General features: G+C 38.8%; 2 protein-coding genes and 2 pseudogenes across 7 annotated transcripts; 3 read left to right on the forward strand and 1 right to left on the reverse strand.

The window, feature by feature from the left end:
• Positions 1-14,581: 14,581 nt before the first annotated feature.
• On the forward strand, positions 14,582-36,920 carry CD84 (CD84 molecule). 3 transcript variants are annotated; one of them, XM_039839955.1, is made up of 7 exons: positions 14,582-14,685; positions 25,522-25,719; positions 32,739-32,990; positions 33,389-33,508; positions 34,413-34,510; positions 35,444-35,506; positions 36,750-36,920. In XM_039839955.1, the coding sequence occupies exons 2-7, from the start codon at positions 25,626-25,628 to the stop codon at positions 36,813-36,815; spliced, it is 693 nt and encodes a 230-aa protein (XP_039695889.1). In that variant the 5' UTR covers positions 14,582-14,685; positions 25,522-25,625; the 3' UTR covers positions 36,816-36,920. The 3 variants fall into 3 exon arrangements, with proteins under 3 accessions (XP_039695889.1, XP_039695887.1, XP_039695888.1); XM_039839953.1 differs by having other exon boundaries at positions 14,620-14,685; positions 25,369-25,719; XM_039839954.1 differs by lacking the exon at positions 35,444-35,506 and having other exon boundaries at positions 14,620-14,685; positions 25,369-25,719.
• On the reverse strand, positions 31,470-31,563 carry LOC120584333 (uncharacterized; annotated as a pseudogene).
• A 24,267-nt stretch (positions 36,921-61,187) lies between the features above and the next one.
• Positions 61,188-99,512, forward strand: SLAMF6 (SLAM family member 6). Of its 4 annotated transcripts, none has more exons than XM_039839951.1 (9): positions 61,188-61,402; positions 65,586-65,776; positions 89,188-89,511; positions 91,993-92,256; positions 92,728-92,832; positions 93,177-93,215; positions 94,245-94,324; positions 95,948-96,021; positions 96,389-99,512. In XM_039839951.1, the coding sequence occupies exons 2-9, from the start codon at positions 65,677-65,679 to the stop codon at positions 96,414-96,416; spliced, it is 1,014 nt and encodes a 337-aa protein (XP_039695885.1). In that variant the 5' UTR covers positions 61,188-61,402; positions 65,586-65,676; the 3' UTR covers positions 96,417-99,512. The 4 variants fall into 4 exon arrangements, 3 of the variants coding, with proteins under 3 accessions (XP_039695885.1, XP_039695883.1, XP_039695886.1); XM_039839949.1 differs by having other exon boundaries at positions 61,189-61,402; positions 96,371-99,512; XM_039839952.1 differs by lacking the exon at positions 92,728-92,832 and having other exon boundaries at positions 61,190-61,402; positions 96,371-99,512.
• Positions 99,513-123,819: 24,307 nt separating this feature from the next.
• On the forward strand, positions 123,820-123,938 carry LOC120584332 (uncharacterized; annotated as a pseudogene).
• Positions 123,939-144,179: the final 20,241 nt, after the last annotated feature.

The raw sequence follows: 144,179 nt of genomic DNA on the forward strand, positions 1-144,179 counted from the left end.
GACTTAAAGAGAATTTTATGAATTTGACCTCAAAAGCAAGGGAAGTAAAAGCTAAAATAAATGAATGGGACTACATCAAACTGAAAAACTTCTGCTCCGCAAAAGAAATTGTCAACAAGGTAAAGAGACAGCCATCTGAATGGGAAAATATATTTGCAAGCAACGCCTCCGATAAGAGACTAATATCTAAAATATACAAAGAATTCATATGACTCAATAACAACAACAACAACAAAAAATGATCCAATGAAAAAATGGGCAGAGTACCTGAACAGACACTTCTCCCTAGAGGACAAAGAAATGGCCAACAAATGTATGAAAAGATGCTCAACATCACTAGCTATTAGGGAAATGCAAATCAAAACCACAATGAGATATCATCTCACATCTGTTAGAATAGATATAATCAACAGGACAAGTAATAACAAATGTTGGAGAAGATGTGGAGAAAAAAGAACCCTCATACACTGCTGGTGGGACTGCAAATTGATACAGTCACTATGGAAAACAGTATGGAGGTTCCTCAAAAAACTAAGAACTGATCTACCATACAATCCAGCAATCCCTCTACTGGGTATTTACCCCAAAGACTTGAAAACCCATATCCAAAAAGATATTTGCACGCCAGTGTTCATAGCATTATTCATGGTGGCCAGGATATGGAAGCAACCAAAGTGTCCTACGATAGATGATTGGCTAAAGAAGCTGTGGTACATATATACAATGGAATATTACTCAGCCATAAGAAGAGATGAAATACTGCCATTTGCCACAACGTGGATGGACCTCGAGATAATCATACTAAGCGAAATAAGCCAGACAGGAAAAGTTGAAAATCACATGATATCACTTATATGTGGGATAGAAACCTAAAAGCAACAAATGAACAGGACAAACTAACAGAGACTCATGGACATGGACTATAGACTAGTGGTTACCAGAGGGTATGAGGTGGGGGAGGGGGGTAGGTAGACAGGGTAAAGTGGGTCAAATATGTGGTAACAGAAATAAATCTAACTATGAAAGATGAACACACAGTGTGAATATATATATATATATATATGTGTGTGAGTGTATATATATATATATATATATATATATATATGCCTTATTGTTAAAGTGTACGGTTGAAACTTTTTGGATATTGTTAACCAATGTCATCATTAAAAAAATAATAAATAAATAAAAATACTAATGTTGATACCCTGCCTCAAACCCAAATGAAATCTGGGTTGAGATCTATATAACCCCGAATTTAAAGGCTGTTTTAATAAACAGAAAGTATTATGTGAAGAGTTCTACATGGCAACCACGAGAGGGAGATGTAGCAATACTACAGTCCTTCCCCACTCCTATATCCTAAGCACCACTTCTCTTACATCTAAAAGTTGTAGACTTAGTCACAGACTTACTGAAACTGATGCTGGATTCTCATTAGTTCACAACACTTACAGGCTGGAGAGAGTTGAAATCTCTCCTTACATGTAAGGAAATCCAGTGTGGATTGATGACAGACTTTAATCACGGTTAACTGCAATAAGTTTACTTCACAGAAGACTCCTAGTTCTACTCAATGCTTCACTGATTTGGCAAATTATTATTATGTTCTTACTAAGTGTTAAAGTATGTCATTCAGGAACACAGGCAATTAAATAATATGATGGATAGACAACCACATGATCTACTGGGGCCCATTTGAAAATAAAAGTAGATGCTATTATTAATTACATTGGGGCAATAGCTGGGCAAACCAGAATATGTAGTCACCCTAACAATAGAGGAAGTAAAGGACCTTCAGTAAGTATATAGGACTTCAGGAGTGGGGAGAAAACGCTTATTTTAGGTAAAAATTTGAAGTAACAATGGAAACGAAATAGAAAATTTCTTGGAAGTAGCCAAAGATGAGGCACTGAAGGTCAGAATAAAAAAAAAAAATAGAACCAAGGTATCAGAATTAGTTGCCTTGTAATTACACTTGGAACCTGAGACTAGGAAGAGAAAAAAAAAAGTGGGCCTTTGATAATGATGTATCCACATTTAAAAAACAAGAATTTAATACACAGCCAAAGACACAAATAAGATAACTTGGTATCACAGAAGGCAAGAGAGAAGATTCCAAGGAGGACAAAACAGTTACCTATATCAGAAATTGTTGAGAAGAAAGGGAGCTTAGATAGGGCTGCCGAATTTGGATTTAGTGGGGACTAGGTGAGATGATTAGAAAATGAGGAAATGAAATGAGAGAAGAAAAATTAAATAAAGATTGTTAGGTCAAGTGAAGGATGGTGCTTTATTCAAACTTCTTGCTATTTCTTGCCCCTAAAAGATCCTTTAAGGGTATGAATCAAACATTTTTATAGGATTATGGATAGTCAGTGTCAAAAGAGACCTTAAAGGCAATCAACCCAGTCCATTGTTTGGACAAAGTTCTCAATCTCCTGATACTGTAACCCACGCTTCAACATCTCAAGTAGTGAAGGGACACTCACTCTCTCAATAAGGTAGAGAGCATCTCTAGTTGTTAGAAAGTTATTGAAATGAAGCAAATATCTGCCTTCCTGCCATGGCTCCCCTCCTTTCGCCCCTCACCTTCACTAGTTCCATATTTCTACTTGCAGAGTGAAACAAAATCTAATTCATTTACTTGAAAATTCTTCAAACATTTAAAAACATTGATTCTTCTCCTTTTCTCCTAGTCCAAACCTTCCTCTTATTATCTTATTTCTTTGTAATAAACAAATTGCCCCTTCTTGCCTTTAACATTTTTTTTTTTTTTTGCCAGATATTTGTGTGTAAGTGAGGGTCAATGTTCTTTGGCAACTGCTTCACAATGAAAATCAAAAGGAATCTAATGACATTTTTAAGGTTTAGTGTTCTAATTGGTATGATTTTCCATCTCTGCATAGTATCTACTGAAGGCCTGTCTGAGAATTTTTTTTCATGTCTCCTTGAAGGCTCACTGAGATCCCTAAGATGGATTCTTGTAGTTTCATAGCAACTCTTTACTGAAAACCTTGGAGAAAGAGGAATCATGAATGATTTATATATTCTTAGAAAGAGGCAATCTTAGCTGAGATAGAATTTAAGTCAATTGGGAAAATGAAGGATCGAGAATATCTGAATAAAATAAAAGGGAGATGGAGAGACTAAGGAAAATGATGGTAGACTAAAACAGAACATATTTTAAGAAATATAGCCTCAAACACTTAAATAAGTAGTAGGAATCTTAAGAGTTCTGTTAATCTAACCCATTCCAAGTGGAAGCACTTTAGGTAGAGTAACATTCTTGGCCTGTCTCAACACAACATCCCTCACTCATTTTGCCTCAAGAGGAAAAGTACATGAGCTGTTTTGTGAATTTGAGAAGATAAACCGAATAAGTTCTCCTCAGCCCCTTCTGAGCTCTCTTTCTTGGAGGCAGCCTGTCTGTAGGATGCATATATTCTTGTCTGCTCACACCTGCTCACAAAGGCAGGCTGTCCTCTTGTCAGAAGGCGTGAGAATGCCAGCTCATTGCAGCCTCCTCCTTCTTCTCCTTCTCCTTCTCCTCTTCCCTGCTTGCTCCTCCTCCTCATTGTTATAATGATAATAATAGCCAATGTTTATTGACAACTTGCTAAGTGCCAGGCATTGTCTTGAGTGGTAGTCATGCATTAACTCATCTGAAGTCACATTTGCTAATCATCTTCATCAGTAATAGAGATGACCCTTTTTCTCCATTTATATGATATCTGTCTATCTCAACATTGATTCCAAACTCGGAAGGAGCAGAGCAGGTACCATTTACTGCCCTCTCCCTGAAATCCCAATACTTTCCCTCCCTGGTTAAGCATGCTCCAAGAATTTAAGGAATTAAATTCTCTCCCACAGCAGTTTCACAAGTTCCATTGTTAAAGAGCTCCAGGTAGAAAGTTATTGCGCATTAAACTCCTTTTTCTTGAAACTAGCCTGTTCTCATTCTGGTTCTTCTCTCTGAGTGGTCTAATTCTTCTTCCATGTGGCATTTTTTCAAATATCTGAAAATAACTATCATTTCTATGTGACTTTTGATCATGGACAAGTCACTCAGCTTGTTAAAGTGGAAACTCACTAGTGTATTGGATTGTTGGGAAAGTGAACAAGATAATTTCTAAGGTCTTTTTTTCCCGTAAAATTCTCTGTATCTAAGTTTCCTTTTCTTTAGTTATCTATTACATGACACATGCTCCTTACATGCCCTTTCCACTGCTCTCCTCTGAACACAACCAAGTCTGTCGATGTCTTTTTTTTTTAATTTATTTAAATATTGTTGGTATACAATATTATATTAGTTCAGGTGTATAATGTAGCAATTCAAAATTCATATACCTTATAATGTAATCACCACACTAAGTCTAATAATAATTATCTGTCACTGTAACAAGTCATTACAATAGTATTAGCTATATCCCTCTTAGTCTTTTTCACTGATCTCCCCACCCCTGCCCCTCTAGCAACCATCAGTTGAGAAAGATAAATACCATATGATTTCGCGCTTATGTGGACTCTAAAAAATCAAAACAAAACAAAAAACAAGAAACAAAAACAGACTCATAGAAACAGAAATCAAACTGTCAATGTCTTTTAAAATTTGCTTCTCAAGACTGAACTCTGTTTCAGATGTAAAATACACCTATGCAGACAAGAGTGGACTTATCTTCCATGATATGAAAAATATACAATCTTTTTCATTTTTTGTTGGACTTCAGGTCCACAGAAATGAATTGATAGTTAATTATATTCCTCAATTCATGGCATATAATCATAACTAGTCCATGTACTACATTTTTATTATTTTATCTTTATTTTATTCTTATATTTTTCCCCTTCATACCACATCCTGTTCTCTTTCTGGGCATTAATGGAAGTGTATTCTGCTGTTTTTCCAGAAAGAAAGTTTTTTATATAAAGGTCTCTCTTTAGCCTGAAGGTGCTTTTCTTTCGGTTTCCAGTAGGTGGCGTCTAAGCCTCTTGGATCTCTCTTTTTAAAAGCTTTTTAAAGCCTTTTAAAGCCTTAATAATGCCTCTTTTTTTTTTTCTTGTAGATGTTTAATCATGTTCACTACCCTCAATCTTAGTCCTTGTCAGTGTTAGCGGAAGTTTCAGTAGTGTTTGCTCAGATTCCCCTTGGGGCTCCACGGTGTTCTGTCTTGTAGGATATGGTGGGGAAGGGCCCTCTTGGTTGGGCTTTGGGAGCTGTGTCTCAGCCTCAGTTGTAAAAATCAACTGTTGTTTCTCTACTGTCCCGCTACTCTGCTTTCTGCCCTGATGATTGGGTCCTGCCGCGGGCCGCATGGAGCTCACAACTCTCCCAGGCAGGGCTATCTCCCAGGCAGGGCTATTCAAGGTATGCGCTGCCCCTTCTCCCATCCCCCTCCTCCTACAGGGAGGTCTGGCAGCTGCGAGAGGCAACTTCTTTATTTCTCCCAGTCCACTGCCAGACACTTGGTGTTCTGTCCTGTGGTAGCTCTTATGCGCAGATCCCACATTCAGATGTGCTGGTGTGAAGTTTGGGTGTTTTTTGCTGAGTTTTAGATGTTTGGTTTATTGTTGTTTCAAGGGGAGATATCTGGGAATGTCTCTCACTCTGCCATGTTTCTCCAAACTCCTCTATTTTCTTCCAAATATTAATCATAACTAATTTTAATCTCTATGTCCTAATGTATATCTGCAGGGTCTGCTTCTGAAGTCTACTTTTTCTCTTGATTATCAATCATATTTTTATCTGTCTGGAATTTTTAAAATTTAATGCTGTACATTGTATATAAAAGAACCAGAGTCTTCAAATTATGTTTGATTCAATACTGTACATTGTATATTAAAGAACCAGGGAGGTTTCAAATTATGTTAACAGAGAGGGTTCCCCCCATTTTCTGTTAGGTAGATAGGCTAAGAGGTTGATCACATCAATGCAATCAGAAAGTTAGCTTTTTTGGGCTGGGTTTCCATTTAAAAAGACTTAATCTGCCTCTGCTTCACCCTGTCACTTGGATATGGTCCTCGTGGGCCTTCGATTAAGGGGCTTTCAGTCATCCATATCCTCAAATCTGAAAAACAGAATTGCAGGACTGAAAAAGATTTCACTCTGCTTTTAGCTGTCAGTCTTGCTCCTCACTGCTTTTAGCTGTCAGTCTTGCTTTCCTGGAACCAAGAAAAGTCCTGCTGAGAAAATCAGCCATGTTTAGAGACTGTCTCAGATTTACAATTTTCCCTAGATTTTCACAAAGATCCTTAGTGTCCCTTCCACCCCCAACCTGGGCCAAGCTCAGTATTCAGTTCATGAAAAGAATCAGCCAATCTCTCACTCCACCCCCAGTGGTAAAAATGGCTGATGATTGTCAGCTCGCCTCAGAACAGTTCTGCCTCTCTGTAATTTAAGGTCATAGTGTTCCATTGTTTCCACAGCTTTCTGATTCCTGTAAAAATAGGACTTTTGTAATTCATCTGGCCTTTTAAAATTTGCTTTGGTAGGAGCATTGACCTGCTGCAAATTGTTACAACCCACTTGGAAGTGGAAGATCTACACTTTGTAATATCTTGACTTTTCTTGTTTCCCGAGGTAAGCATTTATCACTATGAACTTCTCTCTTAGAACTGCTTTTACTGCATCGCACAAATTTTGATGTATTTCCATTTTCATTTATCTCAGGGTATTTTTAAATTTCGACATAGCTCTTTATTCCAGCAAGGGCAGGCACCACCTCACAGGGCGGCAGTGTTATCTAGCAAGGGCATGGCACCATCTCACATAGTGGCAGTACTCCCGCAAGGGCATGGCCCCCCTCACAGGATGGCAGTTCTCCAGCAAAGGCACAGCCCACCTCACAGAGTGGTAGTGTTATCCAGCAAGGGCACGGCACCACCTCGCAGGACGGCAGTGTTATCTAGCAAGGGCACAGCACACCCCCTGCATGGCAGCAGCGCCTTTTATACACTGGTTAAGCAGTAGTCGCATACTGCCAGATAATGGGAGCTCACGCACAAGAACTGAGTACATGGTTAAATAAGGGAAGAAGTGCTGAGTTTTCTTCTGCTTGGAAGTTAGCTACAGTATGGGAGGGAGCCTGACTGTGGTTATCTTTTTTCTCTGCATACTCTACTCCTCCAGGGTTCCTCCCAAACACCTATTGGAGACAATGCATGATGACGACAGCGGGGCAGAACTCTGTACCTATATGCCACAACAACAATATAGGGAACACCATGCCACTAGGAGGCAGGCTCCACCTCCTGGGAGAGCTAAGACCCAGAGCCAAGCAGACATTAGACCTGCATATGTGGCTGCACAGGGCTATATAAACAATAATTCGGTGGTCTACTGCCATAAGGGCATACAATGCCCTTTGAGCTTTTGGAAGAGGTCCCATATAATCTATCTGCCACGTAGCTAATGGGACCCTTCCCATTGTTACTTGTGAATGCTTCTGCTTCATTAAGCAAGGATGCTGCGTATCCCAGCTGCATACTGGACACTTGGCACAGGCATCTGTGACATCTTCCCACTTCAGGGGAAGGTTCCACTCTTGCTTCACTGTCTACACAGTTTTAGCACCCATGTGCTGCAATCGTCTGTGGAGCCAGTGCACCACATCAGTGGCAGGAGCCTTTTCTAGCTATCGCACATGCAAGAGGGCATCTTCCTCATTATTTCCTGGAGTTACCAAGGGGACATGACCTGTAACATGATAGACAGTAATATCCTTTTCCTGTTCTATCTCCCATACATCTCATCATATGACTCTATGGCCCACTGGCCAGATTTGCCATTTTCATGTAGGCAACCACAATGTTAGGCCTTTGAACACCATCCAGCTGTTAGTACAAATAGTCAAGGGGCCATCTTCACGGGCTATAACTATCTACACAGCCCATAGCTCACCCCATTGGCTGCTTTGGCCCGTACCTGTATCATACTAAATGTGGTCAGTAGCTTGTTACACACCTATAGCTACCTACTTGGCTCCCTGTGCCCTACTGGACCCATCTGTATACCATACATCAGCAGGTATGGGTGGCTTATCTTCTTTGTAGGAACTTCAGCATCTGGTATATTGTCAGCGGTAAACTCAACTGGGCCTAAAAGCGTCTGTAATTCCATGGCCAGAGGGCTAGCAGCTATGACACACTGTTCTTCCTGATAGGCACTCTATTTCATCAGAGTAGATGTTTGGGCTACCTCTGTTTTGGGAGCCTGTATCCATGTGTGTAACCAACCTCATATAGGTAAGTAGTGCACACCTGCACTTTGGCCATGCCAATCACTGTCTTAGTAGCCTACAAGGGTGCACACACAACTGCTAATTGTTTCTCTATTAGGGAGTACCAGCTCTCTGTACTTTTCTACAACTAGGACCAAAAACCCACTGAGGTCCTAGTTCATTCTGAACGTTGCCATAGGCCCCAGATATATACTTCTGCTATTACACACACGTCCAGTTCAAAGGGTTTACCTGGATCTGTTATCTGTAAGATTTGGGCTTGCTGCACTGCCCGCTTGGTGGCAGTAAACGTCTTCGCTATCATTTTATCTTAGTCCTAAGTAGCTCCCTTCTTGATCAAGCCATACAATGGGTGTGCTAGCTGTGCTAGGTGGGACACAAACACTCTCCAGTACACCAAAGGCCCACATAACTCAGCAATTCCTTAACGGCAGTGGGTCATGGATATGTTTGTATCTTATCAATTATAGCATCAGAGATAACTTTCATCTTATTAGACAACACCCAAGAATTTGACAGATAAGCCAGGTCCCTAAACCTTGGTTGGATTTACTGCCCAGCCACATGTTTTTAGATGCAGCAACAGCGCCGGTGCCACTTGTTCTAGATCCATAAGGGAAGCAGAGGTTAACATGACATCATCAATATAATGAAACATTTCTACCATTGCCAGTTGGTTCCAGGTTGCCAAATCCTGAGCTACCAGCCCATGGCAAATTGTTGGGCTATGTAAGTAGCCTTGGGGTAGTACCACAAAAGTCCATCGTCTTCCTTCCTATGTGAAGGCAAATTGATCCTGACTTTCAGAAGCCAAATCTATGGAGAAAGAAGCTTTAGCCAAATCCAAAACATAGTGGTACATTCCCAGCTTTGTAGTCAGTTGATCCATTAGATCATGGATGGATAGTACTGCTGCATGCAGTGGGGGAGTCACTTTATTCAATTCCCGATAGTCTACAGTCATTCTCTACAAGCCATTAGGCTTCTTCTCTGGCCACACAGGGGCATTATATGGACTATGGGTGGGGAGCACAATCTGAGCTTTCTCTACTTCCTGAATCGTAACCCTGATTTCATCAAGTCTACCAGGCAAGCGATATTGCTTAACATTGACAATGCGCCTTGGTTCTGGCACTTTCTGTGGCGGGTGATGAGTACATCCCCACACTTCAGTCTTTACCACCCAGACTCGCAGGTGAAATTCATCAGCAGAAGTCTGCAGATTGAGCCCTTGCAATACATCCACCCATAGGATATATTCTGGCACCAGAGAAATATATACTTTATATGGATGTGGGGGCAAATGTCCTATTCCAAGAGGCAAAGTTACAGCTTTGGCCCCAATAGTCTTTCCCCCACAGCCATCTACATAGGCAGCTAGTCCAGAGAATCTGTCTGGATTTCCATAGATAAAACTGCGGTCAGCCCCAGTATCCACAAGAACTAGGACTCTTTGCACCTTGTTTGGAGATCAGTGGATTGCTAATTCTACATGCAGCCTCAGATCCCTGCCTATCCCCTCCAAACGGGCACCTCAGCCTTCTCCCTAATCATATAGGATCAACAGAGAGTCCTAGGGTTTCAAAAAGTCCTTCAAGGCCATAGGCCTGGCTCTTTCAGTGGGAGGTTTCTGCCCATGCCTAAATTGCTGCTTAGGTTTCAACTGCTGTTACAACTCTAGCAACACTGCATTAGACTGGTGGTCTAGCTTGTCTTTATCAATTCCTACAGCTCACACATCGGTCTACATTTGCATTCAGGTCACCTGGACAGGACCCTGCCCCAAATTTCTTTTTCTTCTTGCCCCTTTGGGGTCTGGGTGTTATTTCGCGGACACTTTTGCCCCCTCTACATCCCCCAGAACAGCCATTGCTGTAGTCACTTCATGTATACGTTTCCCCACATTGGGAGCCAGGATAGCAGCCAACGAGCTAAAAACAGTAGAGAGGGTGGTTCCTAACATTAGGTCCCACATGCCAGTCATAAATCATTCATCATCCAGTCCCTGTGTATTCAAATTAAACATAGCCTGTCTCATGCCCAGTTCATGAATAATCTGCACTAATTTAGCATATGTTTGCCATTTACTCACATGCTCTGGGAGTCCCCTGACTCTGGGGGTGACTCCGAGGGTGGACGTCTTTAGAGCTCAGCTTTCAGTCGTTGCACCCTTGTGTCCAAGGCATCTGCCTTTTGCTGCAGTTTCTCTACCTGTGCGGTCTCTGCTAGAGCTTCATATTCTGCTTCAAAGCTGTTAAAAGCACCCAGCCCACTCTGCCAACTGTGGCTCAGGTTTTTTCTGGCAGCTGCACCTCCAAGGAGCGGAGGGCCTTCTCAATATTTATCAGAGACCTATAGACTTCCTCCCATGGCTCATGTGGGGTCCCAGTCATCAATACCACCACCACAGGATACCACATACTCTCTGGGAGCCACAGGTCTCTCCTGTCCTCCAGTGGGGCAGATAGCTCCCTTATCTGAGAATCCTGCTGTGACTATGCCAAGTGTGTTGCTACAGGTTCGAGGTTCTGAGATAAGGAGTATGAGACTGAGGCAGCTGGAATAAAATGCAGGAGGCTGTAGGCAACTACAACATAGCTCTTGATTCCAGCAGGGGCACAGACTGCCTCACAGGGCAGCAGTTCTCCAGCAAGGGCATGGCACACCTCCAGCATGGCAGTAGCGCCTCTTATACACTGGTTAAACAGTAAAATAGTGGCACACTGCCAGATAATGGGAGCCTGTGCACATGTACTGGGCACAAGGTTACATAAATGCACTGAGTTTTCTTCCGCTGGTGAGTTAGCTACAGGCGTGGGATGGAACCTGATTACTTTTCTTACTTTTTCAGCACACTCCTCACAGAGGCAGAGAGTGAGAGGGACAGGAGAGAGATAGAATAAAGGCACTGAGAGGGACCCTGAGTGTTCAGGGAATTCAGTTTATAAGTCATTCTTTAGTTCTCATTTTCTTTGATATGGACATACAGTGAGGAAGGGAAAGAGTATATAGTGTGTAAAGGTAAGTGTATGTAGAGTGCAAGGCCTGCTGGCAGTTTCCACCCTTAAATCCAGGGTTCCTCCATGGTTTTAGCCATAGGGAATGACACTGGGTTCCTGTTTCCCCTTCACAGATGTAGAGAATGGATTGTTAACAATTCCAGCAGAAATCTTCCTTTGTTCTGAAGGTGTCCTTCTGGCCTAGATACAGGGCTGACGCAGTCTCTGATTGTGGCTTGATCAACATTTTAGTTTTCTTGACTCCTCCCTACATTATTCCCACCTCAGAGATTTTATTCCCTTATTTTTAAGGGGATGTTGAGACAAGAAGGTCTGTCTTCTACAACTTCTTCAAAACTGAGATAGGGTTGTAGTCTCTACCTACTAGGAATAAAAGTCTCTGGAAGCCTATCCTAAGGGCCCCAGAGGCCGAGAGCATGAGGTCGTTGCAGCATGTAGAAGTGGTAGGAAGCCTTGCAGCCTAGAAGATATAAATTTAGCAAAAAGATTGAAAAGACAAAAGTCAAAATTAATAGTAGAGGTAATTGACGATGAACTTACTTTTTTATGGAAGTTTGTTAATTCAAGGTAAAGAAGCTAGTGAAAGGAAATTGAATCATTTTGAAGAGTAGTGGTATAGACACTAAGCTAAAAGAATAATTATTCAGAAAAGTTCTCTGATTCCCTAGGACATGTGGACTTATCTATTCTCCAGAACAAGAGCTTAAGATCTTCCACAGGTTCAAAGAAATAGGTCACAATTCCCATTTCATTTTCTGGAAGAACCTGTGAGGACTCATAAGAAACTGGTTTAATTCAAGACAAATGTACCCTGCAGTTCCTTGTAAATTGACAGCAGTTGGGGAACTTAACAAAACTTGGTAGGGCCCTCTCTGTTTGCATTGATGGCTGACTTTCAATAGATCACAGGGAGGGAGCTGCTCTGCTCATGGGAAACTCTGACATAGAAGTGGGTCATCTAGAATGGTTTAGCCTTAGGTTTCCCACAAACACGTTTTGTGTGATGGGCAAGGGGACTGCCCCCTTTTTTGGCTGTGTCCCAGTTTCCTTGGATGAGGGACTCTCTGCACCAGACCCTGGTCCTGATATGTGGCAGAGAATTCATTGCTAGTCTCAGTCTCACAATGGGAAAAGTAAATTGGGTTAAGTTAGGCTGGCTATTTATTCCTGTCACTGTGCAGTTAGCATTGGAGAGAGGCCCATAGGATGGGTCATGACAGAGTGGGTAGCTCAAGTATGTAGTAAAAATTCAGTGTTTTTTCTCTTCCTTGTCAAGGGTGACCTGAGGCTCTCACATAAAATTCTTAATCTTTTAGCAGGAAATGAAAAGAGACATCTCTTACAGAGTTCTTAATCTTTTTAGTAAACCTAGTTAAGTTTTCTTCTCTCCTTTCTTTAGGTAAAAGGCCCTCTCCTTCAAATCCCAATAATTGCATGGAAACTGGTGATTCCTTAGATCCTCCGGCTATTGATAAGGGTCATCAGCCCATTGTTAGCAGAAATAGTTTTAAGCCAGACAAGGCCCTTAGAGTCTGGGAGGGGAGGCCAAAGGTCTTTTTTTTCTCTTTAAGAAATATAATAATTAAGCCTGTTTCCCTTTACTCACTTAATAAGCAAATCAATAATAGAAATTAAAAGATATATGATTTAAATAACAAGTTTGTATCTTTTTCTTGTCTAGGGATGAGGTGGCACTTCAGCAGGAAACCCAAGACCCCACCCTGACTGAGGCAGAAAGGGAAAGAGCTCCATGAAACCCCAGTAGGCAGGCACTACAAATCTCTTCAGCAGGAAGCAGATATGGAAGAGACCTCCTGTCCCTCAACATCCATACTAATAATAAGGGAGTTCATGGCTCTTAGAAAAGAGTTAGGCAGGAAAGCTAGTTAGGGGGTTTCTGGTCTACCCGCAAAGACACTGAAGTCATTCTATTTGAGAAGAGGTCCTCCTTAATCCGCCCACAATTAAGCAAGCCAGAAGGCATTTTTAGGCTAAAAGTAACTTCTACAAAGAAACAAGTAAGCAGAGAATTATGTACCAGTTTAAGCCAGTCACTCGCATCTGCACAATGAAGACCATAATAACCTCAAACTCACCTTCATTATACTATAATGCACATACCCAGAAGTTCATTAATATTATTATAACAGACTGAATTCTGGGAACAGACATGTGCAGAAAGTAAATGATGATTTACTGAGTCCCATCCATTTTAGTTATCTATTAAGGAAGCCCATGCCTCTAAGAAAGGTAACCATGCACAGTAAGTAGGGATAAAAACCCCAAAGGCTTTGTTTCTGGGCCCTTGAGCTACCTTTTGTAAAAGTGGAAATTCTCCAGTTTCAGGGAGGTGGTATCTCCAGGCGCCAGTGTTATGGCGCAAACGATTCTGAGACCCACGGAGCCAATTGAGATTAATTATGAGCCTTTATGAGCCTTTATTAGCCGGCCGGGGACTGACTCTCTACCACGCAGGGCTAGAGGAGATCAGCCCCGAGCTTTCAGAGCAGGCAGCTAATAAAGCTGAAGACCATATCCTGGTGGTCTCCTGAACAAGCCAGCAGATTACAGAAGTGGAAGTTGGCTTTTAGCATATCTTCGCCCGGAACAACACCCTTAATTAACAAGTAAATGGATTACAGAAACAGACATTGGCCATCTACATATTTTATACAATACACTTCCTAAACCACACACAAGCAAGTAGGACAACTTCTGCTATCTAAAGATATTTCTTCCCTGTAGCTGACTTAGCTAGTTTGCTCACATGAAAATTTTCCACCCTTAACACCAGCCCCAGGAGAAGCGCAACATTCCAAGGTGCAGATGATAAAACTGTCTACTAGGCTCTGTTTGATCTGAGAGTTCCCCGGAAGGGCAACATTTATCTTTGTACAAAACATTACCGGCTAACTTCTGCTTCTTGTAATCTGCTTATTCAAGGATGTAGTAGTATAAGCTGCCTCCTCGGGAAGCTCGGGGCTGATCTCCTCTAACTCTGCGAGGTAGAGAGTCAGTCACCGGCCAGCTAATAAAGGTTCATAATTAATCTCAATTGGCTCCGTGGGTCTTAGAACCATTTGCACCATAATACTTTCTCTTGCTCGGGCCCATTTCCATGGAAGTGTACTGTTGCTTTACTCTTTTTTCCAGTAAAGCTGTTCTTTTTGCTGCTGTACTTTGGTGTCTTGTTCAATTCTTTGTCTGAGACATCAAGAGCCTGGACAACATGTTGGGAGGTAAATAGATACCCAACTCACCGGTAACACATAGAGCAATGTTTTCCCCACTTGTTAGCTCGCACTCACTTCCTTTTGTCATGCAGCTATAAAAAGGAACTAGAATTTTCAAGTAAAACTGACTCTGCTAGAAGGGTGCTAGACTCCGGAAGAAGATGGCTTGGATCTTGCTCCTTTGCCTGCAAACTTGTGAGTTCTGACTCTTGTCAATCCCCTCCTAGTTTTCTATTAAGTTTGGAAATTGTCCTTAAGGGAGACCTTGAAATGCCTTTTGATCTGTTTTAACAGAAATATCTTCAGTATCAAAAGGAATCCAATTGTCTGAGGAGAGACTTAAGATCCAAACCTGGTTTTTAGCTTTAGAGTTTATATTTTTGAATTTTGTCTGTGTTCAGTTCTCTGAACAACTGAGACAAATCCTTCTGCTCAGGAGTCATCACTTGGTAGACCTACCCAGAAAGCACAACAAAAGAATAAATAAATAATACAAAACCTTGGATAACTTAAAAACAATTTTTTTAGTATTAGAATGTGTTGCATAGTTTTTGACAGAGATATGACCTTCCAATTTCATTTCATTTCTCTATCAGACTGACTATAATTATCATTGTAAAAACTTCATCTCTCTTTTATTTTTAAAGACCATTCAGAGCTATTATTTTTCTTCTATCTTCCAAAAGCTCTCTAAAATAAATGAGGAAGGGGTTATTATTCCTATTTTACAAATATGTTAGGTCTCAAAAAAATGAAGATCTTGAACTGAAACTTTGTTTTTCTTATGGCTTAACAGTAAATTATAAAGAACAGATAAATATTGTTTGTTGTTAGTACAAAGAGAACTAGGTAACACTAACATAAATCCGCGAGTGTTTTGTAGTTGCATATATTATTTCATTAAATCCAAAAATTGCCTTGTTTATTTAAAAATTGACTATGTTTCACATTTCTAAATCTACTTATATTATCTCTTACCAGCTCTAAACATGCACAAGCACATTCTTGGCATGAGTTAGAATACAGAGAATCTAGTAGGTTAGGATTTTCTGAAAAGGTAGAATAAATGCACTTTGGTCTCTCTGGTTTCCTTGACTATTAAAGTTGTGGCTTTTTCAATTTGAGCTTTATGGAGATTGCAACCACTAGGCAGGCCAAGCTTTTAGAGCCTGTGCTAGTCACCCTGACATGGCAGATAGAAAATGCAAGTAGATGGAGAAAAGAGTTGGACAGAAACAAAGTGGAAATCTAAGGATGTCCCCGATCTTCCAGAGAAGGGTGGCATTTGCTATCACTTAGTTTGCAAAACATTCTACAATTTTTATATTCTCATGTGACCCATACTGAAACCATGGAAATAAACAAGATAAATATTATTAATCCCATTATGCAAAAAAGTACAAACTAAGATTCAGGTTAAACAATTCACCTGAAATTCTACAACCTAAAAGTAGTAGAGCTGAAAACGGACATTGGTTCTCCTAATCTCAAGGCTACAGCTCTTTCTTCTCTACTCTCTGACTTCCTCATTAAGTTTTCAAATCCTTGATGCTCTTCAAAGGGTCAACACATGTTAAAGTAAAAAGACAGCTGTATGGCACACTTGCCTCATCTACTAAACCTGAAATCAAAGTTGTCAAGTCAACTATCAGCAAATCATTCGTCCACTAGCTTTATGACTTTGGGAAAGTTGTATGAGCTTGACATGTTGTTCTGATTTCAAAATCGGGAAACTTTTTTTATTCCAGCAGTTGATACATAGTACAATAGGATTGTTTTGAGAATCAAATGATAATTCATGTATAACACTTGCATATAGTTAGTGCTTAATAAATACTAGCTAAAGCTGTTATTTTTCACATTCACTTTTCATGTGGTATCAAGAAGAGCCAGGGTTTTATGGCACAGAGATCCTGGGCAAGTCTTCTCTATTTGGGATGATCCAAAGAACGTGAGCAGGAGAAAAGGTGATGGGCATTTGAGCTCAGGAGTGAGCTGTTGGGGTTCTGGAAGGGGAAACCAGGGGTGGAATATTCACTTTGTTAGGTACTCTAAAATCAGGTGAGGGTTCATTTTTATAGAAGTAAAACCAGACGTACTTTCACATACCATTTGCCTTTGCTGAATAGATCTGTTTACCACTTAAAGGTTATTCCACAAACATCTCCTGAGCGCAAAAATACATCCTAAATTTTTCCTGCTGCTGATATTTCTGGCAAAGGTGGTCCCTTATGTTTAGCACTAGGCTATGAATCAACAGTGATTTCATGCACTTCCCTGAAACTCAGAGAAGTTGAAACAGCTGAGAAGCAGTGGAGAAAAATTAGAAATCCCCATTTCCCTTGAAATCACTAAAATAAGAGAAGTCTGAGTATGTGAACTCATGCTTCCATGTTGGAAATTTTTTCTCTAGGAACCAAGACTCATAGCCTTATGGTCTGATCTCAACTTTCTCATCATGACTTGTGAACCCTATGACTCTGACTGTCCCTCCAAGTATCCTACTAGCCACCCACCCTGCGGGGTGGAAGACAGGAAAGTACATCACTTTTGCTCCATGTCCATTTCCCTATCCATGTTTTCTCATGCAATTTTAATTCTTTTTCTCTACATCTTTCTTGCTTCAGTTTCTTCAACCTCTCCCCTTCCTCCCTTCTCCTATCTCCCATCAATAATAGTAATAATTAATCATTTATGAAGCAATGTCTGGCATTACTCTAAGTAGTCTACATTTATTTTTTAATCCTTACAATACCCTATGAGATGAATACTATTAACATCTTGGGTTTACAGGTAAAAGCACTGAGACACAGAAAACTGGAGGTCATCTAGCCAAAAAGTAGAGAAGGTTGGATTTGACCTCCAGTGTCTTTAGACTTAACCACTGGGTAACACTGCCTTTACCCACTTTGAGGCTGAAGTGGAATAAAATACTGTCCCTATTATTAATTATTATCATATTTGGGGATTTGTCAGTGAAGAGTGGTGATTTAGTCCCAGCAAAACAGAATTATTCAGGGAAACACTGGGCCTGTCTCTACATCCACCTATAGAGGATAGTGGGGGTTGGAGGAGAGTAGGGGTTGGTGGGCAGGCCTTCAACAATAACAAAAGTTTAGGCAGTCCAGCAAGGCAGAATATCTAAGGAAATGATCATATCTAGATATGGTTCGAGTACCATTCCCATCAATATAATTTGGGTTGACCTGAATTAGCTTCTAAAAACAAACAAGTGTTCAATATCAACAAGCTTTTGATGTCCTTTTTAATATAGAGCACAGTCATGGGGCATTCCAGCAGTTGATACTTAAAAGTCTAACAGGTGATTGGGCCCATCTGAATGTGAATAAGTAGGCCCCAACTATCATCCTGGAGGTTAGAGTCAGGATTTCGTACCTGGAGAAGAGTCCTGGCAAGGGCCATTTGCCACTGTTCCAAATGCAGAGAAGAGACTTTAAGATGAACACAAAGCCTCTTTTCTAGGAAGAGATCCGAGCAGACACTCAGAAAGGGCTCAAAAGCAGAAGCCAAGTTATAGAAATGGAAAAATATATTCTGTGTGGAGAAAATTGGATATCAGTTCCAAAATCCAGTTTCCAAATAGAGGCTGGGAAGCTGCATCCTTGTGATAATCCAGTCGTAGGGAGTAGAGACCCATCACATCAGCCTGATGGGCTGAAACAGCGCTGGAGATCAATATGATGGCTGACAAAGTAGCCAGAGTGCCTTCACAATAGGAGCCCAAAAGTCAATTCCTGGCCGCTCAGGCTACTCGAGTATTTCCTGAATCAAACTTTTCTGTCTTGAACTCTCAGAGAAGTATAAATCTGCAAGTTTTGGGGTAACTAGGCTCGTCTATATGGAAACTGAAAAAGAAAGAGGTATGAGCAGTTAGGGGACTGATGGTGATGGAGCTTGTACTCATATTTTCTTTGTTATAGTTCATTTTTGATTATATGCTAAGAGAGGAGAGTGGTAATAAAACAACAGTTGACCAGGATCTTATCTCTGTTTTGAGAATGTATGTGTGTGGTTGTTTGTTTGTTTTGAAGAAGCAGATTCAAGTCAACCTCAATCTCAGTAAATATGATATAAAGTTAAAAATGCAGCAGAATAACTATAGTATGGGCGGGGCCAGGACAAGTAAGGCTTAGTAGATGATGGCAGATTATGAAAGGAGACTTGGGAGCTCCCCTAACCCCAAGTGTACTTTGTCTTTGTTTTTAATAGACTCTATGGAGAATTATTAGGTTTTAGGTCAAAATGCCAGCTTCACTGTCAGAAATATTTTATATTTCAAATTCTCTTTGGGTTCCACCAATACTTATTTAGTAAGTTTCTCTTGCTCAGCTCTGAAGATTTTCTCTCTAGCCAGTTAAAATCCTCCTATCCCATCAATATTTCTAACCCTGATGAAGTTTCTGTTCTTCCCAAATGCTTTTATTTTTCTCATAATCTCTATTGGCTTCTCCTAATCAGTGGTTTGGGGCAGCTACTTTATCACTAAATGTTCATATGTAAAGTCCAGCCATACGTATGGGTTCATCAAGGGAAACAGGAATTGTTACCTAAAACACAGAAAGGTAGGTTAGGATGGAAAAGGTGCCCAGCTTTCCTCCCAGGAGAGGAAGGCCACCTCTAATAAACAGCCTGTTAACAGTACTCTCTGTCCAAGCTGGTGACATCCTTCCCCTTGTGCTCCCTCACCATAACTACCTAAGGGGCACAATGAATGTACTTTTCCATTTAAGCCCACACCCCAAGGTTTCAGCATTTTCTTGCATTTGCTTCTCCTCGAGAACTACTGCCTTTCTTCTAACCTTCCCTTCTGTGGTCTGGCATATGGTAGGAAACCACACTCACTTAGAGAGGTTATAAATGTGGGTCACCTCTTCTTGACTGGATTCCTAAGGATGCTCAGCAATTCTTTCTCTTTGTCCCTTAATCAATCTCTGGTAGACTCCCCAGGGCATTTCCTCACAATTTTTACATTCATCAAAATAATAATAACAACTACCATATATATGTGCTGGGCATTGTGCTAAGTGCTTTATTTTCATAATTGCATTAATAGTTATCCACATTTTAGAAGTGAGGAATCTGAAGATCAGAGAATTTTAATAATTTTCTCAAGATAATACAGCCAGGTTCAAATATATCAAGATTCAAAACCTGTGCTCTCAATCTTTTTACTTCCTAGCTAGCCCTACCCTTACCTCTTCACTTCTTACCAAATAGTCTCAACTGCTACATTACTGAAGAGATGAAGACCATCAAGCATGACTGTCTTCTATTTTATCCACTCAACTCCAAAATGTCCACTATGTATCAAGCACCTTGTATCTTCTTTTACAATGCTCTATGAGGCAGGCATTATTATATTACATCTTATAGTAAAGTAAGACAAAGTCCTCAGTAAATGTCAAGGACTGAACCTGGCTCAAACCTGTGTTCCCTTCACCTCACCAAGAAGCTTTTCTTCTGTCCCACTACAACAACACTTCAAAATACCCTTTTCCTTTTACTTATCCTTTCCTTTTCCCCTTCCACTTCAGATGAAAACATGGCCCTATTCTGATGAGAAACCTACACCTCCCACTGCCCACCACTTCCCTTCCATCTTTAGTTCCATGACAGGCATTAGTGGCCTTTGCATACTTCATCGTGCTGGATCTGGAGATTTGAAGGCAGGGTCACTGGACTCAAGTCACTCACAGTGCCCAGAACTAGACACATGGATTCATGACTACCACACAGTTTGGCAAGTGCTACAAGAGAGGAATGTAGAGCTACAGAGGGCCCATGAGTAGGAGCACCTAATCTAAAGAAGGGCAGGCCAACCAGGGAAAGCTCTATCTACTCTCCCTCTATAACACTCCTTTCCCACCAGTATCTCTATTTTTAAAAAACCAAATCAATTAGTTTTACTTTACCTTCTCACTACTGTTCTATTTGATCACCTTTCTTTCACTGTCAAGCTTCTCTACTTCCTTACCACCTATTCCTTCCTCAATCATCTATACTCTGTTCTCCATTTGAACCATCTTACTGGCACTATATTCTCAAAGGCCATCAATAACCTCCTAGACAAATCTATGGAGCCATTTTCAGTTTTTATCCCATTGAACACTCTGATCCCATTGAATCATTAGAAATCAGTAATAATCCCCTTTCCAAGATTCTTTCTCCTCTTGGGTTCCATGATATTGTCCACAATTGGCACCTCTCTTGCCATTCGGTCTACTCATTTTTTTAAATCTTTTTTGATAGTGCCTCTTTTATAACTGTGAGCACTGTTCACAGGCTCAGCCTTGGATTTCAGCATTACTCTTCCTGAATGACCCTCCTCTCTTTCAATCACCACTCTGTGGATGATTCATAAACCACTTAGATTTCATTTTGATAACAAATGACCAAGACTTAAAAATAAGAACAGCTTAAAGAAGAAAGAAGTTTATTTCTTGTTCATGTAAAAAAAAAAATCCAAAATTGGCAGTTCCAATTGGTGAAATAGTTCACAAAGTCATCAGAGATCCATACTTTTTCAATCTCCTGCTCCGTCATTCTCAGTACTTGGCTTCATCTTCTTGATCAAAATGTCTGTCTGAGATCAAGCTGTCATGGCATTCAGCCTGAAAGGAGCAAGAAAGAGACAAAGAATGCAAAGTGAGCCTTCCTAAAGACATAGAAGTCATATAAAACATTTCCACTGTCATCCCATTGACCTAAACTTAGTCACATGACCAAACTTAGCTAGTAGAAAGCTGGGCAAGGTAGTCTTTATTCTGGGTGACTATATGCCCCGCTACAAATTTGGGATTCTGTTACTAAGAATGAAGGAGAGAAAAAATATTGGAAAACAACTAGAAGATTCTGCCACAGCCCTTAAACAATACTTCAAGACCATTCTCTCTTCCCATCATCCATCCTTCCAACCGTTTGCTTAGATGGCTCACCATCATCTCAAATTCAATATTATAACATTAAACTTTTTTCTATTTTTGGTTTTCTTCTAAAATAAATTGAATCGGTTTTCCACTAACATGAAATAGACACTTAAAATATATTGTTGAACAAATGAATTCTGTTAGATGCCTTCTTATCCCTTGCCTTTTTTTGTGCTCTCAAATTTAGCCCTTCCTTTCCATTCCCATTATCATCCTCCAGTTAATGCCCAGATGACTGTGACAACCTTTGAAATGGCCTCTCAAGCCCAATTTCTCTTTCTTCTTATACCTCCCACACATCATTGCCATATTACTATAGCCCTAAAACATTATTTTAATCTCCATCCTCAGAAACCTTAATAGCTCTCTTCTGTCTGTAGTATAGACCTCAAACTCAAGACTGTCCCAAATCTAAACTATATCTCTTTAAATCTCCGGCCCTATCTCTCTCTATTATGCAAACCTATATTCATTTAAACTACATCACACGTTCTCCTGCTTTTAAACTTATATTCAGGACCTGAGGCACCCATTCTTTCCTTTTCGATCCAGTAAAATTCTACTTGCTCTTCAAGATCCCCCTCAAATTCTACTTATCTTCAGGAAGTTTTTTCTAACCTCTACAGCTCAAAGTGATCTTTCCCTTCTTTGAATTCCTACTGCTATTATTGTCTCTACCATTCACTTGAATTTATCATTTACTACCTCATATTGCAAAGAAGAGTTATGTGTATGTGTGTGTTATTTTTCTAACCAGATATATGAAATCTCTGAAAAAGATAAGGAACCTATCTTGGTCATAGACTTAGATAGTGCATTTCATGGTAATGTCCTCAAGACATTTTTATGTCACGTTCTCTCTGAAACTGAATTTTCCTAAGGTCCCCTCCAACACTAATATAATGTTTAAGTCCATTTAGCACCTAGAAAAATAAATATTGGGATCGGTTGATATAGAGATTCTTTAAAAAAAAACTGAAGTTTTTAAGAGAAAAATAAAATCCACCAAGTGTAGTGGTACCTAAAACTATCCCCTGGGCTTTATTTGAATTAGTTCTTAATAATGGCTCTTTATATAATCTTATTAAGATGATAATAAAAAAGGTGATGAGGGTGATTCTATCCTCATGATGATCATTATCTACCTCAGAAATAACTTTTATCTTGCCTTGATGGTTAACAAAGCATTTCCATTCATATTATATGATTTGTTGATCACTAATTAGATAGGGCAAATTTTATAGCTATTATTTCCATTCTATGAATGAAGAAACTGAGATTCCAAAAGTTTTGTGATTATATTAAGGTTGTCCAACTCATTAGTATAAGTACTAGCACCTACATCTTCAGCCTCCCTATCTTTCTACTTCATGCTATGGTTTTGCTGCCTCTATCATACCACAATTGGAACTTTTGAAGGTGGCAGGATCTTTATCTTATGCCTGTACAAACCCTGTGTTTTTCTCAGCAAGCCTGGAATTCTCATCAACAACATCAGCACAAACAGCAGCAGGACTTCCTCCAGCTTATTCTATCTACCACCCCCTCTACCTCATCATCCTTTGATACTTCAGCATCACTTCCTGAATAACTTGCTGTGGAAAATAAAACAGACTTCAAAAGCCACATCACCCACCAATCATTTTGTGGCTGCACAACTGCTCTAATACTAAGAAGATCTTTGCCACCTTAGCAAACTGCCTACACACTTACTGAGGTTTGATGAGAAAACCCAGAAGAATTATGAGTCTATGAAACCAACTTCTTACACTGACCTGAATCCAGAAAGTAGAATGGCAAGTAGGCACAAAGGCCTGACTTCAAAACAAAGCCTTAAGACAGACATAGGAGATCTGGCACCAAGAGCAGCTGTATGATTTGCAGAAGCCAGTACAACATGAAAGTGCGGGATTCCTTGTTCAAATAATGTTAAGAATTTCAAGTGCACAGTACTTTAATGGCACAGTACATTAAACTAGGTCCAGGGTCCTTCTGAGCTCAAATCTCTGTGCAACTGTATGTCACATACCCTGTCTGGGACATCCAGGAATTCAGGCTGGCACATTCCACATGCCCTTCTTTCAAACCTCATCAGCCCAGTGGAACAGTTTATGTGGAGAGAATTAATGTTCAAGAGAATAGATTTTGGTAAACTACGACTCCTGCCACTCAAGGCAACCTTAATCTCTCCCTTTGTTCCCTAACAGTGTGTTCCTTCTGCTCTTACCACATACCATTCATCACATTGCATTACTTTTCACTTGTATATACACTTGTCTTCCTCAGGACTGCAACCATGTCCTATTCATCCCTGAGTCTCTAACACAGCATCTGGCACATAGTTAGCATTTAATAAATGTTCGTAGATAAGGATCCTTAGTCTCCCTTTCCCCCCAGGACCCTGTTACATCTACCTCTGTACTTAGCTCACACTGACTAGGTCATCAGGCCTTTTCTGGAACAGTCCTCCTAAGGGAAAATCTTGATTGGTCTGAAAGGAAAGTAGTTTATGTTCATAGCTCCTGGACTCATTCAAAAGCTACTGGGCTGGAGGGCAAATGTGGCCTTAGTGAGACAGCACCAGTAGGTTAAAAATTCCCTTTGCTTTACTGACATTTCAAAATAACATGTATTAATTATCCTTATTCTTGCCCTCTTTATACCAAACCCCGGATAAATTTTATAATTAACCTGAACCCATTTATGTGGAAAATTTGTGTCCAGTTCTTTTGGGCTTACATGTAGCCACGACTCATCAAAATGGCATTGTTGTGGTTTATGGCTGATATCCTTACTGATGGGTCAGTGCTTGTATCTGTTGGTTATTATATTGCCTTTTATTTTACAAATTATATATTAAATCAACTCATCTTCATTAAGTAATGGAGGAGAAGAAAATAAACCTTTATTTTTTCCCATGCTAGATTTTTTAAAAACATTCATCCTTCAGCTTTTCTACAAAGAGTACCTAAGTTCCCAGAACAAATCAAGACCCCTTGCTATTCTCTCTCAAAGCACCATAATAGTATTATATTTTGTATCTAACCGGTTGTTGTTATCTGATCCATATTGGTCACTTTCTTTAACTGTTAAGTTCTGGAGGGCAGGGACTATATTCATTTTTATTCACCATTGTATTCCCGTCTTCTTACATCATGCTCAGAAGAGTAGATGCTCAACAAACATTTGTATTATAAATTAATATATACTTGCCAGTATATCTGGAATGAAGCTGATCTTGAATAAAAGCATGTATTCATTCATAAGTGTATGAGTGAATAAATAAACTTTACTTCAGAAGTTTTTCTAAGAGATTTTAGACAGCACATAAGTGAATTCTACTTATTCATTTGTCTCAGAAATATTTACTAACCACCTACTATCTGTCAGATACTCTTCCAGATACTGCGGATATAGTAGTGAACAAAAAGTCCTCCCCAAATCACCAACTTAGGGAGTATTTTCTCCACAGCTTCTAAAGCACTCTCTACCTATATTTTCCAGGAATAGAGGCATAAATTTCTTTTCGCAAAGACCATAGTAGCCATCCCAGGCTCTTGACCCAGCTCTTCTACAACTTGGCAGTATGATCTTGGGAAAGAAAGACATTTAATAAATCAGATCTCATGGAGGCTTATGGTCTTCATCTCTTAAACCCTTTCTAGCTCTCAGAGTCTGTCAGTCTATAGATGAACATGTTTTTAATGAAATGGATCACTAGGAAACTTAGTTTTTTAATGAGAATCCTTTAGAAAATTTAGCTATCATAACATTAAATATATCTAGAGTAGAATGCCAAAAGAAATGGCATCCTCAGGAAACTGGATGATCTGCATCCATGTGAGCTCCTCAGGGAGACTTAAGCTTGGGAGATAGGGAAGTCTAACAAGTACAAAGCAAAATGGCTACGATTTTCTATTTATGATCTCAGGTCTGGCAGCAGCTGAAAGCAACACAGACATCACCATGGTGAATGGGATTCTGGGGGAGCCAGTTACTTTCCCCTTAAATATCCAAGGATCTCAGGAAATTGACAACATTGCTTGGATGAGTTCCAAAACAACTTTTGCTCTTGTACAACCAGGAGACTCAGGAAGAGCACCCCACGTTATTTTGACCCACGAAAATTATAATGGGCGAATAAATGTCTCACATCAGAACTACAACCTGGAAATCAGCAATCTGAGGATGGAAGATGAGGGGATCTACAAAGCCAACATAAATACAAAAGTCTCTGGGAAGGTACTCACCACCACCAGGAGCTACAACCTTCAAGTCTACTGTAAGTTGTGGGAAGATAGAGGGCTTGATTTTTTATTTTTACTTTGCAAATTTGCTATTAAAGAACACTTATATTTCTGACAATTGGATACCCTAAATCTTTTTATATTTATAAATACTGATGTAACTATATTAATACTTATAAAGAGGATGTGGCTTTGTTTTTAGCTATGAAATCTTCCATCAGCAGTGTGTCCCATGGCCTTGTTTTTCTCTTCTATAAAAGGTGAATGATTAATCATACTATTCACCTCCCATAGGTATTGTGAGAGTCAAGTGAGACAATGTATGCAAAGTACTTTAAAAAATAAAAACTTTTTTTATTTCAAAATAATTAGAGATGCATAGAAAGGTGTAAAGACATACACAGGGAGGTTCTATGTGCACTGTACCCAGCCTCTACTGAGGGTAACATCTTACATAACTACAGTACAATATCAAAACCAGGAAATTGACATTGGTAAAATAAATAGAGCTTATTTAGATTTCACCAGTTATACAGGCACTCATTTGTGTGTGAGTGTATGTGTTGCTCTGCACAATTTATTCACATATGTAGCTTTGTATAACCACCACCACAGTCAAATACTTAACTGTACCATTGCCAGGAGTCCCTCATCCCTTTAAAGTCACCCATTACCACCCCCTTTCCCCAAACTTCCAGGAGACATTGATCCATTTTTCATATCTATAGTTATGTTATTTCACAAATGTTACATAGATGGAATCATGTACTAAGCATGCTTTTGAGAAAGGCTTTTTTCACTTGATGTAATTTCTTTGAGAGTTATGCTAATTGTTGCAAGTATCAATAGTTTATATCTTTTTATTGCTGGGTAGCAGTCCATGGTATTGAAGTACTAGTTAGTTTAACCATTCACCTATTGAGAGATATCTTAGTTGTTCCCAGTTTGGGGCTATTGCAAATCAATCTGCTATGAATATTTGCATACAAGTTTCTGCTTGAAATAAGTTGTTGTTTCTCTGAGATAAATGCCCAAGAATGAAATGATATGGTTAATCCATTTTTCTTTTTTTAAAAAATTTTATCATGATAAAATATACATAACAAAACACTTGATATTTTAACCATTTTTAAATGTACAGTTTAGTGGCATTAATATATTCAAATTTTGGGCAAACATCATCACTATTCATCTCAGAGCTCCCCCCCTTAAATAGATTCTATATTTTAGAGCAGTTTAATGTTCTTAGAAAAATTGAATAGAAAGCACAGGGAGTCCCATATGCACTCTGCCCCACACATGCGCAACCTTCTCTATTATCAACATCTCCCACCAGAGTGTTACATATTTTTCAATTGATAATGTACATTGATGCATCATTATCACCCAAAGTCCATAGTTTACATCAGGGTTCACTCTTGGTATTGTAGAGTCTATGAATTTTAACAAATATATAGTGACATGTATTCAGCATTATAGTATCATATGGAATAGTTTCACTACCCTAAAAATCTTCTGTGCTCTGCTTATTCATCCCTCCTCCCACCCGCTCCACCACCCCTGGCCACCATTACCTCTGGAAACCACTGATCTTTTTACTATATCCATGGTTTTTGCCTTTTTCAGACTGACATGTAGCTGGAATAGTACAGTATATATAGCCCTTTCAGTTTGGCTTCTTAAACTTAGTAATATGCATTGAAGTTATCTCCATGTCCTTTCATGGCTTGATAGCTCTCTGTAGAACTCAGAACTTTTAAGAGTCATTTTTAGTTTTAAAAGAATTGCCTAACTATTTACATTCCCACCAGCAATGTATGACTGATCCAGTTTCTCCACATCCTCACTAGCGTTTAGTGTTATTTTATTTTGGCCATTCTGATTGGTATGTAGTAATATCTCATTTTGGTTTTAATTTGAATTTCTCTAAAGCTAATGCAAAGTACTTATAAAGGGTAAAATATTAGAACTAGCATCATCATTAAAATTTTCATGATTCACTGGGAGATGTGTGTTGTGTGTTATGCAATGCTATTCCAAGTGTTGTCTATAGCCTGGCTGCATCAGCATCAGCATCAGCATCACCTGGGAACTAGTTGGAAATGCAAATTCTTAGGTCCCACCCCTTACCTTTGGTGTCAAAGCCCAGAAACTGTATTAACGCTCTCTCTGGACTATTCCTATGTGTGCTCAGGTTTGAGAAACACTAATTTAGAACTGCTCTGTCCAATATGGTAGCTACTAGCCACATATGGCTCTTGAGTATTTCAGATGTGGTGAGTTCAAATTAAGATGTACTATAAGTGTAAAATACACACCATATTTCAAAGTCTTCACACAAAAAGAACGTAAAATACTTCATTAATAATTTTTATATTGGTTATAGATTAAGATAACATTTTGGCTAGATTCAGGTAAATAAAATACATTATTGAAATTTTTATCACCTGTTTATTTTTATTATTTTAATGTGGCTATTAGAAAATTTTAAATTATATAAGTGATTCACTTTTTATTTCTATTGGGCAGCACTAATTTCTAGTATAGAAAGTATTTGAGCCATGTCTCAAGGATTTTACTGTCCATCTGCCCCACAGCACAAAAACTACAGAAATGTGGCTAATCCATGTTGTGATAGGTACAATTCAGGTGCATAGTTAATCCACTAAATTCAAGTTCCATAAAGTCAGGGCCCTTATATATGAAGCTCATCAGTGTATTCCCAGCACTTACATTGTCAGGCACATAGCGGATGCTCCAGAAGTGTTTGTTAAATGAACGAATGAATGAATCACAATAGTCCCAGGTCCTACACGGTGCCTGACAATTGTAAGTGCTCAATTAATACAGCTTGATTGAAGCAGGTAGTATCTGGATGCAAGGCATAGTAGAAAGAGCGTTAATGTTGAAATGAGACCTCTTGCCAGTTGTGTGACCTTCAGCAAATTGTTTACCCTCTCTGGACCTAAATTTCCTCATCTATAAAATGTAGATTATAATAGGTGGGATTAAACAATAGTGTTAGTTGAGATCTCATGCCTTAAAGTAGATGCTCATTAACTAGTAGTCATTATTAATTTTTTAACCCTTATCTCCCTCTGAATAGAGTGTGAGTGACATAGTCAAAGAACAAGTGTGAACCTTTTAGAAAATATTTGGCTCATTTGAGAAATTTGGTTGAGAAAATAAAGAGGGCATTCAATTCTAAGATGTCTGTTTTCATCTCTTTACACATTTAGTTTTACCCACTCAGTCTTTGGGAGGTGTTGTGTTATCTGCAATTGGGGCAGACCACTGTAAAGTCTTAGAGAAAGCTGTATTGCCCATACAACAAAATCTGTACTTTTTGGGTAGTTAGCTGAGAAGATAAAGAGAAGAGAACTGCATTTATTGAACACTATCTATGTGTCTGGCATTCTACCACCTAATTTTCAAAAATATATAAAGATTATACATATTTAGGCAATATACGCAGAAACAGAGCTAAAGATAAAACAGTGAAAGGCAACTCTCCATTCTCAGGGTTAGTCACTATTGTCAGTTTATTTTGTCTCATTCATAGATAATTAACACACATGCAATTGTAGACAGATGATGGATGGATGGATGATAGATCGATAGATTAGATAGATTAGATAGATAGATAGATAGATAGATAGATAGATAGATAGATAGATTGATAGATAGATAGATAGATAGATAGATAATAGCTCATTTATCCTCACAACAACCCTAGCAGGAGAACACTGTTAGCCTCATGTTGTAATTGAGAGAACTAAAGCTCAGTGAAACTGTATACCTTCTCCACCATTCCATAGAAAGTAATGGAGTCTGGATTCTGAACCAGGTCTCCAATGGCTTCCACACTCTTTGGGTTGAGAAAATGAAATCCTCTCTGCCACAACTCTGACCTCTGCCCAGCAGCTTTGAGCAGGTAACATCTCTGTTCCTGCTGAGAAAAATGAGATGGGATCCTATTTTTCACTTCTACTCATCACCTTGACACTCCCTCCAAAGCTTTCTAAAATAAGTAAATACCAAGCAGAGATTTAAACATTCTTGCAAATCAAGTTTCTAAAAAACAAAAACAAAAAACAGAGACACATACACAATTTGGTTCATTTTACCCTATACATATTCATATCTCTCACTGTTATAGCTAATCAAGTTCTTTTCTACAAACTTGTTTAGTTTTCTTGCCAAGTTATCGCTAATTCTAATCTGGAATAGATAGATCCCTCTAAGAGATACTTAGAACTAGGGTTTCTGGTTAAGTTAGAATTGAAAACCTTTACGGCTTCTTATTTCTCATGTTCTCCTTCTTTACAAGCACAGACAAATGATTCCTATATTTACACTGCTGAATATATTGCCTTTATAAATGTCACATTAATTAGAAAGTTAAATGCCAGGTCCTTCTGACTCTTCAATTCCCTTCTTCATACAACTATAGTAAAAGGAACAAATCCCATCACAACAGCTTTGACAAGAATGAACTAAATTTAGGAACTCTGAATGTAGTCATTTTCTTATCTCCTGATAAAAGAAAAGATCTTCCCTTTCCTTCTGCTACCTCCAGATCTAGCTATTACCTCAATTTAAATATAATTATTCTTTTCTAACCTTGTTCTAGCCTATGACTTTTACAGTTTATCTTTTGATTTCTTTAGTGAAAATATTTTTCAAAATGAACTTTCTAAGAGGTTTTGTGCTGGCTGGAAAATTATTGCTTGGCTATTGCCCATGGGAACATAGGCTATCACCCATGGGAACGTAACATTCTAACAATAAGTTCTATAACCCCGCTTGCACACCCGACCTGTGGGTTGACAGGTAGTGAATAAGAGAAAAATAGACTTTTGTGTTTAAGACAGAATGAGGAATGGAATTTAGAGCTTAAAAACCCTGTACCTCTACATTTCGGGGCTGCTTAATTTGGGGTCTGCATACCCCTGGCAGACCCAGCTGGCTGAATAAAGACCCAGTTGTTCTCACTGGTTTCTGGTGGTCCATGTGTCTTTCGGGGGCTGGCAGCTACAACAGTTTTAACTTTTCACCATGAGCACTTTAAAACAAAACAAAAAGGATAAAAAAAACACACATATACCAGAAAACAAGGCCAAAAACTTTTTAAAATATTGTCTCATTCAGGGGTGTGCTGATATATGTTCAACTGGTTCTTGATGGTGTGTTTGTGTGTGCATATACATTATACACATAATACTTTTTATTGACATAATGGATGTATGGCATACTTTTATAAATGTCAATAAAAGTCTTTTTTGAGCTTTAAACAAACTTTTATTACACAAAGGTTATCGCATAATTACATATTTTTCTACTTTGTACATAATTATTCTTACTCTCCAGAAAAAGGCTGCTTCTTAACTTCTCGTCAGATGATGGCAAACACGAAAATCCTAATTTTAACAAAATGCTAGTAAAAACGCCTTAATGATTTAAGGTAAAAGCAGTACATTGGTACATGGCTCTTGCACTTGTACATTAGGAATATACGAATGTCTTTTTATTCAAAAATACAAACTAAATTATTTGTAGGCATGGACAGTGATAGCAATAAACCATTATAAGTTGTCAACTGAAACCAGTAACTGATGGTTATAGTGATTTTCTTAAACATCAGCCAGCCCTTTCTTCAGCCATTTTCTTCAACCGACTTCTCTGAAAACATAGATGAGAAGCACTGCCTTGAGCTTCCTGTCCCGGTTCTCATTAATAACAGTAAAGCACTATTCTAAGAATTAGAACATGCCACTTCCCATACCACCTCCCATTCTACTCATCCCCAGGTGTTCTGCACATTCAGAGAAACTTGTCTAGTAACAAACTGTAGAAATGATCCCTGAAAGTATGGTCTTCACAGTAGTCTTTATTGTAAATTCAATGTAGCCAGTTGTTCTCACAGAATGCTTTCATCGACTTTTGCTAAACATTTACATCCCTATCCAACCTACAGTTGCAATTGATGAATGACCCAACATGAATATTGTTTGATATTTTCATTTAAGTTAGCTAATAAGAAAAAAGTGATTCAATAAAGACATATATTGGAACTTCACTTGTTTGTCAATGATGTGAGCAACTTCTTTGCTGAATTGGAGAGTGGTTTTCAAATACTAGGAGAATATTTCCTAGTCTGTTTTTTTGTTGTTTTGTTTTTTGGAGGGGTTGTTTTTTATATTATTATTGTTATTATTTATGATTTTGCTATTCACAACGTAATGGCTATGAACAGAATGAACTTTTAAGTTTAATCTGCTTTTGTAGCCTTTCCTCCGTTGCTTTCTTAAGTCCAGAGAGACAATCAACAAGGCAGTAAATCAAGCCCCAGTTTGTAGCGTTTGACAATTCCCATGGTGTAAATACTCCCACTATGGCTGATTCCTTAAAATTAACTTTATTGAGGTAACATTGGTTAATAACATTATATAAATTTGTTATATATCTTTATAATACATCTGTATACACTATTGCATGCCAAAATCTAGTTTCCTTCTGTTACGTATTTAAACCCCTTTACTTTCTTCCCACCCCTTTCCTCTCTGGTAATCACCATTCTGTTTTCTGTGTCTATGAGTTTGCTTCTGTTTCTGACAGTTTATTTGTTACTTTTTGTTTTATATTCCACATAGGAGTGAAATCATATGGTTTTTGTCCTTTTCAGTCTGACTTACTTCACTTAGCATTATATCTTCAAGATCCATTCATGTTGTTACAAATGGCTGAGTTTAAGACATGCAGAGTTGGAAAGACTTTGTACATTACTACAAATAACAGATACATAAATGTAAATAACTTCTAGAGCATAGATAATGGTAAATTGTCAAAAAAATTAGAAAGTAATGAGTTTAGGATATTTATTAGCTTTGTTTTCATATAGTTTATTTTACTGTAAGTTTTTATACTTTGATTTTTCACAATGGCTTCATTAACAAACATCTTGAAAATGTTTTGAAAATTTAACATTTGGCCCTCACAAACTGGTATAGGCCAACCCTAGCTTACCACTGACTAATGTGTTTTCCCCTCACAGGTAGACTTGGAAAGCCGAAAATTACTCAGAGTTTCATGACATCTGTGAATAGTACCTGTAATGTCACACTGACATGCTCTGTGGAAAAAGAAGAAAAGAATGTAATATACAGTTGGAGTCCTCTGAGAGAAGAAGGTAGTGTCCTTCAGATCTTCCAGACTCCTGACAACCAAGAGCTGACTTACACATGTACAGCCTGGAACCCTGTCAGCAACAATTCTGACTCCATCTCTGCCCAGCAGCTCTGTGCAGGTATCCAGCTCTGTCCATCTTTCCTGGAATCTCGTAAATTACTTCAAAGAGCTATAATGAATGTGGGCCTCATTCTTCAGAGTAATATGGCTCCCTTATGCCAGGACTGGTCCCCAGGAGTATCTTCTCCTAGGAAACCCTGGAAATGAATCCAAAGCCTTCTGAGAGATGTTCTGAGTGTTTTTTTTTTTTTCAGTGTGTTCTGAGGTAACACCCACTTGGTTCCTTGATTCAGTTTCTTATCCTGACTTTTAATAGCAGAAAGTACAGTTTCCCTTGAAGATTTGGCACTCCTGTGTAAGACACCCAATTTTGATAGTGCCCCTTGAATGTGGACAAGCTTACCCAGGATCTTGAACCTATTTCCTGAGTTGTCTCACTGCATCTTCTATTTCCAGATATTGCAATGGGCCTCCAAACTCATCACGCTGGGTTACTGAGTGGCCTAGCTGTGGTCTCTCTGTTTACAATCATTCTGCCTTCAGTGCTTTTGTTTCTTTTGTGCAAGAGAGAACAAGGTAAGATTTTCCCAATGTGGAAATGCACCTTCCTTCTCCTTGGGACTGAAGTCATTTATCCAAGTTGATATAGAGGGGTCCTTTGTTCCAAAGAATCAACATTTCTATAATCCCCACTTTACCACTTCACGATCTCCCAGAATGATGGCCCTGAGAACTGTATGACATCAAGCTGAATGGTCTTCAAAATCTGTTTATGGGATCACCAGTATCTGATGGGCCCAGAGCTTGGGTTCAAATTTAGCACTGCCATTAACAAGCTGTGCTTCATTAGACATATGTCTTTACCTCTCTGGCTCAATGTTCTCACATGTGAAATAAGGTTTAGACCAGAGGGCCTCCAGGGTCACTTTCAAGTCCTCTGTATTTGACTATGACTTTTGGAGTCATTGAGGTACACGTACTAATTTTGTATTTTATGGTTAGCACTAGATCCTTCTGGATCCTTCTGTACTTGTGCCATTCTCAATTCATAAAATCTGATCTTAGCACTCAGGGAGATCATGACACCCTCCTATTTCTCCTAACCCCATGTTCAACTAGCTGAAAAACCAAGACCCTCACATGAGAAGACAAGTAGTCATGCAAAACAGTCATTGCTAAGTGCCAGAGACACTAAGAATACCCTGGGTGGAATTGGGGAGACTCTCTTTAACCTAATGTGGACTGTAGAGTAGAAAAGAATCCCCACTGAGTTCTGGGTAAGGCTTGAGCTAGGTGCCTCCCATACTACATGCAATCCTTAGAAAAGGGAGAAATATTCCAAACATCCATCTCAAGAGGATAGGAACCATTTAACCTCTTAGGGCTTCATTTCTTCATCTTAAAAAGAAAATGTTAGACTAGATCATCTCTAAAACTTCATTCACCTTTTGCATACTGTGGTTTTATGTTTGTGACACAGATGCTACCTCAAAGAAAACAATATACACATATGCAATGGCTTCAAGAGACATCCAGCCAGAAGAGTCCCGAATCTATGATGAAATCTCCCCATTCAAGGTGAGCTGATCCCACTCATGAATGACCACCAGCACCTCCAGGACAAGGAGTAATGGACAGCAGGTCTTTGTTTCCTGTTTCTTCGCAACAGCCAAGATGCTAGAGGTCCAACTAGAAAATACCGTATCAGGAAAATGATGTCACAATTCTCTCTTGTGAGGTCAGAATGTGGCAAATTTTTACCCTATGGCAGCCTCCAAGGCTGAAGCCCTAACCTTCCAAGCAGGGGCCTGGCTCAGGGTTAGATGAGAGCCCTGACTAGGAGTGAAGCTCCCTGTGTAGGAGACAAAGAAAAAGGGAGCCCCTTGTGTGAGGTGAGGGCTGTTCTGTGGCCACCAGCCAGTAAACAGGTTGCTAAGGGAGCTTCAAGGGCACAGAAATGAGAAAGGGACCCTTGAACTTGACTTTCTGGTCTGGCTACAGCAGCAGCTTACTTTCCTCAGGTTCAGAGTCACTCTGTACCACACCCTTTCCTCCCACCAGCCTTTTATGTGCTTGCCCTTTTTTAACCTCCACCCTGAATCAAGATTCTCCATGTTATCACCTTCCTCTGTACCTCTACCAGCCTGCTCCCCTGAAGTCTACAAGAAGTGAAGGGGGAAACAGGTCTGCCTGGTGAATCTAGCATTGTACTCGGGCTGATAAGGCAGCTGGGTGCACAGAAACACAAAAAGCTAAAACTCTGACTGAGCAAGACTCAGTCTCAACCATGCAGAACCCTCCTTCTTCACTCCTGAGATTTTTGCCCACCCCACTCCCACCTATTTTTTATCCTCTCCAAAGCTGGATGGAAGCAGAGCCGAGTCCTGGAGAGAAGGCCACCTAGTAAAAATGGGACCAGGGAGGGGTGATGGGCAGGGGCAGAAGTAAGAAGGGGGACTTATAACATTTTGCCTGGGCTCCCTCACTGAGGGGAAGATGGGTGTTTTATAGGTGCACCCCATGAAGGAGAAGCCAGTAAACACGATTTATTCCATAGTGCAGTACTCTGATAAGGTAAATACTTTCTTATCCGTGTTGTCCTATATGTTCCAGTCATTCTGCTGTACCCTGTTCATCTAACGGGGGGCCAGCTGGTTCCTTTGGGACTCTAGACCTCAGGATCGATTGCTAAAGGCTTTGGTCTGTAGGTACTTCCACATACATACAGAGCCCTGTTCCTTAGGTCCATGGCCATATATGGCTAGCCTGCCTGAGGTGCTCATCCCACCCTTTAAGTGCAGGAGTCCCTAAGCCCCTGAACTGTAATGTGGAAACTCCAGCCTCGGCAACACCCAGGGCCACTGCTAGCTCAGTGTGAAAATAAGAAAAGAGGTGGCTCCTTATGAGCAGACACAGGCCCACACCAGGTACACAGACTGGCAAGTAAAACACAGGCTGAACTTCAGTTCCTGTTTGCTCCTTCAGCTGACCTTTATGGTATGCAACCTGCACAAACATTTGTAGTGGTCTAGTGATACACATCCCTGTGCTTCAGCGTCCTACTCTGGAATGTGCAGGGAGATGGTAAGCCCTGTCTTTTAATGGGAGTTTCAGTGAGGGGTAATCTAATGATGGATTGTCGCTGTCTGAGGGCCCTTATTTCTGCTATAGTCAGAAGGACAGCTTTGGGATCTCTAATATTTATGCCAAGATCTGAAAGAGAGTGGGAGGAAGCAGAGTAGATAAAGTTGGAAAGGACTAGATTTGAAGAATTAATCAGGGCGTTCAGGACTGAGACATCTCAAAGTTAATTCTCTAAACAAGTTGGATGACAATTGTTAATTGGTCAGTACATAATTTAAAACTTAAGACTCCTCAAGCCAGTAGGAAGGTTATCTGCAGTACTCTAAGTAACTAAAGCACATGAGATGGTAGTGAAGGTGACCATCACTGTGTATAAACAAAGGTACAATTATTAGGGTACAGAAGAAACTGAGGTTTGACTAGGAACAAGGAGGGCAGGTAGCTTAAGTCTGGATGTTGCCTCAAGCCTATAATCAAAATCAATGCAAGTACTCTTATTCCCTCCTGTTTTTCTCTGGACAAAGCAGTTTATGATCCAAGGGCTTCCAGGGGTAGCTGAAGCAGAAGTGAGGGACTCAGCAAAGGGCAAGGCCCTGCTACTCCAGTTATCACCAGCACCAGGGAAATCTAAGGCATCTCCCTGTGCCATTTGCACAACTCTCCTGGGTACCTTAGGGAATTCCCCAGCAGCACCTTCCAGTTTATATGTCCTCCGTCTCCCTCTTGAACACAGATAGAAAAAACCAGCACTTGGGACAGCAAACCTCCTGGGACTTCAAGCTATGAATTTGTGATCTAGGCTGCCAGACGACAGCATTCTCTCCATGGAAACTGGAGTACAACCACAGTTAATGGCAGATGCCCCAGACCCAGATTTTCTTTGTCCAGATCTCACCTGAAGAATGCAAATCACCACATCCCAACATGTAAGCAAAGCAGGAAACCCTCTGCTGCTGGGCATAGCTTATGACTGTTTAGACAGATGGACACGTACCCTTTCTGAAATGACTGCCTTCTGGACGAATGATAAAGCAGGTCTTCCAACACAGTGTTTTCCAATCTTCTTTACATCACAGCACATGTAGAAAATATTTTCATGGCACAATGGGGTAAATAATCAAGATTGCTCATGTCCAGAGGCTGCATGTGGCTGGAGGCTTCTCATGACTGCAGGTGATGACCCTTCTCAGCAATTCCATACATAAGAGAGGATCAGTATTTTGCACACCTATAATATGCCATGGCACATCATCTAGAATGCTCTTCTCACATTCAATATATGTAAGTAGACCTGGTTTTTTGGCTTTCGCCAGTCCATACAGCACCTTGGACAAATTAGGTAAAGGCACCCTTTTCCTGAGGCAGATGTAGCCCCTCACCCAAGGGCATGGTTTGGCGAGTAGAGTGTGGGCTGCATTTCAGTCTCCACTTGCCCCTTTGCCCAGAAATCTTCATTCAGGGTACAACTGGCTGGACTAATGCAACCATACATGACCGTGCGGCATGGGAAGTCATCAGAGTTGTGGCTGTCAGCAGTGCACACTCTTCAAACGGTATGTTGGAAAATGGTCTTTCTGTAGGAACTAGACTACTGGAGCATTTTTTTCTCAGGCTCTACTTCAGAAGCCTCATAAGTTTTCTTTCTGGCCAAGTTTTTCTTCTGTATTACTCTGTGATGGTTAATTTTATGTGTCAACTTAATGGGCCATGGAGTGTCCAGATATTTCATTAAACATTACTCAGAGTATGTCTATGAGGGTGTTTCTGGATAAGATTAATATTTGAATTGGTAGACTGAGTAAAGCAGATCAATCTCCTTACTGGGTGGATATCACCAAACTCACTGAAAGCCTGAATAGAACAAAAAGGTGAGTAAGAGAGAATTCATTCTCTCTCTCTCTCTCTCTGCCTATCTTTGAGCTGGGACATTAATCTTCTCCTGCCTTCAGACTTGGACTTGAACTGGAACTTAACTTATACCATCAGCACTTCTGGCTCTTAGGCCTTTGGAATCAGACTGGAACTATATATCATCATCTCTCCAGCTTGCTAACTCCAAATCTTGAGATTTCTCCATTTCTGTAACCACATGAGCCAATTCATTATTATATTTACTATTGGTTCTGTTTCTCTGCAGAAGCAGGCTAATACATACTCCAAGCAGCCTCAGCAACAAGAAGCCATGCCCAGTACCCCATTCTCCAAAAGGAATTGACAAGCTACATTTCTGGTGCTTTTAGAGAACTGAATGTAACCCGACAATCAAAACAAGAGACCTTGACAGAAGTGAAGTCATTCTCCAGCAGGAACTTGGGAGATGATGTTATAGATGGTGAAACTGGGCTCAACCCATTTCCTAAGCCTCTGCTCAGAGAGTTGTGGAGTTTAAGCTGAGGTTAGATGACCACCTCCCTCCCCTGCCCAGCTAAGCAGAATATTCAAGTGAATATTTGAAGAATTGCTTCCCTTATGTGTTAGCAAACATAACCAGTTAAATTCTAAATCCCCACAAACATCCTATGCTGTACAGGAGAAATAAACTGCACTTTGGCAGAGTGAGGGTGTTAGTCCCCATGAATGGGTTCCACTCATGGACATCCACCATTAGCACTGTGTTGGGGCTAAAGACCCCCTAAGTATGAAATAAACATAATGTCTGTCTTGTGCTAGCTGAGGAACCAGTTCCAGCACAGATACTACATGAACCACATGCTGCCAGGAGGGGAACAAGCTGGCACAGTCAAAACCTTATGGGAGAGGTGAGGCTAAAGCTGGGCTTTGTAGAATGGATGGAATTTGGCAAAGAATGAAGAAGACAGGACATCCACGTGAGGAAAGCATGAACAACAACAACAACAACAAACAGGCTTGGATCCATGTGGTGTATCTGGGGTACCTCCCTAGATACACCATGCGTGTTCACAGTCCCTTGCCTATGTGTGGCATAGCACCTCAGCAAGAATATGTGCTCCTACTCTCCCCTATCCATTTGCACATTCTTCAATGCCCAGCTCAAATATTACCTCCTTTATGAGGCTTTTCCTGGTCTCATCAGTCAAATTAATTCTGGCTCTTTTTTCCACTTCTTTTTTCTCTTGTTGGTCCTTCAATCACTATAACTCATTTCATTCTGCCTTATAGTATAGACAATTATTTGTTTCCCTCTACATTGTACATTACTAAAGGGCAAGATCCATGACTTTATGATTGTGAAGAGGTGATCATAAGAGGTAATAGCTCTATTCACCTCTTCCTCCACCAGCAGCCAATATAGTGCCTTGTACCTAATTGTGAGCAATAAATGCTCACAAGAGAATTGGAAGTGACAAGCCAACTCATATAGAAGGTACATATCAGAAATATCAATAGATAAAAGCCAGTAAATATAATGGAATAAAATTATGGCAAATATTAAATATCAGGATGCTAACAGCAGAGGCTACTCCCAGTATAAGGACATTCTGGAGAGAGAAGAATTTCAGAGTTAAACCAACTAAGAAATCAACTGAAGCAAAGAACCAGGTGTGAGAAGATGAAAGGCAGCCACCCTAGGGAGGCATGCAAAGGAAAAAAATAAAGAGACTTGGTGATAAAGGATAGAGAAATTCCAAGATGACACTGAACAAGCAAGCTGAGTTTCTCCTAAAATAAAAACCCTTAGGTGAATTGAGGGATTGAACATCCTCCTTCTCTAAACTGTCCCTGTCTTCTCCTGGTGTGTTCACTCAAATTCCTAGTCTCCTAATGCCCCAGTGAAAAATGTGTGTGTTGAGGGGAAAGAAAGAAAGAAAGAGGAGAGAAGAAACAGAAGCAAGTGTTTTAGGTCTTCCAGGAAAACAAACCTGAGATGGAATTAGCGCACAGGAATTCTTAAAGTTGCCTTCAGGACTCAAGACTGCCATGTTGTTATTATTATTTTTGTTACATTCTTGTCTCTTACTCTCTTTATAAAATCTTTTGATTTATGAAGATGTAAGCTACTCACCCCATTCCCCAGGGCTCAGATTCTCCTTCTGTAAAATGAGTGAGATCTTATTTTCCCCTTCACAACTTTCCAGATGAACTAGATTGTGACCAACAGATCTATAAAATCAAAATATTCTTTCAATGGAACAAGATCTTCAATCAGACCAAAGATGTGTCAGTTTTGTCTAAATGCGCTTGAAGCTGAAATTTCCGGAGCAGGGCCCTCTAGTGGAAAGTGATGGTAAGCCAGGACAGTCCCTCTGCAAGTCAGCGTGGGCTTAACAGGTAACTGAGAAAATTGAAATGTTGCAGCTCATGCTTCTCAGAAAAAGAAGTCAAGCTGATTTTAAAAAAATCTACAGAACACTCTAAACTACTTGGCTGGGTCACCTCCGGAAACTGGGCATGGGAAAGAAGGAGCCTGGCTGGTATAGGCTGTGTTAACACAGAACAGTTCTTAGGTTCTGCCAGGAGAAAAGAAATGGCTGGGCTATATTTTCTCCCAGATCCAGTGCTTTTCTTCTGTTTGAATTTTCCCTGAATTTCTCTTGGTTTGCATGATTTTCCCAAGAATTATCAGTGACAGTCTCTATGAGATGTGACATGAAGCTTGAAGAAGGAACCCTAGAAAGAAGTATAAGGAGGGTCAGAAATGTGGGCTCTGATGCTAGAGTGCCTGGGTTTGAATCCTGGTTTCTTAACTATGTGACCTTTGCTAAGTTTATTTTAACTTCTCCGTGCCCAGTTTGCCCATCTGCAAAATAGGGATAATAATAGTTCTTTGTAAGGATTAAATAAGGTGTTACATGCCTGCATGTGGAAAAGCCCTGGATCATTGTATTAGCTGTTCTTATAGGCCTGATACCTTCATAAGATACTAAAACAGACTTACAAAATAAGGCTTTTAAAACAGAAATGTATCTGATATTATGCTAAATTATAATGTTGTCTATCAAACTTTTAACTCTCAATCCCCCTAACTCAATGTCTGTTTCTTATCACACTACAATCTAATTATCTACTATATATGTTTCCCTAGCTAGACTGAGATAGGAAAATTGGGCATTTAAATCATGTTTTTGCTATCCATCTCCCTCTAGACAAAAGCTTTGTTTTATTCGTCTTTGTACTCATGGCACCCCATCACAAAAGCCAATGCCTCACAGAGCTTAATAAATATTCGTTGAATAAGAGCTAAACTCAAGGACCTTGGACTTAAAGAGGATTTTATGAATTTAACTTCAAAGGCAAGGGAAGTAAAAGCAAAAATAAATGAATAGGACTACATCAAATTAAAAAGTTTCTGCTCAGCAAAAGAAATCGTCAACAAGGTAAAGAGACAACCGTCCGAATGGGAATATATATTTGCAAGTAATGCCTCCAATAAGGGCCTAATATCCAAAATATACAAAGAACTCATATGACTCAATAACACCATGAAAACAAACAATCCAATCAAAAAATGGCAGAAGACCTGAACAGACACTTCTCCCTAGAAGACATACAAATGGCCAACAAATATATGAAAAAATGCTCAACATTGCTAGCTATTAGGGAAATGCAAATCAAAACCACAATGAGATACCATCTCATACTTGTTATTATAGCTATAATCAACAGGACAAGTAATAACAAATGTTGGAGAGAATGTGGAGAAAAAGGAACCCTCATACACTGCTGGTGGGACTGCATATTGCTACAGCCACTATGGAAAACAGTATGGAGGTTTCTCAAAAAACTAAGAATTGATTTACCATATGACCCAGCAATCCCTCTACTGGGTATTTACCCCAAAGACTTGAAAACCCATATCTGAAAATATTTGCACACCGATGTTCATAGCAGCATTATTCACAGTGGCCAGGACGTGGAAGAAACCGAAGTATCCTACGATAGATGATTGGCTAAAGAAGTTGTGGTACATATATACAATGGAATATTACTCAGCCATAAGAAGAGATGAAATACTGCCATTTGCGACAACATGGATGGACCTCAAGATAATCATGCTAAGTGAAATATGCCAGACAGAAAAAGTTAAAAATCACATGATATCACTTATATGTGGGATAGAAACCTAAAAGCAACAAATGAACAGGACAAACAAACAGACTCAGGGACATGGACAATGGACTAGTGGTTACCAGAGGGTAGGGGGTGGGGGAGGAGGGGAAATGTAGATGGGATAAAGGGGGTCAGATAAGGGAGGTAGGGAGAGGGTGAAGTGGGTAAAGGGAGTCAAATATGTGGTAGCTGAAGGAAACTGGATTTTGGGTGGTAATCACACAATAGAATATATAGATGTCAATTTATAATGAATACCTGAAAATTATATAATTGTATTAACCAATGTTATCCCAATAAACTAAATAATAAATAAATGAATGAATGAATGAATGAATGAATGAATTTGTTGAACTGAACTTGGATTGTGACCCAGACATAGAAGAGAGGAGTCCTAGAAACCACTTTCAGAGTCTGGATCTAGGGAATTGGAGAGTAGGAAATGTCTGGTCACCCACAGAGCCACCTAGAGGAAAGGGAGAAAAGAACCTGGCTTTTCAATGAGAATGAGGCTGTGGTTCCCTCAGAATTATGGGTGCTGGGCCTTGGTATGTTTTTTGTAAAACCCTAAAGGAGAAGTGACTTGCCAAGAGGTGGTGTGCGAGATAGCAAATGGAAGCATTAGATCTGAAACCACTTCCTTTACTCCTTGCTTATCAAAGAAGCACCAAATCTTCTGTTTTGAGCAACTCTTTGCAAAGTGCTTGGGCTCCCAGTTCCCTTGACATCTCTTTGTCCTTTTCTTGTTGAGCTGAAATTGAATCACCACTCTGAAGAATTCCAGAGCCTCTGTGTAAAAACTGTAAAAGCAGATACTGAAACTACTTGAGAAGATAAAAACAATTTTGGTGGTGTTTCTTCAGTACACTCTGAGGTTCTGGCACATTTCGTTTAATTTAATCTATACATTAGCCCTAGGACTCTCTCTCTCTGACTGAAATACCCAACTCCCGCCCTTTCCCTCACTACCTCCAATACAGACCTTCACCTATTAATGACCACTCATCCCTCAGGGCATAGTTCAAATGTCCCTTCCATATTTTCTCTCATTGTACTACCTCTTTCCTTCATAGCAGTCTTCAAATTTTGTTTTTAAATATTTATTCTGTGATTGCTTGATTAGTGTTTCTTTTTGACCACTAGACTGTGAGTTCCATCAGGACATAGACCATGTGTAGTTTGGCTCACCATTAGTATCCAGAATGCCTGACTCTGTGCAAGTTACAGAGGAAATGCTCAATGTACAATATTTTGATTAATTAGTGAAGATGCAAGCATTCGTGCAGACTTTAACTGACTTACCTGAAATGTGACAACACTTTGGCACATATTTCAGTGACAAAGCTATTTATTCCTAAGTATATTTCCTTAATAAGTTTTCAAACTTTGAATATAATAGAAAAATATCGATTTCATTTCCCGTGCAGAAAATATAGTTAAGAGTTAGAAACCATAGAAAAGAGTTAACATTATAAGTCTAAGACTGCTATCCTTTGAAGTCGTGCTTATAAGGTTGGCTCTTGGCTGGTGTCTGGGCACTTGAATTTTGGGAGAGTTAGACCATTTCCTGATAAGAATGGTTCATTGAGCTTAAACTCTTTGTACAAACAATTCAGTTTGTGCTGAATCGCTGCTTTTCTTCTGGGATTCTGGAATTTTGATATATGCTAGACAGACATTACCTATGTTACTGACAATAAAAACTCTGGAATCCTAAACTCAGGCAAACTTCCTTAATAGAGATTTCACGTGCCTTGTCACAGCACTTTGCTAGAGGAATTAAGGACATCCTGTGTGACTCCACTGGGAGAAGACTCTTGGAAGCTCATATCTAGTTTCTTCTGGATACCATTCCATGTACCAGTCCCTTTTGCTGAATTTGTTTTGTATCTATTCACTGTAATGATCATAGCCATGGATATGACTATATACTGAATCCTATAAGTCCTCCTAGCTAATCACTGAACCTGAAAGTGGTCTTTAAAACCCCTAAAATGCGTCCTGAATGTTATTACAAACTACCTAACTTATCTTCTTTCATCCACCTGTAGCTACAGTAGTCTAACCCACCATCATCTTACATGGACAGTAGCACTTCACTTTCTACAGTCACACCTGCCCCAGTCTAATCCATTCTCTACACCACAGCCAGAGTAATCTTTCCAAAACACAAATATGATAATGCTATTTAGTGGCAGAAAAAACAATGTCTTGCATAAGGTGAAAGTTTGTAACTAGAAAAACTTCAATCAGAGAAAAAAAGTGGAAAAGGTATTCAATGACCTAATTTCTACCACATTTAGTGAAAGAATAATTCCTATCTAATTTTAACTCTTCCAATGCATAGAAAACAGGAAACTTCAAAATTCATGAGCACTATTAATATAACACTGATTCCAAACTAGGTAAGGATGATTCCCTCCAAAAAATACATAGACCAGGATTAGCAAACTACAACCTGTGAACAAATCCTATCTGCCAAGAGTTTCTATGTGGCCCATGGGCTAAGAACAGTTATTACAATTTTAAAAGGTTGAAAAATAGTCCAAAGAAGAATAATATTTGGTTACATGTGAAAATTATATGAAATTCAAATTTCAGTATTCACAAACAAAATTTTATTGAAACACATCCAATACATTCATTCATGTATTGACTATGGCTACTTTCACACCCCAACAGCAAAGTTGAGTAGTTACGATGGAAACTATGTGGCCCACAAAGTCCAAAATATTCACTATTTTAACCTTTACAGAAAAGAATTGTCAACCAAACCACTTATAAATATAAATGTTAAAAATGTTAAATATAAATGTTAAAAATCTTAATTTAAATTTTAGCAAATTGAACCAAGAAATGCATTGAAAGCAAAAAATGTAATTACTTATGTTGTATACCCAGAATACAAGGATTATTTATCTTTAAGAAGTCTTCTATCACAACTTATTATTTAAACACATTTAAGAAGATTAAAAACAAAAACAAAAAACAATAATCTTGACAGATTCCAAAAAATACATTTGAGAAAATTCAATACCCATAACAAATTAGAAAAAAAAATTAGCAAGCTAAAATTAGGTCAATGTTCAGTCAGAAAAACTGAAACTATATTAAATACTACAATTTCAACAAACTGAATATAAGAAATTGAATACAAAACTGATAGAAATTATTTGAGGAGTAAAACAGAGAAGATGAGAGTACTGAGCAATTTATAATTCCAGGAAGTTGTTACCACTCCTAGGGAAATTTGGAACCAATATTGCTGCATTGCAGTATTCCAGGAGTTTATACTCCCACCAAAACATGAGAATTTGGGAGCCTAAAGCTACTCACTATTGCAGATGCTACCATGGGTGCCACACTGCCAAGACTTCTGGAATGACTCCTGGAACTGCATTGCTAGACAAGGAACCCGGGAGCTGCACTCATTTCTCACTATTGCTACCACTGCTAGAGATATTATCAGAAACCAAGATGAAAAACAAAACAAAACATTTTTCTTCCCTTCCTCTCACCTTCCAGTCTTTTACCAGTATCATTCATTGATAAATCTACAAAACAATATCTTTTATAAATATGGATGCAAAATTCCTCAATAAAATACTAGCAAACCAAATTCAGCAGCATTTTAAAATGATTATACAACATGACCAACTGGATTTATTCCTAGAATGAAAGGATGGTTCAACATACAAAAACCAATTAATGTAATAGAGCACTTTAATAGAATAAAGAGGAAAAACACATGATCATCTCAACTGATGCAGAAAAAGCATTTGACAAAGTTTAACAGTTGTCATGATTAAAAACAGTAAAAAAATTAGGAATACAGGAAAATTACCTCAACATAATAAAAGCCATATATTCATCTGCTAGGGTTGCCATAACCTGGGAGGCTTAAACAACAGAAATTTATTTTCTCACAATTTTGAAGGCTATAAGTCTGGGATCAAGGTGTTCACAAGGTTGGTTTCGTTCTTAGGCCTCTCTCTTTGGCTTGTAGGTGGCTATCTTCTCTTTGTGTCTTCACATGATCTTCTCTGTGTGTGTGTCTGTGTTCCAATTTCCTCTTCTTATAAGGACACCAGCCATATTGGATTAGGGTCTGCCTATATGACCATATCTTAACTTAAATAACTCCTTAATGACCTTATCATTTTTTTAACTACAAATCATTTATTTTATTTTTTTTTTTAATTTTTGCTGGTGAATAAGCAAATTGTAATATATCTATACAATAGACTACCATTCAGCAATAAAAAAAGAACTACTTAAATATGTAATAATATGAATGAATCTCAAAAGCATTATACAAAGTGAAAGAAACCAGACACAATATGATTCCATGTATAAATTCTAGAAAAGGATAAACTATGATGTAAGAAAGCAAATCAGTAGTTCCCGGAGGCTTGGAGGAGAAAGCTGACTGCAAATTGGCAAGAAGGATGTTTCTGAAGAAACAGAAATTCTATATCATGTTTGTGAATAAATAACTATACACTTGTCAAACTCATAAAATCATACAATTTAAATTTTTTGAAAAAAGGATCATTTATGAGTTCCATCTGAAGAAACTATTAAATTGTCTGATTTTCTTTAAAAAATGCAAATTCTAGCGCACTGAACTTTTAAAATATTACAGTTCTTTAAAAAGAAGCAGACATTCCAGATTACCATAAGCTTTTTGTGAATAAATTCGGTGTAAATAGCCTTCAACATAGTTCTAAAATGAGAATCTATTGTTCTTTTTTTACATTGCGCAATTCTATGAGTTATTTTCAATTATAGTTGGCATACAATAATATATTAGTTTCAGTTGTACAGCATAGTGATTAGAGATCTATATAACTCATGAAGGGATTACCCCACTAAATCTAGTACCCCTCTTACCCCATACATATTTATCAAAACATTATTAACTATTTTCCTTACACTATACTTTATATCTCCATGTCTATTTTGTAACTATCCATGCGTACTTCATAACCCTTTTCTCCATTTTCACCATCCTAACCATCTAGTAGCCCTCAAAATATTCTCTATCTATGAGTGTATTTCCATTTTTGTTGTTGTTGTTTACTTTGTTCTTTAGATTCCACATATATGTGAAATCATGCGATATTTGTCTTTCTTCACTTGACTAATTTCATTCAGTGCAATACTTTCTAGGTCCATCAAGGCAATTTCTTTTCCATCCCCTTCCTTGTAGTTTGTATGTGTCTTTCAATCTGAAGTGAGTGAGTCTCCTGTAGGCAGCATATATAGGGGTCTTGTTTTCTTATCCATTCAGCCACACTATCTTTTGGTTGGAGCATTTCATTCTTTTCCATTTGAGATATCTTTTGATGGGAATGTAGTTATTACCATTCTTTATTCATGTTTTTGATACATGTTTTTTCTTCTTAAAGAAATCCCTCCAACATTTCCTGTAATACTAGCATGGTATTGATAAATTCCTTTAGCTTATTTTTGTCTAGGAAGCTCTTTATCTGTTCTTCAACTCTAAATGATAGCTTTGCTAGATAAAGAATTCTTGGTTGTAGATCACGGCTTTTCATCAGGTTGAATATTTTGTGCCAAGCCCTTCTGTCCTGAAAAGTTTCTTTTGAGAAATCAGCTGCCAGTCTTATGGGTGCTCCCTTGTAGGTAACTAGCTGCTTTTCTATTGCTGCTTTTAAGATTCTTTCTTTGTATTTAATCTTTGGCATTTTAATTATGATGTGTATTGGTGTGGGCCTCTTTGGTTTCCTCTTTCTTGGGACTCTCTGAGCTTCCTGGGGTTGTATGTCTATTCTTTCATGAGGTTCGGGAAGTTTCCATCATTATTTCTTCAAATAGCTCTTCAACGTCTCATCTTCCTTCAGGTACTCCTATGACACGGACATTTTTACATTTAATAGTGTCCCATAGGCTCCTTAAATCATTATTATAGTCTTGGCTTCTTTTTTCTTGCCATTCTGATTGAGTGTCCTAGATGAAACATGGTGGAGTGAGAGATGTCCCCAGATCTCTCCCCTTGAAATAACAATAAGCTGAACATCTAAAACTCAACAAAAAACACCCAAACTGCACACCGGCACATCTGAGCATGGGATCTGCACATAAGAGCTACCAAAGGTCAGAACCTCGAGTGTTAGGCGGTGGACTTGAGAAATAAAGAAGCTGCCTCCTGCAGCCGCCAGAGCTCCTTGCAGGAGGAGGGGGAGGAGTGAAGGTGCAGCAACTTCCCTGATCAACCTGCCTGGAAATGCCAGAACTTCCAGCAGCCAGCAGCAGGGCCCAGTCATCAGGGCAGAAAGCAGAGAAGTGGGATGAGACAGCAGAGAAACTACAGTTAATTTTTACCAGCCCCAGTTCCAAAACCAGGCTGAGCTGCAGCCCCTCAACCCGCAACCCAGAGGGCCCCTCCCCCCATACTCTCTGAAACCAAACACCGTGGAACCCCAGGGGAATCTGAGCAAAAGCTGCTGAGACTGAAGCTACCTCTTGCAGCCTCTGGAGATCCCTGCAGGAGGAGTGGGAGGAGAGAAGATGTGGTGACTTCCCTGATCAGTCTGCCTGGAAGTGCCAGAACTTCTAGCATCAGCACCAGGGCCCAGTCATCAGGGCAGAAAGCAGAGAAGTGGGGTAGGACTGCAGAGAAACAACAGTTGATTTTTACCGGCCCCAGTTGCAAAACCGAGGCTGAGCCACAGCCCCCAACTCTCAATCAGGAGGGACCCTCCCCCCATATCCTCTGAGTCGGATCACCATGGAGCCCCAGGGGTATCTGAGCAAATGCCATCGAAACTGTTCCTAACACTGACAGGGACTAAAACTGAGAGTAGCAAGTGTGATTAAATATTTACAAGAAAATAAAAAAGACATTTAGGCTTTACATAAAGCAAAAATCCAAGACACCACCTACTGGAAACCAAAAGAAAAGCACCTTCTTTGCAGTAGGCTAAAAAGAGACCTTTATATAATAAATCTTTCTGGAAAAACAACAGAATACACTTCTATTAATGCCCAGGCACAGAAATAGTCTACTAAACATCATGAACAATCAAGGTGACAAAGCATCTAAGAAAGAAAGAGAAAAATTTCTAGAAAATAAGCTTACAGACATAGAATTATGTGTCTTAAATGACAGAGAATTCAAGATGGTACTTCTGAAAAAACTCAATGAGATTCAACACAACTCAAATCAATAATTTCAGGATTTGAAAAAGCAACTATATAAGCAGAGCAAGGAGATTGAAACCCTCAAAAGAAACCAATAGAACTTCTGGAAATGAACACACTGAAAGAGTTGAAAAATGAAATAGCAAGCTTGAGAAATAGAGTTGACCAAATGGAGGAAAGGATCAGTAATATCAAAGACAGAAATCTAGAAATAAATCAGAAGGAAGAATAGAGAAACCAAAGAATAAAAAATAATGAAAGAGAAATTCAAGAACTAGCTGATAGCATCTGGAGAGGAACATAAAAATAATGGGCATTACCGAAAGCAAGGAAAAGGAACAGGGACTAGAAAGCATTTTCATACAAATAGTGGACGAGAATTTCCCAAATCTAAGGAATGAGTTGGAGCTTGGAATTCAAGAAGTCAACAGAACACCAATTATCTCGACTCACAAAGGCCTTCACGAAGACACATTGTACAAAAGTTATCAAAAATCAACAACAAAGACAGAATTCTAGGGGCAGCCAAGGAAAAGAAGACAATAACATATAAAAGAAAACCCATTCGATTATCATCAGACTTCTCAGCGCAAACCTTACAAGCCAGAAAGGAATGGAATCAAATATTTAAACTATTAAGTGAAAGGAACTGCCAGCCTAGAATAAAGTATCCAGCTAAGCTCTTTAGATATGAAGGAGAAATTAAGACCTTTTCAGACATACAAAAATTAAGAGAATTCTTCACTACGAGGCCTGTGCTATAGGAAATACTGAAAGGTGTCAGCTCATCTAAAACAAAATAACAAAACAAAACAAAAATACATAATTAGGAGTAAAGTGACTACCAGGCAAATAGAAGCAACCCTTACTAAGAACAGGGCATTATAAGCTTAAATAATAAGAAGAGAATTGCTATAGCAAGATAGTAATGAATGTTCAGCATACGTAGGGACATATTGAGATAACAATGACTGAAAAGGGGTGTATTCAAAGATCCAAATTTGCAAAAGGGAAAGGAGATAAGGTACATGTAGAAGAAAATGGACAAATATATATATAACTATCCCCTACATATTCGGAATGGTAACCACACCCCAAAGATTCAGAACTGAAGTATATAACATAAAACAAGAAGAACCAGAGGCAAAACCAACAAAAGCCAACCAAAATAAAGAAAATAGAAACACAAGGACAAGGAAGCAATGGAAACACCGAGCTACCAGAAAGCAAAAGATAAAATAGCTATAAGAAGACCTCATATTTCAATAATCACCCTAAATGTAAATGGACTGAACTCACAAATAAAAAGGCACAGAGGTGCAGAATGAATCAAAAACAAAACCCAACCATATGCTGCCTTCAGGAGACACATCTTAGCTCCAAAGACAAATATAGACTCAAAGTGAAAGGGTGGAAAATGATATTTCAAGCAAATGGCATTCAGAGAAAAGTGGGCGTAGCAAAACTAATATCAGATGAAATAGACTTCAAAACAAAAAAGGTAAAGAAAGATATAGAGGGACACTTCATAATGGTCAAAGGAATCATGCATCAAGAAGACATAACACTTTTTAATATCTATGCTCCCAATCAGGGAGCCCCGAAATATGTGAAGCAATAACTAACAGAACTAATGGGAGAAACAGACCAAAACACTATTATAGTAGGGGACCTAAATACCCCACTGCCAGATATGGACAGATCATTCAAACAGAAAATCAATAAGGAAATAACTTCCTTAAATGACACTTTAGTCCAGCTGGACATAATCGACATTTATGGAGCTTTCCATTCCCAAACAGCTGCTTATACATTCTTCTCTATGCACATGGAACATTCTCAAGAATCGACCACAGACTGGGACACAGAGATAGCCTCAACAAATATTCGAGGGTTGAAATCATACCTACCATGTTCTCTGATCATAATGCTCTGAAACTAGAGCTCAACTGCAGAAATAAATCAGGAAGAACCACAAACAGATGGAGATTGAACAACATGCTACGGAAGAATAACTGGGTCAAGGAAGAAATAAAAAGGAAGATCAAGAGATACATAGAAACAAATGATAATGATAGTACAACATATCAAAACTTTTGGGACATGGCAAAAGCGGTCATTAGAGGAAAGTTCGTATCATTACAGGCCTATCTCCAAAAACAAGAATGAGCTCAAGTAAACAACCTAATGCTTCATCTTAAAAAACTAGAAAAGGAAGAATAAAAGAGGCCTAAAGTCAGCAGAAGGAAAGAAATCATCGAAATTAGAGCAGAAATAAATCAAACTGAAAGCAAACAAAAAAAAAATGGAAAACATAAATACAACAAGGAGCTGGTTCTTTGAGAAGGTTAATAAAACTGATTGAGTGTTTTTGGCTTCTCCATCCTATATTTTGGTGGTTCAATCCTTTTTATCCACTCTGTTGATTCCTTCTAATATACTCTTCATCTCAGATAATATGTTCTTCATTTCTGACTAGTTCTCTTTTATAATTTTCATTTCCATTTTTATTTTTTTTTAGCTCTTTTTAAAGTTCTCATTGAATTCATCTACACTTCCTCGGAGTTCTTTGAGCATCTTTATAACCAGTGTTTTGAACTCTGCATCTGTTAGATTGCTTGACTCCATTATATCGGGATCTCTGTTCTGTTCTGTTCTCTCATATGGTCTCTGCTTCTTTGTCTTCCCATTTTGGCTGCCTTTCTATGTCTGTTTCTATGTATTAAGCAAAGCTCCTAAGTCTCTCGATCTTATTAGCATGGCTTTGTGAGTAGATGTCCAGTGGCACTGACCTGAGAGGGGTTCGACTGTGGGCCGAGTTTAGCCTCAGCACATGCCTCCTTGGGGCTACCTGTTAAGATTCAGCAAGCAATCCACAGATGTTGTACTTGTAGTTGCCTCAAAAGGCCACACGAGAAACCGAGGCCAGCTGCCACCAGTGTGAGTCTTGGCGCTGCTCAGCAAGGAGCACCTGACTAAGCAAGGACACACCTGGATGTGACTTGGGTGGGGCCAAGAGTTGGGGGAGGTGGAGTTTCAGGGAATCCTCTGGGCAGAGTGACCTTTGTTATCTAGTTTGGTGACATCTCCGCTGTGGTGGCACTGAGTCCAAATACTGGGAGTGGGAAGGGCTCAAGAGAGGAACAATGGATACTGCCGGCACTTCTGCCCAGGAAAGAGCCTCGTCTCTGGCACTCACTTGGTGTCCCCTTGTAACTCCCTGGCGCTCCCTCCCCCGCCCGTGCTCAGAGAGATTAGGTCCATCACTGGTGCTCAGAGAGATTAGGTCCATCACTACGAACGTCTGCTCGCTGACAGCCCCTTTAAGAGGCATCTGCAGCTACTGCTGCCGTAGCCTCTGTCCCAGTCAACCGCTCAGGACTGGAAAGCCTCACATCTTCGCTCTCTCCTACCCTCTACTCGTTGCAGGTTGATTAATTATTTCTCTCCCTAGTTGTAGTGCTTCTGTTCATCAAGATCCCAGGTGACTTTGATTGCTGTTTGCTCCGTGTGTCTGTCACAACTTTGATTTGTTCACAAGAGGGATAAACAAAGCCTCTATCATCTACACCATTTTTTCCCCTAGTGCCCTAAAGACCTCATCTTTAAATACAGTCACATTCTTAGGTACTCAGGGGATTAGGACTTCGATATATGAATTTTAGGGGGAGGTACATTTCAGCCTATAATTCTGCTCTCTACAACCTCAAAATCCATGTCCTTCTCAAAAATATATTTATTCTTATTCCAACAGCCCCTCCCCAATCTTAACTCATTCAAACATCAACTCTAACTCCAAAATCTCAACTAAATCTCATCTACATCAGGTATGTGGGAAACTCGAGGTATGACTCATCCTGAGGGAAGATTCATCTCCAGCTGTAAGCCTTAAAACCAGAAAAGTTAACACTTCCACAATACAGGGGTGGAATAAACAAAGGATACACATTTCCATTTCAAAAGGGAGAAGTAGAAAAGAACAAATGGTCACAGATCCCAAGAAAGTCCAAAACTCAGCAGGAAAGATTCTATTAGATTTTTTAAGACTTGAGAACAATCTTCTTTGGCTCAATGCTCTGTCCCATGAGTCCACCTGGGTGACCCCTCCTTCTGGGCCCAATTCCATTTCTTCAGCCCTAGTCAATAGCCCCACCACTTTGGACCTAGAGAGAAAACAGCCCTGACCTCTTATCCTGTGCCCTAGGACACATGGTGGCAGTATCAGCCCTACTGACTTCTGAAAATTTGAGGGCCAGGATGTCATATTTTTCCCTTTTCTTGAAGGGCAATGCATATTTGCAGCTGGATAGCTCTATTGCCCTGTCCTATAGAATTTCAGATATCTAATAGCCTTCCTTCATCTAGTCCTATCTCTGTCCTCTTCAGTCCAAGCTGAAGTATTACTACTGGTTATAAGGCCTCAAAAACCTTGTTGGAATCCCATGCAATTCACAGCGATCCAAGCCATTAGATAAGAGGGTTCTCCACAGATTTTGCTGGATAATTCCATCTCTATTCCTGGCTTCTGCTAAAATGACCGATCAGATCCATATGTCACACACCTATAATTCAGTCTACAATGGGCCACAGATTAAATGAACAAACAAACAAAAACAGCTAACATCATACTCAATGGTGAAAGACTAGAAGTTTCCCCCTAAGATCAGAAATAAGACAAGGATGCCACTTTCACGATTTCTATTCATCACAGTATTGGAAGTCCTAGCTAGAACAAGTAGGCAAGATAAAAAAAGTTAAAGGCATTCAAATTAAAAAGGAAGAAGTAAAATTACCTGTGTTCACAGAAGGCAAATTTTAAAAGGTGCCAAGGACTTGAATAGACATTTCTCCAAAGAAGACATACAAATGGCCAATAAACACATGAAAAGATGCTCGACATTCACTAACGAAATGCAAATGAAAACCACAGTAGGATACAACTTAATATCTATTTGGATGGCTATTATCAAAAATATATATATAACAAAATAAAAATGTTGGCAAGGATGTAGAGAAGTTGAAACCCTTAAACCTTGCTGGTGTAAATATAAAAAATAGTACAGCCACTATGGAAAACAGTTCGATGGTTTCTCAAAAAGTTAAACAGAATTACCATATGATACAGCAATTCCACTCATAGGTATATATCCAAAGGAATGGAAAGCAGGGACTCAAACAGATACATGCACTCCAGTGTTTATTGCAGCATTAGTCACAATAAGCAAATGATAGAAACAACCCAAGAATCTATACACAGATGAGTAAAGAAAATGTAATACGTACAGACATTTTTTATTCAGCCATAAAAAATAGAATTGATATGGGCTGTTATTTACAAAATGTGCTCACAGAATTTTTAATCGCTCTTTTCAAAGTATTTCTTTTATGCTACTAAGTTTTGCTGAGGTTTTTACTTTATTTTTTCTTTTTCATTCTCTGGGAAAGAGCCCTTCTCCCTCTAATTCAGATAATTGCCCTGAAACTTGTAACTCAGGTCCTCTGGTTATTAAGAATCACTGAAGCTTAGCATTCCTATCGCATTCTAATCAGTCCATTGTAAGCAAAACTTGTCTTAAGCCAGGCAAAGCCATTATAGTCAAAGGAGATGTGGGTCCCAGGCCTGGTTGGTCCCTGGTCTAGTTGTGATCCAGGCTTACGGCTAAGAATATGACCCCGGATTTAGAATGTTACATTAGTGTAGTAGGGCGACTGTGCCTAACACATGTAAGCATAATTCAGCTTATTGTATCACATATATGTAGCAGAATGCCATTATTGTACTCCGATATATGTGGAGCTCATGCAGTCCCCTAATGGACAGAAGCAGAAGCGTGTCCCCCGCAATAGAAGCGCTCTCCCTGTAATAGAAGAGCGGACCCCACAATAAAGTTGGTGCCTGCCATTTCATTCTCATGTCAGCCTCTCATGCATTCTTCCAACTGGGTGCCTCACCACTGAAACCTTCCCTTCTCAATCAGCTCAGTGCTGATATGTGGCATAGTCCACACGATGAGGTGTGTACAGCCCCCAGAGCTCCAGACAGTCCTCAGGTGGAGGAGACACAGGTGGAGGACATGTGGCCTCTACCTCCCAGTGGTATCCCGTGGCCTCGTATCTGGCTGCATGGACACCCCTGGGGAATTGGGATGGAGTGAAGCCACGTACGGAGGATGTCTGGAAAGCCCTGGAGATGTTGGAGCGAAATGTTCCGATTGCTCACTGGGAGGCAGCAGGTTGGGTGGTCTGGATGTTCCTGACGGTGCTGCAGAAGGCCAGCCTAGAGGTTCGGGATCAGGTTCAGCAGGTGCAGCAGCTACAACACCAGGAAGAAGCGCTGGAAAAATGGCTGGTGGCAGCAGAACGCATGCTGCAGGGCCCTGATGGGTCGCTGCCATCATCCTGGTCTGAGAATCCGCCCGCAACACCACAGCAGGTGCGGCTGGTGATACGGCAGCAGGTTGAAGTGGAACAGCTGTTGGCCCCAGGGCAGGAAAGCTGGTGGCACCCCCAGGATAATAAGCATACCACCTTGATCCAGTACACCCCTGCCGAACTTCGGGACCTGATGAAACAGATGTGGCAGAGAGCTGGGGAGACCGTTCCTGGATAGCTGCTGCAGCTGTGGGATGACGGAGCCAAAGGGACTGAATTATCTCCAGAAGAGCTGGCTCAGCTGGCCTCCGTAAAGGTGATACCGTCCCTCAGGCAACACCTCCAGAATATGGCACGGGATGTAGGCAATCACTCCCTGATTAACTGGCTCATGTCCACTGCACAGACAGTGTGGACTGATCCTGGGGAGTTGCCAGAGACTGAGCAGATGGACCACATACTTAGATCTGGTCCAGATAATTCAGGAAATGGGCATGTGACAGATGATGTTTCACACCCAGTACACTAGCCCCCATGAAGAGGTATTTACAACCCGTATGAAGGACTTGATTTTGACTTCTGGCCAGCCAGTACCTTTGGCACCATGGTGGCACTGCTGGCCTCATACATGGATAGGCAGATCCATGAGGTAACATCCACTATGGCTAGGTTGGGGTATGTGGAAATGAAATGCAAGGAGCGTTCCACCCAAGTGCATGCCGCACCGCCCGCCACACTCCCAGACCAGTCAGTGCCCTGATGGAAATGTGGCTGAAAAGGGGAAGCAGAGCAATGCCCAGCCCTTTTAGCTGTGAGAGTGAGCCACAGGCAAATGCTGTTTGATCTCCTTGAGGCAAGAGTCGCTGCAGAAAAGATGGAACAGCAACCTAACAAAGTGCTGTTGGCACTGTGGAATCAGCTGCACCCTGACCAGCAATTCATTCTTATTCCTGGGAAAACCACAATCCATGAGGTGCAGCTGGTCATTCAATTATCTCCCTGATTAAGGATTCGGCCGGAACACCTGGTTGTAAGGGGAGCCAGTTGACCTGAGGCCAAGTATGGAATTGATTATACATTGGTTCCCCTGCATCGTACAGAGGGTTTAGCCCTCGTGGACATGGGTGCTGACAGCACCCTGCTTTATGGGAATCTGGACAAGTTTCCCCAGGGCCACTGCAACCATAGAAGGCCATGGGGGTTGAATTATTCATGTGTGGCACATCCCTGTGACATTTGGTATCGGCAGATTGCCTCCTCAGACATAACAAGTGTACATATCCCCCGTACAGGAGTACATTTTGGGGATTGACGTTTTGCGAGGCTTGAGTGTGAATGCCACTGCTGGTGAATTCCACCTTCGCATTAGGCTGGTGAAAACTATTATCTGGGGACATTCACACCATGCCCCACTGGTGTTGCCCCAGGCCACCTGGGTAGTGAACACAAAACAGTATCACCTGCCAGGCGGCCATAAGGAAATAAGACATACTATAATGGGGCTAGAAAATGCCGGTATTATTCGTCCTGTTCATAGCCCATACAACTCCCCCATGTGGCCAGTGAAGAAGACTGATGGCTCCTGGAGCATGACGGTTGACTACAAGGAGCTGAATAAGGTTACGCTGCATGCTGTCATGCTGAATGTCACAAACATTATAGTCACATGAACTTGGACAATACCATTATGTGGTGGACTTGGCAAATGCCTTTTTCTCAATTGCCATAGCCCCAGAAAGTCAAGAACAGTTTGCTTTCACCTGGAAAGGGCGACAGTGGACATTCTTCATCCTTCCCCAGGGCTATCTGCACAGCCCTAGTCTGTGCCATGGTCTTGTGGCTTAAGATTTAGCCATGTGGAAACAACTGCCTGCAGTGCACTTGTATCATTACATTGATGATATAATGCTACCTCTGATTCTCTTACAGAACTAGAAGCAGTGGCGACCAGCCTGCAAGAAGCTCTTGCTGATTGGGGTTAGGCAGTCAATGAGGACAAGGTCCAAGGACCTGGGTTCTCTGTCAAATTCTTGGGAGTTGTCTGCTCAGGTAAAACAAAAGTAATGCCAGAGACAATGATTGATAAAATAAGGCATATCCCCGACCTGAGACTGTGAAGCAGCTCCAAACCTATTTGGGACTGCTGAGGTTTTGGAGAGTGTTCACCCCGCATTTGGCCTCCTTAATACAACCCCTGAACCATCTAGTGTGACGGGGTGCCCAGTGAGATTGGACCCCCAAGACAGGTCTTTAAGGCTACAAAGCAAGCTATAGCACAAGCCCTCCCATTCCTGCTTACGGTGCAGGTGGATGATGTAGGATTTGGGTGGAGCTTGTGACAGAAGTACGGTTCCTGGAAGGTACCAATGGGCTTCTGGTCCCAGTTATGGAAAGGTGCGGAAGCGCAGTATTTTCTGATAGAGAAGCAACTGGCTGCCATATATGTGGCCTTTCTGACCAGTGAGGCCATCAATGGCCCTAATCCTGTAACTGTGCAGTCCATGCACCCTGTGGAGGGGTGGCTGTGATCTTGGGTGAAGACTCCCCATACAGGAATTGCACAGACCCCTACATTGACAAAGTGGGGGGCATACCTGGAGCAGCGGGCACAGTTTTCTGCAAGCTCCCTGTCAGGTCAACTGCTTTCCCTACTGGGATCAGTGCAATTTCAAGCGGAGCTCCTGGCAGAGCCTGCTGAGATGGGAGACATACCAAGTCCCTGTGAAAAGGGTCAGGCTCCCATCCCTGAGGATGCCTGGTATACAGACGACTCATTCCAAGGTTAGCCCTCAATGTGGGCTGCTGTGGCACTGCAGCTGTCCATAGAAACCTTTTGGTATGAAACTGGTGCTGGGTAGTCTAGCCAATGGGCTGAGCTTCATGCTATGTGGTTGGTCCTCATGAATGAAACTGGCCCTGTGCACGTCTGCATCAACAGTTGGACTGTGTATGGAGATCTAACTCTGTGTCACAATGCCTCTGGTGTGCTGAGTAGCACCCAGAGAGATGGCGGGTAAAGAGTACTCTGGGGGTGATGCCCCATGGGGCTAAGCCACTCCAGGAATGGCAAGTGGATTGTGGGCCCAAGGTAGTGCCTACCAGGTCAAATCTCATGCCATGACTCTGAAGGGGTGGAGTGTGAGTCCCAGGCCTGGCTGGTCCCAGGTCTGGCTGTTATTCAGGCTCGCGGCTAGGAACATGACTCTGGATTTAGAATGTTACATTAGTTAGTAGGCACCTACACCTAATATATGTAAGCATAATTCAGCTTATTGTATCATGCATGCGTGGCAGAATGCCACCATTGTACTCTGATATATGTGGAGCTCATGTGGTCCCCTAACAGAGCAGAAGCAGAAGCACACTCCCCGCAACAGAAGGGTGCACCCTGCAATAAAGTTGGTGCCTGCCATTTCATTCTCATGTCAGCTTCTCGTGCATTCTTCCAACTGGGCATCTCACCACCGAAATCTGCCATTCTTGATCAGCTGGGCACTGACAGGAAGAGGAGACCCTTAACCCAAGACTTTCTTTAAGTAATATACTAACCAAGTCTGTCTTCCTTTACTAAGCTTATTCTTTTCACTTAATAAGAAAATCAATAGTAAGAAAATTAATAGATATGTGATTTAAATAACAAGTTTGCATTTTCCTTTCTTCCTTGTCTAGGAACGGGGTGGCATTTTGGCAGGATACATCCTCTGGAGGACAACCCAAAGCCCCGTACTGACTGAGACGGAGAGGGAAAGAGCTCCAATAGGCAGGGACTACAACCCTCAGCAGGAAGCAGATACCTTCCTTCCCTCAACATCCATACTAGTAAGAAGGGGCTCACAGCTCTTAGGAAAAAAAAAAAGTTAGGAAACTTAGGGGATTTTGGGTCCACCTGCAAAATACTGAGGTCATCCTAGTCTACAAAAGGCCTGCCCAGTCTGCCCACAATTAAGCCTAAAGGCCTTTGGGGGGTAAAAAGTAACTTCCACAAAAAAAAAAAGTTAGGCAAAGAATTAGGTACCAGTTTAAGCCTGTCACTCATACCTGTGCAATGAAGACCATAATAACCTCCAACTCACCTGAGCATCATTATACCATCATTACAATATAATGCATAAGCCCAGCAGTTCATTTATATCATTATAACAGACTGAATTCTGGGAATGAACATGCACAGAAAGTAAACAATGAGTCACTGAATCCCATCCATCTTAGTTATCTATTAAGGAAGCCCATGCCTCTAAGAAAAGTAACCACCCACAGTAAGTAGAAATAAAACCCCCAAAGGCTTTGTTACCAGACCCTTGAGCCACTCTTCTCTTGCTCCACATATCAGATGTCAATTGCAAGTACAGGTTGTCTGTCACCTGGGCTTCTGACCGACAGGTTATAGATCAGAGATTCCCACGATTCCCTCCTTGGGTTTAATTAATTTGCTAGAGCAGCTCACAGAACACAGGGAAATATTTTAGTTAGTGAATTAATGGTTTATTATGGAAGGGTGTAACTCAGGAACCTCTCGATGGAAGAGATGCATAGGGCTAGGTATAGAAAAAGAATGAGGAGCTTCCATGCGCACTCTAAGAACAACACTTTCCCCAAGTTGCCATGTGTTAACCAATCCAGAAGCTCTCTGAACATTGTTCTTTTTGTTTTTTATGAGGGCATCATTTCATAGGCATGATTGATTAACTCATTGGTGACTGATATAACCTCTAGTCCCTCTCCCCTCCTTGGAGGTGAGGAGGTGGGACTAAATGTTCCAACCCTCTAATTGCTTGATTGGTTCCCCTGGCAACCAGCCTCATCCTAAGGTACAGTCTGAAAGTCACCTAATTAACATATATGTCATTGAGGTGGAAAGGGGCTTGTTACAATAACAAGACATACATTTTATCTTTATGGCTCTGAAGAGATTTCAGGAACTAAAAATAAAAAATCAAATAGTAAAACAAAATATGCCCCATTGCTCTAATGGCTCAGGAAATTTCGAGGGTTTTGGGAGCCGTGAGCCAGGAACCATAAACAAAGTCCAAATATACTTGAGAAATACATTTTGGTCATCTGAATGACCAAATATATATTTCTTAGAAATTATAATATCATAGTTAACAAAAACATTTTGGAAATTGATAATGTTAGTGCTTGCACAACACAGTGAATATAATTAATGACACTGAATTGTGTCGGTAAAACATTAAAATTTAGATTATGCAACTGTAATTTGTAATTTAAGTTGTTATATGGCAGCCTGACCCTACCTGGCCATTTCCTGCTCGAATGAGGTTGTTCCTGACTGCCTTTCCCCCATTTCAAGGACTCTCCAGCTAACATGTTTTCTCATAGCTACCACCCCCACCTCAAGGACTCTCCAGCTAATGTCAGTTTTTTCATAGCTTGCCAACCAATTAATGTTCTTCCTTGTATCTATAGCTGTGTAGGAATGACAAGACTGTATAAAACTGCTTGTTATGTTACAATCGGGGCTCAGCCTTTGGATAAGAACCTCCTGAGCCGGTGTCAGCATCAATAAATGCTGTTTCCTGCTTATAGCCTTGGTGTCCCGTCTCTCCTTTCAAGAATCCCACAACATTTCTGGGGGCTTATCCAGGATCTGGAGACTGCGGTTTTTCGCCTCCCTTGTCTTCAGGATCTGGCCCCCAGGATGCAGAGAGAGACACAGACTCCACTTGGCGCGCCAATGGGCCCCTTGCTCATAACGGGAGAAACATCTCTTCCAGTGACCTTGGGCGGCTGCCCCAGAAGCACAACAAAACCCAGAGAGATGTAGGAACCAGCCCAGAAGTACCTCCTGACTGAATGGTAAGGACCCAGGTCCCAGGAACAGCCTGTCCACTAGAGGACAGAAGGGGAGTCTGATCAATGCCTGGGGTCACCCGAGTACTTTATATTTGTTAGAGGAAACTGTGACCTCTCAGGTATATAGGGAGGAGGGTGGAGTGTGTTTGGTGTTTGATTGTGTGAGACTGAGATGTGGCCTAACTATGAAGCGAGAGCTGAGCCCCTATCTGCAGTTCCATGGCAAACCTCATATGGCTTAGAGTGGTGTCACTGGATCTCCATGAGGAGTCTACTCCAGTGATCTGAGTCTACAGTTTATACCTACCCACCAATTGCTAAGAGGCGCCTGAAAGTTCCCCATGAGGAGAGTAGCTGGAGACGGGCGAGGTGAACCTCTGAGTGCATATGCGACCATGGGTAGAAGGATAAGTACACAACAGAGTAAACAGACATCTTTAGGTTGCATGCTTAAGAATTTCAAAAAGAGTAATTCAGGATATTATGGAGTTAAACTCACCCACAGAAACTCCACATCCTCTATGAGATCGACTGGCCCACTTTTGGCGTTGGATGGCCAGCAGAGGAAGCGCTTGATAAGGAAATCATTGCAAAGGCTCTCAAGTCATTACCAGTCAACCTGGCCACAGAGACCAATTTCCTTATATTGATTCTTGGAAGGCAATTGTTCTCACCCGACCCCCTTGGTTGAGTCTGCCTAAAGGAAAACTGTAGGGTCCTCCTAGCCCAAGCCTTGGCACACTCCAAGGTCAATTTAAGAAAAATAAGCTTGTGTTGCCAGCACTAGGCCAGACCAGGCTTCATTCTGCTAGGCCCCCAGGAGCCTATGGTCCAAATGATAGTCGAGGGCCGACCTAATGTGTCAGGACTAGCCTGACACATTCCTCCAGTGGTGGAAGAGTTTAAAACCAGGAGCTGAGCCAGTCCACCAAAAACAGTATTTCATCACTCATAAGGTACAAGTGGGGATAGAAAAACAATTAGAGAGACTTCTGAAGTATGGAATTCTTTGTCCCTGCCAATAATCCTGGAATACACCTCTCCTGCTGGTTCAGAAGCCAAGGACCAATAAATACCGGCCGGTCCAAGATCTATGAGCAGTCATTCAGGCAACTGTCACCCTGCACCCTGTTGTCCCCAACCCACATAACCTCCTAGGCCTCATCCCCACTGAGGCAGATTGTTTTACCTGTCTGGACCTCAAGGACACCTTCTTCTGCATTAACCTGGCTCCTCAGAGTCAACCAATCTTTGCCTTCCAAAGGGAAAGCCCTAAAAGCGGAGACACAGGCCAGTTGACATGGATGCGATTGCCTCAAGGATTCAAAAACTCCCCGACCATCTTTGGGACAGCTCTAGCCTTGGATTTAAAGGCCTTCCCGGAAAATCAACACAGCTGTACGTTACTCCAGTGTGTAGATCACCTCCTCTTAGAGAGAAATGCATGGGAACCCATCTACTTCTCAATCTCCTCTGGGAAGCGTGTTATAAGGTCTCTAAAAGGAAGGCTCAAATCTGCCAAGAAAGAGTCAAATACCTCAGCTTCCACCTGTTGCAGGGACAACACCAACTTAGCCGAGAAAGGAAACAAACAGTCTGCTCGACTCCCATCTCTACCACCTGACGACAAGTCCGCGAATTCCTCAAAGCAGCTGGCTTCTGCAGAATCTGGATACCTAATTTCTCCATCTTAGCCAAACCTCTCTATAAAGTCGTAAAGTGGGGAGAACAGGAGCCCCTACTCTGGGAATCTACAGAACAGAAGGCCTTTGAAGAAATCAAATGAGCATTCACTAACACCCCTGGACTAGGACTCCCAGACTTAACCAAATCTTTCTTTCTGTACATACACAAGAGCACGAGTGTTACAATAGGGATCTTAACCCAACTGCTAGGATCTTAGCACCGTCTCGTGGCTTAGCAATCCAAACAGCTTGACTCTATCGCCCAGAGCTAGCCACCCTGCTTGTGAGCACTCGCAGCCATGGCCCTCCTTGTGTCAGAGGCCAACAAACTGACTATGGGACAAGAACTGACAGTTTGAGTACCACATTCAGTAATAACATTACTGGAATACAAGAGACAGTATTGGCTAACTAATGCCCAGATGGTCAGATACCAAGGAATGCTGTGCGAAAATCCGTGCATCTGCCTAGAGATAGTACAAACCTTGAACCCAGCCACCTTGCTACCCATTGGGCCTGGCCAGCCAGTCCACGATTGCATTGAAGTCATGGATGAAGTGTTTTCCAGCCAACCTGACTTGACAGACCAGCCCCTCAAGGATCCTGATGTAGAAGCTTTGTGAGGGGAGGAGAACGCCTTGCAAAATATGCTGTGGTGACCCTACATTCTACCACTGAGGCAAAACCTTTGCCTAGGGGAACCTCAGCACAAATGGCAGAGCTCATCGCCTTGACCCACGCCCTTCAACTGGCAGTAGGGGAAGAATGTCTTGGCCAATGGGTCCAGGATACACTCGTGGGTTGGAGAAACCCCATGTAAAAGAATGCTGCTTTTAAATCACACAGACCTAAACTGGTGGCCCAAGTCTCCTTCCTGATATTGGGCCAATAATACTGCAGCTAACTCCTCCTCGTGCCCCTCTCTCAATGAAAACCCAACCATCACAAACTGTACTATAGAAAATGGCATGGTTTCTAACTCTTTCCACACCATCTCGGCTATTGATACATTCTGGGAAAACCTCAATTCCACCAGCCCCAAAAGCTGGGCTCTTCTGGATTTGTGGAAAGTGAGTTTATACCCAACTCCTGACTAACTGGAAGGGAAGTTGCACCATTGGGAGCATTCAGCCTTGCTTCTTCCTTCTACCTGACCAAGGAGGAAATGAGCTAGGTGTTCCTCTATATCAAGATTTAAAGGCCAGAACTAAGAGATCATTTGAAACAGGAGGATAAAAAACGTGGAGAGAAGATAAGTGGCCGTCCCACCATATTATTCTACTATGGCCCTGCAACTTGGGCCCAAAATGGGAGCTGGGGTTACTGAACCCCTATATACATGTTTAACTAGATCATTAGATTACAAGCAGTTCTTGAGATCATAACCAATGAGACTGCAACTGCCTTAGAGCTTCTAGCCAGGCAACAATCCCAGATGTGGTCAGCTATCTACCAAAACTACCTAGCCTTAGATTATCTATTAGCAGAAGAAGGAGGAATGTGCAAAAAGTTTAACCAGACTGATTATTGCCTCAAAATAGATGGCAATGGCAAAGCTGTGACTGCCATAGCTACTAATATTAGGAAAATAGTTCATGTGCCTGTCCAAAGTTGGAAAGGATGGGACCCTAGTAACCTCTTTGGAGGCTGGTTCTCCACTTTCGGTGGCTTTAAGACTTTAATTGGGATAGTACTCCTCCTCTCGGAACCTACCTCCTCCTTCCATGCCTGTTGCCTCTTGTTATCCAGTTAACCACCTCCCTCATAGAAGCAATAGTAGAAAAAAAAACTGCAGCAAAAGTCCTTATGCTATGGAGGTACCAGCCTCTAAATCAAAAGTTAGAAGAAGGAGATGATGCTCTCTGACCCAGTCCTAGGTCCAAGCATCAAAGGGAAGAATGTGGCAGCCTGACTCTGCCTGGCCATTTCCTGCTCAAACGAGTTCATTCCTGACTGCCCTCCCACACCTCAAGGACTCTCCAGCTAACATCAGTTTTTTCATAGTTTGCCAACCAATTAATGTTCTTCCTTATATCTGTAGCTGTGTAGGAATGACAAGACTGTATAAAACTGCCTGTTATGCTACAATTGGGGCTCAGCCTTTGGATAATAATCCCCTGAGCCGGTGCCAGCATCCATAAACTCTGCTTATAGCTTCGATGTCCCATCTCACCTTTTGAGGATCCTGCAACAGTTACACCACAATAAAAAAAATACCAAAAAATGAAAAAGCATATAGATAGAAAGTGAAAATTCTAATTCATATCGCACACTTAAGATTTTTGTACTTTGCTCAGAAAAAAAGTAAATAGAATAATAATAACATAAAATTAGGACTATTAGTGTCAACGCCGAGCTGATCGAGAAGGGAAGGTTTTGGTGGTGAGATGCCCAGTTGAAAGAGTGCATGAGGGGCTGACATGAGAATGAAATAGCAGGCACCAACGTTTATTGCGGGTAGTAAAACTGGGCGTCTCACCACCAAAGTCTTCCTTTCTCAGTCAGCTCTATGCTGACAGTAAGCAGGAAGAAGCTCTTACCGCACTTCTAAGAGGAAGAGGAAGTTCTAATAACAAGCACTGTCAATACAGAATGAACTTGACTGCCGTGAAGTCTCCAGCACCAGTCTCCAGTGCGAAGAGTATGGTCTGGTTGTTCCAGTTTCTCATGCTTGCCTTTCTCATTGGCCCAGGTAAATGCCATGATGACTTCTTGGTTATTGTTCAGCTTGCTAAGTCTAAATCATCTATATATAGGTGTCTGTCTCTCTGCCAAGGGACTGGGTAGAGCTCACAGCCGCTGCTGTTACTAGAGAATGGGGTTCTCCTCTTGACTCATTGTCCAGGCTCTTGATGTCTCAAACAAAGAACTGAGCAAGACATTGAAGCACAGCTGAAAAGAATTGCTTTATTGGAAGGGAAAGTAAAGCAATAGTATATGAGGAGCCGACCTGAGCAAGTGAAAAGTGGCTCAAGGGCTCAACGAACCAGTAACAAAGTCTTTGGTGTTTTTAATCCCTATTTGCTGTATGTGGTTAGTTTTCTTAGAGGAGTGGACTTCCTTGATGAACAACTAAGATGGACCCGACTCAGTGACTCATCATTTGCTTTCTGTGCATGTGAGTTCCCAGAATTCAGTCTGTTATAATGATATTAATGAACTTCTGGGAATATACATCATATTATAATGATGATATAATCATTACACCGTCATTATACCATCATGATGATATAATGGCTTAGGTGAATTGAAGGTCATTATGGTCTTCATCGCGCAGGTGCAAGTGACTGGTTAGTCTAGCACCCGTAATTTTCTGCTTGTTTCCTTGTATGAGTTGCTTTTAGCCCAAAAATAACTTTTGGCTTGCTTAATTGTGGGCGGACTGGGGTGGACCCTTTCTAGAATAGGATGACTTCATTGTTGTGCAGGCGTACGGAGACCCCCTATCTAACTTTCCTGCCTAACTCTTTTCTAATAGCTATGAACCCTTTCTTATTAGTATGAATGTAGAGGGACAATAGGTCTCTTCTGCATCTGCTTCCTGCTGAGGAGGGTTGTAGTCCCTGCATATTAGGGTTTCATGGAGCTCTTTTCCTCTCTGTCTCCTTCAGAACGGGGTCTTGGGTATCCTGCTGAAATGCCACCTCTGTCCCTAGACAAAGAAAAAAGAAGATATAAACTTGTTATTTAAATCACATATCTATTAATTTTCTATTATTGATTTGCCTTTTAAGCAAGTAAAGGAGAACAGGCTTGGGTAATATGTTTCTTAAAGAACAAAAAACCTTTGGGTTAAAGGTCCCCTCCCCTCTCTAGACTCTAAGGGCCTTGCCTGGTCTAAAGCCATTTCTGCTTACAACTGGAAGGATAATCCTTATCAATAGCCAGAGGACCCAAGTCACCAGTTTCAGGGTAATCTTCTGGATTTGAGGGAGAGGGCCTTTTTCCCAAAGAAAAGGAGAAAGGAGAAAAACTTAACTGTGTATACTTTAAAACAAAACAATTAAAAGTTTTGTAAGTAGATTTTGTAAAAGATGATGGCCCTTATCACTACCTCTTCTCAATCTAGAATATTAAATGGGTCAGTTAACAACTTCAATTACATCTACATTTAAGGGAACTGTCTGCTATTTCAGAAAGAGGGAAGAGAGAACAGACCCTTAAGGCTATGGTGGTGGAGGGGGGAGGGGAGGAGGGGGAGGCACGTACATACTTAAATGTGTTTGCAGTTGTTCTGAGGCCTAGGAGGAAAGCAGTGATTGCCAGGGTTGGAAATCAGGGAGGCTAGCTCCAGAGTCTGTGCTAACCACTTTACTATGCTCTTTAGTTTACAAACAGCCATATATATTCACATAAATATGTATATAATTACAAAACATGATGTTAACAAAAAAATAAGCAGGTTACCGGGAGAGAGGAAAACAAGAGAATCTGCTTTGGATGAGGTAACACATCTGATATTATTTGGATGAGGGTAGCATCTCATCTATTATCTCATCTGATATTTAATGGATATGAGAATTCAAACAGGGAGGAGTCTAATAAAGAAGCTTTCAAGGCAGAGAGAATCATATGTGCAAAAGAGTTTGTTTGGAGCCATTAAGAAAGGGAAAGAAAAATACTGTGGTAAGAGTGTGGCACAAATAAAATCGATCTTGAAAACAAACATGAAGGAAGACGACTCACACCAGTTCGCACTCTCTCAAGTGGGTCAAACACCATAACTTTCTCCTTTTAGAAAATTTAGCTGGAAATATAGACCATTTTGAGAAATAATCCTAATAGCTATAAAGGAATCAGGCATCATCATGCCCTGGGGAAAATGAATCTCATTTGTCTCACCATTATTCTTTCTATTTGGGAGCTTGTCAAATGTTAATATGCATGCAGATTACTAGAGAATCTCGTTATAATGCTAATTCTGGAATGGTTCTACATATATAACAAGCTCCTAGGTAACCCTAATGTTGCTCCATGGACTACACTTCAAGTAGCAAGGTTCTAGATTTTATGGTACTTAAGTCATAGTGGGGCTGGAAAGAAGGAGAAATGAAAACTAATTCTCTGATTATGTTTGCAATAAGCATATACAGGTATTCTGCTGTCCAGGAGAGAATAGTGGTTGGAAATGGAGACAGAGCCAACACATGGGGGCTAGCCAAATAGTTCTGAGGTTTTGAGGTGAAAACTTGCAGGCTTTCTGCTAAGAGATTGTAATCTAATGACTCCCCTTCCCCTGAGCAGCATTATCTACTTCTTACCAACCATCCACACCTTCAAAGGTTTATTGTTGCTCTCCACAGGCAGAGGGAGTTGTTTTACATTTTGTCATTATCCTCAAAAACGATCGTGCCTTTCCACCTCACAGAATCTGCCATCTGTCCCCACTGTGACCTCTAGCCTTCTATGCTTCTCAGTTTTCGATCCAGATCTAGCCTTAGTTGTGTCTCCATCTGCACTCACTTTTTTTCTTTCTTTTCTATCATTAAGGTGAAATTCACAAAATATAGAATAATAATTTTAAAGTGTACAATTTAGTGGAATTTAGTAAATTCAGTGTTGCGTCACCACCACTTCTATCACTCCAAAACATTTTCATCATCCCAAAAGGAAACCCTTACCCATTACACAATCACTCCACATTTCTCCCTCCCCCAGTCCCCTACAAATACTAGTCTGCTTTCTGTCTCTAGGGGTTTACCTATTCTGGATATTTCATATAAATGAAATCATATGATATGTGACCTTTTGTATCTGACTTCTTTCACTTAATATAATGTTTTTGCAGTTCATTCACGTTGTATCTATCAGAACTTCATTCATTTTTATAGCTGAATATATTCCATTGCATGTATATACCACATTTTATTTATCCATTCATCTATTGATGGACATTTGTATTGTTTCCACCTTTTTGCTTTTATGAATAATGCTGCTATGAAGATTTGTGTAGAAGTATTTGTTTGAGCACTTGTTTTCAATTCTTATGGATATAGGAGTGGAATTACTGGATCATATTATAATTCTATGCTTAATTTTTTGAGGAATCACTAAATGGTTTTCCACATTGACTGTACCAGTTTACGTTTTCACCAACAATGTATAAGAGTTCTAATTTCTCCACATACTTTCCAACAATTATTTACTGATTATTGTTATTATTATTACCATTTTAGTAGATGTAAAGCTATCTAATTGTAATTTTGATTTTCATCTTCATTATCACCAACAATGCTGAGCGTCTTTTCATGTGTTTATTGGCCATTTGTATACCTTCTTTGGAAATGTCTATTCAGGTCATTTGCCCATTTTTTTTCTTGTTACATTCTTTTTTTTTTTCCTTTATTGAAATATAATAGTCAATTAGTTGTTTGTATTTACATTGTACAATTCAATGGGTATTTTTTTTTCAATTACAGCTGGCACACAATAATATACCAGTTTCAGTTGTATAGCAGTAATCAGAGATCTACATAACTCACAAACTGATCACCCCACTAAATCTGGTACCTCTCTTCCCCTTACATATTTATTACAACATTATTGACTATTTTCCTTATGCTACACTTTATATCTCCATGTCTATTTTATAACTATCCATTTATACTTCTTAATCCCTTTGCCCTTTTTCGCTGTCCCCTCAACTCCCCTCCCATCTTAGCAGCCCTCAAAATATTCTCTGTATGAGTTTATTTCTGTTTTTGTTGTTGTTTATTTTGTTCTTTAGATTCCACATGTATGTGAAATCATGTAATATTTGTCTTTCTCTATCTGACTCATTTTATTCAGTGCAATACCCTCTAGGTCCATCAAGGCAATATCTTTTTCAATACCCTTCCTTTTAGTCTGTATGTGTCTTTTAATCTGAAGTGAGTCTCTTGTAAGCAGCTTATATAGGGGTCTTGTTTTCTTATCCATTCAGCCGCACTATCTTTTGGTTGGAGCACCTCATTCTTTTCCATTTGAGGTATTTGTTGATAGGAATGTAGTTATTACCATTCTTTATTCATGTTTTTGATACATGATTTTTACTTTTTAAAGAAATCTCTCCTGCAATACTGGTTTGATGTTGATAAATTCCCTTAGCTTATTTTTGTCTGGGAAGCTCTTTATCTGTCCTTCAACTCTAAATGATAGCTTTGCTGGGTAAAGTATTCTTGGTTGTAGATCCTAGGTTTTCATCATGTTGAATGTTTGTGCCAAGCCCTTCTGTCCTGCATAGCTTCTTTTGAGAAATCAGCGGCCAGTCTTTTGGGTGCTCCCTTGTAGATAACTGCTTTTCTCTTGCTGCTTTTAAGATTCTCTCTTTGTATTTAACTTTTGGCATTTTAATTACGATGTGTCTTGGTGTGGAGCCTCTTTGGGTTCCTGGTTTGGGGGTCACTCTGAGCTTCTTGAGGTTTTATGTCTATTTCCTTCACAAGGTTAGGGAAGTTTTCCATCATTATTTCTTCAAATAGCTCTTCAACGTCTTGTTTCTTTTTGTTTTTTGGTACCCCTATGACACAGATGTTTTTACATTTAATAGTGTCCCATAGGATCCTTAAATTATTATTATAATCTTGGCTTCTTTTTTTTTTTTTTTGCCATTCTGATTGAGTGTCCTTAGCTTTCCCATCCTTTATGTAGGTCATTCGATCCTCTTCTTTATTCACTCTCTTTATTCCATTTAATATACTCTTCTCTCAGATAACGTGTTCTTCATTTCTGACTGGTTCCCTTTTATAATTTCATTTCCATTTTAATATTTTTTTTATCTCTTTGTTGAAGTTCTCACTGAATTCGTCTATACTTCCCCTAAGTTCATTGAGAATCTTTACAATCAGCGTTTTGAACTCTGCATCTGTTAGATTACTTGACTCCATTATATCAGGATCTCTGTTCTGTTCTCTCATATGGTCTCTGCTTCTTTGTCTTCCCATTTTGGCTGCCTTTCTGTGTCTGTTTCTATGTACTAAGCAAAGCTCTTAAGTCTCTTGGTCTTATTAGTGTGGCTTTGTGTGGTAGGTGTCCAATGGAACAGTCCTGAGAGGGGATCAGCTGCAGGCCAAATTTAGCCCAAGCCTGTGCCCCTCCAGGGCCACCAGTTAAGATTCAACAAGCAATCTACAGATGCTGTGCTTAGAGTTGTTTCAAAAGGCCACACCAGAAACCGAGACCAGCTGCCACCAGTGTGAGTCTTGGCTCTGATCAGCAAGGGGCACTTGACTAAGCAAGGACACATCTGGATGTGGCTTGGGTGGGGCCACAATTTAGGGGAGGTGGAGTTTCAGGGAATCCTCTGGGCAAAGCAACCTCTATTATCCAGTTTGATGACCAGTTTGATGACGTCTCTGCTATGGCGGCACTGAGTCTGCACATTGGGATGGAGAGGGCTTAACACAGGAAAAATGGAGACCACCGGCACTTCTGTACAGAGAAAGTCTCGCCTCAGCCCTCATTCTAACAACTCAATGCCCCCCTGTAAGTTAGTCCCTGGTGCCCCCTGCGCAGCCAAACCAGAGCTGGTGCTCAAAGCAAGGAGGTCAATTACTGCCAAAGTCCACTCATGGACACGGCCCCTTTAAGAGGCATGAGCAGCTGCTGCTGCTGCTGCCTCTGCCTCCGTCCCACTCAGCTGCTCCGAACTGAACATTCTCACGTCCTCGCCCCATGCTATGTTCTGCTGTTGTAGGGTGATTTTGTAGATTTCTCCCTAGTTGTATGGCTTGTTCATCTAGATCCCAAGTGATTTTCCTTGCTATTTGCTCTTTGTTTCTTTCAAGACTTTGATTTGGTCACCAGAGGGATGAACAGAGCCTCTATCATCTACGCCATTTTTTTCTCTCATTTGCCCATTTTTAATTGGATTATTTATCTTTTTGTTGTTGAGTTGTAGAAGCTATTTTTTTTAATTTTTTAATTTAAAAAAATTTTATTTTATTTTGTAATTTTTATTATGGTGACATTGGTTAACGAAATCTAGTAAGTTTCAGGTGTACAATTCAACAGTAAGGCATATATATACATTGCATTGTATGTTAACCACCCATAGATTTCTTCCTGTCACCACATATTTGACCCTTTTTACCCCATCTACCTCCCCTCTCCCCACTCCGGTCTGGTAACCACTAGTCTATTGTTCATGTCCATGAGTCTCTGCTCGTTTGGCTTGTTCATTTATTGCTTTTAGGTTTATATCCCACATATAAGTGATATCATGTGGTTTTCAACTTTTTCTGTCTGGCTTATTTTGCCTAGCATGATTATCTCGAGGTCCATCCATGTTGTCGCAAATGGCAGTATTCATCCCTTGGCTGAGTAATATTTCATTGTATATATGTACCACAGCTTCTTTATCCAATCACCTGTTGTAGGATACTTCAGTTGCTTCCATGTCCTGGCCATCATGAATAATGCTGTTATGAACATCAGTGCACAAATATCTTTTTAGATATGGGTTTTCAAATCTTTAGAGTAAATACCCAGTAGAGAGATTGCTGCTGGAATATATGGTAGATTAATTCTTAGTTTTTTGAGAAACCTCCATACTGTTTTCCATAGTGGTTGTACCAATTTGCAGTATCACCACAGTGTATGAGGTGATACACTTCATACTTTTCCTCTGCATCTTCTTCAAAACTTGTTTTTACTTGTCCTGTTGATAACGGCTCTTCTAACAGGTGTGAGATAGTATCTCATTGTGGTTTTTATTTGCATTTCCCTAATAGCTAGCAATAATGAGCATCTTGTGATGTTTTGATGGCCATTTGTATGTCTCCTTGAGAGAAGTGTCTGTTCAGGTCCTCTGCTCATTTTTTAACTGGATCGTTTGGGTTTTTTGCTGTTGTTGAGTCATATGAGTTCTTTGCATATTTTGGAAATTAAGCCCTTATCGGAAGCATTGCTTGCAAATATATTTTCCCATTCATATGGTTGTCTCTTTACCTTGTTGATGATTTCTTTTGCTATGCAGAAGCTTTTTAGTTTGATATATTCCCATTCACTTATTTTTGCTCTTACTCCCTTGCCTTTGAGGTCAAATTCATAAAATCCTCTTTAAGTCTAAGACCCTTGAGTTTATTTCCTGTGTTTTCCTCTATGCATTTTATTGTTTCTGGTTTTATATCAGGTCCTTAATCCATTTTGAGTTAATTTTGGTTTCTGGTGATAGACAACAGTCTAGGTTTATTCTTTTATAGGTGGCTTTCCTGTTTTCCCAGCACCACTTATTGAAGAGGCTTTCCTTTCTCTACTGTATATTTTTGGCATTTTTGTCAAATATTATTTGCCCATATAAAATGGATTTCTGGACTCTCAATTCTGTTCCACTGATCCGTGTGTCTCTTTTTCTGCAGATAGCATGCCATTTTGATTACTGTCACTTTATGGTAGATTTGAAGTTGGGCTGAGTGATGCCTCCAGGCTCGTTCTTTTTTCTCAGGTTATTTTGGTGATTGGGCCTCTTTTGTGCTTCCATATAAATCTGATGATTTTTTGTTCTATTTCTTTAAAAAATGCCGATGGGATTTTGATGGGGATTTCATTAAATCTGTATAATGCCTTAGGTAATTTGGTCATTTTAACTATGTTGATTCTTCCAACCCAAGAACACAGAATATCTTTCCATTTCTTTGTATCTTCTTCAATTTCTTTTAACAGGGTCTAGTAGTTTTCATTATATAAGTCCTTCACATGTTTCATTAGATTTATTCCTAGGTATTTTATTTTTTGTTGCAATTGCAAAAGGAATTATTTTTTCCATTTCTTTTTCTGACACTTCATTATTAGAGTATAGGAACGCTATAGATTTTTGAATGTTGATTTTATATCTAGAGACTTTATTGTATTTGCTTATTGTTTCTAGTAGTGTTCTTGTGGAGTCTTTAGGGTTTTTATATAGAGAATCATGTCATCCACAAATAGTGACAGTTTGACTTCTTCGTTTCCTATTTAGATGCTTTTTATATCTTTCTCTTGCCTGATTGCACTGGCTGGACCTCCAATGTTATATTGAATAACAGTGGCTATAGTGGACAGGCTTGCTTTGTTTCTGATCTTAGAGGGAAGGTTTTTAGTTTGTCACCATTAAGTATAATGTTGTCTGAGGGTTTGTCATTTATGGCCTTTACTACGTTAAGGTACTTTCCTTCTATCAAATCACTTTTGTTAAGTGATTTGATCATAAATGGGTGCTGTATCTTGTTGAAGGCTTTTTCTGCATCTATTGATATGATCATATGATTCTTACGTTTTAATGTGTTTATGTGGTGTATCATATTAATCGATTTGCGTATGATGAACTATCCCTATGCTTCTGGGATGAAGCCCACTTGATCGTAGTGTATAACCTTTTTAATATGTTGCTGTATTCGGCTCGCCAGTATCTTATTTAGGATTTTTGCATCTGTGTTCATGAGAGATATTGATCTGTAGTTATCTTTTTTTGTGATATCCTTACCAGGTTTTGGTATCAGAATAATATTGGCCTCATAAAATGAGTTGGGCAGGATTGCCTTCTCTTCGATTTTTTGGAAGAGTTTGAAGAGAAAAGGTATGCTTGGTAGAATTCACTGGTGAAGCCATCTGGTCTTGGACTTTTACTTTTTGGTAGATTTTTGATGACTGTTTCAATTTCCACACTGCTGATTGGTCTATTTAGATTTTTCCAGTTCTTCTTGATTGAGTCTAGGAATATTTTATTTTTCTAAGTACTAGTCAATGTCTTCTAGGTTATTAAATTTGGTGTTATATGCTTTTGCATAGTATTCTTGCATGATCCTTTGTATTTCTGCAATATCAGTCATAATTTCCCCTCTTTCATCCCTGATTTTGTTTATTTGTGTTCTTTCTCTTTTTTCTTTGTGAGTCTCGCCGGGATTGTCAATTTTATTAACCTTCTCAAAGAACCAGCTCTTTGTTGCATTTACTTTTTGTATTGTTTTTTGTTTGTTTGTTTTTAATTTCATTTATTTCTGCTCTAATTTTGATGATTTCTTTCCTTCTGCTGACTTCAGGCTTCATTTGTTCTTCCTTTTCTAGTTTTTTAAGACGGTGCATTAGGTTGTTTACTTGGGCTCATTTTTGTTTTTGGAGATAGGCCTGTAATGATACGAACTTTCCTCTAATGACCGCTTTTGCCATGTCCCAAAAGTTTTGATATGTTGTGCTATCATTATCATTTGTTTCTATGTATCTCTTGATCTTCCTTTTTATTTCTTCTCTGACCCAGTTATTCTTCTGTAGCATGTTGTTTAAGCTCCATGTATTTGTGGTTCTTCCTGATTTATTTCTGCAATTGAGCTCTAGTTTCAGAGCATTATGATCAGAGAACATGGTAGGTATGATTTCAACCCTCGAATATTTGTTGAGGCTACCTCTGTGTCCCAGTCTGTGGTCGATTCTTGAGAATGTTCCATGTGCATAGAGAAGAATGTATAAGCAGCTGTTTGGGAATGGAAAGCTCCATAAATGTCGATTATGTCCAGCTGGACTAAAGTGTCATTTAAGGAAGTTATTTCCTTATTGATTTTCTGTTTGAATGATCTGTCCATATCTGGCAGTGGGGTATTTAGGTCCCCTACTATAATAGTGTTTTGGTCTGTTTCTCCCATTAGTTCTGTTAGTTATTGCTTCACATATTTCAGGGCTCCCTGATTAGGAGCATAGATATTAAAAAGTATTATGTCTTCTTGATGCATGATTCCTTTGACTATTATGAAGTGTCCCTCTGAATCTTTCTTTTTCCTTTTTTATTTTGAAGTCTATTTCATCTGATATTAGTTTTGCTACACCTACTTTTCTCTGAATGCCATTTGCTTGAAATATCATTTTCCACCCTTTCACTTTGAGACTATATTTGTCTTTGGAGCTGAGATATGGTTGGGTTTTGTTTTTGATTCATTCTTCAACTCTGTGCCTTTTTATTGGTGAGTGCAGTCCATTTATATTTAGAGTGATTATTGAAATATGAGGTCTTCTTATAGCTATTTTATCTTTTGCTTTCTGGTAGCTTAATGTTTCCATTGCTTCCCTGTCCTTGTTTTTTTTGTTTTTGGCTTTTGTCGGTTTTGCCTCTGGTTCTTCTTGTTTTATGTTATATACTTCAGTTCTAAATCTTTGTTATGTGGTTACCATTATGAATATGTAAAGGATAGATTTATATATATATATATATATATATATAATCTTCTGTATATATATTCATATACAGTCGTTCATTCTCTCCTACACATGCCTATCTCCATTTCCCTTTGCATATTTGGATCTTTGAATCCCCTCCTTTTCAATCATTCTTATCTCAATTTGTCCCTATGTATGCTGAATGTTCATTACTATCTTGTTATAGCAATTCACTTCTTATTATTTAAGCTTATAATGCCCTGCTCTTAGTAAGGATTGCACTCCTCTGCTTCTATTTACTTGATAGTCACTTTACTCCTAATCATGTATTTTTTTGTTTCGTTTTGTTATTTTGTTTTACGTGAGTTGACCCCTTTCAGTATTTCCTATAGTGCAGCCTTGTAGTGGAGAATTCCCTCAATTTTTGTATATCTAGAAAGATCTTAATTTCTCCTTCATATCTAAAGGAGAACTTAGCTGGATACATTGTTCTAGGCTGGTAGTTTTTTTCACTTAATAGTTTAAATATTTGATTCCATTCCTTTCTAGCTTGTAAGGTTTGTGCTGAGAAGTCCAATGCTAATCTAATGGGTTTACCTTTATATGTTACCGTTTTTTTCTCCCTGTCTGCCTTGAGAATTCTATCTTTGTCATTGATAACTTCAATACAATGTGTCTTGGTGAAAGCCTTTTTGGGTTGAGATAATCAGGTGTTCTGTTGATTTCTTGAATTCCAAGCTCCAGCTCATTCCTTAGATTTGGGAAATTGTCATCCAGTATGTCTGAAAATGCTTTCTAATCCCTGCTCTTTTTCCTTGCCTTCGATAATGCTCATTGTTCTTATGTTTCTTCTCCTGATGGTATCAGCTAGTTCTTGAATTTCTCTTTCATTATTTTTTACTCTTCGGTTTCTCTCTTCTTCCTTCTGATTTATTTCTGATTTCTGTCTTTGATATCACTAATCTTTTTCTTCATTTGGTCGACCCTATTTTCCAAGTTTGCTATTTCATTTTTCAACTCTTGCAGTGTGTTTTTCATCTCCAGAAGATTTATTCTGTTCTTTTTTCCCGTTCTTTTTGAGGGTTTCAATCTCCTTGCTCTGCTCATCTAGTTGTTTTTTCAATTCCTAAAATTCTTGATATGACTCGTTTCAGAACTCACTGAGTTTTTTCAGAAGTACCATCCTGAATTCTCTGTCATTTAAGTTGCATATGTCTATGTCCATAAGCTTATTTTCTAGAGATTTTTCTCTTTCTTCCTGATATGCCATGTCACCTTGGTTGTTCATGGTGTTTAATGAACTATTTCTCCACCTGGGCATTAATGGAAGTGTATTCTACTGTAGTAACTCTTATGCACAGATTGCATGCTCAGTCGTGCTAGTGTGCAGTTTGGGTGTTTTTTTGTTTCAAGGGGAGATATCTGGGGACATCTCTCACTCTGCCATGGTTCTGCAAAGTCCTACCGCTTCTATTTTTGGAAAGAGTTTAAGAAGGATTGATTTTAATTGTTCCTTAAATAACTGGTAGAATTTACCAGTGAGGCATCTGGTCCTGAGCTTTTCTTTGCCAGTAGGTTTTTGATTACTAATTTAATCTCTTTGTTTGTTATAGGTCCTCTCAGATTTTCTATGTATTCCTAAGTCAGTCTTGGTAATTTGTGTCTAGGAATTTGTCTATTTTTATCTCAGTTATCTAATTTGTTGCTATATAGTTATTCATACCATTCTCTTATAATCCCTTTTTATTTCTATAAAGTCCATTCTTTCATTTTTAATTTCAGTAACTTGAAGAATCTTCTCTATATTTTTTCTTAATTAATCTAGCTAAATGTGTGTCAGTATTGTAAATTTTTTCAAAGGACCAAATTTTGATTTTGTTGATTTTTATGTTTTGCTTATTTCTGCTTAATCTTTGGTATTTCTTTCCTTCTGGGCTTTGGAAATTTTTTTATATAGTCATTATGTTTATTGGAGATGAGAACAATTTCTAGATTAAAACTGAACTCAAAGAGATTGCTCTCATTTGGTAGAAGATATAGAAAGAGATACTTATGTATGATGTAAGATTTTACTATAGGCTTCAACAGAATGAGATTTCTCTCTCTCTCTTTTTTTTTAATTAGTTTCAAGTATACAGTACATAGTTTATAAAATAATACCCTAATTGCTCCTTCTTTCCTCTGGTTTTCCACCTAGCCAATATATTAATGCTAACTGCATTCCTATGTTGTGCTCCCCATCCCCGTAATCATCTATCAACTACTAATTTGTACTTCTTTGACCCTTTGCCTCATTCTCCCAGCCCCCTTACCCCCATCCCCTTTGTTCATCACCAAATCGTACACTATATTTGTGAGTCTGTTTTTGATTAATTTGTTCCTTTTATTCCTTAGATTCTGCATATAAGTGAAATCATATGGTAATTATCTTCCTGCGTCTGACTTATTTTACTCAGCATAATAACCTCTAAGTCCATCCATGTCATTGCAAATGGTAGGATTTCATTTTTTTTAATGGTTGAGTACTATTTCATTGTAAAAATGAACCATAACGTTTTTGTCTGATCGTCTGTTGATGGGCATTTAGGTTGCTTCCATATCTTGGCTATTGTAAATTGCACTGCCAAGAATATTGGAGTGCATAGATCTTTACGAATTATTGTTTTGGTTTTCTTTGGATAAATACCCAAAAATGCAATTGCTAAATCAAAAAGTATATCCATTTTTAATTTTTTGAGAAACCTCCAGAATGTTTTCCACAGTGGCTGTACCAATTTGCAATCCCACCAACAATGTATGAGTGTTCCCTTTTCTCTGCATCCTCAACAACACTTGTTGTTTTTGGATTTATTGATGATAGCCATTCTGACAAGCGTGAGGCGATATCTCATTTTGGTTTTAATTTGCATTTCTCTGATGGTTAGTGACCTTGAGCATCTTTTCATATGTCTATTGACCATCCGTATTTCCTCTTTGGAGAGGTATCTGTTCAGGTCTTCTGCCCATTTTTTAATTGGATTGTTTGTTTTTTTGTTGTTGAGTTGTATAAGTTCTTTATATATTTTGGATATTAACTTCTTATCAGATGTATCATTAGCGAATATCTTCTCCCAAAGAGTCGGTTGTCTTTTTGTTTTGTTGATGGTTTCCTTTGCTGTACAAAATCTTTTTGGTTTGATATAGTCCCATTTGTTTATATTTTCTTTTGTTTCCATTACCCAAGGAGATAGATTCAAAAAGAAATTACTGTTTGTAATATTAGAGAGTTTACTGCCTATGTTTTCTTCTAGAAGTTTTGTGGTTTGGGGGTCTTACAATTAAGTCTTTAATCCATTTTGAGTCTATTTTTGTACACAGTGTAAGAAGGCGGTCCAGGTTTTTGTGTGTGTGTGTGTGTGTGGTTTTTTTGCATGTACCTGTCCAAATTTCCCAACACCAGTTATTGAAGAGACTGTCTTTACCCCATTGTATATTCTTGCTTTCTATGTCATATATTAAGTGAGTGTATAGGTGTGGACTTATTTCTGGGCTCTCTATTCTGTTCCATTGATCAGTGTATCTGCTTTTTATGCCAGTACCATGCTGTTTTGATTACTGTAGCTTTGTAGTATAGTTTGATATATCAGATAGTGTGATATCTCCAAATTTGTTCTTCTTTCTCAAGATTGCCATGGCTATTCAGGGTCTTTTATGGCTCCATATAAATTTTAGGATTATTCATTCTAGCTCTCTGAAAAATGCCATTGGTATTCTGATAGGGATTGTATTGAGTCTATAGATTGCTTTGGGTAGTATGGCCTTTTTAATGATGTTGATTCTTGGACATGGTTCCATAGTGTAGCGGTTAGCATGTCTGCTTTACATGCAAAAAGTCCTGGGTTCGCACCCCAGTGGAGCCATGGTCCATGGTCTATGGCCATGCCACTCTGAACAAGCCCGATGTCTGATCTCGGAAGCTAAACAGGTTTTGGGCCTGGTTAGTACTTGGATGAGAGACTGCCTAGGAAGACCAGGTGCTGTAGGCATTCATAATAATAATAATAATAATAATAATAATAATAATAATAATAAATAATAATAAAATGATGTTGCTTTTTCTACCCATGAGTATGGTATATACTTCCATTTATTTGTATCTTCTTCATTTTCTTTTTTCAATGACTTATAATTTTCTGAAAACAGGTCTTTTACCTCCAGGTTTATTTGATTCCCAGGTATTTTATAGTTTTCAATTCAATTGTAAATAGGATTGTTTTCTTAATTTCTCTTTCTGAAAGTTCATCATTGGTGTATAAAAATGCCACTGACTTCTGAATATTTATTTGGTAACCTACTACTTTACTGAATTCATTGATCAGTTCTAATAGTTTTTTGGTGGAATTATTAGGGTTCTCTATATACAGTATCATGTCATTAGCAAATAATGAGAGTTTTATTTCTTCCTTTCCAATTTGGATGCCTTTTATTTCTCTTTCTGGTCTTATTGCTGTGGCTAAGACTTCCGGTACAATGTTGAAGAGGAGTGGTGAAAGTGGGCATCCTTGTCTTGTTCCTGATCTTAAGGAAAATGCTTTTAGCCTTTCCCCATTGAGTATGATGTTAGCCGTAGGTTTGTCATATATGGCCATTATTATGTTGAGATATATTTCCTCTATTCCCACTTTGCTGAGCATTTTTATCATAAATGGATACTAGATTTTGTCGAATGCATTTTCTGTATCTATTGATATGATCGTATGGTTTTTTCTTTCGATTTGTTAATGTGGTGTATCATGTTAATTGATTTGCGGATATTGTACCAACTTTGCATCCCAGGAATAAATCCAACTTGGTCATGGTGTATGATATTTTTAATGTATTGCTGAATTTGGTTTGCTAATATTTTATTGAGGATTTTTGCATCAATGTTCGTAAGAGATATTGGCCTATAGTTTTCTTTTTTTTTGTGATGTCTTTGCCAGGTTTTGGAATCAAGGTAATGGTGGACTCATACAAAGAGTTAGAGAGCCTTCCTTCTTCTTGAATTTTTCAGGATAGTTTGATAAGAATAAGTGATAATTCTTCTTTGAATGTTTGGTAAAATTCACCTATGAAGCCATCTGGGCCAGGACTTTTGTTGTGGGGAGGTTTTTGATTACTGATTCTATTTCATTGATGGTAATCAGTTGGTTCAGATTTTCTGTTTCTTCTTGACTCAGTCGTGGGAGATTGTATATTTCTAGGAATGTATTCAGTTCTTCCAGATTGTCCAATTTGTTGGCATATAATTGTTTGTAATATTTTCTTGTGATCCATTGTAATTCTGTGGAGTCCATAGTTATTTCTCCTCTTTCATTTCTGATTTTATTTATTTGAGTCATTTTTTCCTTGATGAGTCTGGCTAAGGGTCTGCCCATTTTGTTCATCCTTGCAAAGAATCAGCTCTTGATTTTATTAATTTTTGTATTGTTTTTCTAGACTATATTTCATTTATTTCTACTCTGATCTTTATGATTTCCTTCCTTCTATTCACTTTGGGCTTTGTTTGCTGTTCTTTTTCTAGTTCTTTTAAGTGTAAGATTAGATTGTTTATTTGAGCTTTTTCTTCTTTCTTGAGGTAAGCCTATATTGCTATGTATTTCCCTCTTAGGACTGCTTTCTCTGTATCCCATAGATTTTGAGTCGTGTTTTCATTTTCTTTTGTCTCTAGGTATCTTTTGATTTTTTTTCCTTGATCTCATTAATAACCCTTTCATTGTTTAGTAATATGTTATTTAGTCTCCATGTGTTTGTATATTTTCTAGTTTTTTTCTTATTGTTGATTTCTAGTTTCATACTATTGTGATCAGAGAAGATGGCTGATATGATTTCAATCTTCTTAAATTTATTGAGACTTGTTTTGTTTCCTAACATGTGGTCTATTCTAGAAAATGTTCCATGTGCACTTGAGAAGAATGTATATTTTGCTGCTTTGGGGTAAAATGCTCTGAAAATATCTATTAAATCCATCTGTTCTAGTGTGTCTTTTAAGCCCTCTGTTTCCTTGTTGATTCTTTGCCTGGAAGTCCTGTCCATTGGTGTCAATGGGGTGTTAAAGTCTCCTACTATGAATGTATTACTATTGATCTCTCCTTTTATGTCAGTCAATAATTGCTTTATGTATGTAGGTGCTCCTATATGGGATGCATATATGTTTACTAGGGTTATGTCCTCTTGATTTATTGATCCCTTTATCATTATGTAATGCTCTTTTTGTCTCTTATTATAGCCTTTGTTTTAAAGTCTATTTTATCTGATATAAGTACTGCTACCCCGGCTTTTTTTCATTTCCATTTGTGTAAAATATTTTTTTCCATACTTTCAGTCCATGAGTGTTGTTTGATCTGAAGTGGGTCTCTTGTAGAGAGCATGTGCATGGTCTAGTTTTCTTATCCATTTGGCTACCCTATATTTTTTGATTGGAGCATTTAATCTATTTACATTTAAAGTGATTACTGATAGGTACATAGTTACTACCCTTTTATTATTTGTATTTGTTATTTCTATTTTCTTTTTTACCCCATTATTTTGAACTCTGTCTCTGGTAGGTTGCTTGCCTCCATTTCATTTAGCTTATTTTCTAGAGTTTTCTCCTGTTGTTTCATTTGTGACATCTTTCTTTCTTTTCTCATTTTATTAGCCTCTCTGTGTTTGTTTCTATGTGTCAGGAATATTTGTTTTGTCTCTCAGCCTTGGCCAAATGGCCTAATATAGAAGGTGTCCTGTGTGTCCCAGTGGCACACTCTCTCTGATCCCCTATGCCAAGAGCTCTGGACGTGATCTTTGTGTGGGTTGTGTGTGATCTGTTGTCATCAAGCCTTTATTATTGTTAGTACATCAGTGGACGTAATTAACACTTAGTCTGACTAATTGAGGGAACTGGCTTCACCCAAAGGGTAAGAGTTATTGTGTAGGGACTGACCCCACTGAGTGGGATTTGCCCTAGTAGGCTTGTGTACTTGTTGCAACCACCCTTTGTGTATATCAGTAATAGGAATAGTCAGGAGTTGCTCTGTTGTGGTCTGATGCCAGCCTCCAGATGCGTTGGTTTCGTTGCCCCTTGGGAGGGTATCCCCAGTAGGCCTTGGTCACCCACTGCTTTTGATTGCTCAGGGCTACCTGGTGGGAACTACAAAGTGATCCGCATATGGTTGTTGCCTATGCTGGATCTGTAGGTAAGTGGAAGAGACAATGCTGTAGGCAGCGGTCCGGTTATCCCCGGTCTCTGATCTAGTGCAGTTTAGCAGTGGGACTAGGTCTGACAGTGCCTGTCAGTTGCCCGTAAGTCTCTGAAACTGGGAAAGCCTCTGGGCAATATGTGTGTTGGGTAGTGCAGGGATCCGGGCAGTCTCCTGTGTCTGTTGAGTAAATTTCCCCTGCCACTGCGTGTCAGTTTACATGCCACTGTTGTCTCTGCGGTTCCCTGTACAAGTTTCCAATTGTAGCAAGGTCAGCTGCTGCCCACCTTGGGCCTGAATGCACCACCCCAGGTAGGCCAGGGGCAGCTACCTATCAAAGTGTGGCAGATTCTTTGTTTATTGGATGGGGCAGGAGCTCAGGGAGACAAGGGCCTTCAGGCAAATATAGACCCCTGCGATCTTCTCGAGGGACATTGCAGCTCATACAGGCAGCAGTGGTCTGCCCACAGCTGTTTTTCCTTAAATTTGCTCACTGTGCTATCAACCCCAGAGCCAAGTAGGGCAGGAGAGGCTGTCTGTCAATGAGCTGCAGGCACTTTGTGGCTTGGGTGAAATGGGATCTCAGGGAGACAAGGTCTGTCAGGCCAATACATCCTCAGTTTTGCTGCAACTTCTGTGCCCGGAGTTCCTGCTCTAGTCACAGATTACAGTGAGACCACCTGCCGTCTGGGGTGGTCTCACAGACCCCTGCACTCCCTGGATGCAGTATTGCAACTCTTGCTGGCTATAGAGGTCTGCCTGCAACTGAATTCCAAGTAGTGCCCGCCCTGTGCTAACCAAAGTTTGTTGCCTGTGTGGATTGGGAAGAGAGGGTGGTGGCGGTTCACTATCAATGGGCCAGCAAGGGCAATTTGTGGGTAGGGTGGAGTGGGTTCTCAGGGAGACAGTGGCAATCAGATCAATATATCCTCAGTCTTGCTGCAACTTCAGTTCCCGCTGAAGTCCCAGAACACAGCAAGACCAGCTGCTATCTGGGACTTGCCCACAGATCACTGATATCTGCCTAAGTTCATGTTGGCAGCAGTGATCTGCTCGAAACTCTCGGAAGTGCCCGGTCACAGCGCTGGCCACCAACTGCAAATGCTTAGTCCTGAATCCACGCAGGGCATGGCAGCCATCCAGAAACAAAATCCCCAGACAATCTGCAGGTTGAGTGAGGCAGGCTGATTTCAGGCCAGCAGCTTCATAATGGCCCTGTGAGAGGGGTCTGCCCAGGGAAGCTAGCTGGTCTGTAGATTGCCAGGTCGAGGGGCCAGACTAAGGCCCAATGGTGGCTGCCCTTCCAGCTCTCATTCCGGTGTCAGGTAATGCAGTATGAATCTCACTGAGCCTCTGACCCACCACTGGTGTCCTGGGTGTGTCTGCATGTCAGAAAGTTTGTGCGTGGGCCCTTCATAAGGGAGTCTCGAGTTTCAGTCTCCTGTCTCTCTCAGATGGCCAGAATCCCCTCAGGTTTTTACAGTCAGGGTTATTGGAATCTCCTCATCCCCGGGCTGGGACCCTGGCCGAATAAGGCCAGGACCCCCTTCTCCTTCAGGGGAGCCTCTGCAGCTTCACTCTCCCTCCTAGTGATCCACCACTTGCGGATGCAGGTCCAGCCTGAGTTGTGACTTTGCCCCTCTTACCGGCTTCAGTGTGTCTCCTTTATATTATCAGACTTATGTGTTACCATCAGCTGGACTTCAGGTGATTCTCCTGATTATTTTATAATTTGGTTGTAATTGCATTGCAGACCTGGGTGGAGGCGAACCTTGCTTTTACCTAGTCTGCCATCTTCCCAGTATTCTGCTTTGGGATTATTTTGTTCTTCTTTTTCTAGGTCCTTGGGGTATAAAGTTAGGTTATTGATTTGAGGGGTTTTTTTTTCCTTTTTAATGTAGGCACTTATAGCTATAAATTTCCCTCTGAGCACCATTTTCATTGCATCCTTTAAGTTTTAGTATGTTGTACTTTCATTTTCACTTGTCTTTCTCAAGACCCTACCCTGTTTCTCTTCTTTTCTCTATTAAATCTCTTAAGAAATCAGCCCCATCCCTCCTTCTGAATTTATTTCATGCTGAACTGAAACAGCTCACTATACCCCTCTTTCTTATAGGCAAGTCTAAGCCAGTCCCCTAGGTTAGAACTCCCAAAGTTTCTCTCACTTTTCTCTCTTTTCTCAGAATCGACTCAGTCCTACATTTTTCCTCTCCATCCTAAAACACTGCTTTCTTTATACCTTCCCATTTCTCAAAAATACTCCATGTGTCTTAATATCTTCCAAAATAATTATTCAGTAATCATTTAAGATACTACATATTCTAATTTCAATTTGCTTAGCATTTACTGAGTTCCCTGGGCCAGGTTCTGAGGACATAAAGAACTGACTAAGACTACTTATGTTTCCAGAAACACATCATCCAATAAATGAAATATGTCAATAAATGTACCCCAAATGTCTGCTGACTCAACATTCTTATCAGAAAATGGGCGAGACCTCAGTATCACCCCCATGCTCCATGTGGTCCCCCAGCGACTTGTAAGGACACCCAAAAAGATGCTTCCCATGGGCTGCCTAAGCAGCCTCCAGTTACAGTTATAAAATATCCTCCCAATTCTTAATCTCCTCTTCTGGTACTAGTCCTCCATATCTACTGCCAGCAGAGTTGCTTAGAGGATACCTCAATGCCCTACTCTGAAAACATCAATATCCATGACAAGGATGTTCAGGACATTCCCAAAGCACCAGTGCTGATTCCAGCACAGTAAAGGTCCTCCTAGTGTCCTCTTGACCACAACACATCACCTGTGCTCCAAAGCAGTTATCCTTTTGTCCAAAGTCTTACAGAAGAGCTTTTGAACATTTTCAGCAACTTCTCACCTTCACCTTCCCCAAGCATAGTGGTTCAAGTCTTTTTTCCCCCTTAGAACTGCGAGAAATATTTGTCCATCTCCTTCTCCTCCTCTACTATCTTCTTCTCTTCTCCCACTACGAACTCCTTTCTCCTCCCCCTGTACCAGTGCAAACCCCCCACGAATATAAGCAGAGGCAAAGAGATATTTGAGCTATTCCTTGAAGGATCAATTGGAGCTCACTTCTTAGAAAAGATGGGAAAGAGAGTTTCAGGCAAAGGAACAACAGAGCAAAGAAAGAGCAGAGCATTGTGGAAAGAAGCAGAAATAATCAAGCAATGACAAACTTCTTGTTTTTATTCAAAACCCTGCTGTAACGTAATCTCCTCTGTGAAGTGTTCCCTGACAACCCCCAACTCTCTCCAATCATCATTCTCACTATTTGTGCTCCCACCTCTATCATTTCAACATTTATTGAACTAAAAATTATGTTATGTGCTATGAATACGGAGATAATAAGCATAATTTCTATCCTTAAGATTAGGGGGAAAAGAGGAAAACAATCTCGTAATTATAACAAAGAGAAAGAAGTACTTGATCCTGAGTGCATAAGATGCAATTAGTGGTACAAGGGCAAGTAGAGGCAATCTCTAGCCTAGGTTAATTCTTAACTTATGGCACCATAACTGCTATCTATCAGTCAGGCTCCTCTACCTTATGTTGAGCCCAGAGGACCAACATGTCTTATTTATTTTTGTGTTGCCAGAAACTTGTACATAAAAGTAATCTAATAAATATAATCTGAATTCCATCATTAAATTGGCAGAGAATTGAGCAAATACTAGAATGACTTATTAAATGAATAATTGCAATCTATTAAAAAAAAAAAAGGAACCTTAAAGGAAAATGTTAGGTGAGGGAGAAACAGTTCTTAGGGAGTCCTTGGGACACAGGATATGTCCAGACTCCTTACAAAGAGGAATTGGTCTTTAATATCCCAGACAGAGAACCTACAAGAGCAGAGATAAAGATGTGTTCATTCACTCAACAAATATGCATTGGATGCCTACTATGTGCCAAGCACTGTCACAGGTGTTTACAATAATGAACAAGACAGACAAAAATTCTTGCTTTCATGGAGCTTACATTCTAATGGAAGGGGAAAATAATTTTTAAAAACCAAATATGCTAATTACAAAATATGCTAGATAGTAAATATTATGGAGAAATATAAATTCAAAGGCAGTTGAGTATACAAGGGCAAGGGTTGGTGGTGAGAAAAGAGTGGGCACAGTAGGCCTCTCTGAGAGGAAATATTTGCATTAAAGATCTTATGGAGATGAAAGAGTGAGCAAAATGGACACCTGGAAGAACTACATTCCAGGTAGAGGGAATTATAGGTATACAAGACCTGGCCATCTCTAGGAATAGCCAGGCCAATGTAGTTTGAGCAAAGTGAACACAGAGGAGAGTTATAGGAAACTAAGTAGAAGAGAGAAAAACGACTAAACTTATACACCATTGTAATTATTTTGTTTTGGTTTGGTTTTTGTTGTTTAGCCTCTTTTACTGAAATTTAACACAAAAAGAAAACTGTATAAATCCTAAGTATCGGCTCAATGAATTATCATAAAATGAATAAATCTGTGTATACAGACACAAGTCAAGAAATAGAACATTACTAGCACCCCAGAATTCTCCTTTAAGTTCTCTCCTACTTGCCATCCTCCCTCCTCCTCAAAGGTAACCACTATCCCAACTTCTAACAGCATAGATGTGTATTGCCTGTTTTTTAACTTTAAATAAATGGAACCATACCATTGTATTCTACTTGTATCCGGATTTTTTTTTTTTTTTGCTCAATATTTTCCTTGTGATGTTTCCCTCCCTTCTCAGAACCTCTTCTGAGAATTAGATCTCAAGAAGGTTGAGGTCATGGTTACAGTTATTTATTCATTGAATCACATTTCCAGATACTACTTTGTGTGAGGCACGGCACTGAGATACAAAAGTAATATAAACATGGTCAGTTAGACAAACAAATGAACAGAGGACAATAAAATGGTGTATTGAGTGCTAAGTATTAGGCAAAGAATGCTAAGGAAGCATCTCCTTTGAGAATCACTGTGACTATTTCACCTCTTTTGCTCAAACATTAATGGCTCTGAGACAGGCTCACAAGTATAGCCATTATATATGTTCCTTTGAAATACTTGTTACTTTTATGTTTATTTCCTCAATTATTAGCCTATAATCTTTCTGAGAAAAGATATCTTCCGGTATCATGAAAAGAGTACAAAGTAATTGGTGTCAAAGTAGTTGGGTTTGAATCCCGTCTCTTATTCTTTAGTTGTGTAACCATTGGAAAATTAATTTCTCTATGCCTCAGTTCTTTTATCTATAAATGGAGATAATAATATCTATCCTACTTACCTCACAGAATTATCAGCATCAAATGAAATAATGTGTAAGAACTGTAGATTCTAACTATTAGTCTTCTAAATCTCACAAGCTCACTATGTTAGATGCATAGTAAGTAATCAGTAAATGCTGAGCTTTAATTATACATTATCAGCAAATGCTTGTGTTTTTTGGAGTTTGTGGCAGGGAATTGATGTAGTTCCCTGTCCCCCTCCACCTCATGCCCAGAGAACTCAGAGGCTGGGATCAGATAGTGTGGCCATGACCCAAGGTAACCAGCTAGTGTGGGAGGGTAGACTGGGCCAGGATGATCTGGGTTAACTGTTCATTAGCCAAGAGTACCAGACATTTTGTTGTGGGGGGAGCCTTTCTATTGTCTATTTCAACACTTTTTCTAACCTTTTCTCTCTTCATCATATCTCCAGGCTTCAGTATCAGAGAGCTCTAACAGACCAGCAGAGTTTCAGGGAAAGGATGCAGGGAGGAGTACAGGGCAAGGGGAGTTATAACAGTTTCCCTTTTGTGTTTACAGGGTACACAGTTTCACAAACTGAAGAAACCCCATTGAAGGTGAAAGGGGTGCTGGGGGAGTCAGTAACTCTTCCCTTGAAGATTTCTGCAGGAGAGGAGATCGAGTTTATCATCTGGCTTTTTAATGGAACATCTATCACCTTCCTACAGCCAAAGAAAAAACTAATCCAGGTGACTGACCCAAAACGGAAACATCGACTGAAAATCACCCAGTCCTACTTCTTGCAGATCAACGAGTTGATGATGGCAGATGAAGGACTTTACCGTGCCCAGATAACTACAATCGACTCCTCATTGATTTTTGATTACTCTGTAAGGATCTTTGGTGAGTCAAAGTTTGGGATTTATTGACAAAAACATTACGTATTTGATATTGACAAAAACATTACGTATTTCAATTCTGTGTGACTACAGGTATGCTCTATAGCCTAGTGGTAGAGAATATGGCATTTGGAGCCAGTCTGAAGTCCAGTGGTAAAGCAACTCAGTGATATCACATGACCAGTTAATTACAGAGCTGAGAATAGAACCTAAGTCTTGTAACTCCAACCCCAAAATCATTCACCTTCACACTATAAAATGGTACCTTTCAACTAGAAATGTAGTAGAAGTAATGGAAGTGAACTATCTGATTTTGTTACCATGCACGTTACATGTATCTGTCTTGTAATCCTCACAAAATCTCCATGAAGAGTAATCCTTACCCCTGAGGCACAGTGTCAGTCATAGCAATCCCTCTACAATCAGAGATAGTGAGCGGGAGAGCTTCCCACATAACTAGCTGATGTGATACCTCCCTTTACACAAATGCTCAGAGTACAGAACAGTGGTCTACCTAGAAAATATTCTATAAGTATAAGCTAGAAAAGAAAAATGTCTTTTCTATTAGGGTTGTTTAATTAATCAGCCAGTATTTTCCCCAGATAGCTCAGGTCCTCAACATAAAGTTATGGAAACTATAATAACACTGCTTATGAGCCAATATCAAAAAAAAAATCCTTCTGGCAATCAGTGATGTTCAGAGAGGCCATGAATGGCAAGAATGTTGTATAGGAGATTCAAGCATTAAATTGGCAAATTTATAGGCCACTGAGATTCTGTAAATCTTATTTACTAGAGAACCCATAGTGTCTAAAATTCACTCAGAGTCCTTTGGGTTAAGATATGATATCCAAAAAAAAAATACTGTTAAAACCTCAAGTAGGTTACATGCTACCCTTTTGCTCTCTGACTCATTTTTAGACAAATCATTTAATTTTCTGTATTTCAAAGACACTGATATGCTTTCGATCTATTTCTAGAGCAACTTGAGAAAAACTGTAGTGCTTGCTCATGCAGTCAAAACTGCAGGAAACATGTTATCCCACTGAGGTTGAATTTCTGGTCAGTGAAAGCTGATTTCCTTTGACAAATGGCAAATACTCATTATCCCCTGAGTATTTGGTAGGTTTACCATGCTAGATTAGTCAAAGTCATGTCCCTAAAAGAATAGGACACATAACAGGTAAATGTCAGGAAAGAGAGGATGTCTGGAAAATTTCTGAACAGAGATTCAAACAAAGGGGATAAAAATCACCCTGGGGCAGTGTATTGGCTTCCTGAAGCTGTCAAAATAAAATACTATGAATTTGGTGGCTTAAGACAACAGAAATTTTATTTTCTCACAGTTCTGGGAGCCAGAAGTCCAAAATCAAGGCATGGGCAAGGCTACTTTTCGTCTGGAGGCCATAGAGGACAATCTCTTCTTTGCCTCTTCCAGTTTCTGGTTGCTGTTGGTATTTCTTGATGTTCCTTGGCCTGTGGCCATACAATATCAATCTCTACCTCCATGATTACACCGCCTCTTCTTCCCCGTGTTTTCTCCTCTTCTGTCTATCTTGACTATCTGCTTTTCTCTTATAAAGACACTTATAATGTCTCTTCTAATTAGACAGTTGGAAACATTCTGTTCTTTATTGGGTTATCTTTACTTCAACCCTCAGGCCAAGTCTAGGTCAGTGACCTTCTCTGTACTGTTCCCATGTCCCTGTTGATTCATAACTACTGACATCTTACTAGCCAATATTTTCTGATCTCTGCATCATAAATTTTTGCAGTATATGTTTTCTCAAATGCCTGAATATATTACACGTCTTTGCTCCCTGGAATTACTTACTTGCTCTCTCAGTTTCTTCACTTCTTCTTTCCCCAGTTTTTCGGTTTTCAACATGTCTCTGTCTTGCTGACATTCTGCATCAGTCTATTTGTCAGCATTGGAGCCAGCATCAGATACAATGAGGACCAGGATTCCCACAAATTTGTGGGAAATGTGGCTCTCAAAGAAGGTTAAGCTTCCATCTTCCACAACAGTTAGGGAATTTTGATGATGGAAGAAACAGGGCTTTTGTGCCCGGTTCTGGTTTCTGACCTGGCTAAGGTAGGGCTGGCCCTCAGCTTAGTCTCCAAATTATCTTTACACAATGGGTACCAAACAAAGGCTAGAAAGAATCCCAGGAATAAACTGAAGCCCAGAAAAGTAAAGTGAACAACCCCAAATCACCAACTACTTGGTGGCAACTTCAGTCTTTCCCTTCTCATTTCTCACACTGACCACCCTGTCTCATACTGATGTCCCTTATCATTTGATCATTCTAGACCTTGATCCCATCAATTAGGTAACACAAGCAGAGTTTTTTACAGAGTATACTGACCATAACATACAGCAGAGTATCAAGTGGAATACAGAATCATTGAGGGAAAGGATATTTTTCACAGAGGGCTTAGCCAAGCCATTTATCCTTTATCTGGGCCTTTTCTCTGCACACAGAACGACTGAGGAACTTACAAGTTTCCAATCACACACAAATCTTTGAGAATGGAACCTGTGAGATCCACCTGGCCTGCTCTGTAGAGAATCCAAATGACCACATCTCATTCAGGTGGCAGGTCTCAGAAAACATACTTCTACAGGAAGCAAACCTCACTATCTCTTGGGACTCCAAGAACTCCAGTGAACAGACCTACACCTGCATAGCTGAGAATCCTGTCAGCAATTTATCCTTCTCCTTCTCTGTCCAAAGTCTCTGCAAAAGTAAGTCTGTCTGAGGGCTCTCTGAGAGACTTGAGCAGCTGTGGGTCATGGCATGTCCTCATGACCTACATGATTCCCAAAACAGTAGTCCACTGGGAGGTAGCTACAGATGCTGGGAGAGGACAGACACCCTCTGGTGCTCTATGCTTCCCACTACCCCCAGAGGTCTCACCTTTCCCCACTTTCTCTTCCCCCAACCCTTCTTCCAACACACTCAGAGCCCAAGGGCAAAGTCCTTGGGAAGGCAGAATCATGTCCTTCCCTGGCTCTATCAGGCTCTGCCCTGCCCTGGCTGCCACATGGGACTCCCACTTTCAAAATCCTGCCCAAAGCCCCAGAGATTCTGGGGAATGATGAACCCACCTACCTCCAAAAGTTGGCCTGGAAGAGCTTAAGTGGAGGCTCTGAGAAAAACACTGTTGGCTTACTTAATGTGTCTTAAGTGTAATTTCTTTTTTGTTTTCTTTTCAGGTGTTTTTCATGAGAAAAATCAATACCTTGCTATATGGTTTACAACAACAGCGTTTTTATTGGCTTTTCTCGTGTGCTTATTTTTTTGGAAGAGAAAAATAGCAGGTTTCCTTTCTTCCTACTTGTCTCTTCTCCAAGGTTTCATGGACTTAGAATCTGGTGCTTCCTTTATCTGTCTCATGAAAGACAGGTAATAAAGGGAGGGAGGATGAAAACCCTGGTTCAGCTAGTCCACTGGAACAACACCTAGGGTATGACCACATGCCTGCTAATCTCTTAAGGAAGGTGTCTTTCTGAGAAATGTAGAACCCAGCTTCAGAACCTACCTACCCTTCCCTTTCTGATGCCCTCCCACCACATCCTCTAGAGAGATAACTATGCAGGTCTAGGGTAAAAGACCTCTCCTCACTACAGTCACATGTTTCAATTTCCCGGATTTTATTTTTCAGGTTCTTCATGTTTCTCTGCTCGGCAAACCCTTAATCTTGGTGAGCTTCCAGACTCTTAACTCTCAGTCATAAAACAAATGGGAAGAGCTGAACAGATGGGACTAGATAATGAGAGAGGATGCAGTCAAAATGTTATTACTCAGATGGACCAGATAGATAGTGCAAGGAAAGAAGCTGTAACTGTCTATGTCTGTCCCCTGTGAGACCTACAGGGTCCCTTACAAGCATATGAACCAGTCACTGACCCGATTTCTTGGAGTGGGATTAGGGTCATCCCCACCCTGCTGATGGAGAAACCAAGTGCCAGTGAAAGGGCTCATAGCCTGTCCATTATCACTCAGCAAGTCCAGGGCAAGGATAGGATTAGAGCATCAAAGGCCCAAAGATAAACTGCCTGATCCCAGCATTCTATTAATCCAGAGTTTAGGCATTTAGTAGACAGAATCAAAAGAAAAAAAAGTGTGATATAGAGACTGCAATGCACTCTGGACTCAGATTGTCACTGAGTCTCCTTTCAAGAGTGAGAGATATATGACATCATGTGTAGAGGACAAGGCATGAGGTTTGGAGTCAAAAGACGCATTCAAGTTCCAATTCGATCACTTCCTGGGTAATTTTGTGACAAGTCAATTGAATTTTATGAGCTTACATTTCCTCATCCCTGATACAATCAAACCCACCTTAAGGACTTCTGAAAAGTTTAATAATATGTATATAAAATAATTGGTTTCATTATGTTCACCAGTGAGGTTCCCTAGCTCTTGTGTTTGCGGTACTATTTGGTCCTAGGAGCTTCCTGGCTTACACGTGAATTCAGAGTGAGACTCTGACACTTTAGGGTACATCAAGATCACGTCCCTCCAAAAGATGAGGTCAGAAGTAGCTCACATGACTGAGAAGATTCTGGTTCAGCCCAGAATTCCAAAGATGGTCAAAAATGAATGAACTTTAAGGAAGGGTAATGCCTCAACTGCATGTTTGGGGCCAGAGAGTCCCCTGAGGTAGGCAAGGTCCCAGGAGAGCAGACCCAGAGTCCTTCTGCCACTGAATGCCTTTTTGTGTTTATAGCAGAGAACCCGAGGAATGCAGAGGATGATCCATCCTCTGCAGGGAACACTGTGTATATTCAGGTCACTCATCCAAACACGGTGAGTCCTTTCAGTTTTATACTTGATCATTGGCATTATTATTCACAAACTTGTAACCATAATCATCTGACCAATCCAAATGATGTACACATTTAGAGAAGAGAATGAAACTACAGGAACTGCAAAGTTCTATGTAGGACCTTTTCAGTTCCCACTGCTCTCACCCTAGTGGAATATTTACTCATCTCCTGCTTTACACTGTTTTATAAGACTTGATACATTAGTAAGTCTTGTCCCTCCAGCTTAATTACTATTTACCTCGAAGCAAAAAATCATGTCTTCCTTTCTCTTCTCCTATGTCTTAGCATGCATTTACTCATTAAATGCTTGCTGTGTGGATCAGAGTTCAATTAAGTTTGAATTTCCAAAGGGGACAATTCTGTAGCAGGGGGCTTCTCACCCAGGATGTAGGAAAAATAGGGGAGCTTAGAAGCAGTCTCTCAAGAGGGGCAAAAATTTGAAAACCCTCCTGGCTTCTCACCCAGGATGTAGGAAAAATAGGGGAGCTTAGAAGCAGTCTCTCAAGAGGGGCAAAAATTTGAAAAGCATGAATAGTCCTCAATCCTCCCCTCACCTCTAGCAGCATAACAGGGTGGACTTGATCTGGTATCAATGATTCCCCACCATCTGTAAGAGGCACATTTCTAATGAACACTATATGTCTTGGGAGGCCAGTTTCCATGTCTTCTGAAAAATGAGCTCAGAGAATTCATCATTCTCCAACTGATGGAAGCAATAGTCAAGCTAGAAGTCTTGGATCACCAAGCAAATCTCTCCTCAAACAGCCCCTCACAGGTATTTGCAAAGCAGGTGCCTTGAAAAGAGGGAACACAAAGAGATATTCTTACTTGTTCAGATAATTCTATTGCTTTTTCAATATCCTCTTGAAGTCAAGATGAATCACTATCAATGAACCAAGAAACTAATCTCCTGCAAATTTTGTTAACTTTTTCTTTAGTTGCAATTGTATTTGGAGAATTTCAGAGATCTTAATAATACCCTATATATTCCTTAATTAATTTTAAATTTCAAAACCTCTGAGTGTGGGGGGACTTCTGTTATTACTATACTTTGTATTCCAAGCAGAGCTACTCTTAATACCAGGTGTTTCTCCTACTTTGCCAGTTCTCCATGCTTAAGAACTCAATGACATGATGACCAAGTAGTTAGAATCACAGGGACGAAATGGAGCAGGCGATGCCTCCAGTTATAGCTAGTCGATATCTGAGACAAAAGATACAATACAATAAACATCCGGTATATAAGTTCTTAAAAATGGAGGAAGGAGAGTAGAATTGGATGCAGAACAGGAATGCTTCCTTTCCTTCATACCACCTGCCAAGACGGTCACCTTTCTGTCTCTCTGGTACTTGAGCTCACTGGTTTGCTGGGGTATGCTTCTGTTTGAGGCTCAGAAAATACCACTAAACTTTTATAGGTTTGAGAGCTGGTGGTGTTTGGCCTCCAGCTCCTCTTGCTAAACACTTGCTCCCTAGCCTTCCTCCTGAAGGACTTTGAAATCATCTCTTTTTTGTCTCACTACCTTTCCCTTGAGAATATATCTATGCATGAATATATCTATGCTGTTTGTGCGAGCCAAATGGGTATGATTACTTTTTACAGAGAAAAGAAATCGCAACATCTGTGGAAAACAATGATTCCTCCACAATTTACTCCACAGTTTATCAGTCCAACAGGTAAGTCCATGATTGCTCCATGTTCTTACATTCTTACCTCTCTCCTCAGACCTATGACTTTGCAAATAAAGTAAAAATAAAGGGGCCATTTTATAGATGTGTAAATACCAGCAGGATATAGAAAATCTCAGGACATCATCAAAACATATCCAAGAAGTTATTTTGTATTAAGATCATCACACATAACTAAGTTTTCAACCTGCTCGTTTTTTAATACAATCCTGCTTTATGCTATCAATATCCTTATCTGCCTGCTAGTGCTCTCCACACTTTCTCTGTTGCCATGAGGGATGGCCTGAGGCTCTAGTCCCTATTAACTTACTTCATTTTTCTCTTTTTCTTGTTAAAGTAAATCCATTTCTTCCAGAGCAACTGCCCTTGACAACGTCATCTAGGTTGCCAAAAGTTCTCAAAGGAATCCAAGAATGGCACAGCTTCTCCTAATCCCATGGGAGCAAACAGCTTGGTTTCTGCCTGGCAACAGAATTTGAAAATCTAGGATCATCATTTCCATTTCTTCAGACTCAAACTTGCTTATCCAGGTCAAACATTTAAGGAATAACATCATTGCAGCCTGTGATCCAAATAATATCTTAAAATCTGCTCCAGGCCAAAATATGCTTCAGAAAATATGCCTGGATATTAAATTTCTCTTTGGTAACTAAGCAAGTGGAATTATGGTTGATGAAGAGACTCTAACTCAGAAGACAACCACTTCTCTCCTTTTAGGAAGAATCAGAATTGTGACTCATTTTGAGAGAGTGCAGTGTATTGGTGTCATGCGTTGTCTCTGGAGATGGATGGATTCATGCTCAAATCCTCCTACATCATTTACTAGACAAATCTCCCAAGACTTGTTACCTAAGCTCGATGAGCTTTGGACTCCCAGACTGAAAAAGGAGGATGACAATACATCAGCCCTATTACTCACACCAGAAACCTGACTTCAGCTTCTCTATCACCAGGCCATTTGGACTCTACCTACAAATATATATCTTGGACCTATCCACTTCTCTCCAAATTTCCAACCACCATCCTATATCCAACAATCACCATCTTTAACATGAAATACAATAAACTGCAAACAACTCTCCCCAACTTTTGCTTTATCTCTCTCCACTCCATTCTCCACGAGACAGTCAGAGTAGTATTTTCAATATAAATCAGATCTTTCCCATATCTGCTTAAAACCCTGCAAGAATTCTCCATGCACTCAGAATGAAACTGAGTCTCCATGACCCTAGATGGTCTGGCCCATCTTCAGTCTCAGCCCCATTACTCTCCACCACTATCTCTATTTCGCCTCTCTGATCTTCTTTCAATTCCTCTTTTAGAGGAAAGAAATCTCTATGTTATTCACATCTGCTTCAAGGCCCTTGTTTGCTGGTTCCTCCTTATTCTTTAGGTCTCAGCTTACAAATATTACCTAAAAGAGACCTTCTCAGACCACTCTATCTGGAATGAATCCCTGCTCATTATTCTGTCACACCTTCCATATCATTTATCACGTGTCAATAAATATTTATTTTTATTTGTTTAATGTATGTTTCTCCTACTATACTATAGGCTCTCTAGGAGCAGACCATAGTGATTTTATTCATCACTGTATCCTTAGCACCTAGCACAATATCTAGCATGTAGCAAATGTTCAATAAATATTTTTAATAAATAAATATGTAATAAAGTTTTGAGGGAATTAAATAATGTAATACCTGAAGCATTTAGCATAATGCTTAGTACATAAAAGAGCTCAATAAATGTCAGCTATTTTTGTTGTTGCTACTATTATTATTAAATTACCTTTTCCTGACAGAATTTTCTCACGAACCTGTGCAAAAAAAAGGAGAAAGGATATGTTGTCTGTGCCCTACCTTTACATCATTTCCTACATTTTCTCTGCTCAAATTTCCACATTCCATTCTTAACTTTTTCCTCTGCGAAGAATTCTCTGATTTTTTGTGTGTGTGCGAGTTTGAGATATTTTTTAACCTGTTTTTTTTTTTATTTTTATTGAGGTATGATTGACATACCAAGCACTGTACGTATTTAATGCATACAACTTGATAAGTCTGGAAATAAGTATACATTCATGAAACCATGCCCATAGTCAATACTATAAATATATCCATCACCTCCAAAGTTTTCTCTACCCTTTTTATTATTTTTTTAATTTTTAACTTTGTGCATGTGATAAGAATACTTAACATAAGATCAATCCTCTTAGCAAAATGTTAAGTATGCAATATAATATTGTTAACTATAAGCGCTATGTTGCACAGTAGATCTCTAGGAATCTCTTGCATAACTAAAATTTTACACCTTTTGACCAAAACTTTTTATTTTTCCTTCACCTATCCCCTAGTAACTACCATTCACTCTCTGCTTCTATAAGTTTAACTATTTTAGATTCCTCATATAAGTAGGATCCTGTAGTACTTATGTGTGTGTGTGTGTGTGTGTGTGTGTGTGTGTGTGTGTCTTATTTCATTTAGTATAATGTCTTCCAGGTTCATCTATGAATTTTATTTCCTTTGGATAAATATACTCAGAAATGGGATTGCTAGATTGGAAGAAAGTTCTATTGGGCATTTTTTTTGAGGCAGCTCCCTACTGTTTTCCACAGCAGCTGCATCAATTTATATTCCCACCAACAGTGTACAAGAGTTCCCTTTTCTCCACATCCTTACCAACACTTGTTATCTTTTTTTTTTTTGTAATAGCCATCCTAACAGGTGTGAGGTTATATCTCATTGTGGTTTTGACTCACATGACCGTATTAATTATTGAAGTTGAGCCACTTTGCATATACTTGCTGGACAATTAAATGCCTTCTTTGAATAAATGCCTATTCAGATCTTTTGCCTATTATTAAAATGGGTTATTTGGTTATTTACTCTTGAGCTTTAGGAATTTCTTATATATTTTGGATATTAATCCTATATCAGATATATGTTTTGCAAATATTTTCTCCTCTTCCATGGGTTGCCTTTCATGTTATTTTTTTCTTTAGTTATATGGAAGATTTTTAGTTTGACATTTGCTTTGTGGTCAAATCCAATAAATCATTGCCAAAATCAGTGTTGAGTAGCTTTTCTCCTATGTTTTCTTCTAGAAGTTTTATAGTTTTAAGTTTTATGTTTAAGGCTTCAATCCATTTTGAGTTGATTTTTGTGTATGATATAAGGGTCAAATTTCATTCTTTTGCCTGTGGATACACAGTTTTCCCAGTACCATATATTGAAGAGACTATCCTTTCCCCATTGTGTATTTTTGGCAATCTTGCCAAAGATCATTTTATCATATAGTCAAGGGTTTATTTCTAGGTTCTCTATTCTATTCCATTTGGTATCTAAGTCTGTCATATGCCAGTACCATATTGTTTTGATTACTGTAGTTTTGTATTAAGTTTTGAAATCAGGACATGTGTCTTTTAACTTTGTTATATTTGAAGATTGTTTGGCCATTCAAGGTCCCTTGAGATTTCACATAAATTATAGGATGAATTTTTCTTTCAGTATAAAAAACATTGTTAGGATTGATAGAGACTGCATTGAATCTATAGATCATTTTGGATAGTATGAATATTTTAACAATAGTAATTCTTCCATTTCTTTAACAGCAAATGTCTTCTCATTAATTTGTGTCTTCTTTAATTAAGCAATGTTTTGTAGTTTTCAGTGTACAAGTCTTTCACCTTCTTGGTTAAATTTATTCCTGAGTATTTTGTTATTTTTAATGATGTTGCAAGTGGAATAATTATTATATTTCTTTTTCAGATAGTTTGCTCATTTGTTATTAGAAATACAACTGATTTTTGTATATTGATTTTGCATCCTGAAACTTTACTGATTTTGTTTATTAGTTCTATAATTTTTGGTGGAATCCTTGGGGATTTCTACATATAAAATCATGCCATCTGCAAACAGAGACAATTTTATTTATTTCTTTCTAATTTGGATACATTTATTTATTTTTTTTCTTTTCTAATTACTCTGGCTAAGACTTCCAGTACTATAGTGAACAGAAGTGGCAAGAACAGTCATCTTTGTCTTTTTCCTGACTAAAGAGGAAAAGATTTAAGTTTTTTGCCATTGAGTATGACGTTCACTGTAAGTTTTTCATATAAGGCCTTTATTGTGTTAAAATAAGTTCCTTTTATGTCTAATCTATTAAGGGCTTTTATCATTAAAGGGTGTTGAATTCTCTCAAATGTTTTTTCTGCATCTATTAACTTGATCATATAATTTTTATCCTTAATTCAATTAATATAATGTATCATATTGATTGATTTGTGTATATTGAGTCACCATTGCATTCCAGGGATAAATCTCACTTAGTCATAGTATATGATCCTTTTAATGTAATGTTGAGTTTGATTTGCTAACATTTTGTTGAGGATTTTTGCATTTATTTTTCTTTTTTTCGTGGAGTCTATCTGGTTTGGTATCAGAGTGATGCTGGCCTCATAAGATGAGTTCAGTTCAGAAGTGCTTCCTAACATTTTTTTGGAATAGTTTAAGAAATATTGCTATTACTTCCTCTTTAAATGTTCGGTAGAATTCACCTGTGGAGCCATCTGGTCCTAGGCTTTTCTTTGTTGATAGGTGACTTTTTTACTGATTAAGTCTACTTATTTGTTATAGGTCTGTCAAGTTTTCTATTTCTTCTTGATTTTGCCTTCATAAGTTGTATGTTTTCAGAAATTTATCTGTTTTCTTCGAGGTTGTCCAATCTGTTGGCATATCGTTTTTCATAATCCTTATGATCTTTTTTATTTTTGCGGCATCAGTTGTGAGTCATCTTTTTTCTTTCTTAGTCTAGCTAAGGATTTGTTGATTTTGTTTATATTTTCAGAAAACTAACTTCATTTTGTTGAGTTTTTCTATTTTCTTTTTCATTTATTTCTGCTCTAATCTTTATTATTTCCTTTCTTCTACTATTTTTGGGCTTAGTTGTTCTTTTCCTAGTTCCTTCAGATTTAAAGTTAGATTTTTTTATTCAAAATTTTTGTTGGCATTTAGAATTATTTCAATCTTCTCAAGAAGATTGAGAACTCTTAAGAACAATTCTTAAGAGTTGTTTTGTGACTTATCATGTGACCTATCCTAGAGATTTGTGTGCATTGAGAAGAATGTGTATTCTTCTGCTGTTGGATGAAATGTTCTGAATATGTCTGTTGGGTACGTTTGGTTATAATGTTGTTCAAGTCTGCTATTTCCTTGATTTTCAGTCTGGATGTTCTATTCATTATTTAGCATAGGGTATCAAAGTCTCCTACCATTATTGTATTATCACTTATTTCTCCATTTAGATCTGTCAATGTTTGCTTTATATTTAAGTGCTCTGGTGTTAGGTGCAATACATTTATAATTATTATATCTTCTTGCTGAATTAATTCTTTATCATTTATACAATAACTTCCTTTGCCTCCTATAACTGTCTTTGACTTAAAGTCTATTTTGTCTGATATAAGTACAACAACCCCTGCACCCTTTAGTTTACCATTTACATGAAATATCTTTTTTTCACCCATTTATATTTAGCCTATAACAGCTTAACTTCAATCACATACAAAAACTCTACACTTTTACTTTGCCCCCCTACATACATGAACTTTGTTATTGATGTCATAATTTACATTTTTAATCTGTGTAGTCATTAACATATTTTTTATTTATAGTTATTTTAATACTTTTATTTTTTAAATTTTATACTAGGGTTAAAAGTGACTTGTGCACCACCATTACGGTATTACATTAGTCTGAATTTGTCTATATATCGACTTTTACCAATGAAATTTACACTTTTACGTGCTTCATTGTTGCTGTTTATCATCCTTTCATTTGCCATGAAAATTTCTCTTACTTCTGGTTAGGCAGGTCTAGTGCTGATAAACTCCCTTAGTTTTTTTTTTTTTTAATACTAGTTTATTTTTTTCATACTATATATATAATTTTCTTTAACATTTTATTTTTTTATTTGCCCCATCCCTTCTGGTAACCACAAGTCTATTGTCCATGTCCATGAGTCTCTCTTTGTTTGTCATGTTCATTTGTTGCTTTTAGGTTTATATCCCACTATAAGTGATATCATGTGATTTGCAACTTTTTTCTGTTTGGCTTATTACACTTAGCGTGATTATCTCGAGGTCCATCCATGTTGTGGCAAATGGCAGTATTTCATCTCTTCTTATGGCTGAGTAATATTCCGTTGTATATATGTACCACAGCTTCTTTGGCCAATCAAATCATCTATCATAGGACACTTCAGTTGCTTCCATGTTCTAGCCACTATGAATAATGCTGCTATGAACATCGGTGTGCAAATATCTTTTCAAATATGAGTTTTCAAATCTTTGGGGCAAATACCCAGTAGAGGTATTGCTGGATCAGATGTTAGGTCAATTCTTAGTATTTTAAGGAACCTCCATACTGTTTTCCATAGTGGTCTTTGTTATGAGAAACTCTTGATCAGATCTCCTTAATAGGCCTCAAGACCACTCAACACTCAATACATAATTAATCTTTTTTTTTTCCTGTCTGTTGGGAAAGGAATTAACCAGCTGTAACTAACCAATTGTTCTGAAGGTAAACACATTAAGACCTGGTTGCCCCATTCCCAAAAGATAAATTATGCATTTTGCAACCAGGGAAGAAAACATACAATGCTTACAATATTCCTACCAAAACAAACAAACAAACAAACAAACAAATAAAAACTTTCTTTGCCCAGCAATTAAGTTGTTCTTTAATGTTCTCATTGTAAAATGGAGGAAACTGCATTAACAACATTAAAATGCTTTGATTGACACAAGAAGGTTGTGATTAGCTGTCTTGGGAAGTTAATGAAAGGGAAGAAAAATCCTCTCCCCTTTTAAACAGTCCCCAGTCACACCCACTGGCAGTCTCAAACCTTTGGTATGGCCTATAAGTCCCCTAGTTACATCTCCAATTTTTCTTTCACAGTATTCCAGCCACACCGATCTTCATTCAGCTCTATGAGACCTCTTCCTTAGCTTTTTATGTTGCTTGGTCAATATCCCCTCCATAGAATTTCCTATCCAAATCCTGACTATACTCAACATGCAAAGTCCATAAGAAATAATTAACGAACTATGCAGCACACTACAAATCCATTCAATTTCTCTTTGGGCCTTTGCTCCACTCAGTGATACTTTTACTCCCCTAGCTATTCTCTCATCCTTCACATATTCTCAATAAAACCCCTCACATCACCTATCCAGTGGTTCTTAACCCCTTGGCTGCTCATTAGAATCACCTGAGAAGCTTTTAAAACTACTAATGCAAGACCCAATGCCCAGAGATACTGATTTAATTGGTCTAGGCTGCTACTCAAGCAGCAGTACAGGTATACCTTGTTTTAATGTGCTTCACTTTATTGTGTTTCACAGGTATTGCATTTTTTCAAATTGAAGGCAAAATCCACCACCAGCAAAAAGATTATGACATGCTTTATTGGAATACTCACTTTATTATAGTGATCTGTAACCAAACCTGCAACATATGCCTGTATTTTTCAACTACACAGGTGATTCCAGTCCACTTAGTAGGAGAAACACATTTTTCAAAGGAGATTACATGGGGTAGTCTTCAAGAAGAAATTAATCTTCTCAATGAGGTTATGTGTTTACTTTCAGGTACTTTAGGATAAAATTAGTGGCCTCCTTATAGATTGAGAAACTGAACTAGAATCGAAACATCCCTAATTTTTTCCCCATTCCTACTATAGTTTTTTGCCCATTCCTTTCTTGCCCTCAGAGTCAGCAGATAAGAATTAAGGAGAAAACAATGTAAGTCTCATGAGTTCCTGAGGAAAGGAAGCCGGAGACATCATGATAGAAGTGTTGTAGGGTGGAACTGACCAGTAGTGAGTTGAGGAATGAGGGGAATATTCCCTTGGCACACTTCCTTAAGTCCTAAACCTGAAATCACGAACTGGCAGCTGGAGACCAGGATCCTGTCTAGAGATGTTTGGCCCTCATAGTGCTTTAAAAAAAAAAAGTTGTAACATGAAAAATTGAGACAATACACCTAGATATCCTGATTTCCCACTTTTCTTTAAAAGTGTTTTCAGCTATCTAACCATACTGGGACTACATTCCTACAAGGGCAACAATTATCTGATGCTAAATAGCATTTGTCCTATTCTAAATGGGGCTTGTACTCTACACTTCATTTGTAGCCTGCCATGCCTACTTCACTTGTTTATTATATCTGCCTGATACCTATACAAACTTAAGTTTCTAACCTCTAGCCTAAGCCATGATGCTTTTTTCCTTCTCATGTTCCTTCTCATGTCAAATAAACTAGTCCCAAAATAACATGCCTGATCTCTCTTGTCTACTCCCCATTCTAGTATGGCTTTAGGACATTTACCTGAAGCTTTTTCTTCCATTAGGGTCCAGTGTACATGTTGATATAAGGAAGACTGCTGCAAATGGAAACAGAAGGTAACCCTGTTCTAGAATCACTAAACAGATATTTCATTCTGTTTCAAGGTGATGAGAATGGGCTAAGAAGTGACTTCTCAACTAAAGAGACAGGAAGTCTGACCCCTTAACTCTCCTTGTCCCAGAGGTTATCTAAAGACACTTCTTCTGGGAAGGAAGGAAGGAGACATTATCATTGACCATTGACTATCAGACCTCTAGAATAAATAGCTTATGTCCAAAGCTTTTATTTCCTCACACTGAGCCCTACCACTCTTCTGAACTGCACTCTAAAAAAGGCACCAATGTCCAGATGCAAGGATCTTTTTTCTGAATCTGGTGCTGTCTTTAGCATTTGACATTTCAGAATCCTCCCCACTCTTAAAAGTTCTCTCTTTTTACTTCTTAGTAAGTCACACTATCCTAGTCTTCTTTGTCTTTCTGGCTCCCCCTTACCCCTCCTAGGCTTGGCTTCTCTTACAATTCTTGTCCCATAAATAAATGCATTTCCCTAGATTCTGCTGATTGGACACCTCCTGGATATTCTATAATCACCTTAAATTCTGTTTTTCTCTTTCCCTTCATTCATTTCCATAAAGTGCATATGATAAACATTTGTAGTGAATCAAGGAAAGGAGAACATCTCTATCAAAGTTTCTCTCAGGAGAATTTAACTGAATGTCTAAGTTCTTAGAAAAGAAAATGTCAAGGGAAAAAGGGTGCAGGAAAAGGGTGCTTTTGATAGCAGGAAATGTAGTTTGAAAAGGCATAGTTAATATTACAACTTTATATTTAAAAAACAAAAATACCTCTTCAACAACTACTCTTACAAATAATTTTATTTTTTAAGTAGTTGTTACTTACTTATTGATTCATTCGGTAAACATTTAACTACTCACTGTGAGTCAGCTACTAGGTATAGACATTCCACAAGATAGAAATGATTTCAGACCTCAGGAATCATGAGGAGAACAGACACTAAAATATATATATAATCTAAATAGGTAAACAAATGAATATATACTACACCCTGTGATAAGTACTATGAAAGAGGCCTTTAGATATAGCATCTTTGAACATAACAAGATTTACCACCTCAAGGTCTTTACTCTTGCTACTCTCTCTGTGAACTCTTCTCCCAGGTCCTTCTGTGAATAGCTTTTTATATCTACACTAAAATCTCATCTCTTCAAAGAGGCTTGCCCTGATTTTCCTACCTAAATTGCTCCTAGCCTCCCCTACTCCCATCTACCCTGTCCTATTGCCCTTTATTGTCTTATAGCATGGCTCACTATTGGAAAATACATTATTTCTATACAAGTTTCTTGCCTGGCTCCCCCACTGGACTCTAAGTTTAATGAAGGTATGGATTTTGTCCCTTTTATTCACTGTAATTCTAGCACTTGGAATAGTGCCTGATTCAAAACAGATATTCTAAATACTTGATAAACCAATGAAGAAACGATTAGAGAATAATAGGTAAAAATCTATCTAAATAGAATGATCAAGGAAGACTTCTCTGAGGTAGTGACTATTTCAGGATTTTTTATTTTTTTAAAATTACAAATAATAAACTACAACAAAATCTTATTATCTAATATTGACACACACACACACACACACACACACACACACACACACACACACAAATTCCCTCAACCTGGAAATGCCCTCTCTTAGGGAGCCATGTAACTGAATCTCAGGAAGATATGTCAGAGTAGTGTATTAACATTCAACACCCATTTCATCTTCTTCTATGTGCCTTCGTGGGCTATAAAAGAGAACATTCAATAAGTTGTATCTCTTAAACCTCCATGAAGCTAGGGAAATGCCTTGGTATTTTTCTTCACCAACTTTTTGTTGCACAGATACAGATTTGAAGGAGTAAAAGAATTAAATTTAATTAGTGTTGACAATTCAGAAATAGAATTCACAGTTCATAAATAGAATTCACAGGATTTGGTGACTTGACTACCCATACTCATTCTCAGCTTCCTTATGAAGAAAAATAGAAGCCATCTGAAGAGTATTTCCATATGCTCCCACTATAACATCTATCCACTTGCCTACATCTATATTCTCTCTATCTTCTCTCCTGTTACTTGGATGAATTTAACTGTTTTAGTCAGGGGACAGTTTCTCTACTTATGCACTTAAACCCATCTCTTCTCCCCTACTTAAGGACATTGCTCTAGCAATTCTTGGCTTTCTCTCTCTGCTTTAACAAATTTCCTCTCTACTGTATCCTTCCCATCAGATTATAAACATTTTATTATTCTATAGAAAACAAACTCTCTTGATCCCACTTATCTCCCTAGATATTGCTCCATTTTCTCCTTTTTACAGAAAAATTTCTATTTTTTTTCTTCCCACTCTCTTGACCCATTGAAACACTCATTCCTCAACTTCCTTGACCTATTAGCAATATTTGATGGTCAATTCCTCCCTCTTTCTTGAAACATTTCTTCGATCATCTCCAAGAACACCACATTCTCCTGATTTTCTTCCCACCTACTAGCCACTACTAGTCTCCTTTACTGGTTCATTCTTATCTCCTTGTCTTTTAACATTAGATCACTTCAAGTCTCAGTTTTTAGAAATTTATCTTTTTATTTATTCTCATTTCCAGTGATGATCTCTGGACGCCATCTACAAGATGATGACTTCCAAATTTATATCCCTAGTCCCACTTAACCATTAAACTCCATTATTTTATCAGTTGCCTCAAGATTTCTACTTTTGAATGTCTAATAGTCATCTCATATTTAATTGCTACAAAACTGATCTCCTACTCTTCCCCCCAATTTGTTTTTCCCACAGTGTTTCTATCTCAGTAAATTGCAACTACATTCTTCCACTTACTCAGAACAAAAATCTTTAAATCCTTCTTATTTCTCAAACCCCTCATCCAGTCTGTCACCATATGCTATTGGTTCTCCCTTTAAAATAGATCCATAATTAGCTACTTCTCTGCTACTACTCTGGTCCAGATCACCATCATCTGTCATCTAAATTACTGCAATAGCTTCCTAATTAGGAAGACCTACTTTCTACCTTGCACTTGTCAATCTATTCTCAACTCAGAGTGATCCTTTTAAAACTTCAGTTAGAACATATCACTTCTCTGATCAAATAGCTCCACTGGCTTTTCATTTCATTCCCAATAGAAGTTAGGGTCATTAAAATGGCCTATAAGGTTTTACACGATTTGACCCTCCTCCCATCCATTACTTCACTGATTTCATTTCCTACTGATTTTCTCCCTCACTCTCTCAGCTATTTATTGAATATGCCAAATATACTCCCACCTCGGAGCCTTTACACTTGCTATTTCTACTCCCTGGAATGATATTCTACCAGATATTTGCATAGCTTATCCTTCACCCCCTTCTGGTCTTTGTTCAAATGTCACTTTCCTAGGTCTGACCAAAAGAATACAGATCTGAGAACCATTTGCATCTGGATGACAGCTAAAGTCATGGTATTGGTAAGGTTACCCAAGGAGTATATACATAGTGAAAAGATAAGATAATTACCTACAGAGCCCTGAGTAACACCACTGAGAAAGAGAATCCCAATAGAAGAAGAAAAAAATCAACAGAGAGTTAGAAAAATCATAAAATCCTATTGTCACAAAATTCAAGGAAAGGGAGAGTTGTAAGAAATAGAAAATTTACATATAAATTCTGCAGAAAACTTAAGTAATATATAAGTTTGGTGAGTAGGAAGTTATCAGGGACCTTAGCAAAGACAGTTTCATTGACATGGTGAAGTTGAAGTCTCTAAGCAGTGAGTTGAGAAATGATTGGAAGATATGGAAACAAAGAGTAAATTTAGAGATTACTATTTTGAGAAACTTGGTTCTGCAGATAAAGAGAAAAATTAGATGTTAGCCAGGGAGTGAATGCAGGTACATTAGAAGAAAGATTTTTGCTTTGGTGGGATTTCTGCCTTTTGGGGTGGGAGTGAGAGCTTGAGTTTGTTTATATACTAAAAGACAGGAGATAAAAGAGGGGGAAGCAAAAGATTCAGTAGAGGGAAAGGATAATTGATATAGCAAAGTCCTGCAAAGAAGATTAATAGCATCCAGCAAATATTTATGGTGGACCTACTACCACATGATGCCAAGGGCTTGGATATAATAATGAAGAAAATAAACATCAAAGAAATTGTAGCTTAATTAATGTAGGTGAGGTTAAGATGACAACAGTAGATTCTAATCTTTGAAGTGAAGGGAAACAAAGAAAAAGGGAAAAGTAATGATTATAGAAAATTGAGGAGCTTCGTGTATGGTGGCCTCAATTTTCTTTACAAGCACAAGACTATAATCTGTTGAGAGTGAAGGAAATACGAGAAGGGGGCTTAGGGAAGATAGTACAGGTTAAAGATTTGCAATAACAATTAAGGGAATAAGAGAAGAAGCTAATAAACCCAAAATAAAAAAGAACTAATAAATAGCTCTGGATACCTAAATGATGTTAAACGCCATTATTTTACAGAGGCTCCATTCTCCACAATTCTATGATTTGTGTTCGATAACACACAGTATTCAAATACAGAATGATTTGTAGAACTAGCAGGTAGTTGGTGGCTTATAGGGCATGTAAAGAGGTAAGATGTAATGCTAGAATCCAGAGATTAACCCATGTTGTTGACTTGAGTTTGTCCACTTCCAACTCTTCTTTCCTTTGCCTACCTTTAATATAGAGACAATAAAATATAAGCACTTAATTTCCAAGCTCTCCTGCAGCTACAGGAAGCCATGTGACACTCTTCTGGTCAATGAGATATAAGCCTAAGTCTGCAAATTATACCTCTTTCGTTTCCTCTTTTCCACTTAGACCACAGTCATGAGGCCTAGAGAAGCAGTAGCTACTTAATGACCTGGGGGCAACAAGTAGGAGAACAAAGTCAGGATGGTAAGGATGACAGAGTAGAAATGTAGAAAAAACTTGGGTTTATGGAGATATCATGAAGCTGCTCCAACGACTCTGGATTGCCTTGTCCCAGACTTCTTATTATGCTGGGCAAATAAATCCTTATTTATATAAGAGATGGTTTTTGTGTTTTCTTGTTATTTGGAACCAAATGTGTTCATAACCGAAACAGAGGTCCAGGCTATGTAAGTATGTTAGTCACAATGCTTTTGGTTGTAAAAAATAAAAATATTATAAAGTAATATAAGGAGAAAAAAGGTGGGAGAGGATTTATTGGCTCATGTGCCTTGAATGTCTGATAGAACTGGCTTCAGGCCCAGCATTATCCATGGTTTTAATAGTGTCATAAGAACATTATCTCTTTATCTCTCAGCTCTGCTTGTCTCTGTTTGGCTTCATTCTCTCCCAAATCTCTCCAGGTATGGCAGAACAACCTCCAGCAGCTCCACTTTTACATATTCCTTAGAGCCCATGACCCCATAGGCTGACTTTGACCTTTCTCTCACAATGTACATATCAATTTCCAAAAGAAAAAAATTTCTGAACAGCCTGGATGAGGAGTCCACACCAATGGTCAGACCATGTGACCAACAGCCCCACCAATACTATGTGGAATGGATGAAGAACAGTTTCCAAAAGATATAGGTGCTGAGCATACAGAAAAGTTATAGGTCCAGTATGATAGAAAAAAAACTGAGTCCAGAAAAGAAACAGATCAACTGGAGGAAATGAGTGGGTCATTTTACTAGAGATATTTATGAGGCTTATAATTTGTGTGGAGAAATGACATAGAAGACAAAAGGATAAAAAGATGATGGTATAAAGGTAGAAATAGAAGTTCAATATTTCAGACAAGGAGAGCAGTTCTAGATGATAATTGGCAAGGTCTAGTTTGTGAGTATAGAAGAAGGTGGCAAAAATGAAGATCTGAATCAAGAAGATACTAAATCAAGACTGTCAAGGATATATTTATATCTTTCAGGCATTAAACTAGTAAAACAATCATGGTAACTATATTAGTTATCTATTGCAATATAACAAATTATGTCAAAATTTAGTAGCTTGAAACAACAGATATTCGTTACCTCACTAGGTTTCAGAGATTCAAGAATTCAAGAATGGCTTAGTTGGATTGTTCTGGCACAGGGTTTCACATGCGGTCACAATCGAAATGCCAGCCAGAACTATAGCCACCTGAAGACTAAAGGATCTATTTCCAAGTTCATTCACATGGTCATTGGTAGGTCTCAGATCTTCATTGGCTATTGGCCAGAGACAGCAGTTCTTGGTCACTTGGACCTCTCTATAAGCTGCCTGAGTGTCTTCATGACATGGCAGCTGGCTTCCCACAGAGTGAATGATCTGAAAGAGAGAGCAATCAAAGCCCCAGTGCCTTTAAACAGAATTTTGGAAGTGACATGTATCCCTTCTGCCATATTCTATTGGTCACTTGAAACAACCTCAATATGATGTGGGAGAAGACTACAGAGAGGCAAGAATACCAAGAGGTGGGGATCATTGTGGGTCATCTTGGAGGCTAGCTACCTCAATATTTCAGCTGTACATAATTCAAAATTAAAACAATATTAATGTCGAACCAGGTTCTTGGATCTTAATCACACTTAATAATAGGGAATGAAGCCTTGAGGCCTTTCAGGGTGGAGAGATGAAATTGAAAACCCCACACAAAGTTAAAGCCATTTAATGGCTATACTATCTAATGGGTTGGTGGGGCAGGAGATGCAAACACCGTAACTGGGAGACGACAAAGAATCTCACCTTGGCTGAGCTCTGAGTAAAGGAAACAAAGCCTCCTCTGAGAACCTGAGAATTCAAAACATGGATCTCCACCTCATATTGGGTTAAAATTTATACTACCCATATGGCTTAGAGTCCTCAAATCAAGGAACTGATGCCAAAGTTGGTCTTGATTTCTGATATTCCTCTGTAGTTCACTAATACATGCTAAAACAGGACATTTATACCCAGACCATAAAGGATTCTCATAGGAAAACAGACAATAACAAAAATCTGTAAAACATGAGTTCACATTAAAAAACTCAAAGCACACAAGGAAACAATTCATTATGAGTAAAAGTCAACATGTTTTGAAAAGGAAAACTAGAGCCCTCAAGTACTTAAAATAATAAGTTGACAACATGAACTAGAATATAAAATATTTATGATTAAAAAACAAAGTGAAACAAAAAGCAAAATGTTATAAAATTTAATTTTCAGAAATGAAGCATACAATGCTGAAATTAAAAACTCAATAGATATTCAGCCTTACAAAAGAAAAAAATTCTGTCACATTCTGCAACATAGATTAGTAAAATAAGACAATCACAAAAGAACAAATATGGTATGATTCCACTTATAAGAAGTTTCTGGAGTCATCAAAATCATGGAAACAAAAAGTATAATGGTTGTTTCCAGGAGCTGAAGGAGGAGAAAATGGGGAGTTGCTGTTCAATGGGTATAGTTTTGTGAGGAAAAAGTTCTAAAGAGGTGTTACACAGCAATGTGGACATGATTAACATTACTGAACTATATACTTAAAAATGGTTAAGAGAGTAAATTTTATATTATTGTTTCTTACCACAATTTAAAATTTAAACTTTTCTTCAATTTAATAGACATTTCTATTAAGATAGAGTTGGTATATTTTTTATTCTCCCCACTAAGTACAATGAAAAATCTTAAACATTATATGTAAAACAAACCTAAGAACACTCTGAAAGGTGGACAGAAGAAGTCAGACAGGTTAGAGAGCTAAGGACCCAAGGAATGATTCAGTGGTAAGTTTCTTGGGTTTTGTTTTTGCTTACATATCCCAAACTTAGAGCTGAAGAAGTCAGCAACCCAGAAATGTCAGTGAGTAGAGACAACTTATAGCTGGAAATCATCAACATATAAGTAATATTTAAAGGTATGCGTCTAAAAGAGGTCACCTGGAGAGTGAGGAGTGAGCATAGATTGAAAAGAGGAGAGGCAAAGGCCGACTGCTGTCTCTGGAAGAGGAAGATATAACAAAGGAGGATAACAAGGAGTGGTTAGAGAGATGGGAGAGAAGCCACCTCTTATGTGCCAGACACCCTGCTAATACTGTATACAAATTATATTATTTACTCCTCTCAACAACTCTATGATTTAGGCACTAATATTATATCCATTTTAGAGATGAAGAAATTGAGGCTTAGAAGCTAAATTACTTGCTCAAGTTTCCACAAGAAAAAGAGGTAGAACTAGGACTAAAATCCAAGACTAAAAGCAAATGTCATGCTTTCAATCAGTACACTACAGGAAGAAGTGTGTTTCAAAGTCTGAGATGATGACAGTCCATTTACAAGAGAGTCTGGAGAAAGAGCCCAGGAAACCAGAAACCATTACAGTTAGAGAGCTATAGACTAAGTTAAGTGTAAGATGATAGGGGCTAACCGGGAGAATAAAAACAGAAGAAAGAGCAACATAATTTGATAGTGTGAAGTCAGCTTGGGGAATGAGTTGGAAAATACTCCTGTGTTTCTCCTTTACTCACACATCACTACCACACTCACGACACTTCTGACAACAGATGTGTGTTTCCCACAAGTCAAGCAATTCTCAGACACCAACTGGGTGTCCTACAATTCAATTCAGTTGACACTATCTACCTGGAGTTAGATTCCACAGGTTAAGGTCTCAGTCTCACAAAACAACCCTCCCTCATTTCAGATGCCAATCATAAGTCTCAGGTTGTCACCTATGCTTCTGACCAATCAGCTATAAACCATGGTTCCCACAACACCCTCCTTGGGTTTAATAATTTGCTAAAATGGCTCACAGAACTCAAAGAAACGCTTACTTACATTTATTGATTTATTATAAAAGGATATGATAAAGGATACAGATGAGCATCCAGTTGGAAGAGATGCATAGGGGGAAGGGGCATGAAGCATTCATGCCCTCAGCTATACCTTCCCAGTACCTCCATGTATTCAGCAACCCAGAAGTTCTCCAAACCTTATACTTTTGGGATTTCTATGGAGATTTCATCACGTAGAAATGATCTATGATTAACTCAGTCTCCAGCCCCTCTCTCCTTCCTGGAGGATGGGGGATGGGGCGAGAAGTTCTAAACTAATCATAGCTTGATCTTTCTGGTGACTAGCCCTCATCCTAAAGCTAACCAGGAGCCCACCAACAGTCATTAGAACAAAAGACACTCCTTTCACCCAGGAAATTCCAAGGGAGTTAGTTGCTTTTTGTCAAGAACTAAGATCAAAGACCAAATATTAGAACAAAAGATGCTCCTAGTGTGCTTAACATTTAGGAAATTACAGGGTTTTAAGAGCTCTGTGCAAGGAACTGGTAGCAGAGACCAATATGTATATATTTTTTGTTGTTATTTCACTGGAGGATTTATGAGTTTGGTCACAAATAAGTTGAGAATGAACTTAGAGCAGAACATTAAGTGAAAAAGTATAGCCAGAAACATAATTTAGACTTCTTGTTAATATTTAAACAACTGAAAAATTAGGAAAGTGGTTACAGAATTTTTTTAAATACTCAAATATTAAAAAAAATCTAAGAATAGAATAACTTTATGACTCAGCAATCCCTCTTCTGGGTATTTACCCTCCAAAAAAACTTGAAAACATTTATCTGCAGAGATATATGCATCCCAATGTTCATAGCAACATTGTTCACAGTGGCCAAGACATGGAAATAACCGAAGTGTCCATAAATAGATGATTGGATAAAGATGATGTGGTACATACATAAAATGGAATATTACTCAGCAATAAGAAAAGATGAAATACTGCCATTTGCAACAACATGGATGGATCTTGAGATTATGATGCTAAGCGAGGTAAGTCAAATAGAAAAAAGTTGAGAACCATATGATTTCACTTATATGTGGGATATAAAACTAAAAGTAACAAACAAGCATGACAAACAGAGACTCATGGACACAGACAGTGGATTAGTGGTTACCAGAAGGAAGGTACATAAGAGTAAAAGGGGTCAAATATTTGGTGGTGGAAGAAAATTTGACTTTGGGTGGGAGCAGTATACATGTGATATATTATTGAATTACAGACTTGAAACCTATTTAATTGTATTAACTAATGTTACTCCAATAATTTTAATTTAAAAAATAAAAAAACTCAAACATAGAAATTAGACAATAAATCTGCACTTAACCAGATCTTTAAGGAACAAAGTGATTTGCATTTATGCGTTATTTTTTCAGATAACCGAAGTTTACTCATTCAAGTAACTTCTTCTGGTTGTAAACATTTTATACTGAAATCTGTCTAGAATATTTAATTATCACCTTCCTTCTTAAATAGATGATAGTAACTATTATTTTACCATTTCTTCATTAGTCATGTTATAGCTATTACAGTCATGTACCCATTAATGACAATGTTATGTTCTGAAAAAGACATCATTAGGTGATTTCATCATTGTGTGAACATCATGGAGTGAACTTACCCAAACCTAGATGATATAGCCATCTAGGCTATGTGGTATAGCCTATTGCTCCTAGGCTACAGACATTACTGTATTGATTACTGTAGGTAATTCTAACACGATGGTATGTATTTTTATATCTAACCATATCTAAACATAGAAAAGATACAGTAAAAATATGGTATGAGATAAAAAATGGTACACCTGTATAGGCACTTACTGTGAACAGAGCCTGAATGACTGGAAGTTGTGCTAGGTGAGTCATTGACAAGTGTTGAGTGAAGTAAAATCCTAAGACATTACTATACACTACTGTAGATATTAGAAACACTGTTCGCTAGTCTATACCAAGCTTATAAAATAACACAAGATCAAAAGAAGCACAAGAGAAAAAGATGCAATCATTTGGAATGTACTTTTCCTGGGAGCCCATTCTCATTCTCTCTCCCCTCCTCTCAAATTTCCAGGGTCCCCAAAGTTAGTGATATGCCAGAAGCTATTCCTATAGATATAAGCCAATGGTTAAAATTTTAGGAATTTTGCAAATCTGTTGTTAAACATAGCCATTATTAAAAACTAAATTATATAAGCTGAGATTTAAATAGATTATACTTCTTAAAATAATAAGTACTCAAAATGCATCATTTCCTGATTATTTTACTACACTTTACTATTTTATGCTCTTGAGATTATTTATATCTATTGTACCTGGATAATGAAAATATTATGTAATGGTACACATCTTTAGGCAAATTCTTCCACTGAAATGGACAAGTGCTACAAATCAGGGGTTTGTGGTTTTGTATTTGTTGTTGTTTTTATTAGAGAAGTGGTTGTTAAAAGTTATCAGCACATCATTTCCCCTCCCCCCGGGAAAAAACTGAAACACACCTGTTGGTCTATTACCCAGACCAATTTTAATTCTTTACCACAGTAGTTCCCTTTTCAGATCTGGGGGCCTAGATCTGAACAAAGAGACCTACAGATGAGCTTTTTTAAACCACAGAGACTTCCACTGCTCAGATGAATTTTACCACATGCATAAAATTTGCAATTGCTGCTGGGTTTTTTTTAAATGCATTTACAAATCTTTGACTAACTCTATTTTCTTCAACAACTACTGAACACAAGTATTCAGTACTTAAGATGGCTTAAGAGAAGTCAGAGTGAAAGAAGAGGGCGGAAAAATTTGTTGTGATGGGAAAAACTGAATCGCCCTCATAGGAGGGAGTTAGGAGGGTTTGAGTTGTTAAGGGAAAAATCCTAAAAACAAAGTTAATGGAAACACTCCTTTCTATGAGAGGGATAATAAAAGTGAGGGGAGTGTCCCACTATGGTTTATGAGTCATTTCCTATTTTAATTCTTCATGTTTGTCTTTAGTTTTTCCACAAATAATTGTTGAGTCTTACCTCTCAAGCCTACTTCCCCTCTTAGGTTGTGATTATTACAGCCTTGGTGCTGGGTGAATACACTGGGGACTCTGAAACACTATGATGTTGAAAGCTGTTAGAAAAACAAAAATGACTTCTAAATTTGTAAACTTTCCAGTCATTGCGAGCCTATCTGATTAAACATGTAGACATAAGTTCCAGACCTAGCATTGGTCTGAGTGCTTGCTCTCTCTTTCTTTCTTTCTCTCTCTCTCTCCCTCCCTCCCTCTCTCCTTCCTTCTCTCTGTCTCTCTGTCTCTCTCTCTGTCTCTCTCTCTGTCTCTCTCTCTGTCTCTCTCTCTGTCTCTCTCTTTCTCCCTCTCCTTTCTCTTACTTCTAATACTACTTTCTGATCTGTTCCCCTTCTGTCTTCTTTTCTTTTTTCTTGAGCATTACTCTCAGTACTTTAAAAGTATCTTGATTAGGGAGAACTATCACATGGAGAGGAAATAAGAGTTTGAGCATAATATTTTGAGGCTCATAACTGAACTACTTAGTCCACCAGAAGCATGAGAAAGAAGAAAAATGGTATTCCTTTGAAAGGGAAACCATAAAAATGAAACTTCTTAGTCTCTTACTTTTTTCCAAATAATATCAGAGTAACTACATCTGAGAGTAATAACAGCTCAATTCCAGGAGAAATACTTTCTCCTGGAATATTCATTCAAGTAGCTGGAAGGAGCATGGACTTTGTGGTGGGACAGCTCTGAGAATAGTCTTGGACCCCTCCTCAATGGCCCTTTGACCTGTAAGCTGCTCAACCTCTCTAAGCCCTTTTCCTCAAGGCCCATCCTAAGGCAGGCCTTGAGGGCATGCCTACTGACTGTTAAAGGCCAGTATTATCCTGATTGGTCACAGACTATGCTATACCAATTGCCAAATATTTTTAATCAAGCCTAATTAGATTAAATAGTGTAAGGAACCTATCACAGAGCCTGCCTGGAACATAATAGATATTCAATAAATTTTAGTTCTGTCAATTCTTTTCCTACCCACCCACCACTAAATGTCATCACCAATATCATTCTGTTGAGAAGCAATAAAAAAAAATATTATTATGTTCCACAGCTTAGACAAGGGAAAATTTAGACACAAGTGTGAATGGACTAAGAATACAAAAATGAGTCAGAAGCACCAGCACTTGAGCAAGGCTCCTGATTTAGAGCTTTAACAATAAGACCCCAGGCCTCCCTGGAAATCATTTTTAAAGTGGAAAGAGCATAAGCTCTGGAGTCAGAAAGATCTGGGTTCAGATTCTATCCCTGCCACTTACTATCTATATGATCTTGAACAAGTCACACAACATTTCTAAACCTCAGTTTCCCCTCTGTAAAATGGGACCAATATACCTAAACATTTAAATGGGGTAATGTATGTATAAAAGGAGCTTTAAAAGGTGTTCTTTCTGTGGATGAAAAAGAATCCACATACTAAACCTGACGAGCTCAGGGAAGGCCAGCATGGTGGGCCCTACAAACTCAGAGATCAAAAGTAACCACATAGGATGGTCTAAACATAAAACTTTCTAACTAAAAGCAGGTCATAGCAGGTAGTCACATCCTGGTCCTGTAGCTTATTTAACAAAAGTCAATTTTTACTTAAGTGAGTCCGTCTATTGTCTTTTTGCATTAAAGATAACATACCCTGGGAATGTCAGAGTAATCCCTTTTTTTCCAGACTTCTTGGGACACATCCCACCATACTAGAACATGAGATCACAGAACCTCTTATGGTTATCTTGCTCCCTTCATACCATCTCTATGTGCTGTAAATGTTAATTATTCACTGTACCCACCAATATAAAAGAAGTACATATCTTTCCATTATACTTTTTATCCAATCCCAGAGATTTCCCCACTTTCCTCTCTCCTGCCCGCTTAATCTACTACCAGTGATTTCATGTAACCCTCCTTACATCACCTCCTTTGATTCTAATGTATAAAATAAACTGTGAAACTGTCATTCTTTGGAGAATTTTCTTAATCTGTTGAGATTTTGCTTCCCGGCATTGTCATCAGTTTGACTCAGATAAACTCATTAAAATTCTGTACAGGTTTTCTTACATCAACATTTCTTTTTTAGTTTGGACTAAGTCTCCAAAAACAAAAAATAAAACAATAGCTGCTAAGCTCTCCCCACATTACAAAGCTTGCCCATTTTTTCAGGAATTTACAAATGAGATGACCAAAAGCTGGCTTTGCATCCCTTGGCACATCACCTATATCAGGAGTTGAAGGAAAGGGTAAGTACAGAATTTTTCTGAAAATCATTGTGGGAATGCTGTGTTATACACAGCACAGAAGAGGGGGACTTCTCCCTCAGCTCAAGCCAATTGAATGGGATCCAATAGAACCTAAGTATCAGATTACTCAGAGTGACATGGGTCCTCCAGAGTTTGAGGTATATAAGAATTGTGAAGAGAAACTGTGAATAGATGGACCTGAGTCCACAGAGTAGAGAAATAAAGAAGACTGACCATCCACAGATGGAAGGACAGACATGCAAGGCTTTTTCCCAAGCAAATATTAAAGAGAAAACCATAGGCACAAAATGGTGTCACTCATGCTAACAGTTCATGATACCAAACCTACATTTAATGCCTGATCTTATTGTGGTTTTAACCTCTCCCAGAAACATAATCTTAATCAACCAGTATGGAATGGAATTTTTTGGTCAACATCAATGAGGTAATCTGTCATGTGGGCCCTATTCACCCTTCATAGGAAGAAGAGGCAATCTGCATAATAAATATCCTTCCCACTTTCTTCCCTCAAAGAAAAGATGCCTGGGGCCCCAAAATAACCCTTTCTTTTCTTTTGTCAACAGTTCCCTTGCCCCACCCTTTTCCCTATAAAAATCTTCCATTTTTTACAACTCCTCAGAGAGTCCTTCTGGTTGCTAAAAGGGATGCTGTCCAATTCTTGAACTGCTTAATAAAACCAATTAGCTCTCCAAATTTACTTGGTCAAATTTTGTTACTTAACACCAAACATAGGCTTTCCAACATGGTGTTGACTTGGAGCCAGAGTGAAAGCTCATTACTCCATTGAGGTCCCCATGACAGACTATGAGAAGCTCAATCCTGAAAGTTAAAGTTAAAACCAGTCAGTTGGATAAGAAGCATCCCCACATCACAGGAACTATAGCTAAAAATTCTGAACTGTTTGGCATACAAAAGGAATCTTCGAAGATTACAATACCCCATGGGAAAAATAGCCAATAATTGTTAACCTTCCTCACTCCAGGTCACAGGGACACGTAAGATGGGCTCAGTCCACCATTCTACATTCTTTGGCAATCTAGTGCCCTCTTTCATGCATTGTTCTCATGGTTACCTCTGACTCTAAATTCCTGCTTCTGCTAAATTAGTTTAGTTTATGGATCATTTAACCACTTGTGTGTGCTTCCTTATTCCTTACTACATAAAACCCAAGCAAGCCTCAGGGTCCTTTCCAAATTTCGACCTAAAAAAGCTCCATTTACATAAAGCTGTTGGATGGGTAGAAGAATATTCTGATTGTATGGAAAGTTTTTGTAAGAGGGGTTGGTTTACACTGAAGCAACACAAAGAAGAAACCATTGTTTTTATCTTCCCAGAAAGCATTTCCATCCCTATTCTTCTGATAATAGACCCTTCACCCCAGGCAAAAATGTAGTCACATAACCTGTGTTAGTTGATTATAGTGCCCTGGCATTGATGATTGGTCCAAGAGATGGACTTGTAATCCAAGCAGCTCTAATTAAACAGGTCCCTGAAATTGCTATATGGGTACTGGGACCAAAAATGAACTCTCTTTCTATGGTTGCTGATCTGGGTCTGGTAGCCAACATGTTTCCTGCCATGTGGCAAGCTTTTTCTGCAGTAGGAAAGACTGAATTCAACTTGAAAGAGAAACAGAGCCAAACCAAAATTAGCAAGACAGAAAGAGAAGGAAGAGAAGGAAGAAGGGAGAGAGAGATCTGGCAATGTTAAGTCAAGTTTCTGGTTCTTGCTCCTGTACCTCTGGTTTCTGTAATTCTTACTTAGATGCTACAAATTCTCCTAGTTTTTTTCCAAACTTTGTGAGCCACTAAGTTCCCTTTTTATTTAAGCTTCTTTGAATTGGGTTTATGTCACTTCAAATTAGAAGCTTAATAAATAAAGCAAAAAAATTCCAATGTTGAATATCACTACCCAGAAAAGCCCTTCCCTGTTCTACCTCCAGGAATGTTCAGTCCATATAGCTCTCTAGTTTTATACTCTTGATGACTTCACTCTTTGTCCTTGCTCTTTCTCTTCTTCCTTCTCTTTTTTATTCTTTCCTAAAATCAAAACTGAATTCCTTTCCTTTTGTATGCCAAACAGTTCAGTCATTGTTTTTATTACATTGGTCCTGAAATCCGTGTCTTCAGATCACATCCTTTACAATGAGTGGTTTATCAAGGTATTTTTCTAAAGACATTTCAATACAAGAAAAAGTCTTGGGCCATTTGTTAACAGTTAGGGGGAAAAATCCAATCCAGATATTTCTCTTTTTTTAAGTTAATAATAACTTTTTATTTCTCATTATAGTTGGCATACAATACTATATTAGTTTCAGGTATACATCATAGTGATTAGACATCTATATAACTGACAAAGTGATCATCCCAATAAATGTAGTGCCCCTCTGACACTAAACATAGTTATTACACTATTATTGGCTATATTCTTTATGCTATACTTTCTATCTCCATGACTATTTTGTAACTATTTATTCGTACTTCTTAATCCTTTCTGCCTTTTTCATCAGCCCCCTAAACTGCCCACCCCCTACATCTGATAACCCTCAAAATGTTCTCTGTATCTATGAGTTTGTTTATGATTCTTTTTATTTGTTTACTTTATTCCTTAGATTCCACAAATGAATAAAATCATATGGCATTTGTCATCCTCTATCTGACTTATTCTTCTCAGTACACTACTCCCGAAATATCTTTTTCTATCCCCTTACTTTTAGTCTGTATGTCTTCTAATCTGAAGTAAGTCTCTTGTAGGCAGTCTATATAAGGGTCTTCTTTTCTTACCCATTCAGATACCCTATCTTTTGATTGGAGCATTTAATTCTTTTTCATTTGAAGTATTCATTGATAGATATGTAGTTATTGCCATTCTTTATTTAGACCTTTGATACATATTTCCTTTCTCCTTCTTAAAGTCCTTCTAACATTTCCTATAATACTGGTTGGGTGGTGATGAACTCCTTTAGCTTTTCCTTATCTGAGAAGCTCTTTATCTGTCCTTCAATTCTAAATGATAATTTTACTGGGTAAAGTAATCTTGGTTGTAGGACCTTCCTTTTCATCACTTTGAATATTTTGTACCAAGCCCTTCTGGCCAGTAAAGTTTCTGTTGGGAAATCAGCTGTCTTATGGGCATTCCCTTGTATGTAAATAATTGTTTTTCTCTTGCTGCTTTTAAAATTCTTTCTTTGAATTTAACCTTTGGCATTTTAATTACAATGTATCTTGGTGTGGGCCTCTTGAGGTTCATCTTGTTTGGGACTCTCTGAAATTTTGGAGATTGTATGTCTATTTCTTTCACCAGGTCAGGAAAGTTTTCCATCATTATTTCTTCAAATGAGTTTTCAATTCCTTGCTCTCTCTCTTCTCCTTCTGGTACCTCTATGGCATTAATGTTGTTATGCTTGACATTGTCCCAGAGGCTTCTTAAACTCTCTTCTTTTTTTTTTATTCTTTTTTCTTGTTGCTATTCTGATTGGGTATCCTCTGCTAACCCTATGTTGCTGATTTGATCCTTCATTTCATCCACTCTATTGATTCCCTCTAATGTACTCTTCATCTCAGATATTATATTCTTCATTTCTGGCTGGCTCCCTGTTATGTTTTCCATCTCCATTTTTATGTTTTTTATCTCTTTGTTAAAGTTCCCATTGAGTTCATCTACTCTTCCCCTAAGTTCCTTGAACATCCTTATGACCAGTGTTTTGAACTCTGCATCTGATATATTGCTTATCTCCATTTTGGTGAACTCTTTTTCTGGAGCTTTGTTCTGTTCTTTCAAATGAGATGTGTTTCTTTGTCTCCACATTTTGGCTGCCTCCCTATAATATTATGGCTGTTTCGATATGTTAGGTAGGGCTCTTATGTCTCCTGGTCTTAGTACAGTGGATTTATGTAGTAGGTGTGATATGGGGCCCCTTTGCACAGAGCTGGGAGGGGTCCAGCTGCAGGCCTAGTTTAGTCGCAGCCTGTACACTTCCAAGGCCACCTGGTAAGAGTCACCAAGCAATCGACGTATAGCTGCCACCTGTGCTCGGCTTATAGATGACTCAAGGGGACAAGTCAGAAAATGAGGCTAGTTGCCACTGGTGTGGATCTTGGGGCTCCACAGCAAGAGGTACAGGGCACACTGAGGCCAGATACTGCTTCTTTGGGTTTTGTGAGTCTTAGAGAGATTCTATGAAAGTTCATAGCAAGAGCCAAGACAGCCTGTTTGTATGGAATAAATCACTGGAAGCTGCTTGGGTGGGCCCATGAGTTGGGAGAGGTAGAGTCTCAGGGAATCCCCTGGGCTGAGCAACCTGTGTTATCCAGGTTGATGGTGCCTGCATTTGCAGGCTGGGAGGGGCTCAACAAAGGAACAATGGATTCTGCCTGCTGTCTATCCAGGGGCTAGCCATTTCTCCAGCCCTTGCCCTGAAGTCTGACAGCTCAGCATCTCCCTGTATGACCCTGGTGCTCCTCGAGCAGTTGCCCCAGCACTGGAGCTCAAAGTGAGTGAGTCTGTCAGTGAGTAAGACCAGTAATGGGCCCTTTAGAAGGAAGGTCTTCACTTCCTGCAGCCCTCTCTCTTACTCAGTGGCAACGTCTGCTGGTTTTCACAGCCAGAGGTCACAGGGACTTCTCTTCCTGGCACTGGAACCGTGGGCTGGGGAGCTCAGTGTGTGGTGGGTATCCCTCGCTCCTCATGTGGGAAGGGGCCTCTGCTGCCAAGATAGCCCCCCATCCCAATTCTCAATCTCCACACACAGTTGTGGGACCAGGCCATTTTGCATCTCCTCCCCTCCTACCATCTTGAGGTAACCTGTTATTTGAGGTGTCCTAGTTATAAGGCTTCTGTTCAGCCAGACCTCTGGTGAGTCCATGAACTGGTTACTCTGTAGTTTTCTTATAATTTTTGTGTGGTCACGGGAGGAGGCATATAGAGCTTCTACATTCTATGTCATCTTTAATCCTCCTTCCTAACAAGTAGTAAGTCAAAAATTGTTTGTTTTCTTTTTTTCTCAAGTTCGTTTTTCTATTTGCGTTGGCAGTTGCATTTGATTCTGGCTGGAAGCTTATATCTGGCAGTTATTTTCATAAGCCTCAGATTCCTTATCTGGCCAATGGCAAAAAGCTCTTGGGGAAACCCACAGAAGCTTGGGCAGTTGGGGGCTGTCACTGCAGTCCAAGCACCCAATCCAGACATTTCTTAAGAAATTTTTGGATAATCAGTCAGGTAAATTATTTAAGTTTTATAATTTTAAAGTTAAAGAGTCTGTCTATGGCCATGTCACCCTGAACATGCCCTGTCTCATCTGATCTTGGAAGCTAAGCAGGGTCAGGCCTGGTTAGTACTTGGATGGGAGACCACCTAGGAAGACCAGGTGCTGTAGGCATAAAAAAAAAAAGTTAAAGAGTCTATAGAAATGAGCTAGCCCAACCCCTTTAATAAGCTTAGAGAAATTAAGTGGCTTGTCCAGTACTGAAAAGGCGTTATTAGTAGTGTCAGGGCTCCTGATTCTTTGTCCAGGGCCTCAGGTCACCAGACAAAAGAACAAGGCTTTATGACCTGACAATTGTCATAATATAGGTTGGTTTAGGTTTACAAAATCAATGTTCAGAAGGAATTACTGAACTTCAGTCCCTCAGCTATAAATGATGTAAAACAGATATCAGTTCTCAAACAATTTTAGATCTGGAACCCCTTATTTAAATGAAATTCTATACTTCGAATAAAAATAAAATAATAATAAATAAGTATATTAGTTTAGATCCACCAAGAAATAAGATGCCAAAGACTTATGGGGGAGATGCCTATGAGGGAAAAAGGAGAAGAAGCTGGAGAAGTGAGAAAACTTTCCATAATGTACATATGTGACTCATAGGAAAAAAGAGAGGAAAGAGAGAAGAAATGGATTTGTAGAATCTCAGACACTTGTGCAGTTCTAATAAACTTTCTGCTAGGCTAATGAATCTTCAAGCCAAAGTCACCCATCAGAGGAATCTGCATCTCTCAGGAAAGCTCTGCATTAGTATTCATACCACATTCAATTGTTGACTAAGAAAAGTTCATAAAAAGTGGTTTCAGTACAAACCCAATGATGAATTCAGAGCATACTGATGGAAACATCAATCTATCAGACTTCCTGCAACAAAAAATCTGAGTGGCATACTTTTGTGGCTACTACAATGAAAAAAAAAATTTCATCAGATGTTACATTTGATTTTTCCCATTTCTTCCACTTCTCTCCTTATTGCATTCATGTGAAAAGATATGGAAGATACAGAGACTTCTGGTCAGCATGGTGGAATAGGGAAATGGTGTGCTCACTGCCTCCCATGACATCAAAATTACATCTAAATTATATAACAACCACCCTTGAGAACCACCTGAAGACTAGCTGAACAGAACTCCTATAATAAAAAAATATAAAGAAGCAGCCACGTTGAGACTGGAAGGAGGGGCAGAAACAATAAACAAGCTGGTCCCACACCCATGTGTGGTAATTAAGAATCAGGAAGGATATCTCAGCTGTGAAGGACTTCACTGAGGGGTAAAAAGTTCTAGCCCAACACTGTCTCCCCATCCCAGAGCACCAATGTTGCGAAGAGGAGTCCCCATAACAAATAGCTATGAAAATCAGCAGAGACTCACTCTGGGTGAAATGGAGGGCTGCTGTGAACCAGGTGTCCTCTTAGAGGGCCCACGTACAGACTTAGTCACTAACAAACACTTGCCCTAAGATCCAGAGAAGGGGAGGCAGTGCAAAAAACACTGAGGACATATGAGAAGGAACTGAATTGTCTTAATTAAGAGTGAGGGCTAAAGGGGAAGCTCTCTCTGAGACTAAAGTGCTGACAGGTGCCATTGTTCCTTTGTTGAATGCCCTCCAAACCAGCCTACAAGTGCGAGCAAGTGCCAAGTCTGAGTCTCCATCATCTGGCTAATGCCACTGTCACCCCACCCTGGTAATTTTTTGAGACCCCACACTACCCAATTTATATGCCTGACCCAAACCTATTTTGGAGGTTAATCCATACAAGCAACCAACCTGAGCCCATGCTGTGAAATTTCTTAAAATCTCTCAAAGATCCACAAACCCCAAACAAGTAGTGGCTGGCCTTGGTGTGTCATGCACTTCTTGCTAAGTGGCCCCAAGCCCAGCACTAGTGGCAGCCAGCCTTGGTTCACAGCAGAACCACTCTCAGGCACCTCCATCTCAACACAGGTAACTACCAATGATAGATTACTTTGTAGCTCCTACCACATTGCCCTGGGCAGCAGCTGACCTTGTCCTGCACAGGAGCCCCTCCCAAGAGGTCCCAGGACCAACTTATCTGGTGACCAGCTTCAGAACACACCACAGCACCACCCAATTAGCACCACAAATACACACCCAAAGGGTGAACTTGGCAGCCACCAGAGCCCCACTAAAGTAAATCCTGTTCCATGGGGTCAAGCCCTATAAAAAGCTTGTCTGCTATAGTCATGGACAGTCCTCACAGCCAGTCAACCTAAGGGTCAATCCCACCCACTGACATACCAATAGTCATCAAGGCTCAACTCCAACAGGAGAACACACACAAACTACACAAGGGACACCCATGGATCACCCAGGTCAGGTGAAAAGGGGGATGATGCCACTGGGCCCCACAGGACACCTACTACACATGGCCAATTCATTAATACTGGGAGATGCAGCAGACTACCTAACATGTAGAAACAAACACAAGGAGGCAACCAAAATGGAGACCAAAAAAAAATGTTCCAAATAAAAGAATAGGAGAAAACTCCAGAAAAAGAACTAAACAAAATGAAGATAAGCAACCTACCAGATGCAGAATTCAAAACACTAGTTATAAGAATGTTCGGTGAACTTAGGGAAAGAATAGGTGATCTCAGCGAAAACTTCAACAAAGAGATAGGAAATACGAGTATAAGCTAGGAAACAAAAAAGAAAAAGTCAGAAATGAAAAACACAATAACTAAAATGAAGAATGTATTGGATGGATTCAACAGCAGATTAAATGAAGCAGAGAGTTGAATCAGAAGTTTGGAAGAAAAGGCAGTGGAAAACACCTAATCAGACAGCAAAAAAACAAACAAACAAACAAACAAAAAAAAATCTAAAAAAATTAGGATAGTTTAAGAAATCTCTGGGACAGTATCAAGCATGACAACACTCACATTATAGGGGTACCAAAAAGAGGAGAGAGTGCAAGTAATTGAAAACCTATTTGAAGAAATAATAACTGAAAACTTCCATAACCTGGTCAAGAAAATAAACATATAAGTCCAGGAAGTGCGGAGTCTCAAACAGGATGAACCCAAAACAGTTCATTCCAAGACACATCATAAATAAAATGTCAAAATTTAAAGACAAAGAAAAAAGAATGGTGTGGATGATAGAGGCTCTGTTCATCCCTATTGCAACCACATCAAAGTTGGAACAGAAACACAGAACAAACAGTGAGCGAAGTCACCTGGAATCTAGGTGAACAGAATCGCTACAACTAGGGAGAGAAATAATTAATCGATCTGCAACAGTAGAGGGTAGGAGGGGGCAAAGACACAAGGCTGCCCAGTGCTGAGTGGCTGAGTGGGACAGAGGATGTGACAGGGGCAGCTGACAGCTTCAGACACCTCTTAAAGGGACTGTGTCTGCAACTGGACTTTCATAGTAATGAACTTCCTCACTCTAAGCAACAGCACCAGGTCAACTGTTTGTGGGGCACCAGGGACTTACAGGGGGACTCTGAGATGTTAGAGTGAGGGCTGGAGGCAAGGCTTTCTCCAGGGCAGAAGTGCCAGTGGTATTCATTGTTCTTCTGTTGAGTCCTTTCCCTGCCCCAGTTTGTGGACCCAACACCTCCATAGCTGAGACATCATCAAACTAGATAATAGAGGTTGCTCTGCCCAGAGGATTCCCTAAAACTCTGCCTCCCACAACTCACAACCTCACCCAAGAAACATTCAGTTGTATCTTCAGTGAATCCTGTGCTTCTTACTGAGCCACCCCAAGACCCACACTGGTGGCAGCTGACCTCGGTTTCTGGTGTGGCCTCTTGAGGCAATTATAAGCACAGCATCTGTGGATTGCTTGCTGAATCTTAACGGGTAGCCCTGGAGGGGCACAGACTGGGACTAAACTTGGCCTGTAACTGAATCCCTCTCAGGACTGTGCCACTGGATACCTGCTACACAAAGCTGTGTTAATAAGACCAGGAAACTTAGGAGCTTTGCTTAGTACCTCAAAACAGACATGGAAAGGCAGCCAAAATGGGAAGACAAAGAATCAGATACCATATGAGAGAACAGAACAGAGATCCAAGAATAAATGAATCAAGCAACCTAACAGATGCAGAGCTCAAAACACTGGTTATAAATATGTTCAATGAACTTAGGGGAAGTGTAGATGAATTCAGTGAGAACTTTAATAAAGAGATTAAAAAAACATAAAATGGAAATGGAAATTATAAAAGGGAACCAGTAAGAAATGAAGAACACTTTATCTGAGATGAAGACTATATTAGAAAGAATCAACAGGGTGCATAAAAAGGATCAAACCACCAAAATATAGGTTGGGGAAGCTAAGGACACTCAATCAGAATGGCAAGAGAAAAGAAGCCAAGAATATAATAATAACTTAATGAGCCTATGAAACACTATTAAATGTAAAAATGTCCGTGTCATAGGGGTACTGGAAGGAAAACAAGACGTTCAAGAGCCCTTTGAAGAAATAACGGTGGAAAACTTTCCTAATCTCATGAAGGAAATAGACATACAACACCAGGAAGCTCAGAGAGTCCCAAGAAAGAGGACCCCAAAGAGGCTCACAGTAAGACACATCATAATTAAAATACCAAAGGTTACATACAAAGAGAGAATCTTAAAAGTAACAAGAGAAAAGCTGTTAGTTACCTACAAGGGAGCACCAATAAGACTGGCAGCTGATGTCTCAAAAGAAACTTTACAGAACAGAAGAGCTTGGCACAATATATTCAACATGATGAAGACCCAGGTTCTACCTGGGTTCTACCCAAGAATACCTTATCCAGCAAAGCTATCATTTAGAGTCATAGGACAAAGAGCTTACCAGACAAAAATAAGCTAAAGGAATTCATCAACACTGAGCCAGTATTACAGGAAATGTTGGAGGCACTTATTTAAGAAGAAAGAACACGTATCAAAAACAGGATTAGTGAGTTTGGAGAAACATGGTGGAGTGAGAGACGTCCCCAGATCTCTCCCCTTGAAACAACAATAAACTGAACATCTAAAACTCAACAAAAAACACCCAAACTGATCACCAGAAAATCTGAGTGTGGGATCTGCGCATAAGAACTACAACAATTCAGAACCCCAGGTGTCAGGTGGTGGATTGGGAGAAATAAAGAAGCTGCCTCTCGCAGCTGCCGGAGCTCCCTGTAGGAGTAGGGGGAAGGGAGAAGCTGCGGTGACTTCCCCAAACAACCCTGTCTGGGAATGCTGTGAGCTCCACGTGGACTGCAGCAGGGCCCAGTCAGCAGGGCAAAAAGCAGAGAAGCGGGACAGCAGAGAAACAACAATTGATTTTTACCAGCTGCAGTTGCAAAACTAAGGCTGAGCCACAGTCCCCAACTCCCAACAGAGAGTGCCCCACTCCCCATACCCTCCAAGACTGATCACCATGGAGCGAAAGGGAATCTGAGCAAACGCTACCAAAACTGTCACTAACACTGACAGGGACTGAGATTGAGGGTAGCAAGTGTGGTTAAATATCTATAAGAAAATAAAAAGGCATTATTAACACTTTATATAAAGCAGAGATCCAAGAGGCCTAGACACTGCCTAATGGAAATGAAAAAGAAAAGTGCCTTCCTTGCAACAGGCTAAAGAGAGACATTTATATAATAAATCTTCTTTTTGGAAAAGAAGCAGAATACATTTCCATTAATGCTCAAGTGGAGAAATAGTCCATTAAACACCATGAAAATCAAGATGACGAGGCATCTCAGAAAGAAAGAGAAAAATTTCCAGAAAAATAAGCTTACAGACATAGAAATATGCGACTTAAATGACAGAGAATTCAGGATGGTACTTCTAAAAAACTCAATGAAATCCAACACAATTCAAATCAACAATTTCAGGAATTGAAAAAACAACTAGATGAGCAGAGCAAGAAGATTGAAACCCTCAAAAATAACCAAATAGAACTTCTGGAGATGAAGAACACACTGCAAGAGTTGAAAAATGAAATAGCAAGCTTGGGAAATAGAGTCGACCAAATGGAGGAAAGGATCCATAATATCGAAGACAGAAATCTAGAAATAAATCAGAAGGAATAATAGAGAAACCAAGAATGAAAATAATGAAAGAGAAATTCAAGAACTAGTTGATACCATCAGGAGAGGACCATAAAAATAATGGGCATTACCAAAGGCGAGGAAAAGGAACAGGGATTAGAAAGCATTTTCAAACAAACAGTGAATGAGAATTTCCCAAATCTAAGGAATGAGCTGGAGCTTGGAATTCAAAAAGTCAACAGAACACCCGATTATCTCAACCCATAAAGGCCTTCACCAAGACACATTGTATTAAAATTATCAAAAATCAATGAGAAAGAATTTTCAAGGCAGCCAGGGAGGAAAAAATGGTAATTTATAAAGTTAAACCCATTAGATTATCATCGGACTTCTCAGCACAAACCTTTCAAGCCAGAAAGGAATGGAATCAAATATTTAAACTATTAAGTGAAAGGGACTACCTGCCTAGAATAATTAAAGGAAATTAAGACTTTTCCAGACATACAAACATTGAGGGAATTCTCTACTGCGAGGCCTACACTATAGGAAATACTGAAAGGAGACAGCTCATCTAAAATAAATGTCAAAAAAATTACATAATTAGGAGTAAAGTGACTATCGAGCAAATAGAAGCAGAAGAATGCAGCCTTTACTAAGAACAGGGCATTATAAGCTTAAAAAGTAAGAAGTGAATTGTTATAACAAGATAGTAATGAACATTCAGCATACAGAGGGACAAATTGAGATAACGATGACTGAAAAGGAGGGGGATTCAAAGATCCAAATATGCAAAGGGAAATGGAGATAGGCACATGCAGAAGAAAATGGACTACTGTATATATATAACTATTCTTTACATATTCATATTGGTAACCACACACCAAAGATCCAGAACCATTTTATATAACATAAAACAAGAAGGAACAGAGAAAAAACCCACAAAAGCCAACCATAATAAAGAAAACAGAAACACGAGGGCAAGAAGCAATGGAAACACAGAGCTACCAGAAAGCAAAAGATAAAATAGCTATAAGAAAACCTCATATTTCAATAATCACTCTAAATGTAGATGGACTGAACTCACCAATAAAAAGGCACAGAGTTGCAGAATGGATAAAAAACAAAACCCAACCATGTGCTGACTTCAGGAGAAAAATCTCAGCTCCAAAGACAAATATAGACTCAAGTGAAGAGTGGAAAATGATATTTCAAGCAAATGACATTCAGAGAAAAGCGGGCGTAGCAAAACTAATATCAGATGAAATAGACTTCAAAATAAAAAAAGTAAAGAAAGATACAGAGGGACACTTCGTAATGATAAAGAGAATCATGCATCAAGAAGACATAACACTTCTTAATATTTATGCTCCCAATCAGAGAGCCCCGAAATATGTAAAGCAATTACTAACAGTACTAAGGGGAGAAACAAACCAAAACACTATCGTAATAGGGGACCTAAATACCTCACTGTCGGATATGGATAGATCATCCAAACAGAAAATCAATAAGGAAATAACTTCCTTAAATGACACTTTAGTCCAGCTGGACATAATCGACATTTATGGAGCCTTCCATTCCCAAACGGCTGCTTACACATTCTTCTCTATGCACATGGAACATTCTCAAGAATCGCCCACAGACTGGGACACAGAGATAGCCTCAACAAATATTAGAGGGTTGAAATCATACCTACCATGTTCTCTGATCATAATGCTCTGAAACTAGAGCTCAACTGCAGAAATAAATCAGGAAGAACCACAAATACATGGAGATTAAACAACATGCTACAGAAGAATAACTGGGTCAGAGAAGAAATAAAAAGGAAGATCAAGAGATACATAGAAACAAATGATAATGATAGTACAACATATCAAAACTTTTGGGACGTGGCAAAAGCAGTCATTAGAAGAAAGTTCGTATCAGGCCTATCTCCAAAAACAAAAATGAGCCCAAGTAAACAACCTAATGCACCATCTTAAAAAACTAGAAAAGGAAGAACAAATGAAGCCTGAAGTCAGCAGAAGGAAAGAAATCATCAAAATTAGAGCAGAAATAAATGAAATTAAAAACAAACAAACAAAAAACAATACAAAAAGTAAATGCAACAAAGAGCTGGTTCTTTGAGGTTAATAAAATTGACAACCCCCTGGCTAGACTCACTAAAGAAAAAAGAAAAAGGACACAAATAAACAAAATCAGGAATGAAAGAGGGGAAATTACGGCAGACACTGCAGAAATACAAAGGATCATACAAGAATACTATGAAAAGTATATAACACCAAATTTAATCACCTAGAAGAAATGGACCAGCACTTAGAAAAATACAACCTTCCTAGACTGAATAAGAAAAAAAAAAAAAGGAAATCTAAATAGACCAATTAGCAGTATGGAAATTGAAACGATCATCAAAAATCTCCCAAAAAGTAAAAGTCCAAGACCAGATGGCTTCACTAGTGAATTCTACCAAGCATTCAAAGAAGATTTAATACCTATTTTCCTCAAACTCTTCCAAAAAATCAGAAGAGGCAATCCTGCCCAACTCATTTTTTGAGGTCAATATTACCTTGATACCAAAACCCGGTAAAGATAACAAAAAGAAGAAAACTACAGACCAATGTCTCTCATGAACACAGATTCAAAAATCCTAAATAAGATACTGACAAACTGAATACAGCAACATATTAAAAAGATTATACATCATGATCAAGTGGGCTTCATCCCAGGGGCACAGGGATGGTTCAACATAAGCAAATCGATTAATGTGATACACCACATAAACAAATGTAAAAATAAGAATCATATGATCATATCAATAGATGCAGAAAAAGCCTGCAACAAGATACAGCATCCATTTATGATCAAAACACTTAACAAAATCGGTATAGAAGGAAAGTACCTTAACATAACAAAGGCCATCTATGACAAACCCTCAGCCAACATTATACTTAATGGTGAAAAACTAAAAACCTTCCCTCTAAGATCAGAAACAAGGCAAGCCTGTCCACTATAGCCACTGTTATTCAATATAACATTGGAGGTTTTAGCCAGGGCAATCAGACAAGAGAAAGATATAAAAGACATCCAAATAGGAAATGAAGACGTCAAACTGTCATTATTTGCGGATGACATGATTCCCTATATAGAAAACCCTAAAGACTCCACAAGAACACTACTAGAAACAATAAGCAAACACAGTAAAGTCTCTGGATACAAAACCAACGTTCAAAAATCCATAGCATTTCTATACTCTAATAATGAAGTGTCAGAAAAAGAAGTGGAAAAAATAATTCCTTTTGCAATTGCAATTAAAAAAAAATACCTAGGAATAAATTTAACAAAACAAGTGAAAGACCTATATAATGAAAACTGTAAGACCTTATTAAAAGAAATCGAAGAAGGTACAAAGAAATGGAAAGATATTCTATGTTCTTCGATTGGAAGAATCAACATAGTTAAAATGACCATATTACCTAAAGCATTATACAGATTTAATGCAATCCCCATCAAAATCCCATCGGCATTTTTTAAAGAAATAGAACAAAAAATCATCAGATTTGTATGGAAACACAAAAGACCCTGAATTGCCAAAGCCATCCTGAGAAAAAAGAACGAGATTGGAGGCAACACTCTGCCTGACTTCAAATATACTACAAAGCAACAGTAATCAAAACAGCATGATATTGGCAGGAAAACAGACACAAGGACCAGTGGAACAGAACTGAGAGTCCAGAAATAAACCCATATTTATATGGGTAAATAATTTTTGACAAAAGAGCCAAAAACATACAGTGGAGAAAGGAAAGCCTCTTCAATAAATGGTGCTGGGAAAACTGGAAAGCCACCTGCAAAAGAATGAAACTAGACTGTTGTCTATCACCACACACCAAAATTAACTCAAAATGGATTAAAGACCTAAATAAATATAAGACCTGAAACAATAAAACGCATAGAAGAAACCATAGGAACTAAACTCAAGGACCTTGGACTTAAAGAGGATTTAATGAATTTGACCTGAAAGGCAAGGCAAGTAAAAGCTAAAATAAATGGATGGGACTACATCAAACTAAAAAGCTTCTGCTCAGCAAAAGAACTCATCAACAAGGTAAAGAGACAATCATCTGAATGGGAAAATATATTTGCAAGCAATGCCTTTGATAAGGGTCTAATACCCAAAATGTACAAAGAACTCATACAATTCAATAACATCAAAAAAACAAATGATCCAATGAAAAAATGGGCAGAGGACCTGAACAGACACTTCTCCCTAGAGGACATGCAAATGGCCAACAAATATATGAAAAGATGCTCAACATTGCTAGCTATTAGGGAAATGCAAATCAAAACCACAAGGAGATACCATCTCATAGTTAGAATGGCTATAATCAACAGGACAAATAATAACAAATACTGGAGAGGATGCAGAGGAAAAGGAACCCTCATACACTGCTGGTGGGACTGCAAATTGATACAGCCACTATGGAAAACAGTATGGAGTTTCCTCAAAAAAACTAAGAATTGATCTACCATTTGACCCAGCAATCCCTCTACTGAGTATTTACCCCAAAGACTTGAAAACCCATATCCAAAAAGATATTTGCTCACCGATTTTCATAGTAGCATTATTCACAGTGGCCAGGACATGGAAGCAACAAAGGGTCTTATGATAGATGATTGACTAAAGAAGCTATAGTACATATATACAATGGAATATTACTTAGCCATAAGAAGAGATGAAATACTGCCATTTGCGACGACATGGATGGACCTCACGATAATCATGCTAAGTGAAATAAGCCAGACAGAAAAAGTTGAAAATCACATGATACCACTTATATGTGGAATATAAACCTAAAAGCAACAAATGAACAGGACAAACAAACAGAGACACATGAACATGGACTGTAGACTAGTGGTTACCAGAGGACTATAGACTAGTGGTTACTAGTGGGGTGGGGGAGAAGGAGGAGTTAGACAGGGTAAAGGGGGTCAAATATATGTAGCTGAAGGAAACTGGACTTTGGGTGATAAACACAATAGAATATACAAATGTCAAATTTTAATGTACACCCGAAAATTATATAAATGTATTAACTAATGTTACCCCAATAAACTTACTTAAAAATTAAATTAATAAATAAATATAAATCTGCCAAACACCTTGGGGGGGGTGGGGGAGGGTGGGAAGGAATAAGGCAGAATAAGCAAAAACTTACTTTACAATCCAGAGCATAAGATTTATAGTGTGGTGAATCATTTTTAATAAATTTGGAGAATTAAAAAAGAAAAAGAATTAAGTTCTCCAGCCAAAAGATAGGGTGGCTGAATAAATAAGAAAATAAGACCCCTACATATGTTGCCTATAAGAGACTCACTCAGATTAAAAGACACACACAGACTAAAAGTAAGGGGATGGAAAAAGATATTGCCTTGATGGTCCTAGAGGGTGTTGTGCCAAATGAAATTAGTCAAATAGAGAAAGACAAATTTCACATGACTTCATATGCATGCGGAATCTAAAGAACAAAACAAACAACAACAACAAAACAAATTTAAACTCATAGATACAGACAATATTTTGAGGGTTTCTAAGTCGGAGGGACGTTGGAGAGGACAGTGAAAAAGGCAAAGGGATTAAGAAGTATAAATGAATAGTTACAAAATAAACTTGGAGATATAAAGTTTAGCATAAGGAAAATATTTAATACTGTTTTAATAAATATGTAGGGAGGGAAAGGGTGCTAGATTTAGTGTGGCGATCACTTTGTGAGTTATATAGATCTCTAATCACTATACTGTACAACTGAAACTAATATATTATTATATGCCAACTATTAAAAAAAAGTGACAATAAACAAAGGAAATTTTAAAAAGATGAAGAGAAAATCTTAAAAGCAGCAAGAGAAAAGCAGTTATTTACCTACAAGGGAGCTCCCATAAGACTGTCATCTAGTTTCTCATTGGAAATTTTGCAGGCCAGAAGGGATTAGCATGAAATATTCAAAGTGATGAAAAGCAAGGACCTACAAACAAGATTACTCTACCCATAAAGGCTATCATTTTGAATTGAAAGACAGATAAAGAGCTTTGCAGACAAGGAAAAGTTGAAGGAGTTCATCACCACCACACTAGTATTACAAGAAATGTTAAAGAAACTTCACTAAAAAGAATTAAAAATGTGAATAAGAAAATATCACAAAGAAAACAATTCTCACTGACAAAGGCAAACACATAATCAAAGCAGTGGATCAAATGACACTAAAGCGGGTATAAAGGTTAAAAGGCAAAAGTAGGAAGATCATGTGTACTTATAACAGTAAATTAAGGGATACACACATACACACAAAAAGAAGTAAAAAATAATGACAAAAATGTAAACATAAAAAGATAAGTAAAATGGTAGTGATTTTAGAACGTGTTTGAACTTAAGTGACCATCAACTTAAAATAGACTGCTATATAAAGTTTGGTATATATGAAGCACATGGTAATCATGTACCAAAAATCTACAGGAGATACAAAGATTAAAGAGAAAGGAACCCAAACACAACACCACAGAAGGTCATCAACATACAAGAGAAAAAAGCAAGAGAATAAGAAAGGAACACAAAACTTAAAAAAAAAAAATCAGAAAAGAATAAAATGGCAATAACTACTTACTTGTCAGTAATTACTTTAAATGTAAATAAATTAAATTCTCTAACTAAAAAATTATTTACAAAAATAAAAGAAAAAGTTTCTTTCTCTGGGAAGTCCTCTGTAAGAAGAAATGTCAGCTTTTACAAAATGTTTCTTTCCGCTTTTGACACTCTGTGTAAGGGTCCATCTTCTTCTGATTAGAGATGGAGTGGAATGGCTTGAAGATGCTGTAATACCCAGGCACGGAAGTTGCAACAAAACTGAGGCTATATTGGCCAGACGGACCTTGTCTCCCTGAGATCCTGCTCACCCAAGCCACAAAGTGCCTGCAGCACATTGACAAGCAGCCTCTTGTGCCCTGCTTAGCTCTGGGGTTGTGTGGTCAGTGCAGGTAACAGACCTTGGCTAGCGCAGTAAGCGCATTTCAAGGAAAACGGTTGTGGAGAGACCACTGCTGCCTGTACTAGCTGCAATATCTCTTAAGGGAATTGCAGGGGTCTGTATTGGCCTGACAGCCCTTGACTCCCTGAACTCCTGCCCCATCCAATACACAAAGCGCCCGCTGCACTCTGATAGGCAGTGGTCCCTGCCCTGAGTGGGCAGCAGCTGACCTTGCTATGAGTGGAAACTTTACATAGAGCCACGTAACAGCATTGGCACATAAACTAATACTGAAGTGGCAGAGGGAAATTTATTCAATAGACCCAGGAGACTCCCACGGCCCCTGCACCACGCAACATGCACATCACCCATAGGCTCATCCAGTTTCAGAGACTTACAGGCAACTGACAAGCAGTGTCAGGCCTTCAGGAGCACTGGTCCTTCTGCTAAACTTCCCTAGGTCAGGGATGGAGGATAACTGACCACTGCCTACAGTGTTGTCTCTCCTTACCTATAGATCCAGCACAGGCAACAACCATCTGCAGTTTGCTTTGTAGTTCTCATCAGGTAGCCCTAAGCAATCAAAAGCAGTGGCAGACCCTGACCAACAGGGGAGCCCCTCCCAAGGGGCCATAAAACCAACACATCTAGGGCAAATCCCACTCAGTGGGGTCAGCCCCCACACAACGACTCTTCCCCTGTGGATGCAGCCACATCCCACAATTAGTCAGCCTAAGTGTCAATTTCATCCACTGATGTACTAACAACAATAAAGTCTTGGCGACAACAGAAGATCACACACAACCCACACAAAGATCACGTCCAGAGCCCCCAGCATAGAGAATCAGGGAGAGTGCTCCACTGGGCCACACAGGACATCTTCCATATTAGGCCGTCTGGCCAAGTTTAAGAGACGAAATAAATATTCCTGACACATAGAAACAAACACAGAGAGGCTAATGAGAAAAGAAAGAAAGATGTCACAAGTGATACAACAGGAGGAAACTCCAGAAAATAAGCTAAATGAAATGGAGGCAAGCAATCTACCAGAGACAGAGTTCAAAATAATGGTTATAAGGATGTTCAACAAACTTACGGGGAGAACGGATGAGCACAATGAGAACCTCAACAGCATAAAAAAGGACGTAGAAACCATAAAAAAGAACCAGACAGAAATGAAGAATACAATAACTGAAATGAAGAATACTCTAGAAGGATTCAACAGTAGATTGGATGAAGCAGAAGATAAAATCAGCGAATTGGAAGACAAGGTAGCAGAGTACACCCAATCAGAATAACAAAAAGAAAAAAGAATTTTAAAAAACGAGGATAATTTAAGAGACTTCTGGGACAACATGAAGAGTAAAAATATCCGGATCATAGGAGTACCTGAAGAGAAAGAGAGAGAACAAGGGAATGGAAATCTATTTGAAGAAATAATAACAGAAAACTTCCCTAAGACGGCAAAGGAATTAGACATACAAGTTCAGGAAGCACAAAGAGTCCCCAAAAAGGGGAATTCAAACAGACCTACACCAAGACCCATCATAATTAAAATGTCAAAGATCAAAGACAAAAAGAGAGAATTTTAAAAGCAGTAAGAGAAAGGCAGCTAGTTACTTACAAGGGTAGCCTCATAAGAATGTCTACTGACTTTTCAATGGAAACTTTGAAGGCCAGAAGAGAATGGCAAGAAATATTCAAAGTTATGAAAAAAAGAATCTACAACCACGAATACTCTACCCAGCAAGGCTTTCAAAACAGGAAAAAGCTTAAGGAATTCATTACCAACAAGCTAGCATTGCAAGAAATGTTAAAGTGTCTTCTGTAAAAAGAGAAGGGATAAAAAAGAAAACAGAAATAACAAATATGAATAATAAAATGGCAGTAACAACATATCTATCGGTAATCACTTTAAATATAAATGGATTAAATGCTTCAATCAAAAGACATAGGGTAACCGAATGGATAAGAAAACAAGACCCATGCATATGCTGTCCACAAGAGACCCAGTTCAGATCCTTTGCAAGGAAAAACAAATTGACAGACCCTTAGCCAGACTCATCCAGGAAAAGAGAGAGAGGACTCAAATAAATAAAATCAGGAATGGAAGAGAAGAAATAACGACAGACTCCATAAAAGTACAAGGAATCATAAGAAAATACTATCAGCAATTATTTGCTAACAAATAGGACAATCTGGAATAAATGGACACATTTCTAGAAACATACAATCTCCTAAGACTGAGAAAAAGAAACAGAAAATCTGAATCGACTGATTACCACCAATGAAATAGAATCAGTAATCAAAAACTTCCCCCAAAACAAAGTCCTGGGCCAGATGGCTTCATAGGCAAATTTTATCAAACATTCAAAGAAGAATTAATACCTATTCTTCTCAAACTATTCCGAAAAATTCAAGAAGAGGGAAGGCTCCCTAATTCCCTGTATGAGGCCACCATTACTTTGATTCCAAAACCAGGCAAAGACATTACAAAAAAATATATATATATATAGGCCAATATCTCTTATAAACATTGATGCAAAAATCCTCAATAAAATATTAGCAAACCAAATTCAGCAATACATTAAAAATATCATACACCGTGACTGAACTGGATTTATTCCTGGGATACAAGGTTGGTATAATGTCCACAAATCAATTAATGTGATACATCACATTAACAAATCGAAAGATAAAAACCATATAATCATATCAATAGATGTGGAAAAAGTGTTCGACAAAATCCAGCATCCATTTATGATAAAAATTCTCAGCAAAGTGGGAATAGAGGGATCATAGCTCAACATAATAATGGCTATATATGACAAAACTACAGCTAACATCATACTCAATGGGGAAAGCCTAAAAGCGTTTTCCTTAAGATCAGGAAGAAGACAAAGATGCCCACTTTCACCATTCCTCTTCAATATTGTATTGGAAGTCTTAGCCACAGCAATAAGACAAGAAAGAGAAACAAAAGGTATCTGAATAGGAAAGAAAGAAGTAAAACTATTGTTATTTGCCGATGACATGATACTATATAGAGAGAATTCTAAAGATTCCACCAAAAAAACCTGTTAGAACTGATCAATGAATTCAGTAAAGTAGCAGGTTACAAAATAAATATTCAGAAGTCAGTGGCATTTTTCTACACCAATGATGAACTTTCAGAAAGAGAAAGTTAGAAAAGAATCCCATTTACAGTTGTGTCAAAAACTATAAAATACCTGGGAATCAAATTAACCAAGAAGGTAAAAAAACCTGTTTTCAGAAAATTATAAGTCATTGAAAAAAAAATTGAAGAAGATACAAATATATGGAAGCATATACCCTGTTCGTGGGTAGGAAGAATCAACATCATTAAAATGGCCATACTACCCAAAGCAATCTATAGATTCAATGCAATCCCTATCAAAATATCAATGGCATTTTTCAGAGAGCAAGAACAAATAATCCTAAAATTTACATGGAGCCATAAAAAAAAAAAAACGAATAGCCACAGCAATCTTGAGAAAGAAGAACAAAGTTGGAGGTATCATACTACCTGATATCAAACTATACTACAAGGCTACAGTAATCAAAACAACATGGTACCGGCATAAAAACAGATATATTGATCAATGGAACAGAATAGAGAGCCCAGAAATAAATCTACGCTTATATGCTCATTTAATATATGACAAAGGAGGCAAGAATATAGAATGGGGTAAAGACAGTCTCTTCAATAAATTGTGTTGGGAAAATTGGACAGATACATGCAAAAAAAGAAGATGGACCACCTTCTTACACTATATACAAAAATAAACTCAAAATGAATTAAAAACTTAAATATAAGACCCGAAATCATAAAACTTCTAGAAGAAAACATAGTCAGTAAATTCTCTGATATTACTAACGGGAATTTCTTTTCAGATATATCTTCTTGGGCAAGAGAAACAAAAGAAAAAATAAACAAATGGGATTACATAAAACTAAAAAGTTTTTGTACAGCAAAGGAAACCATCAACAAAACAAAAAGACAACCGACTCTTTGGGAGAAGATATTTGCTAATGATACATCTGATAAGGGGTTAATATCCAAAATTTATGAAGAACTTATACAACTCAACAACAAATAAACAAACGATCCAATTCAAAAATGGGCAGAAGACCTGAACAAATACTTCTCCAAAGAGGAAATACAGATGACCAATAGACAAAAGATGCTCAAGCTCGCTAACCATCAGAGAAATGCAAATTAAAACCACAATGAGATATCACCTCACACTTGTCAGAATGACTATCATCAAGAAATCGAAAAACAAGTGTTGGCGAGGATGCAAAGAAAAGGGAACCCTTGTACATTGTTGGTGGTATTGCAAATTGGTACAACCCCTATGGAAAACAGTATGGAGATTTCTTAAAAAATCAGAAATGGATATGCCTTTTGACTCAGCAATTGCACTTCTGGGTATTTATCCAAAGAAAAGCAAAACAATAATTTGTAAAGATCTATGCACCCCAATATTCATGGCAGCACAATTCACAATAGCCAAGATATGGAAACAACCTAAATGCCTATCAATAGATGATTGGATAAAGAAATTATGGTTCATATATACAATAGAATATTACTCAGTCATTTAAAAAAATGAAATCCTACCATTTGCGATGACATGGATGGACCTAGAAGTTATTATGCTGAGTGAAATAAGTCAGAAACAGAAAGTTAAATACAATATGATTTCAATTATATGCAGAATCTAAGGAACAAAAAGAACAAACTAATCAAAAACAGACTCACAAATATAGTGGACAATTTGGTGACAGACAGATGGGAGGGGAATTCAGGAGCTGGGAGAATGGGGTGAAGGGTTAAAGAAGTACAAATTAGTAGTTGATATTTGGTCACAGGGATGGGGAGCATGGCAGGGGGAATCAGCATTAATATGATGGCTAGGTGGAGGGCCAGGGAAGGAAGGGAGCAATTGGGGGCATCATTTTATGAACTATATTGATGTCTAACCAATGTACTGTATACTTGAAATTAATTATATAAATAAAATTTAAAATTTTTTTAAAAAATAAAAATAAATAAAAGAAAGAAAAATATGTCTGATACTAAAAAATACACCAGGTGAAATTAAGATCTGACTTAACACTGCATAAGAGAAGATTAGTGAACCTGATGACATAGCAATAGAAACTATCCAAAAGAAAACAGAGAGAAAAGATGGGGGAAAAGAAAAACACAAGAATTATTTATCTTTAGAACAATTTCGAATGTACTAATATACATGTAATTGGAGTCCAAGAATAGGGGAGGAGCAAAAACTTTGAAAAAATAATGGTGAAATTTTCCAAGTTTAATGAAATTATAAACCCATAGATCCACAAAGCTCAATAAATCCCAACACAGGACACTCAAGAACACTGTCAAGGTACATCACAATCAAGCTGCTTAGAACCAGTGAAAAAGAGGAATAAAGATAAGAATGACAACAGACTTCTCAATGGAAACAACAAAGCTCCAGAAGACAATGGAGCAACATCTTGAGAATGAGAGATAAACCTAAAATTTTATATCCAGTGAAAATAACCTTCAAAATCAAAGCTGAAATAAAGACTTTTTCAGGATCAAAAGCTGAAAAAAATCATTACCAACAGATTGGCAATATAAGAAATGTTAAAGGATGTCCTTCGAGAAGAATGAAAATAATACCAGATGGTTTAATCAAAAAAGGTGTCACAACTACTACTAGCCCCTTTTCTTACCCCTCTACTGAGATGCTCCAGGTGAGAACTCTGGAGATGCCTAAGGATGCCTCAGAACCACCTCAAATGATCTCTACAAGCTCTTCTAGTTCTTGCCTTATGAAATGACTTGATTCTGGATTATTTATTTTCTCTTGGGCACTATGTCTAATAGCAGAATGAAAAACCATCATATAAATATTAGTGAGTTACAGTTTCATGATACAAAAAGTCAGGAATAGTAATTAACAATGAGATGGTTATCCAAAACCATCCTTTTCCAGTATTAGTGATATATACCAAGTATTGTTTTGGTCATCAACAATAAAGAATGTGGTAGAAGTAGTACAAAGAGGCAGAATTTGTGCTAGACCGAAAGTCAGACAAAACCAATGGTAAAATCATGGGTTATAGTAATTGAAAGCATACTGATGCTGACTCTTAAGAAACAGTGCTAGGCCAGCTCTGCAACTAGTTACATAAGCTTAAAATTCACTTTTCTCTTCTGGACCTCAGTTTCTGCACTTTTATAATTAGGATGTTGATTAAATGACCTTGAAAGTGCTTCCAGTCTTAAGTTCCTGTGATTCTGTGAGTGTAACTAAAAGTAGACTAATCTCTTCCTGTTTGTGACTAATATGCCCTTCTCAGTCTGACTAGTTATCACCAGGGAAATTCCCACAACCTCGAAAATAGCCATTATTTTACAATTGAACAGTTAAAATTTGACAACAGGGATGGACCTTGAAGGCATTGTGATAATTAAAATAAGTCAGAGAAAAACAAATACTGTATGATCTCATTTATATATGGAATCTTAAAAAATGCATATGAACTCATGGATACAGAGAACAGATTACAGATTGGCGACTGCCAGAGGGGAGTGAAATGGGTGAAGATAGTTAAAAGGTACAAAATTCCAGTTGTAAAATAAATAAGTCATGGGAATGTTATGTACAGCATGGTGACTATAGTTAATAATAGTATACTATATATTTGAAAGTTGCTAAGAGAGTAAATCTTAAAAGTTCTCATCACAAAAATTTGTAATTATGTATGGTGATGCACATTAATTAGATTTATTGTGGTGATTATTTTGCAACATATACAAATATTAAATCATTATGTTGTATTCCTGAAATTAATAGTTATATGTCAATTATATCTCAATTTTAAAAAGTTAAAATTAATAAATGTTAAGTATGAAAAACTTTTCAAAATTTATACATTGTATAATGTCTTTGTAAAAGCAAAACTGTAGGGATAGAGAACAGCTAATTGGTTGCCAGGGTTTGCAGGTGAGGAAGGGGTTGACTACAAATGAACAGGCAGCACAAGGGGATTTTTGAGAGCGATGGAACTGTTCCTTATCTTAATTGCAGTGCTGGTTATGACTGTATACATATGTAAAAACCCACGGAATGATATACCACGAAGAATACATTTTACTGTATATAAATTTAAAACTAAATAACTTTGAAAATATAAGCACATAATTGCAGTAGTAATTCATGTTTTTTTAAAGTTTACATAATTTTAATATAATCTAGATAATTTGGAGGGCACTAAATTTAACTTATTTGAATATTTAGTCTCTTA

The sequence above is a fragment of the Pteropus medius genome, unplaced genomic scaffold (assembly GCF_902729225.1).
Source record: "Pteropus medius unplaced genomic scaffold, Ma_sr-lr_union100, whole genome shotgun sequence".
Classification (NCBI taxonomy): Eukaryota; Metazoa; Chordata; class Mammalia; order Chiroptera; family Pteropodidae; genus Pteropus; species Pteropus medius.

Bases quoted from the DNA above. Each gene is read 5' to 3' on its own strand.
- SLAMF6 (XM_039839949.1), top strand. From the start codon at position 65,677: ATGAACTTGACTGCCGTGAAGTCTCCAGCACCAGTCTCCAGTGCGAAG. The intron at 92,257-92,727 runs GTAAGTCTGTCT...TTTTCTTTTCAG, and splicing joins TGTCCAAAGTCTCTGCAAAA to GTGTTTTTCATGAGAAAAAT. The intron at 96,022-96,370 runs GTAAGTCCATGA...TTCTTGTTAAAG, and splicing joins ACAGTTTATCAGTCCAACAG to TAAATCCATTTCTTCCAGAG.
- CD84 (XM_039839953.1), top strand. From the start codon at position 14,652: ATGGCTTGGATCTTGCTCCTTTGCCTGCAAACTT. The intron at 32,991-33,388 runs GTATCCAGCTCT...TTCTATTTCCAG, and splicing joins TGCCCAGCAGCTCTGTGCAG to ATATTGCAATGGGCCTCCAA. The intron at 34,511-35,443 runs GTGAGCTGATCC...GGTGTTTTATAG, and splicing joins ATGAAATCTCCCCATTCAAG to GTGCACCCCATGAAGGAGAA.